The sequence below is a fragment of the Vicia villosa genome, unplaced genomic scaffold, assembly GCF_029867415.1.
Source record: "Vicia villosa cultivar HV-30 ecotype Madison, WI unplaced genomic scaffold, Vvil1.0 ctg.000106F_1_1, whole genome shotgun sequence".
NCBI classification, from domain to species: domain Eukaryota; kingdom Viridiplantae; phylum Streptophyta; class Magnoliopsida; order Fabales; family Fabaceae; genus Vicia; species Vicia villosa.
This window is the reverse complement of record NW_026705017.1, coordinates 1,075,106-1,219,284: the sequence shown is the minus strand read 5'-3', so window position 1 is coordinate 1,219,284 and position 144,179 is coordinate 1,075,106. Positions and strand designations below refer to the sequence as shown.

The following is a 144,179-nucleotide window of genomic DNA, read 5'->3' as shown; positions in this document are numbered from 1 at the left end:
GAGAGAGAGAGAGGGGCAAAATCACCTTGGTAGGGTGAACTGGAGTAGTTTGAGTTCAAATGAACCGGGATAACCAAACGTGTCACTTTGCTTTAATTTTTGAAAACCTCAATTCAAACCCCCCTTTCTTGTGTTTTTCTTTTCTTCAATTGGCATCAGAGCGTCTGGTTCTGGGTGCTAACACTTAACAGTGTCAAAAAAAGATCCTATCAAGAAAATACTATGGCAGAACCTATTCAGAATAAAAACAATGATGACTATGATGATAAGGGCAAAATCAGTGGCAGACCCCCAATGTTCGATGGTGAAAAATTCGATTAATGGAAAGAAAGAATCAAAAGTTTCTTTCTAGCTTATGACGCTGATCTCTAGGATATGGTGACCGATGGCTATATTCAACCGGTTGATGCAAGTGGTCTGAAGATCAAGAGAAAGAGTATGACTAATTAATAAAAGAAAGAATTCATAAATAATCACAAGGCCAGAACAATTCTCTTAAGTGCTATTTCATACATAGAGTATGAGAACATCACAAACAGAGACTCTGCGAAAAACATATTTGATTCTCTGAGAATGACGCATGAAGGCAACAATCAAGTCAATGAGACCAAAGCCCTTGCACTCATTCATAAGTACGAAGCTTTCAAGATGCAAGAAGATGAAATAATTGAGACAATGTTCTCAAGGTTTCAAATTCTAGTTGCTGGTTTGAAAGTTTTGGACAAAGGATACTCAACAGCAGATCATGTAAATAAAATCATCAGACGCTTACCAAAGAAATGGAGACCCATGGTCACAGCCCTAAAGCTTGCTAAGAATCTGAACGAAATATCTCTTGAAGAACTCATAAGCTCCCTGAGAAGTCACGAGAGAGAGAGAGAGAGAGAGCTAGAAGAAGATGAACCCTAGAATAAAGGTAAGTATCTTGCTTTTAAATCTAATAAAAAATATGAAACTAAAGCTTTTCAAGCAGAAGAAGAAAGCTCTGAAGGATCCTCACCAGAAGAAGACAAACTATCTCTTCTCTCTAGAAGGGTCCAACAACTATGGAAGCATAGACAAAAGAAAATAAAAAATCCTAGAAGATCAAATGATTACTCTGGATCATCTTCTGGACACAAAAAGTCTATAAATAAGGAGATTGTTTGTTACGAATGCAAGGAACCTGGTCACTATAAAAGAGACTGTCCTAAACTGCAGAAAGAAAAGCCAAAGAAGAGTTTCAACAAAGGTAAAAAGAAAAGCTTTATGGCTACGTGGGATGACTCAAAATCTTCTGAAGCAGAATCTGAATCAGAAGATGAACATGCCAACATCTCTTTGATGGCCAACATATCAGATGACACTAACTCATCAGAATCAGACTCAGAAGAAGAGGTATTCTCTAACTTTTCTAGATCTCGATTAGAAGATAGTCTGTCAGAAATTCTTGAAAAATATCAGCAACTTCAACTCAAATACAAGAACCTGAAGCATGGTCTAGTATCTCACACTGAAGAAACCAGGAAACTAAGAGCAAAAAAATTTGAGCTAAGAGAAAACCTTTTTAAACTTAAAAATGAAAACTCTGTTATTAAAAATGAATTAAAAAAAGCTCGGAAAGAATCTGACTCAGAAGTTTTAACTAGTTCTGATAACATCATAAAACAATATGATCATAGTTTTCATAAATTTCTAGCTAAAAGCATAGATAGAAGCAAGATGGCTTCAATGATCTATGAAGTTAATAGAAATTCCAGAAAAGGCATAGGATATGTGAAACCAAAAGGAGAAGAACCATATCAACCTAAGCATGTTAATGATATGGTCATAAAACTCACACCGATAAACTCTCACTTCACATATGGACACACATGATATAAAATACACTAGCAAATCTTATTCTACAAATTCTCTTGAGAAACAAAAACTCAATCAGAATTTAGTAAACTCTAACAAACAAGGACCCAGAAAGACATGGGTACCTAAGGATAAAATCATCTATGTTGAAGATGTCTTTAATAGCAAGATTGAAACACCAATCATGGTACCTGGACTCTGGATGCTCTCGACACATGACAGGAAGAAAGCATATGTTCCAATCTTGCTCCAGACAATCTTGCTCGAGCTCATAATCCTCGAGATCAAGTGGGCACGAGTCAAAAGGGCTCTCTCCCCTTCAGTCTCATCCTCCGCGGGGCGAACAAAAGACTCTAACTCATAACTCGGCTACGCAGTCTGTCACGCTCCTCCATTACGGACTCAAGCTCTTTGGTCTTCATGCCCAAGTCATCAACCAAACCGACCTGTATTTCGTATTGCACTTATATTTTTCAAAGTCCAACTCCAATAGATCGAACTGCTTCTCGAGTTCCTTATACTTAGACTGCACCCGCTGTAAATCTTTTAACAGGCAGGTCTTCGCAACGTTCAGGGCAAGCGCAGCCCCCACGACCCTCATCACGGCCTCAACATCTCGAACAAGCCCCTACCTCCTAGCTTCCTTGTTGAGACCCGGGATGAATCTCGCCACCTCTTCGTGCATGAGAAGGGAATTATTTCCGGTGAAGAGCCCTTTATAAAGGTGACAAGGAGGCAACACAAAACGCTCTCCGACATCGGCCTCTTTATCCTCGGTTTGGCCAACCACAAAATTCTCCTCAATTCTTTGCTTTTTAGCAAGCTTCTCTTGCAGGACTGGGCTACCTTCAGCCGACGATGGAAATCGCCCAAGAGTGACGAGCTTGGCATCAGTTTTAATCTGGGAAACACGACCTTTGGCTTTAGCCCCCTTTGCGGTTTGCAAATTGACCATACGCTCGCGAAGGTCAGCCATTTCACTTTCAAAAAAGTATGGTTAGCACAACACAAAAAAGCATACACGAGCATAAAACGAGCGTATCTTATATCTAGCAAGTATATGGCCTCCCCGTCCGAACGACAATTGAGGAGTGCCTTCGTGTTTATATAACGAGGAGCATAAATAGGTTGCCCGTGAGCGTCGGTAATTTGCTTTTCATCAGGAGTCGTACACCACGCCGGTGCAAAACTTTGGACATACCCCAAAAGCCGCTCGTAAGCAGCACAATCATCATTGTTCAGATCTTTGTCTTTGAAAATTTATTGCTCGGTTCCCCTTTCAAAATGGTCATACTGCCACTCAAGGGGAAATCTACATTCGAGCCTCGTCTTCACCTCCCCGTCTTCCTCAAACCCCATAGAGTCAAAAAGGGTCGCGTCCGTGGATCAGGTAAGAGGCTTCACTACGAAATATCTATCCTCAAAGTTTTTGACAAAATCTATATATATATATATATATTCGAAACAGCTTTTTCGGCTGCTTAAGGGATACCCAGCTATGCCTCCCATCGGCACCACCTTTCCGCTGCACATGGAAAACCCCAAAGAACAAGGGTCAGGTAGATGTGACCTCAAGATAACGACAAACAAGATCAAAGGCCCACAAGAAAGCGATTGCATTAGGGAGGAGCTGAGAAGGAGCCAACTGCAGCCAGTTGAAAACATTCATTTGCAAGTCGCTAAAGGGCAACTGTATCCCCGCCTCTTTGAACGTAAACTCATATATGGGGAAACAAGACCCTTGATATGACTAGCAAATCCTTTGATGAGGCTTAGGAGCATAAGACTTCCACGACTCTCTGACCCTTCCTCTATGTCCTCGATTGTATTAAAGGCCTCTCCAGGAGCCGCGGCAAAACGCGAAGCTATATTCAGGGGGTCGGGCGCAACCCAACAACGATACGACGCCTTTTAGGTACAGGCACCGCCCTATCCTCGCCGTTGTCGACCACCCTCTCTTCCTCGGGGGTGATCATCTCAGGTTGATCTTCACCCATTTTACCTGAAAGAAGAAGGAAACAGTGAATTCGACTGAAATCAAATCCACCCTTCCACCGTGAATCAAGTGAAAGGGCAAGGAGGAAGTGGACTAACAAACGCCCCGGGCGGCAAGGATTCCGACCTCATCGGGACGCTGCTAGATCTCCACGGATAATTCATGAACCTCATCGGGAGATTCTTAAAACTTCCTTCTAAGATTCAAAGATCTGCGTAGAAAACTAATAACCCTCCCCGGCAGATTCATGAGCTCTCCGGGGAAACCATAGGCTCCCACGTAAATTGACGAAACTCAACGCCAGGAATTCTCGAATCTCCTCGTATCATTTAACGTCTCATCGGGACATGCATAAATATTCATAGATCTAAATCGGGAAACGCATGAACTTGCAATGGATTTCATCCTAAGCTTACCTAGATTCCTAACATCCTCTAAACCCAAATTCCTAACAATCTCTAAACATGTCGAAAATCTTTACATAAACATACAAAAGTAAGAGGCGAATTTACTTACTTGTTAGCACGAGAGTTGTGACGAGAGAAGATTGTAACTTAGTGGGAAGAAGAACTTCGGAGCCTGAGGACAAGTGAAGCAGAGCTAAAGGGAAAAACTTAGGAAACATTTCAAATGATTCTCTTCACCCTTTTTATACCTGATACCGTACAGAGAAGCAAAAAGGAGGGTCATCATTACCTAGACTTCCAATCTCTCCTAGATAATGATGACACTTTACCATCTGCCACACATGACGTACTAGTTCACTTCGTGTCCTAATGACACTTTATTAGCTGCCACGTGTGGCGTTCCTGACACCTTGCACTTTGCCAAGGCAGCGTTTCCCATTCCTGAATACACTTCTCCTTTCGAGATTCGAATTAGCAACTAACTACCTCCTCGATAACAAAAATATTCATGGCTCTTTTCGAGCACGGTCCCGAGACCGAGGGTTCACCTCCTCGGCATGACACTCCTGACTGGTCACATACGCGCCAGAGCTAAAATTCTCCTCGAACCAAGCATAAAAAAAACATGTCGCCACGACCGCCGTTCACCAATTCAACCAATTACCGGACAAGACGATCCACTATGATCAGGTATGATCAAATAATAATAATAATGATAATAATAATGATAATAATAATAATAATAATAATAATAATAATAATAATAATATCTCTTAATATTAAATAAATTATTAATATTTATATATATTTTTAAATTGTAAAAGTTATATAATTATTTTTACAATTACTCATACACGTCAAAAATATTAGATGTATTTGGTAGAAAATTCTGACTAAAAACATTCGACCTTTTTTTTTTATTTCTTTTGATTATATTTTATGACAAAAAAGTAATATGTTTTACTTTCAATTTAATATAATTTATTAAATATTTATAATAATAATAATAATAAATATATCAATATACAATGATAAAAATAATATAATTTTTATTTTTATATTTATAAAATTTTATTAATCCTTGTAAAATAATCAAATAAAGTATATAATACTCCATTTGTCTTAAAAAACTCATTTACTATATAATTATGACTCAAAATAATTATCATTTACAATATTAATAAAATACTATTCCTTTCTTTAGATATAAGACATTTTTTAATTTTTTAATACAAATTTATTTTAAATTTTAAAGTAGATTAATTAATTATTTATCAATACACTTTTAAAAATTAGGTCAAGAAATGACAAAAAAAACTCATAAATGAACCACAATTCTATTCCAGCAAGTATTTGAAGCATTTGTGGCTGTGATTGTACTGTCTAATTTCTAGATTGTCTATTTTTTTTTTTTATTTTAACACTTTTTGTTTTCAAATGTTCTAAAATTTCTATTCTTCATCTCAAAACAATTAATTTAATTAACTAGTAATAGTTTACACAATTTTAACAATTTATCTTACTATTTGTCAAAAAAAACTTATGTTACAATTAAATTAGAGTTTAATAATTAAAATTTGATCATCATGCACTAATAGTATAAAAATATCATTTAATAGAAATACAAATTTTATTATGATATCGAAATGATTTTAAAATATAAATATAATTTGACGAAATATACACCGGTAGTTAATTATTAATAAAAAATTATTTTACTGTTTATTAGTACAAAATTGTTGTACAGCATATTCTATTTTTTCATTAAATTAACTATTTTATAACAAAAAAATATTAAAAATTTGAAATTTTTATCTAGATAAAATGGTTAAAGAAAATCGAAAATCTATTTCCAAATTTAGGACTAGAGGAAGAATTAACTACAGTTCTATCTTAATCGTAATTAAAGGAAAAAAGGTATATCGAATTCAGCGCCAGAGGTATGAACACGCAAAAAACGGTCAAACATCTTAGCACACAACGTTAATCACACTCATACACCTGACCCATCCGACACTCCACGTGTCCCCCGCTACAAAATATCTCCACGTGTCACAATCTCAACCATTCATCCCTCAAATCATGACAAAACCTGATTCGTATCAAGACAAAATCATGACTAACCCAAATCAAAGCACCAAACTCAACCATAACCCAACCCATGGTTACGCGCATCACAGCCACTATAAAAATGTGGTAATCTCACATTCTCAAAACCAAGAGTGAACGAGAGCTTCATTTCACAATTGAGAGAGTGAGAGAAAAAAAGAGTGTTCACATTTTTCAGCTTTCAAGATTTTACTACTGTTCTAGTTTTCTTTTTCACACCCCCTCTCCCCCTCTTTACACCCCCGCTTCTCTGTATCCCTTTCTGTTAATCATCTGTCTTTCTTTCTATAATATTTTTTTGTGAGTTTTTCTCTAAAAAAATCTATTCCCAGAAAAAGTCAGGTGTTTTCAGAATCGAGATCCAGTTTTTTTTTGTTTTTTTAATTTTTCAATTTGAAAATTTTAGTTTAATCTTTTTCTCATCTTTGAATCAGCAAGAGGTTGTTTTTTTATCCCTCAAAGCTTTTTCAATTTTTTTTTAAAATTTTCTGGAAAAAGAGGTTGTCTATTTTAAACCTCTTTCACCAATTTCTTCATTTTATTTTAATTTTTAATTAAACACAGGTTAATTTTATCTAAGATCTGTGTTTATTTTTTATTATTATTTTTGTTGTGGATTAATCAGTTTATGGCAGGTAGAATGGATTTCTTCAACAATTCACAAGATCCATTCAATGGTGAGTTAATGGAAGTACTTGAACCTTTTATGAAGAGTTCTTCCACTACTCCCTCTTCCTCTTTATCTACTTCTACACCCCCTTATCTAAATTCACACCTCCCTTCAACTTCATCCCAATTTTACTCTTCTACCCCTACCTATTTCCAACCCTCTTTTTCTTCACCTTCTTTTCCTCCTCCACAGCCCAATTTCTACACAGAAAACGGTTACAGTTCATCCATGATGAATTACCAATTTCCATCAGGAAATTCATCAACCAGCCAAAATTTCATTGGCTTTGAACAACAACCACAACCGAATTCTGCACTTGGGCTAAACAACTTAACTCCATCACAAATCAATCAGATCCAACACCAGATCCAGTTTCAGCCTCAACAAATGAATCAAAATTTAAGCTTTCTTGGGCCTAAGCCCGTTCCAATGAAACAGCCCGGTGCACCTCCAAAGCCGACGAAGCTTTACAGAGGTGTAAGGCAGAGACATTGGGGAAAATGGGTGGCTGAGATAAGATTGCCTAAAAACAGAACAAGGCTCTGGCTTGGAACTTTTGATACTGCTGAAGAAGCTGCTTTAGCTTATGATAGAGCTGCTTACAGACTAAGAGGTGATTTCGCTAGGCTTAATTTCCCAAACATGAAGGACCAGCAAGGTCTGTTTGGGGAGTTCAAGTCTCTGCATTCGTCTATCGATGCTAAACTCGATGCTATTTGTGAGAGTTTAGGCAATGATGAAGCGAAGAAATCTGGGAAAGTGGAGAAAAATGTGAAAGGTTCTAAGAAAGGTTTGAAGAAAGAGGTTCAACCGATTGTTGTTGCTGAAAATAATGATGGTGATAACAAAAAAGTTGTGGTTGAAAGCTCGAGTGAAGGGTCGGATGATTCTTCACCACTTTCTGATCTTACTTTTGGTGATTTTGGGGAGCCTCAGTGGGAGAATTGTTGTGAGCAGTTTAATCTGCAGAAGTTTCCTTCTTATGAGATTGATTGGGATTCTCTTTAGGGTTTTAGTGGCTGCTGCTGCTGCAATTTGAGTTTTTGAAAATTGCAGTGCTGCTGGTTCTGTTATGTTAGGTTTTAAGTTTATTATTATGTCAAATATGTTGTAAATCTATTGAACTTGGTCAGCTTGCTTTTTTACTTGCTTGGCTAAGGAGAAGGAATGACTTCGGCTTAGGTTTTATATATGTTTTGATGTTGGTTATATACTAGTATGTTACATTATTCATCATGTAATTTAATTCTATTATTTGTATTTCAAGGTACTATTATTAGAGAATGAGAGTTTGTTTTATGTACTAGTACTTTGGTACTCATCATCTCTTTTACTTGCTTGCCTTATTTGAGTTGCTAGTGTTATTTATAACTTGTAACTAACTCTCTTTAAAGTTGGAAAAAAATTGAGAGAAAATTTTGAGATGTCTTAGAAGGGACTACTATTCAAATTGTAGTGGTTGCGAGTCTTACAATTTTTGTCCTTACAATGCACCTATTCGATGCTTATAAATTACTCAAACCTCAACTCAGAAGCAATGCATGAATTATAACTCTTAGGTCTCCTTCTAGAACCATTTACAAGCAATGTATGAACTATGATAACTCTTAGGCCTTCTTTTAGCACCATTTACAAGCAATGTATAAACTATCTCCCACTAGTGCATGAACTATGATAACTCTCACGCCTCCTTCTAGCACCATTTACAAGTAATGCATAAACTATACTCCCTCCATTCCTTATTATAAGCAAAATTTAATTTTTTAGATACATTGAATCATTAATGTATTAGGACTATATGTAGTCTAGATACATTAATTATTCAATGTACTCCCTCTGGTCTCATTTATAAGCAAAAATTTAATTTTTAGATTCATTCAACAATCAATGTATTTAGTCTATTACTAGACTAAATACATTGATTGTTGAATGAATCTAAAAATTAAATGTTTGCTTATAATTGAGACCGGAGGGAGTATCTAAAAAGTGGAATTTTGCTTATAATAAGGAATGGAGGGAGTATATGTATTATATATATATATATATATATATATATATATATATATATATATATATATATATATATATATATATATATATATATATATATATATATATTGTTTTTTAAGATATATTGGATAATCAATCTATTTGGCCTATATAAAGTCTAGATACATTTATTATTTAATAAATTTAAAAAATAATTTTTTTTCTTATAAATAGAATTAGAAGAAATAGCTCTTATTCAATAAATTTAAAAATAATTTTATTTATTTTTATAATAGAATCAGAGGGAGTACCTGTTTCCTTCTAGCACCATTTACAAGCAATTTATGAACTAGATATCTCTTAGGCCACCTTCTAACACCATTTCTTTGAGATATTGTTTATTTTGAATTTTATATGGATTCTTATGATATTTCTTATGATATTGAACTATAAACCAATTTATATTCATTTAACTTAACTATACGCATCATTTGAGTTTCTCTACTCACCAAAATTATTTTTAATATTGATTCTTAAATAATATTATAACACCAAAATATCTTATTTATTTAGTATATACACGAAGTTGATTTTGCACTATTTTAAATTAAATTCTAATGCAAATGAAACTAAACCTATCTAGATTAGTCAAGAATCAAATGAATAATTAGTTTGAACTGATTATTGGATCGACAATCTAATTAAATAGGTGGAAATCAGCGTAAAATTGTCAAAATATATATAAAAAAACGAGACTATTTACTAATAAGGGTTAATTTTTGTGTTTTTTTTTTTTTATATTTTGTTTAAATTAAAATGACTATATTTTATAATAATTATTTTTAAATAAACTAACAGAATTATTGAATAAAATAAATTAAAAAAAGTAATGTAACAAGTTAATAAAATAATAATTTCGATCTAATTTAATATTTATATTGACAATGAGTTATATGATCGACTAATATAATTTTATTCGAGTTGGGTCAGACTATACAAAACTTTGCTCTGATCTGACTTTAAACAGAACTCCGCAAGTGGGCGGTGGAATTAATCCCTTTAAATTAACGATCGCAAAATCGGATACCAATTTTTTTTTCAAAATTATATATAATTTTATCCGAATCAATCCTATATTTCAATTAATAAGTTTATAGTTTGACTATCGATCCCTTAACCTCATAACCTTGTCAGTTCCATAGCCGATATTTAATATTCACTTAAAAGGTTGACACCATTCGGTCAATAATTAATTATAATATTTAAATGTCTAAATATACATGTATGCTCTTATTCCAAATATATTATCGAAAATTATGTTCAAAATTACGGTTAAATTTGTATTGATTGTGCGTGTGTGGTTAGTGTATTGAAATCATTTCTCACATTGATCTTTGGAAACGCGGTAAATGTCGTTCTCTAGGTGAATATAGATCACATTAGTTGAACCACTTGTTTTTTTTTTATAAGCAAAGGGATATATTACTAAGCACTAGGGGTGCTTAACCCAAGAGTACAAGAAAAATAAAAACAATCCCACATGGAAACAACCACCCAAAAACCAAAGGACCAACACCTCACTTAAGAAACGGTCTCGGATCGACACACTAATCCGGCCAAGAACAAATAGCTTTCTCTTAAAAAAAATCAAAAATCATTCCCAAGAGATGAACTCGATTAATCCTACCCCATCAAAGGAAGACAAAGTAATATCCTTAAAAATGATTGCATTCCTACACTTCCAAACAACCCAACAAAAAATCAAACCAAAGAACCAACCTATTTCCAAATGGAAAGAAGACTTACAAATCGAGTCTAATGAAGAAAGCCACTCCAAAATTGTTTCGATCAACGGCGCCTCATATATACCAAGCCAACTATACAATTTGGTCCACCAAGTTCTAACAATATGACAATGAAGAAAAAGATGTTCTAAATCCTCATCAATCCGATTACATAAAGGACACTTCAACAAGTGTGCCGCTACTAAAATTCCACGCTTTGCCAACTCCGCTTTCGTAGGAAGTTTATTCCAAATCAATCTCCAATCGAAAAGATGAATTCTACTAGGAACCTTAGTCTTCCATAAACAAGAGAATAGAAAAGAGAAAGAATTCTCCAACGGAGGGTGCGGTAACTCAAGCAACAAAATGGTATCATAAGCGTTACTCACCGTGAAATCGGAAGGATTTCTCCACCACACAAAAGTGTTGTCAACCAAACGACAAGGTTGAAACGAAGCAAGAAGAATTACTAAATGATTCAATTGCGTCGCGGCTGCCCTATCCTCGGTGTCGCAAAAAATTCCAAGATTCCAACTCCAAATTTCACCATTCCAACTTCCCATATCCGCCACCTTTGAATGGGGCGCTTCGGACAAAGAAAGCAACTCCGGGAACAAAATACCAAGAGGTGTTGTTCCTAACCAAGCATCAAACCAAAATTCAAAAACAAGACCGATTCCAAGTTTGCAAGAGATAGATGAATTATTGTGTATTCATCTTCTTAGTTTTTTCCCTTATTATTAGTATTTGTTTTTCAGATTTTTTTTCTTCATATTTCTACCACTACTACAATAATTCACTGATTATATTCAAATTGATTTAGTAATTATTACTAAGATTTGAAAAAAAGCATTTCCTTAAGACCCGATAATGTAGGAAAGTTGATGGGCATATCGACGAAGAAGAAGTCGTGTGTCAGAAAGTATTTTAATATTTTATGTAATTTTCTATTTTATTTCTACTTTAAACTAAAACCTCATTAATGTTTTTTTCTGTATTTAAACTCTCTTGAAAATGGTTGTCAGGAGTAATATTTAGTACTTTTCGCTATCTGATGGATTCCATATTCTTATTTGACAGGTTTGTCCGTTGCAAACCTATGTTTTCATCCTAGGTTTAGTGCTTGTTAATCCGCAGTATTTTCGACTACGTCGGGTGGCATCAAACCAGGTTTTCTCCTATTTCTTTTCGTACTTGATCAACCATGGAAGATCAACCGATGATCAAAGAAGATCTTGAGAAAATTACTATGACTTTTACCAGGACTCCAACTACTTTGAATGAACAGATGACGACTTTAACAAATCAGGTGAACAACACCAACAACAACGAGAATTAGCGAAGAGACAAGGAGGAGAACAAATTAGAGTTCTGCGGGTTGGAAATAATCGTATTATTATTGCTGAAAATTCGAGTTTAAAACAAAAATAACCCTACAAGAAAGAGGCAGTTGATCATGAGAATTAACAATATAACCATGCTATCGAGTGAAGGCTGATATTCCATTATTCTACAGAACAATTAGAGTGGAAGATTTTTTGGATTGCCAGATCGACGTCGATAAGTTCATCGATGTTATGTGGGTTCCTGAAAACAAGCAAGTTAAGATGGTGGTGACCAAGCTAAAGAGTATTGATGTTGTCTAGTGGAAAAAACTTGTTGTCTAGAGGAAGAGGCAAGAAAGCGCCAAATAGAACTTTGCAAAGAATGAAACAATTTATGTTGAAGTTGTTTTTACCAGAGGATTATGAGCATATTCTTTATAAGATGTATATCGGATGTGTTCAGGGAAAGAGAACTATGATAGGATACACAACTGAGTATCTGCATTTTCTGAGCGCAGTGAATTGGGAGAATCAGAGAGCTGAAAAATGGCTTGATACGTTAGTAACTTAAAGGGATCCTTGCAGAAGAGATGAGTTTATAGACTGTATGGATTGTGGCTAAGGCATCCAATCTAACTATAAAGGAAGAATTGATGGAGAAATCCCCTTGAAGCTTCTCATCTTTTAGAAGGTATTTTCCCCCATAATAACTTTAGAATCAGCAGGTGACAAGGAAAAGAGTGCAACAACCAAGGACATCAACCCTGAAAATAAGTGGGCTAGCTCCTCTGGCAGAGTGCATCAGAGTAAAACAGAAGTCCAAATGTAGAATATTTATATACTAAGCCCACTAGAGACACATGTTATTATTTTAATGGAAGAGGTCACATATCAAATGTTTATTCAACAAGGAAAGTCATTGTTGTTACGGAAGAAAAGGCGAAGGAGGAAGAAAGAGAAGCATTTATAGTTAAGAATGATGAATATGCAGATGTTGAGTTTGCAGAGGAAGAATATGATGAGCGATTAAATGTTATGTTGCAGAGAACTTTACTAGCATCCAAAGATAAAAGGCATCACAAGAATTTATTCAAAACACATTGTTCTATCAAGAACAAAATGTGTAATCTAATCGGGGATAATGGTAGCACAAAGAATCTGGTATCGCAAATATTGGTAGAATATTTGAAGTTGTCCACATAACCCCAAGAGAAGCCATACAACCACCCTTGTTGGGTAAGCAAAGGCTCCAACTTCGAGTAACGCTAGCCTACAGAGTTCTTATCTCCATTGGAAAATATTACAGAGAAGAAGTACTTTGTGATGTTCTTGATATGGATGTTTATCATATTTTACTTGGTAGCATTACTACAGAAATGGCATTTAACAACAGTTGGAAAAGATATATAATCACGCAGGACCAGACATTATTATGTAGCGAGTGGTAGTATATGCGGCACTTTCAATCACGGTCCAGTGACCATCGTCGTAAATAGGAAAGCGTGCGCTCTTTAACAACGATTATTCCTAATAACCGTTGTGATATTGTTTGTGAATAAATGTCAATCGTATCATATAAGAATCAACACTACACTATTTTTGAATTGTTATCAAAACTTGTATTATAAGTATACACATTAAATTTGAATAGCTCGTGGTATGCAATCTTTCCAACTTCCAAAGAGAATATAAAAAGTATAGAATTAAAGAAACAATAATGAGCATCTTTGGATTTTAAACTTCCAAGAGAAGAAGATGAAGAATCAAAAGGAACAATATAAAAGTGGAAGAACCAAAACACAAAATCAACTTCATTCAAAGGAATCAACTTGTCTTATTATGCTCAAGCTACCAACAATGCTGAGAATCCAAATGTTCATGTAGAGGATGATGTGGTGCAAACCAGCCTGAGCCTCAAGATGTTGTTGTAGATGGTGTTGTGGCGCAAAACTAACATCATGTTCAAGATGTTGCTGAAGAAGGTGATGTGTTTAGACTAATGAGAGCTTTCAGGGTGAGGAGAAAAAGAAGAAGGTTGAGGAAAATAATTAATTTTTTTGATTTTGATGATGATGAGGCCCACATTGGTGTAATTTTATCACAGCGAGAGGGTTTATATATGATAATGGTTTTTGATTATGTAATGAAAGTTTTTTTTAATGAAGTTTTAATCTTTCGGTTTAACTGTCTTAAGGTTATCAACTTAATCGCTTAAACTATCAATTTCAACTATCAGCTTAAACTACAAATTGGATAAACTAACAAACTAATAATTATAATTGAAAATTCAATAGTTTGCGATGAACTTACTCGTAAAAAAGTGTCTTTTAGTTGCATTTCTGTCAAGTTCACTGCATCTTCAACTATTACATTTCATAACAAAGTAAATATTAAACATAAAGTAGATAAGAATCAGTGTAAAATTTTCAAATTTCAAACCCTACTTCAACTATTATATTTCATAACAAAGTAAATATTAAACATAAAGGAGATAGGAAAACACAACAACTTCAAATTTCCAAAAAATCTCTCTGACTTCAGTTTGTTCTTCAAATTCTTGTTCTTCTTTTTTGAATCTTCATATGTAACCTTCAAATAGCCCACAACTTCTAACTCTGACTTCATATTACTCTCATATTCATTTCCCAATTTTTATCTCATGTCTTCATTCCATATGAACAAATTACATGTTTCATCACTCCTTCAAAATGGACATCTCTAAAAAAGTGTTCCTTTATTTTGTCCCTTCTTACATTGGTACGAAATTATACGACTATCACAACCACAAAATTTCCAGATCTAGATTTTACAGTGGAGAAGACATAGTAAAACCTTTGGATGAGTTTGACTTCAAATGCGACATTTGAAACGAAACTGAACAACAACAATGAGTATGGGTGTTCTTGTCTTCTTCCTGACGATGTCAACGGCGTCGGTGTTAGGGCGTGTTTCTTTTTTTTAGTGAAAAATGGATACTTAGTGTAACAACGGTTTTATAAAGGAGACGTAGTGATATACCTATTATTTTTTAATTAAATATAAATAAAATTGAATAGGCGCACATTAACGTAAAATGGATTAACTATTTGAGGAACCTGAGGATCGAACCCAGGAAAGTTGGGTTATATCACCACGGTTAGGTAATTAACCGTAATTATAACCTTAAAATTTTTAATAAAAAATAAAAAACAATTGTTAGGTCATGAGTTTAGAAGTGTCACCACGGTTTTGGGGCGAACCATGGTGACTTTGGCGTTGTTGTTTACGCATTTTGTAGTAGTGTAGACCGTGGCAGTTTGATAATGATATCACTTATCGAGGACAGGATATTATGATGATGTTTACATGGGGCACACATAAGATTGATGTGAATCCAATTTTGTACTTTGATAAAAATCTGGGAGGAAAGAAGTCTAGTTTCTTAGTGATGACGTGAAGTGAAAAGAAGCATGACGAGGCTATTAAAGAAACCGAATGTTTATGTCTAATGTAGATTAAAGGGATGATGAATGTTGTAAAAGAGGAAACATCAATCTAAGAAGAAGTTCTAGAGATCCTTGAGGATTTCAAGGAATTGATTGTAGAGGAATTACCAAACAATTTGCCTCCTATGCATAGATATTCAACATCATATTGACCTTATTTTAGGGTCAAACCTACCAAACCTTCCTCACTATCGTATGAGACCTAAGGAAAATGAGATTTTAATGGAGAGGATTGAGGATTTATTGAAGAAAGGATTCATTCGTGAGAGCATCAGTCTCTGTGTAGTACCAACCCTTTTAGTCACTAAGAAGGGAAATCAGTGGCGAATGTGTGTGTAATACGGTGAACTGACTTTTTTTGGAATTTTGAGAGCAGGGTACGAGTTCTTTGAGGCTGTCCCATCCTCCCTTTTCTCTGAATGAATCTTGATACTTATAAGGATTGATTTTAGGTTAAAAATATGCAGCAAATCCAATTCAATCTTGACATTGAGTTTTGATTGAATCTTGATTTTTCAATCTTTCCAAGTTGGTCAAATTTCAATATTTTTTGATCAATAGGAATCTCCACGAATTTGGACTAATTGTATGATTTAATTGGTGATTGGAATCAAGTGAAAATAGGATCAAACAAATTTCCTTCATATTTTCTCATATTTTTTTGATTTATATTATATTTTCCATGAATAAAATTCAATAAAATATAAATATTAAACCAAAAAATTTGTGGCATTGGATTAAACCTTCTAGATAACTTGAACAACAAGTTTGGGCCTTAAAGACTTGGGCCTATTTGTAGAGAAATCCACTTTGAGGCCTTTTGTTTCACATTTTTCCCCTTAAAATCGAATAAATTTGACAAGGCATATCTCCCTCAATTTTTAAGATGTGGAAGAGTTCTAGGACTTTTTGGGAACCTCAAGATGTACTCTACAAGCCACTTTGGAACACTTTTTTCATTTGAAGATTTTATCTTGAAGATATTGGCTTTGACAAAAAACTGCTTTTGGTTGACTTTCAAAAAGGACCTATAATGTTTTAATCCATATCTCCCAAATGAAGCTTTTTTAGACTTGGCATGTGAGAGACAAAATTGTAGATAATTCAATTTCCTTAAAATTGAGCTTTGGATGGGAAATTTTTGATGTTCCATGTGAGAGTTATGGCTGGTCTAAGTTCAATTGACTTTCTCCCATGAAAACCCTGATTTAGAAACTTTTGAAATTGTTGATTTCTGATCTTTCATTTATGAACCATGATCAAATCTTGATCAAATGGTGAATGATACTTTAATATGAAGATATTGGCAAAAAATCAGAAATTTTGACTGTACTTTGACCACAGTTGACTTTTAGGTCACATCAGTCGACTGTTGACTTTCTGAGTAATTGAGCGATCAACTCTTTGAATTGAGCCCTGAATTTTGTCATGGAAGTAGTTTAGAATATCATAGACCATATGAGATGCCTTAGAGTCATTGATTCATTGATTTTCCTTCAGAACAACAAAACCCTAGTTCTTGAGCCTTGTTTTAGGAGAGGGTGTCTTTGAGCTTTGCACCTTGATTTGAATTTGAATGAGAGAAATAGTATGGGAAAATTTTTGGGTATGACAGCTGCCCCTGTTCAATCTTCTTATACCTGAGGATGTAGATTGGCTCGTGTGCCTGTCGGAATCTGAAGGTAGAAGAGGATTGAACACTAGAATACCCCAGTAATTTGCCCTGGCTGGAGCAGGGACTTTTATCGGAGATGGGCTTGAAGATGCCATCTAGGCTGAGTGTTGTCGGAGATGGGCTTAAAGATGCCATCCGGATTGATAGACTTGAGTTAGAATACGTCGTGCGTTAGACCGTATCTGAAGAATATACTTAGGATGAGTCGTATGTTAGACTGGAGGAGGGTTGCATCAGCAGATGTCTGGAAAACCGTGCGTTAGGTCGAAGGATGAGTCGTGCGTTAGACTAAATCCAAACTGCATCCGTAGATGTCTGGAAAACCGTGCGTTAGGTCGAAGGATGAGTCGTGCGTTAGACTAAATCCAAATTGCATCCGTAGATGTCTGGAAAACCGTGTGTTAGGTCGAAGGATGAGTCGTGCGTTAGACTAAATCCAAATCGCATCCGTAGATGTCTGGAAAACCGTGCATTAGGCTGAACCTGAGCTTAGTAAGTTGAGAAGTGTTCGTTGGAGATTGATCGTGTCAGCACCGTTCGTAGTAACTGAATTAGACTTGGAAAGGATGATCGTGTCTACACCGTTCGTGATGACAGAATTAGATCTTCGAATATTGATCGTGTCAGTACCGTTTGTAATACCAGAATTAGATCTTGGAAAGATGATCGTGTCTATACCGTTCGTGATGATAGAATTAGATCTTCGAATGTTGATCGTGTCAGTACCGTTCGTGGTAACTGAATTAGACTTTAGAGGATAATTGATCGTGTCCACACCGTTCGTGATGATGGAATTAGATCTCTGACCGTGTCAGTACCGTTCGTAGTAACTGAATTAGATCTTTGAAAATGACCGTGTCACCACCGTTCGTAGTAAATGAATTAGATCTTGGAAGATGATCGTGTCAGTACCGTTCGTAGTAGCTGAATTAGATCTTTGAGAATGATCGTGTCATCACCGTTCGTGGTGAATGAATTAGATCTTCGAGCGTTGACCGTGTCAGTACCGTTCGTAGTAGCTGAATTAGATCCTGGAAAGTTTGAGATTTCGTTCATTTGTCTGTACATGTATTCTGCAATAGGTGTAGCAATTTATATAATGTCGTGATGCATGAGTTATGTAATAAGTCCCTCAAAATAAATGAGAAACTTTGTATGTTATGCACGAGTTCATTATGAGGTGATGTATGCGATGTATGAATGTTTATGATTTATGACGTATGACTATGCTATTTGGAGTATCTTGATTGAGAAAATAAATCTCTATATCTTTGTGATTTTATTGTCTGATCTTGTTTTGAAGATGCTCAGCTGGGGATTTATGATTTCTGCTTGGGGATGATCAGTAACTTGATGTACCCTGATTGGGAATAAAAGATATTAGTAAACCATGTTGGAGAAGAGCCAAGTGTTGGAGAACCGGCAGTGTTGAAGATGTAAACTCTGTTGGGGAGCCATGTCTTTGTCGGGACGAGAGCATTTGAAGATGATTACTCTGTGGGGATATGATCTTGTGAACCCGGCTCTGTGGGGAGACATGAGTGTCTTGAAAGTTTCCCCCAGTATTATAGTAACTACCATTACTGGATTTGATTTAGGACATACCACTGAGTTTTGAACAAGATGTCAAACTGGACTTGCATAGATTTGCCCCTGTTAGTAGGAATTTTGAAAAGATTCGCCTTGCGAGGACTTTATGAGATGTGCATTATGGGCGACATGCCCCTAGTAGTCATAGGCCCAAGGCAATGCCCCATGTTGATTGGGAAGTAGCTTCATATCTACTTGGATGCATGCCCCTGATTGCTTTGGCATCTTGAGAGATTCTCGGAATCTTGACTTGATTTCCCCAGATTGATCGGGAAATAGTTTGAAACCCACTTGGGATGTATGCCTTTGACTATTTGGCATTTGAGAGATTCTTGGAATCTTGACTTGATTGCCCCAGATTGATTGGGCAAAACGTTTCATGCCCCTTGTATACGTAATTGTCTGTCGGGATAACTTTCAGTCATTAGTTGTACCCTGTGCAAATTCTTTTTGTTGCTAACATTTGAAATTATGTAGCAGAATATGTTTAATAACGAATTCATGGGATGCAACGCATACGTTTGTCTTGAGTTTTTGAAATACATTAAAACTGGAGATGTAAAATCATGATATTTATAAAAACATGATGTTTGTAAAAAACAGGATATCAACCTAGCATTTGTAGTAAACCTTAAGGAGTCGGGATACCTTTTTGGTGACAGTATGCTTTCGAACTAACCATGCTTCAATTAGGACTTTCAAGGGTTGTAACGTGGCTTGGTTCACGGTTTAAGAAACAAAGGATAAAGGCTCAAAATTTATTTGTACCCACCCCTCTTCGTGATGATCTTCAGTCCTAAGCTCAGTTAATTCAACTTATGCATTCAGGTTCCAAGAGACTTTTGGATTTGTACCTTTGATAATGATGATGGTTCACAAGCAAGGAGAACTTTTGAGATGGCAGTCACTTTTTCCTTTTGGTAGTCACAACATTGTGTTGTTTATTGACTTCTCTTTTTTCATCTTTTTGATATCCCTAACTTTTTCCTGAACTGTCTATTTTGAGCTTACAGTCAGCGGGATGCCTTGATTTTTGCCTAAGTCTTCTTTTTGATTTTTGACTTAGCAGGCTTTTCTTTGTATATATGTTTTTCATTTCCATTTTTTTGGAGGATATTGACTGCCTTACTTAATGATTGATGAACCATCATTGGCCTTTGATTGACATCTCCAACACTTCTTTGATGTGTGCGGATGAACGCTTGTGATTGAAACCTTTGTTGAAAGGTGTACTGAATGATTCTCTTAAAATAGAATGCACAGCCAAATTAATTGAGAACTACCCTGCCCCAGGTTATGATCAAGGGTTTTAATTAGTACAAGAAAGAAACTTCTACTTCTTAGGCTCAAAGGGGTTGACGAGGGATTAACATCCTTATATCTCCACTGTTTAGGAATTGAAATAATGCTTGTACATCGTTAGCATAGTCTGCTCAAAAGCATACTGTATAAGGTTGCGGTATCGTTTTCGTCATCCTCCCTCAAAAGGTATACAGCTTTTAGCAAGAGTTGAGTATCACAAAACATATGCAAAGTAAAGACGCAATTTAAAATGAGTGATAGCGAAATAATTTATTTAAGACAAACATATGCAATGCACTGATGATGATTATTAAGACAGATAATGTCTATCATAAGTCGAATGTTTAAACAAACAGAAAAGAAACATGCAAATGAAAGTAGATCTAATGATCCAAAAGTTCATCCGTCTAGACGTCAATCAGTCTTGTCATGACTAGGCATAGGAGCGGTGATCACCACAGGAGTTTCGGGAGGGTTGAATTTGATTTCCCCGTTATCGATTAGATCTTGAATCTTATTCCTTAATGTCCAGCAATTGTTTTTGTAATGTCCAGGAATGTTGGAATGATACGCGCACCTCGCATTGAGTTTATAGCCATAGGTGTTAGAATTCTTAGGAGCATCCCTCAGAGTAATCAATCTGATATTCAACAGATGTTGTAATGTTTGAGCCGACGACATATTGATTTTGGTGAATTGACGCTTAGGTGCATCTGGCTTGTGTCGTTGTTGTGGAACTGGTGTAGAGATTCAGAGTATCCGGGGTTCGAGCTTCCGGAATGTGTATCTGATAAGAATGTTTCAGAATGTCCGGGGTTCGAGCTTCCGGAATGTATATCTGATTGGAATGTTTCAGAAGTCTGGGGGTCAAGCTTCTAGAATGTTCATCTGATTGGAACTTTCAGAATGTCCGGGATTCGAGCTTCCGGAATGTATATCTGATCAGAAGTCTAGGGGTCAAGCTTCCAGAATGTTCATCTGATTGGAACTTTCAGAATGTCCGGGGTTCGAGCTTCCGGAATGTATATCTGATTGTAATGTTTCAGAAGTCTGGGGGTCAAGCTTCCAGAATGTTCATCTGATTGGAACTTTCAGAATGTCCGGGATTCGAGCTTCCGGAATGTATATCTGATCAGAAGTTTGGAGGTCAAGCTTCCAGAATGTTCATCTGATTAGGATTGATTTATTGATGGTATTTTTCTGACCAGTTGGTCGACCTGAAAGGAAAAGTTAGTTTTATGTGATATTATGAATGCAAATGCAATCTTTTCAAGGATCTTTAGGAATTTAGTTAGCAACATTAGAAAATGATTTGGTCGCGTCTTTGCTCGAAAAACTCTGATTCTTGGGTATTCTTTTTTTTTTTTGGGAATCAAGCTCACCATATCTAGTGGGCTATCGCCTATGATTCGGGATACCTCTGAATTTGAAAGTATATGGCTAGGGGAAAGTAAATCCTCTTGCCCCTTGATAGGTACTGTGTCCCTGAACTGGAAGGCATACGACAAGAGGAAAATAAGTCCTCTTGCCCCTTGATAGGTGTAGAGTCTCTGAATTGGAAGTCATATGGCCAGAGGAAAATAAATCCTCTTGCCTCTTTATGGGAATTTAGTCCTTTGATAAGGGCACCTGAAACTGTGCGTCCTAAATTCCTAAGATCCTTGAAAGGGTTAGTTAAATCATGTTATGCTTATGATGTCATGATGTCATGATGGTATGCGAATGTAGTTCATTAGACTTAGTGTGAGATAGTAAGGACAAATAAGTCCTTTTAACAAAACCTGCAAGGAAACGAAGGTTAGTAGCAAACACAAACAAGTCAAACAAGTCACACAATTTTTGGCTTAAGGCTTGCATGGAGTCTGATCAGGTGTCCTTCCCAAGGGTATTTCTATAGATAAGGATGATATCAGCAACGGGTTCTACAAGTTATCCAGAATTGTCAGCCCTTCTAAAGCACCCTCGGACATGATGCATTTGCACCATGCAATGATACTTTGAGAAAGGACCTATCTGAATTGTAGCATCGGGTAGCAACTAGTTCTCAACATTTGTCAAGAGTAGTCCCCCCACTACGTTCCTAAAGGCCAGGATGGGTAGGGTAACTAAAGGTCCTTGAGCTCCGGCGCACCCACAGACACATACATAGACCCCCCTCATTTGAGAAAGGTGTGCATATGCTATAGAGTCCTAACTCAAGTGTGAACTTCATATTGACTCATCTCCCACATATGTGAAAGAGGTCGCCATGACTATGGTACTCCTAATCTTAAGTGTACTTGAATCCGGGTTTAGGATTCGTCCTTCAGTTAATTCCCAAAACAACCCTGAAAAATAAAGCAAGCAAAGCAAACAATAGAATACAATTAAGTGATCCTAAACTTTAAGGTAACCCCTCTTTTAATCGAAAGCATCCCCAGCAGAGTCGCCAGTTCTGTAATACAGTGAACTGACTTTTTTTGGAATTTTGAGAGCAGGGTACGAGTTCTTTGAGGCTGCCCCATCCTCCCTTTTTCTATGAATGAATCTTGATACTTATAAGGATTGATTTTAGGTTAAAAATATGCAGCAAATCCAATTCAATCTTGACATTGAGTTTTGATTGAATCTTGATTTTTCAATCTTTTCAAGTTGGTCAAATTTCAATATTTTTTGATCAATATGAATCTCCACGAATTTGGACTAATTGTATGATTTAATTGGTGATTGGAATCAAGTGAAAATAGGATCAAACAAATTTCCTTCATATTTTCTCATATTTTTTTGATTTATATTATATTTTCCATGAATAAAATTCAATAAAATATAAATATTAAACCAAAAAATTTGTGGCATTGGATTAAACCTTCTAGATAACTTGAACAACAAGTTTGGGCCTTAAAGACTTGGGCCTATTTGCAAAGAAATCCACTTTGAGGCCTTTTGTTTCACATTTTTTCCCTTAAAATCGAATAAATTTGACAAGGCATATCTCCCTCAATTTTTAAGATATGGAAGAGTTCTAGGACTTTTTGGGAACCTCAAGGTATACTCTACAAGCCACTTTGAAACACTTTTTGCATTTGAAGATTTTATCTTGAAGATATTGGCTTTGACAAAAAACTGCTTTTGGTTGACTTTCAAAAAGGACCTATAATGTTTTAATCCATATCTCCCAAATGAAGCTTTTTTAGACTTGGCATGTGAGAGACAAAATTGTAGATAACTCAATTTCCTTCAAATTGAGCTTTGGATGGGAAATTTTTGATGTTCCATGTGAGAGTTATGGCTGGTCAAAGTTCAATTGACTTTCTCCTATGAAAACTCTGATTTAGAAACTTTTGAAATTGTTGATTTCTGATATTTCCTTGATGAACCATGATAAAATCTTGATCAAATGGTGAATGATACTTTAATATGAAGATATTGGCAAAAAATCAGAAGTTTTGACTGTACTTTGACCACAGTTGACTTTTAGGTCACATCAGTCGACTGTTGACTTTCTGAGTAATTGAGCGATCAACTCTTTGAATTGAGCCCTGAATTTTGTCATGGAATTATTTTAGAATATCATAGACCATATGAGATGCCTTAGAGTCATTGATTCATTGATTTTCCTTTAGAATAACAAAACCTTAGTTCTTGAGCCTTGTTTTAGGAGAGGGTGTCTTTGAGCTTTGTACCTTGATTTGAATTTGAATGAGAGAAATAGTATGGGCAAATTTTGGCGTATGACAGTGTGTTATCAGTAGAGCCATCAATAAGATAACTATCAAGTATCGATTCCCATTTCGCCGTTTGGAAGACATGCTTGACAAATTGGCAGGTTCTAAGGTGTTCTCGAATATAGAGCTACGTAGTGGATATCATCACATTTGAATTAGAACTGGAAATGAATGGAAAAAAACTTTCAAGAGCAAATATGGATTGCTTGAGTGGTTGGTGATGTCTTTTGGGTTATCAAACGCCGCTAGCACCTTCATGATATTGATGAATTAGGTTATGCGTCTATTTATTGGTTCTTTCTTAGTGGTTTATTTTGATGATATTCTGATTTATAGTAAGACCAAGAAAAAATGTCATGAGCATGTGAAACAGGTGATGAAAGTCTTATAGGAGAACTAGTTGTACATTGACCTGAAAAAGTGTACATCCAGTAACAACAAATTACTCTTCCTAGGCTTTGTTCTTGGTGAACGAGGGATTCAGGTTGATGAAAATAAGGTGGGAGCTGTTAGGGATTGGCCTGCTCCTAAATCAGTGACTGAGAACATTAGCTTTCATGGTTTGGCCACCTTCTATATAGGAGGTTTATTAAGAACTTCATAACTATCACTGCACCTATTATTGAATGTTTGAAGAAAGGCAAGTTCAATTGGGGGTTTGAGCAGGAGTGGAGTTTTGCATTGATTAAGGAGAAGCTATGTACTGCCTTAGTATTAGCCCTTCCTAATTTTGACAAAGTGTTCCAGATTAAATGTGATGCTAGAGGAGTGGGAATATGAGCTATGTTGTCTCAATAGAAGAAACCAATGGCCCTTTTCAATGAGAAATTAAGTGATGCTCTCCAAAAATTGAGTACTTATGATCAGGACGTCTATACAGTCTTTAGATTTTTGTGCCAGTGGGAATAATATTTTTTTAAATGGATTTCATTTTGTTCACTAACCATCAAGCTTTTAAGTTTATTCAAATTCAAAAGGTGATAAATAAGATGCATGCTCGGTGATTGGGTTTTCTACAAAATTATCTTTTTATTATTCGACATAAGTCAGAGGCTCTTAATAAGGTAACATATGCATTAAGTAGGAGGGCTTTGAGTTCCTGAAGAGTTGTATGAAAGTGATGTTGAATTCAAGGATTTATCGACCAAGTGCAGTGGAAAGCATCCTTGTGCAGATTTTTATGTTGTCTATATTTTTAAAAGGGATCGAATATGCATTCATTGACCGTCCTTAAGAGAGAAGTTAATATGAGATTTGCATGGTGGTGGTCTTCGTGGTCATCTGGGTAGAGACAAGACCATTGCTAGCCTGGAGAAGAGATATTATTGGCCACACTTGAGGAGGGACGTTGGTACTATAGTCAAGAGATATTATACTTGTCAGGTTTCTAAAGGTCATTCACAAAATACTTAATTTTATATGCCTTCACCTATTCCTGATGATATTTGACAAGATTTAGCCATGGATTTTGTGTAGGGCTTGCCTCGTAAACAATAAGGTGTAGATTTTGTGTTCGTTGTAGTAAACAGATTCTCAAAGATGACACACTTCATTGCTTGTAAAAAGACTGGTGATGCATCCAACATAGCCAAATTATTTTTCAGGGAGGTTATGCGTCTTCAAGGGGTTCCTACGCCAATTACTTCAGACAGGAACACCAAATTTCTCAGTTGTTTTTGGATTACTCTTTAGAGATTGTTTGGAACCGTGCTAAACAAGATCTACAACTCATCCTTTAACAAATGGACAAATTGAGGTAACCAATAGAACATTGGGGAATATGATTCCGAGTGTTTGCGGGGAAAATCCAAAACAATGGGATTTAGTTTTGCCTTAGATCGAATTTGCTTACAATAATGTTTTTACACTCAACTACGAGGAAGTCACCTTTTCTCTGGTTTATACTTCTGTTCCTAGACATGTGATTGATTTGATTAAGTTTCCTACGGCTCCTGAAGTTAGTGCGGCTGTTGAGAATGTGGTTGAGGAGAAGGTAGCTGTTAAAGGAGCTATCAATACTAAGTTATAGGCTACAGGGCTGCATGGGAGATGCAAGCATATTGAAACAAAGTTATATTTCTTGCGCAATCAAGTTCAGAATGGAATGCTAGAAGTTATTCATTGTAGCATTCATAAGCAACTTGTAGATATGCTAACCAAGGCGATCAAAACTGAACATTTCATCAATTTGAGGGAAGAAATTGGTGTTGTTGATTTTTAAATCTGAATATAGATTAAGGGATGCTGTTGAAATGTAATCCAAATTCAGGATAACTTTAGTTTCATTTGCATTATAGTTTAGTTCACATTTGAATTTAATTTGGTTAGCATTTACATTATGGTGTCAGTAAATAAACTCATTGATAATTGCATTTGTAACAGAATTCAGTTTTTACATTTTGAGTGAATAAGGTTAGTTAAAGTTTCTCTATCTTTCTCTTTCTGCAATTCTTTAAAGGAGAGGTTCACAGTTGATACTTATAACAAACTGCAACCACACAAGTATGACCTGTTCAAAGTGACCCAAAAGATCAATGATAATGCTTATGTGGTGGCTCTCACAAATTCCATGAATATATCAATACTTTCAATGTTGCTGACATTCATGAATATCAAGCAGGTGAGACTATTTATCAAGAAGAGAACTCGAAGTCGAGTTCTTCAGAGGTGGAGGATACCAATGTAGGAAGGCTGGCTGCGCGGATCGAATAAGAAGTCGCATGTCAAAAAACATTTTAATATTTTACACAATTTTCTGTTTTATTTTTATTTTGGATTAAAATCCCATTAAAATTTCTTTAAATGTATTTTAACACTCTTGGGAGTGTTCTGTCAGGATTATCTTTTATCATAATAATATTTAGCATTTTTCTCTATCTAGTGTATTTCAGAATTTTATCTGACAGATTTGTCACTTGCAAATTTATGCTTTCATCCTAAATTTAGCACTTATTCATCTGTAATGTTCACGAATGTTTCACCCACTATATCATTAGGCAACAGACATGTCTGCTTCCGTTTAATTTAATTTATAAAAATCTGAAAGAAAAAATGAAATTGAATTTGACAAACATAATTGAGAGTGTGAGCATACACTATTGGTAAAACCTTAAAAAAAAAAATAGAAGAATAAAATAAATATATTAGAGAGTGCAATGAGAAAAGAAAAAAAACGCATGCATGATGGATCTGTGCCTAATTAATTTGCCATCCTTCATCATCATTGATAAATTAAAACCCACAATAAGTTAAAGGTTCCCATCGAAGAAAACAATTGAAACACAAAAACCTCGTTTGGGAGAATCTAATCACGTTTTGCATGAATTCACTTTCTAGTTATTCCATTCACTGAACCATGCCAGCTTTGGACAAAGACATGCCTCCTTCCCAATGTTCAAAAACTTTTGTCTTTATTCCTCACAAGTTTGTAATTGTATAACAACAAAAACACTTTCACACTTGATCACATGAGTTTTTCAAATCCAACCAAAGTTTGTCACTTTTTAAAATTTTGTCTGATACTCGACCACTATTTTTAAATCTTTTGTACTATGTAACCTACCTTATAATTAGATGCGAGAATATTTATTTTGTCTATCATAGCTCATAGATTTTGTTAACAAAAGATTTAGTTTAGATGATTAGATTAGTAGTACTTTACTGCAAAAACTCTGATATTCTTGTTTGATATGAGAACTCTGACACTATTATAATCACATCATATTAGCTTGATAAATATCATAACTTAATAATTATTTTAAGCAGTTGTTAACAAGAGTTTTACGCTCTCCGTCTCATAATGATAATTAATAAAATAATATCTCAAAATAAATAATTAATTTCAATTTTTACTATCATTTTTTCAATTTAACTTCTAATTAAAAAAAAGTTACTATTTCTAATACATGATAAGAGTAGTATGGTAAAAACAATATTTTGTATCTTACATTTAAACATTTTTTAATCTGTATAAAATAATGTACTAAAAATAAATAATCACATCATATCGCTTGATAAATATCATAGCTTTATAATTATTTTAAGCAAATAGACTCATTAAGTTATATATTCGCACGTATCCCAGATGAAAGTTTTTTGTAAGGTTTCAATCCTTATAAATGCTGAAAACTTTGACACGTGTATAGATATTGAAGAATTTTAATTAACGAGAGTACTATTTTCTCTATTCTTCCTAAATAAATATATTATATATTTAATAAATTTAATACGTTAAAATTTGTGTGATTTTTTTAATATAAAAGATATTACTAAAAATAACTAAATATAATATTTAAAAATCGGACTAATCATCAAATCAGTGAACATATTTAATCATTACTTAATTAAATTATTGAATCATTGGTCAATTATATTGCGCAAATATATTGACATGATGTGTTTCATGACTTTTTTTTAATCTTTTATATTAAGAATTTTTAAATTATAATTGCTTTTATTTCATAAAATAACGCAGATGGTCAATGATTTTCTAAAATTAGTTTTTGAATTTTATTAAATTAAAAAATGAATATAATAATGTTGAAAATAACTATTTTAAAAATGAAAATTTTTTAATTTAATTTAATTTTTTTCTTAGGTGTTAATAACATGTTCATGGGTTTTAGAGACTTATTTTATATTTTACTATTGATAAATTCTGAATTTTTGCAATTAATCATCATCTTTTGTGAGCATTTTAATGACGAATTTTGAATTTTTGTTAAGGGTGTACAAAATATCCGATTGTAAAACTTAAATTCAAAACCAAATATAAATCTATTTTAAATGTTAGGATATAATTAAATAGTTATTAATCAGTTTAGTTATTAATAGTTGGTTATCCATTAATATAATTCGGATATAGATATAATTAAATGGTTATTAATCACTTAAATTATGTTTAGATTCGGTTATAATCCAAAATACAAAATTAATCTAAATATTTTAATTTAATAATAAATTTTTTAATTTTCAAAATAAAAAATATTTTAAAAACTGGCTATATAATCATAACTAAATTTATAATCAAATTTATAATCAATTTTGATAGAAATGTGGTTATAGCTATAAATTTAAATGTTTTTAAAATGGTTATGGAACCTTCATCTTTTGCAATAGTTTATGTAACCAGTTTTATGGTTCATGAATTTTTTTTTATCTTGTGGCAGAGATAACGTACACTATATATATATCGAGTTGAGACCCTCTCCATTTGTTTAAAGAAATGGAGAGTGTCATTACTAAAGTTTAGGAGTATAAAACATTTTTATTATTGAAAAATGTGACATATATTTTATATATTTGGATTTTTATACATAAAAACTTTAGTAATGACACTAATTTTTTTTAAGAAATGAAGAGGATCTCAACTCATATATATCTCTATTTAATTTATCAATACAAAAGATTTAAAATTGACATATCACATCATCATCTTTGTCATGCTATCATACTATGTGACATGTCATGTAATCTTTCGTCAATGGATGTTAGCTGAAAAGACTACTAGTGTAAGAAAAAAACACTACGAAAATTATTATTTAAAGAAAAGTTATTAAAAAATTAAAAACGAAAGTTAGTATATTTGTCGGAATCAAAAACTTATTTCAAAATTTTAATTAGTTCTCTTAGACAAAAAGCTAAGAAGTTATTTTTATATTTTAAAATTACTTTACATTTTTTAATATGTGTATTTATCTTTTGTAGCTAATTGTCTAACAATTATTTTATTTTTCTTTTTCGTTGTTGTATATTTTATTATTTATTTAACTTTTTCTATTTATAAAATTTAGGAGTATCATATATTTAATATTTAATGAACTAAAAATAAAGTATTAAACAAAACATAATAAAATTAATAATTGAGGGAGACATGAGCCTCCAATTGATATCAGGTATATCCGTCTCACCACGTCTATTTACATAAATATTTTTTTATAAAATAATTAAACATAAAATAACATAAATATAAATATATTTATGGAGAAAATAAGTGATTTTTATTTATTAATATTTGGTTAATTTTGATCATAATTGTTTTCATGTATTATTCTAGTACAAATTACAAAAGCGAAAGTAAACCAGTAAAAATTATTGTGGAAGGTCTTTGTTGTGGCAATAATTCTCTAGTGATCGGAGAGAGAGGTGCACGTGGAAGGTCAACACTTCAACGCCTATGTTAGTGAAGTAAAAAAGATGAAACTTGTAAATGTGTAATGAATTGTACCTTTGTGTGATGCAATGTCACATTTATATAGTGGAAATGGTTAAAATCGTCTTTGATAAATTTGTGTTATGTATGGAAGATCGTTGAATGGACATTAACAATTAAGACAATATTAACACTTTGCTTTAGTGCGGGACTCCTCGACAAGGGTACACCAGTTTGCCAATTGAATGAGCGTGGTGTTTGGATTGGACCTATGTCTTGGGAATATGCACATTAAATACTTGTTACTTTACTGAAACGTTATCTCAGAAGAGACCTCAACATGAATTTTAGGCGCTTAGGTTAGAGGCACGCTCTTAGGGTGCTTGAGTGCACTCGAGTGTCGTTACAAAAATGAGTTTACATTTGGACCATTGATCGTGATCCTCAATGTTTTTTTGATTTCAAACTATATATTATGGTGCTCACTTACCTATAAATTAAGCGAGTGAAGTCATTCGTTCTTTTTGCCTTCTTTATTTTTAGAGCGCTTAACCTCCTTTCAACTTCCTTGTCGCTCTCATGTTCTTGCAAATGTTATGTGTTCTTCACATTCATTCCCAACCACGAGCCATTTTATAGGTTTTTAGATATTTTTTCCTTCAGTCTTCAAGACTTGAAAAATATTTAAGATACTAATATCTTGCCATATCCTTTCAATTTCTTGTGTTTTCTTTCTTACACATGGCTAATATAGGAAACCAAAACATTATCCTTATAGACTTGATCAGTGACAACGATATAAATGATGCTTCATTTTTAATTGAAGTGTAAATGCATATATTTTAGAAGTGCGTTATTTAGAGGTAAAGTGACCCTAAATGAGCTTTGTAAAAGTTAAAGAGTTTGATGTTGTGAGGCGTCCAAATGTGGGTGTTGCTGAATCGGAGGAATCCATGGATGAAAGAGACCTCAAAATGAATGTCATTGAGTATGGGAAATTTATCCTTTTAGGATTGATTTTAGCGAGGCTTCATATGGCTTTTCCTTCACTGAACTACCCATTCCAAACCCATAAACCATAGACAATTAAATAAGGTGGTGGATAGATTCTCGATCACAGGCTCATAATTATAGTCGTAACATTTTGTGTATTGACAATGAGGTTGCAATCATGCGAATGGGACAACAAGATCTCAAGTTTCTTAATGATGTTGATTATTACCCTTGGGCGAAAAAAAATATTTTGGGGACAATTTTCACCTTCGGTAATGCACGCAGGATATAAAATGTCCACTAGGATGTGGGTGCGTCCTCTGATTGGGTGATATCGCACGTTGTTCTTAGAGTGGCTATGATAAGTATCAGATTTACGTGAAATATTTCTAAACTTATTAACTTATTTCACAAACAATTGATAAAAAAATCCCCCAATTTATCTATGAAAATTAAGAAAATACATGTTTGAACTTTTCTAGAATATATAAATTAAAAATAGGGTGAAAAGACTAGAAAACCATAATTCAACATGCAAAGACCAAGTCAGAGCAAAACCATGGAATACCAGACTCACTAGGCCCAACCATATGCGTGCTAGGTGAAGGCAAAAAACATATGGCATGTCAAGATGCAAGTATGGTGAAGTAAGGGTTAACTCGTTATTCGAATGGGCAGTGCGCTAGGTGAGTAGATACGACTAGGTCTACATGGAAGACATGCAATCATTTCTTAATGAGGAAGATAACAGGTAGGGCAAGTTGGTTAGGAGTTTTAGGCCCAACTACGGTGTGCCTAGCGAGAGGTCCAGAATTTTGCTTATTACTATAGGCCTCAAGTTCATTGCAAAAGGAGTTTCAGTGGATTGAGGTAGTAAGAGTTTGGAGTAGGTTCACCTTGGTCTAAAATAGGAGAATAAGAAAGGGAGTCTGAAGGTGAAATAGATGCTCAAGTGAAAGGTCAGATAAATTTCCAAGATTAGCTTTGCGGAATTACCGAAGTTTACTCTACAATGAGTAAAAGTATCTAAAATATCTTTGCTGGGGTTTAGATGTAGTAATTATATTCTTGTACTAAGGTCATGTCGTTCTATTTAATTTTACTCATGCTTTAATATTAATGACTCTTTTATCTTGATGCTTTTTTTAGCTTTGCTGCCTTAAACTTGTGTTCATAGTGTGACCTACATCAAAAGGTTCTTATCATCACTAGATCAAAGATAATCATATAAGGGATACTAGAACTTAGAGATAGGGTTAGGTTCAATATCTGCATATACTGTAATATAGATCGGTGTGAAGTCTTATTGCTTTATAACTGTTGGAACTTAATGCTCTGTGTTGGTTAATAGTTCGATATATCGGCTATTGGGTAATGCATTGATCTCATAGCATTGAGTCTGAAAGGAGATAAAAATGAAATCAAAAATTGGTAATATTAATGACTGAGTAGAGGAGCATATTATTAACATATGGATGTGCTTGATAAATAATGAAACCTACCCCTAGCAAGTTTTCTTACTGCTAACACCGAAATCTCCATTTTACTTTCTATCATTTATTTATGTGTCATTTAATTTCATGCATCCCAAACAATATACCAACCTTCTCTACTTAAGATATTAAAAATTGTTTAAAGGTCTTTGAATCCCCCAGTCTCTATGGATACGATAATTGTAAAACTTACTTTTGCTTCACAACAAATAGGATGATATGGGAAACTCGAAAACTGATATTGTTATTAAAGAGGATGGTGTCTCTGGTGGCATCGATCACAAAGAAGTTGTTAGGGGTTTTACTTAACCAGTTTTCCTTAAACTAAACCATAGTACGTGATAGAACTCAGGCGATAATGGAAGGCTTAAACTTGTATTAGGATTCACAAACGTATTTTCTATTGTGAGCCAAATAATAATGAAGTTAGGTGGTGGATAGGATCGCAATCACATGCTTATATTTATGGTTTCTTATTTACCTTTTGACAATGAAGCGGTAATGGATTGAGAGGACCACAAAAACAACAAGGTTTCTACAAGCCAGGGTTAGCTTCTATGGATAAACCGAGAGGTGTTGGATACACCTTTTATATTTGCTAGCAAATGAGGTCTAGATAAATTTTTCACTGAGGTGGATCCTTCCTCTGATTCAGGGGTACTACCTTCAAAAGTGATAAAGGTTTATGTAGTAGATATAAAGGGTGCATTTTTCCTATCAACGAGTGTATATTCTCTCTAATAATGTTCCTGCGTCCCTTTAATGACTTTGAGGTGGGGTTCCTTCACTATATAGGGATTTCCCTTTCATAATTGCATCCTATAATCTATGCTTATATAAAAGTCTTCAATATTGGTGCAGATACAAGAAGGGTGCCCCGAATCTGACGCTCTTCTTCCATCATTTCGACATCCAATGTACTTCGACCAACTCGGAACATGGAAAGATTTTCTCTCCCTTGGGAAGGGTAGAAAGATGTTTGAGTTATATCTCGATAGCCTAAAACTTCAAGGGTGGATGTTTCTTTGTCACACCTCTTACTAGTACTACTTATAAGAGTGAATGTGAGGTCAATACTGATGTTTCCTCATGATGCAGTGACAAATTCCATTTAGGAATAGACCTTGCCATATGTTGTTTAGTTGTATCGCCTTAGAGGAAAGCCTCTTGAGGGTGGTCTCGCGAATATGATTTCTTCAATTCTTCTTCGACTGAAAAGGCTCGAGGTTTCGCCCCAATTTAGAGGTAATCAAGCACAAGTGCAAGAGTCTTCTCATTGTCCATAAGGTGAGAATATCCTGAGATCATCATTGAGGGTAAATGGTGAAGGTTCTTAAAGGACAAGCATGATTGGTTACTCTTCCTTTTATCAACCAATCTTTAAGAGACCTTAAGATGGGGTCGAAATCATAAGGTTTGGTTATTAAGGGATCTTGTTCTTTTCCCTGTGAACTAGTATCCATATTTTCTCTCTCAACCTGGTCCCCAGACTACTAGAGAGTATCAAGGAATTGGTGTATAGAGGTCTTTGATAGGAAAAATAAAGACTTAATGAGCATCTTGATGTGCTTGTTATTGAAAGGTATGTGTTTCTTCATGAACTTGTTGGGTCAGCTCAACTTTTGAGGAAAGTGGGTGATGAGGTTCACATGTTCGCGTCCCCCCCTTTTGTAGTGGCGGAGCAAGTTGAGACAGGGGTTGGTCATGGCCCCCCCAAAAAATAGGAAGTGTTATTTATAAATAGTCATTGAGAAAAACTAATGCATAATGAATGTTGGTTGAGTGGTAAGTAGATGGTTTTACAGGGTGGGATGCGCGTGTTCATCTCTTGGCGATAACATTCCATTATTTTTATTGGCAAAATTTTTTTCATACAATTATTCTTAAATGTTTGCATTATAATTTATATATTAATTATTTTTTCCCCTTCAATTATTTAGGCTTGGCTTGGCCACAACCCCCCCCCCCCCCTTACACACACACACACATATATATATATAGAGAGAGAGAGAGAGAAAAAGAAAGAGAGAGAGAGAGAGGACCTTGACATATGCCTGAAAAACATTGACACATATATTTTTGGGAAAATTTAAGCGGGGCTTTAGATTCTTCTCTTAATATAGTAATGGAGTTGGATAAACATATAAATGATGCCCGAAATGGATTGAAAAAAGCTCAAGATATGTTGTGCGAGATTCAGTCTAAAAAGGTTCACTTGAACCAAGAGTGTACAAAATTTGTGGAGTTTACTTATTCTATTATGCAAGCGGCCTTTGAGAATGCCTTGAAGTAGGTAGAATTCTTCCATCTCGGAGTTAAAATCATTCTGGAGCATATTCATACTAAAAAAGTTATAAATGATGGGAGAATGGTTATTTTTTGGGAGAAGTCGGCCTCGTAGGCTGTGTTTTGTGTGTGTGTGTGTGTATATGGTTGTCCTTTCGTGTCGTTCTTGTAAGAGTAATGTCTGTGAATGAAACGTTATTGGTGTGTCCTATATTTTTTTGAACTTCAATTGTTTCATAGCCCCTATAACGAAAGCTATGAATTGTTGTTTTTCTCTTTGAGTTTCTTACTCATCGTCGTTGTTATCCATATATTTTTTTATCTTCTCGACGACCTAAACCATCTTTTCGGAGATGATTTATCCCGATGAGATGGGGTGGGTGTTTCCTGCATGGTGATTCACTCGACCTTTTGGATTCTCTAGGGTAGCCCCTTCCCCTCACCTGATTTCCCTTTCTTTCTCTCAAGCATACCAGCCTATTCTTTCTTTCTTAAACAAATTTATGATAACACCCTTTATATGAACACATTCTTCTATATTATACCATCGATGTTTATGGAAGTGAAAAAACCTTGACATGTCCATCATTGGGGTTTTCATGACGGGGTGATGGTATTTTACTATGGCCTCTTTGAGTTCGGTCTTGGCACACTCTTGTAGGATCTTTCCTCTCGAGGTGTTAAGAGGAGTGTAAGAAGAGAACCAAGATCGTGGTCCCCGATGTGCGTCTCTTCTTTATCATCATGATGTTGGTTGTCCTAGGACTGGTCACTTGTGTAGTTTATCAACCTTTATTTCTCTCCACGTCTTCAGCTAATAGCTTTTATTCATAATTAATATATGATTGGCTATATTAAGGAGATCATTCATGCTTCAAGCACCCTCCAACTCCAATATCTCACAAAACATACAACCCGTCCTCAATTCTTTCTCGAATATTTGATATTTTAGTCCGTCATTGGATCCACCTACTTCTACTTCCACTTTTGTGAACCGTTCGATATAGTCTCAGACAATTTCCCTCTTTTTTTAGTGAATCCCGCTGACGACAACTATTATCTTTGGTTGTAGTTTTCTATGTTGTGAACATATCACACAACTTCTTTCAAGAATTGATGGACACATTCTATAAGGTTTTTAACCACATCATAGAGACAACTTTGAGAGTTAGCACAAACACTTAGTATTTCACCGCACTCATCGCATGGTGGTAGTCAAGCATGGTATTTATATGTTCAATGTGCTCGTCTAGGTATTTGGTCCCATCATATTTTTACACCTTTAGTAGTTTTCTCGAGAGACTTGGAAATCCTATAGTGAATAATGTGATTCAAAAATGGGTTCCTCCAGTGGTGAGAGGTGGTCTGGTCCTTGTCCTTTTTATCGTCTCTTATATGAGAATGAAGTGACAGTGTTCTTCTAGTGAAACGGTCCTTAGGATGTGTGTGGCCACCGTCTCCGTCTTCTGAATCGTGAGAAGGAGAGTGGCGTGTTCGAGGACAACGATGTTTTGGCGATCTGTAAGCCCTCGTGTGTTGCAAGATGTCGGTTTGGAGAAACACGTTAGGTTTAGCTCTGAGGTTGTTACGTTGCAATACCTCACTCTTTGTGGGTGCTTACGACATAGCTATCTGTGTATTTCTTCACTTGGAAGAATCTCTCAGTTAGAAGGTGTGCATTTTGTTGCTGCAGCAAATTGTAAATGCATATGTTTAGTTCGTTCACTCCTTGCATTCCTAGTGTGGTCTAAAGTTGTTGAAGACTTTAGAACATTTTTGGTTCAAGTGTTTGTGCTAGTAGTAGAGGTTGCTAAGAAGTTTGACATTGGAGTAACTGCTGAAAAAGGTTGGAAGAACGTCCGGACCTAAAAAATACTTTGGTCAACCAGTGGAGGAATTGGAGTCTAATGATATGCAACGGTCGAAGACGTTACTAAGTCTAAATCGCTTCTCTAAAGGGAGGAGGACGAACCTCTTGTATATGAATCATCTTGAAAATAAATTTATCGAACAATTTAAAATAGAAAATTTAAAAAATTAGATTAACAAATATATTTTATTTTACTTTTTACTTAAAATATTTTTTTTAACTAATTTATAAAGCACATTTTAAAAAGTAAAAATTAAAAGTTATTCAAAGATGCCCATAAATCATAATCATATGGTCGGTCTTATAGTAGTAGTAGTTGGCTTTTGGTTTTGAATTCATAAGACTATGTACAATGGTTTATGGATTCAACACCTTAATTTTTTACTTTTTAGACTCCACATCATCTTCTCTCTCTTCCACCAAATAATTCAGCACTCATTCAACTTTTACTCACTACAATGATTTTTGTTTAATAAAATTCAACACCCTACCCCACCACTTTTATTTAATATTTATATTTTCTTTTATGTTTTTGTTTTTGTGATTATATATTAATAACAATTATCAATTGAAATTAAATTTAAATAATTAAGAGTTAAATAATTTTTTTCTAATTTAATAACTTATTTGAATTTTATTTTTCTAATTTAATATTTTAGTAGAATTTTGGGTGTTAAAAGGTTATTATTGAGATCTATTTTACTAAAAAGATTGTTAGTGTTACAGACAAGATTTTACTTGAGGCTAAATAGAAAAATTAGAGAGAAAAATCTCAATTTTTTTCCGTGTCCAAATCTAATAAACCAAGTCTCTTTTTATAGAGGGAAAAAATTTTTTTGATGAAAATAAAAATAAATAAAAAATTAACTTAAAATAAAATATATAATTTCAAATAATTAAAGTGAGATAAAAATCTAAACAATTACAACAACCAATAAAATTTTGCAAAGTATTATAGTGGCCCTCACTTCCTCCTTATTCAACATGTTGAATGTTTTCGACACAAATTAATTCACATCATTTTTAACACTCCATTACAACTATTCAACTATTGAATAATTTTTTTAACACCTCCATTGTATATAGGGTTGGGCCCTGCTTGTTTTTAGCTTTAGTACATAAAGAAACACACACTATTCTAAGCCCTACTTGTTGGGAATGTTTAAAACGGGCTTATTACTACAAACTTTTATTGACAGTACTAATGACAAATATTATAAATAACTTTTAATCATGTTATAAGTAGTTAGTGCAAAATTAGTGTAACCAAATATTTAGATTCAATAATTAAAACAAAAGGTAGAATCGTTTGAAAAAAATTGAGTTTTAATTTTGATGATTAAAACAATTTTTAATTAGATTTTATTTATTTCATTCAAGTCTTGATAATCAAAAATTCTTAAATTTCGTAACAGCCAAGGTTTGAATTCTAAAATTAGTATATAGTCTAACAATATCGATATTTTGTCAATTGAGTTAAAATTATTGATGTATAGCCTAACAATATCGATATTTTGTCGATTGAGTTAAAATTTACTGTCTCAATCATCCTTCTTTGATTGAACTAATAAGTGAAGGCATAAATAAATAAATGTTGCATGACTAGCATTATCTTCCTAAGAGCCTAACAGTTAATAAGTCCAAACTTTAAAAAGAAAAAGATCACCATATTAACTAAATGGATTTAACATTTTCTTTTAGTTTTTATTTTGACTGGTTTAGCTTTTGTTGAAAAGAACCAATTATGATTTTAGATCTTACTCAAAAATTGAAATGAATTCAAGAATTAAAATTCTTAAAAACTAGGAAGGAGGTGGAAGCACTTCTAAATAAAGAAGAGAAATTTCTGACCTAGATAAAGCTAACCTAATTCCAAGCTTTTTCTTTTGGCAAATCAATTACAAGTTGAATAGCTATTTCTATACAATTTAAACTGCCATCACTCTCAAACTTAAAACTTCGTTATATCTTTTTAGTATTATCAGAAATCTTTCTATAATTTTAACTACTTGAGATATTTTATCACTTTTATAAAACAGACAAGCCAAGTAGTACAACACTATAATTAAACTCGTGTATGTTTGTTAATCGAAAGCTTTTCCACAATTTGATCATACTTCTTAATCATTATAGACATTATGGCAAGTATTGGACTCAACTTGATTAGATAGGATGCATTTGTTTAATCTATATAAAATGATTAAATGCAGTGATTATTATTTAATAAAGGAAGGGGTCTTGTGTTATACTGGATAAGGACCAATTGTTACATTTATATTTAAAAAATTATTTTGATATTTAAGAATTTATAAATTACTTTTAAAAAAGAAAAACATGGGGTGTTTGTTTACAGGAATAAAAACTAAAATAAAAGGGTTATAGACTAGGTAGGTCTAAAACTTATATTTTAATACTAGTAAGATACCCGTGCTTCCGCACGGGTAAATTTATTTAATATTATATGAAATTTATTAAATATGTATAAATTTAAAATAAATGATTTAATTATAAATAAAAAATATCATATAAATTTAATTATATTAAATAATTATATAAAAATTATCTCTCAATTTATAGTAATTGTTGATTAAAATAAAATAAATATTTTATTGATAATGACCTGTGAAATAAAAAATTTATTTGATGCAATATAAAATATATTTAAATACAAACGTAAAATGAAAAATAATCATATGGATTTAATTGTATTAAATAATCATTAAAAAAAGAATTATGAAATGAAAAAAGAAAAAAAATTAAAAAATAAGGATATTATCTCTCTAATAAAAATAATGATTGATTAAAATAAAATAAGTATTGTGTCGATAGTGACCCGTGAGATTACAATATTTTTAATTTTATTAAATTAAAAAATACATTATTTTTTAGAGTTGATACATAAATAGAGAAAAAAAATTAAAATGAAAGTAAGAAAGTGTGAGAAGAAAATTTGAGAGTAATTTAAAATTTTAATGAAGATAGAGAAAATGTGTAATGATCGATTAAAATAAATTAAATATTGTATTGATAGTGACCCGTGAGATAAATAAATATTTAATTTTATTAAAATTAAAAAAATAGATTATTAATAATTTTTGTGATTAAATGAAAAATAATTAAAATAAAGTAAGAAAGTATGGGAAAATGAAATGTGAAAAAAATTTGAAATTTAAGTAAGAGAGAAGAAGTGTGTTTGGGAAGAAAAAGTTGGTTATTGAAAGGTTAAAAAGTTGGACCAATGAGAGACCAACAATTGTGCTTGGTTATTGAAAAGTTGAAAAAGTGGTATGTGATTTTGTTAGTTACAGAATTACCCTTTTTTATGTGTAAAAAACTTTTTAGCAAAGGACATATTAGTCAAATTGGTCAATCTTTTATTAATTGTTTGTATAGTAGATATTAAATTATTATATAAAATTTATTTCCATTCATTTAGAGAACAATAAAGAAATTGAAAATAGTTTTTACTTTTATTTTTTAATTTGGTTTCTCTGTTATTGTGTACAAGAGTGATTAGAGAATGAAAGAGAGAATTAAATCAAGAAGTAATTTGATTCAAAATGAAATCTTTTATCAAATTTTTTATAAATCAAAAGAAAAATTTGAATTGAGTTTAAAAGTCGTCTAAACACTCAATTTTTTTGGTTTTTGACCTGTTTTTCGGGTTAATTTTCGGGTCTTCTGCATACTGATTTTCAGGTCCAAACAAACCAGTTAAGGTTTTGGTTTCCAATTGAACCGGCCAGTCCGGTCTAGTTTTGATTACCATGGTTTCTACTATTTCAAACATTAAAGTAGTTATTCAAATTAGGTATGTGCCAATACATATCTGGTTATACACTAACACTGACATGTCACACTGATCCTAATATTATCTCAACAATCTAAGACATAAATATATTTTTGTCATCGTTGCCACAAAAAGGATGAAAGAGATCAAAGAATATCTCATTAGTTAAATATTGTCATGTGAGTAACAAGTAGTTTGGAAGGTAAGAAGAGAAGTTACACATTACATTTTCATAGAGAATAAGCTCTACAATATAGATTTGTTCATACCTTTCAAGTTATGTTTAGAAGAAAAAGAAGTAGAATATGAAATAAGGAGATCCATAAAGGTATATAAGGAAACCATTACGGAGCTATAACACTAGCCTTAAAGATCCTGAGGTTTGGATACTATTGACCAACAACGTGAGCAGATTGTGAAGAGATAGTGCAAAAGTGAGACAAGTTCCAAAGATTATCCAACCAATTGCATCAGCCACTAAATGCTATATGAGGTAGTGAAACATTGACCCTTCAACACATGAAGGTTAGACATCCTTGTGTATCCCCCCCCCGCTTCAGGTCAGCTCTAATATAGTTATTGATATAAACCATTTTTCGAATAGTGAATGTTTTGTTCCAGTATGGGCCAAAGCCAAAACCACTTTGATCCACCACGTTAATATTTCCGTAGAGGAACCTAGAAAGATGTTGTCATATCCATCTAATGGACCACATAAGGTCCCTCGAAAATATACACCCCTAAATGACTCAGAGGGTCTAAAGACTATAGAATTATCTATCCCTAATGATGCAGAGAAGAAAAATGTATGAAGGTCCTAAAGGTTGTCGAATTAGACAATCAAAGACTATGGACACCATCTTACTAATGTCAGTATGCTAACGTCAATCCCCTAGAGCAATTATCTATAAAGAAGGTTCTAGTACCACAAGACCTTAAGATGTTCTTTCCTTATAAGGACACGTAATTAAAGAAGTAAGAATGCAAAAGATCATCATATTGTACTTCCAAAGATCTTATAACATTTTCCCACTCATAAAGTTGTAGAAAGTTGAAGGTTTTAGACCCATGAAAACTCAAGATCCCCACTATAAAAGCAAGATTGAACATGAGTCTTAGATACACATTATTCTAACACAAGACCAAGTGAGTTCAAACACAAGACGGAGGTGAGTTTTAAGAAGAGGGATGAAGTATAGATTTAAGTGCGGAAAAAAATGAAAGGAAAATAAAAGAGAAGAGATAGGAAAGTCACACTAGGATCTATACAGGTTCGACCTTAAACCATGAAGTCTGCTCCAGTCTCCAAGAATTTTTCCTTGAGAGTTCCACTATCAACTTTAAATTTTATCGTAGGATCATCCCACATCCTTCTTACGCCAAGATTTTCCTCAGGTTCAACTAGCAACCTTTATAGTAATATCAATACTACAAGAGAGTTTTACTTTTGATTTACAATTACAACACAATCTGATTCAACCAACAGTTACACAAACAAAGTTCTTACTTGAGCATTTCACTCTCTCAATAGAAAATAATTCTAAGTGTATAAACATGTTTCTAAAAAGAGGGTGAGTAATAGACAAGGTTGAAAATATCAGATTTATTATGTTGTGCAGAAGTGAACATGGGCCTTCTAATATAAGATTTTTTTGCCAAAAGAGAAAATAATTTTTGGTTGCAGTCATTCTCTAATCAATTAGCATGCAGCGCTAATCTATTATAACATAGCTTTTTAGGAAAGAAAGTGTCAGGTTCAGAGCCTAATCGATTGAGAGGCTTTCTAATATATTAGAGTTAGAGTTCACTCCATAATCAATTAGATGCATGTTATAAATAATTAGAGAGCAAATTTTTTCTACCTAGTTGCTTATGTATGCTTTGTAATCGATTACATTTAGGCTATAATTATTTTTAAGTGCATTTTAGAAATAAATGAAGTTTGTAAAACTATTTAAGTGTGTGTGAATGTGCATTACTTTAGTACTTTGAGAGCTAGTCAAACTTATTAAAAATCAATGATCGTAAACATATAAAAGGACAACTGAGGCGCATGATCATAAGCGAGTTTTCAGAGACTTCGGTTCCTTTGATTTTTTTCTTAGCATTAAATTCTCTTTTCGTCAAATATTTTAAACTTTTTGATCTGCCTTTTGATTTAATTTGATATTTTTCTTCCTTGATGATGCTTATCATTAACTTTATTTTTTTCTTTTTGTCATCATCAAAACCGTGGTTACCTGCATAATGTTAGCGCGTGAGACACTTTTAATGAGGAGAGAGAGAGAGAGAATGAAGAATAAGGATTGTTGTATTATTGAATGCTTTATAAAATTGGACTACAAATATGTGTATATATATATATATATGTGTATATATATATATATATATATATATATATATATATATATATATATATATATATATATACAACTATAATTATATGGTATCACAAGAGGCTCGCAGTGTGACAGCTCCTGATCCATGGGCTTATGCACAATACTACATCCAATGGTTCTATCGAGTATCACATATTTACATGACATCAAATGTCGCAGAAGCACCACATAAACCAGCTCATCGGGAGATATCAGAAAAGAAGCGGGATATGGATGACCATTCTCATGACCTGTTGTCGGTTTGTTAGTGTATTACGACGATTGCAAGAGATGCCAGAGAGAGAAGATTTTACGGCAAACAGTTTTTATATGACCGTCGTACAAGTCATCTTACTCGAGGTAAGAAATACCTTGGGGTACATGCGGCATAGGAGAAACAAGTGGAGTTAGATATACACAATAGTTTATTTTTATTTGAATTTTAGTAACATTTGTATTTGCTAAAAAAATTATGTATCGTGGTAAAAAAAATTATGAATTAATTAATGTTTAGATTTGTATTATTGTTTGAATTTATATATGACGTCCTTGAATAACATTAGTATAATTAGCATGGTGTTAATTTAGCTTTACTGTAAATGGCCTAAAAAATATCAATTTGTGACACTTGTTGTCAAGGCGAAAACTCCCAAATGCTTTCAGGAATTATTCTGGATATGCATCTACAGAAGCACCTCTAAAAACTACGAAGATGCATTAATAATATGAAAAACTATTTTGAGTGAATAATATATATAGCACTCAAAATAATTTTTCATATTATTAATACACGTTTTTTAAGTTTTGGGAATTTTTGGAGATACATCTCCGAATTAGAGTTTATACATTAAACCCATGACTGCAATCCCTCATTCTCTTTTGTTCTCAAACTCAAACCCCCAAAATATCTACTTTCTAAACTCATCAACTAATTTTTACTCATTTCCACTTATTGCAACTCATTCCAAATCCTGTTTTAAACAACTTTCAAAGCTCCAAATTTGAATAAGTTTCTCAAAACCCCTTGTTCTACTTTGCATGTGTATAATAAGTTGTTTAGAATCATTTAAAGTTAACACGTTGAAGTATTACATGTAAAATATGGCTGTTTGGTGTAAAAAATGTGTAAAAGTTGCATTTTTGGATGATTTAGGTTGAAGCTTTAAAAATGACAGTCGCAAGTATTTCCGGAAGTGCATATCCGAAAACACCTCTGAGGAGTTTCGAATATGAACTTCCGAAATTATGCCTGAGTTGTTTTTTTTGTTTTTTTCAAACTTGTTCTTGTTCCTTCCTTTGAGTACTGTTTTTTTCTAGAAAAATGGTTGAGATCCCGAACAGAATGAGACTCGGAAGACCAAGCCAAATTGCTTCCGCTCAGCGTGAGAGAGCCTAGCAGTCTACGAGGGTTCGAGGACGCAGAAGGGTATCGCAGGAGGAAGTTGAGGGAACATTCACTTCAGCTCTGAGGATTCGTTTGTCACGTGCGTTCTCATTTATGGATAATGAGGAGGAGTCCGAGGAGGTTCATGTTCCGGAACCCGAGGAGGTTCATGTTTTGAAATCCGTGCAGGTTAACCCGGCGTATCCAGGAGGGCCTTCTGACACCTCCCTCTTAATTTATTGTTATGATCATGTCGCTCGACATGTTTCCACTAGACATGTATATATTTTATTACACTTTTCATTTAAATGATTTACGCACAAATATGTTAAAATTAATATGAATATATCTTTACAAGAACGGCTGCCACTAAAGTCAGTGAACCACGCGTGGTAAATATTTGATTTGTATCATCCTGATGCGGATTGGTTCAGGGTAGCCATTTTTGGCTCCGGACTTGCCGAAATTTGTTATTCCGGTTACAACACTATCAGCCACCGCATGCAGGGGGAATTTATCGAGAGATGGCACAAGGAGACATCATCTTTCCACTTTCCTTTTGGGGAGATGACAATCACACTTGATGACGTCACCTTCCTGTTATACCTTCCTATCATAGGGATGTTACTTAACCACTCCCAGATCACTCGTGATGTTGCCACTAAATGGTTGGTTGACTATTTGGGAGCTCAATTGGAAAAGGCATCTGAGCAATGTTCCTCGACTAGTAAGGCTTATGCCAAGTTCTCATTCGGGAAGGACCTTTATCACGACCACCTTGTTGGAGCAACTGATTCCAAGACCGAGGGCGATGACTTCTTTGTTTAGTATCACCGTCAATGTGATTTGAGGTGTTACTTCATGTTCTTGGTTGGCATGTCCCTTTTTGTGGACAAAAGTGCAAACTACGTGGATGTAACATACCTCCGATACTTCATAGATTTGGATACAGTGAAGAAGTGGAACAGGGGGCAGCTGTTTGGTAAATCTATATCAAAAGTTGAATGAAGCCTCTAATTGGAGGACCAGATAGCTGACAGGCTCTGCTACACTGCTGACGATACTTTTTATTCCAAGTATTAAATTTAATTTAATATTAATAATTTATTCTTATACGACTTTTATTCGTTTTTGAGTGATGAATCATTTCTCACTTCTATCATATTCATGGTTTTGATCTTGATCCGCAGTATATGGAGAAGATGTCGAGGGCTCCCATGTATATCCTCCACAGAAGGAATCATGTTGTGTTGTCGTTTCGGGTGTATCTTGATCGAACTGTTCATGATGACAGCTTATGGACGTCGTTCGAAGATCACCGTGAGATTATCCCATTCGACTCCATCTCATTGTTCTCCGGGTGGCTAGCATATGGGACCGACACTATGGTCAAGTATCTGCTAGAGTGATGCATGCGGCAGTTTGGCCATGTGTAGACCATACCCAAATCTCCATTTCAGGCTGCTACCGACACCATTTCCCGTTGGAATATCGATGACATCTTTGAGGATTGGGAGCATCATAAGGTGTTAGAGGAGTATCGGATGATGTAGGCATCCAGTAGTTGGTATTGTGTATAGGGATACGTGACATGGTTCTACACAGTGTCACGCCCTATCATGACACCAGATGCTCCTAGACGTCCACATAGGCCAACTCATTAGGAGATCTTGGAAACCAGTAAGCCTGTGATGACCATGCCAATAATCTCTTGTCGGTCTGTCAGCGGATAAAGTTGATTGGACAAGAGACTTTAGACTTAGGGATCATTGAGAGGGGAGGTTTTGGGGCGGTGGCCATCGTAGACAGGATGGTTATGGAGGCATCGAGTGTGATGGGATACAGGAAGCATAAGAGGGGTAAGGGGGTCAAGATTAGGCACAATAGGCTATTCCTTTTTTTTATTCCAGAACAATTTATGAACCATTTATGTATTATTTTTTATTCCAGAACAATATATTGTGTTTATTATCGTTTTTATTTCTTATCATTTTCCGTTTACGTTTTTATTATCGTTTTAATCTAATTATGTATAAAAACTTTGATGATTTAAATAAAATCACTGTCCAGGATTTTGGAGATTCATATCCGAAACACTCTTCTCACACATTAAGGGTGCTTTCGGAGATGTATCTCTAAAACAATCTCTTTTGTGTTGCGTTCAGAGATGCATCTCCGAAGGACATTTTGAAATTTACAGGAGTTTTTTCACCCAACAAAGTGTATAAAGAAATTCCCTAATTTTTTTATAGTTTTTCTTTTTCGCTTTGGCCCGTAGTATTCATATTTCATATAGGGAATTACTTTACTTATTCTATGGCTAGTTTACATGGTAAAAAGTCACAACATTCTAAATTTTGAAGATGTGCATTCGAAAATAAATCTCTAGAATTGTCACGGATTTAAATAAACTAGCTTAATAGATTAAATACATCACCAACAACATCTAGTGGTAATTTCAAAGATGCATTTTCGCATTAGCTTTAACATAAACAAAACAAGGTGCAGCTCACTTGCAACACCTGTTTTGTGTGTATTAAATGTATCTTAAAATGCATTTCCAAGACATAAGAATAACAAAATCGGGTTTACAATGTGTTCACCCTCACCCCATGCTTCAATCCATATTGTTTCAAATTATCCTCTAGAATCCAAGTAAATAATGATGTTTTGGAAGAGTAAAACCACAGACACAAAGATACAGCTTCATCACATCAAAACAAAATATAAATTGCAGCTACAAAGTTATATCCGTTTTTGGATTATCATTTTAGATTTAAATTTTCCAATAACATTTCCTATTGATGCTTCTGTAAGAGTTATGCAAGTACATGTCTGTAAATGAAAGCCCCTTTACTCTCCAAAAAGTATGTAACATTTACATGAATTACATCATTACAGCTGTTTCAGAAAAGATAGGAAACATGGCATTGTTGTACAAGATATGATCAAGCATTTCAACATTCATTGATGACAAAGATTTAGGACAAAATCCTTATGTTGAAACTGATAGAACGCAGGGAACCGCACTGGGGATTTCATTCACTCTTTGAATAGATTGTCTCTCGAGAGCCATTCACTGGAAAGTACTCCAACAACCAAGGTATGTGCTGAGAGAATAACTTTCAGTTAAATTTACCAAGTTCCATCTTCTTCTTGATAGCCTTTTGGCCATGATAGATAAATGAATCTAGTATTCCAGAAACAGTGAAAACACCTGCATGCCACAAACAGCTAGCATCGTTATGCCATGATTCATGCAAATCAAATTATACAAGTCCCATAACCTTATGCAAGCCATGTATGCAATATTGAAGACGAATAGGGAAGGATCCATATATACCTCCAACTATGGCGCACACATTAGTAAGAAAATGTAAGAATGATACATGTTGTTCTGTAAAAGTAACCTGCAAAATGCAAGTCCAGTATATAATCAAAAGATCAAAGCATGAAGGAGAAAAAAGAGAAACTGATAATTTTGAAAAACAAAAAACTACCTTAATTGGGGAAAGGTCATAGAAGAAAAAAACTCCAGGGAGGGATTGCAGATGGCCTACATCTCCTGTCCTGAAGTGTTCTGTCACAGAAAACTGCAAAAACAATTTCACTTTTAAAAATGTTGTAATTGTAAAAAGAATACAAGAGAAATGTTAAAATGTGACATCTATATGATAAATAACCTGGTTTGAGTGGATAGTGTTCCCATTGACGTCAGTATACATAGTTGGCACAACCTGAAAAACAGCATGAAATGAGTGGTACATTTTGAATATAATAGTTTTACACATATTGCACAGGAAAGTGCCAATTCAAAAGGCTCACATATTGCACGGGAAAATATAATAGTTTTACACATATTGCACAGGAAAGTGCCAATTCTAAAGGTTTACACATATTGCACCGGAAAGTGCCAATTCTAAAGGCTTACACATATTACACAGGAAAGTGCCAATTCTAAAGGCTTACAATCTACAATCTAGTAATCTACACAGACAACAAAATTAGCCTGAGAAAACTGAATTGAATAGCAGGTATAAAGGTTGTCAAGATCGAGATCTTACCTAAGATCGGGAGAGAATACAAGATTGTAAAATATAAAATCGCAGTAAAGATCGGAAGATGCTACTCAATTATGTTTGTAAGATCGAGAGGGGGTAAGAATATCGTAAAACATAAGATCGCAACAAAAATCGTAAGATTCTACTAAAGTGAAAAAATAATAGTATATATTTAAAGTATTTTTACATGATACTCCCTCCATCTCAAATTATAAGACGCTTTGGAGAAAAAATTTGTTACTCTCTATTTTAAATCATTTTACAATTTCAATGTAACATTAATATAATTTTTCCTAATATACCCTCTACCATTTATTACTCTTCTTTCATACTCTTTTAATTCCGCTTTCCAATGTAATTATTAAAGGGCATTTTTGTAAAGTTATACATCATTTCACTTTCCCATAACGTAATAGTTGCATTTCTTAATTCGTGTAAACTGCCCAAAACGTCTTATAATTTGGAACAGAGGTAGTAGTATATGTCTAGACAACCATGTTAATAACATCTTTCTCATGCAGCGAAATAGTCAAACGCAAAAGGTGGCCTATCGGAGCTGAGGTTTTTTAATGCCTGGAGATATGTCCCAAAAGGTGCTTGGCTTAGTGAAGATAAGAATTATTAACAAAATCTAATTGGTATTATAAAATTCATGATATCCCCAATGTTGCCATTAATAGTGTGAAAGTATAAAGAAAATATTGTAATTTCTCACAGGAGATTCCTTTGGCAAAAAATCAATAATTCAGTTGTATTGATTATAAAGAACAAAAGCTGTTAAAAACACACAGCTTGGGACATAGCAAAAAAAAAGGATATAGAATATAATTTGATAGAATATAAAACAAGTAAAGCAATTAAAGCGTTGTTGCTCAATGTTAATAGACCAATAGGGTATTTATAATGAAATAAAACAAAGCATGCAGCAAGTAAACAGACAACTTAAACCGGGCGTATCCACAGTCAAGTTTACAGGAGCCAGAGCCACTCCAAAATTGTTTTATAAGAGCGGACAAATATAGCTAACATCCTACAGCAATTGGTTGGAATTTACAGCAGGAAAAAAACACGGAAAAGCAAATAAACTATACTGAAGGAGCGGTGATACTTGGATGCAAAGGAGTGAGGAAAACAGTGCATGATTGTAAGTGGAGCAGGCATAATAATACTGATGCCTTTAAGTAGTCACATGAAGTGTAAAACTAAAATCATATGAAGAGTCAAAGAACAATTGAAAACTCACAATGATATTTGTTTTGTTTGATGGTGATGATTGTTATTTCTCACCAGTCACCATCATCTTACAGAATTTCAATTGCTGTATTTTCTACAAAAGCTGACAGTTTCTATGGGCCGGCGGTCCTTGAAACTCACTGGCCATTAGTACTGCCGTTACATTTGAGGAAAAAGCAATGCTAATGCTAAGGTGTTAAAATAAATAAAAAAAGGATAATTAAAGTAGTTAAGACAAGAGTTGTTAGAGAAGTGAGCTAGCTGAATATAGTTTTGTTACAGTGGTTGTTTAAGTTATGTTGTTATTTTGATTATTCTTAGCATGTCTTTAAATAGCCATGGTAGTCAAAATCACGATCTAACTCGTGAGATTGTGCAATTCTGCAACCTTAATGGGCTGTCCGAGTTCGCGTATGGGAAGGATAGCAAATTTGGTCGGAGCGACTGGGATCGCCATACAAAGTCGTAAAAACGATAGAATCGTATGTGTCACTGTCTCTGTTCATTTTGTGCGGAGTTGTGGTTCTTGGGTCAGGTTTGTGACCTATTTCCCTTAAAACAAGGATGACATAAAAAATAACCTTAAATTAACAAGTTTGAAACACATGGAGACGGTGACGCTTAGGCTATGTTTGGATTGGTGGTATAGGATGGAATGGAATGGAGTGGTAAATAATGGGATTCTATTATTTGGATTTGCAAATAATGGATGGAGGTCAGAGCAATTATCAGGTTTCTCTTTTGCAATCTTCATTCTTTTGATTACTAGATTCTATTGTTTTGATTTGCAGGTCAGAGCAATTATCAGGTTTCTCTTTTGCAATCGTCATTCTTTTCATTACTAGATTTTTTCCAGTTTTGAGAACTTTTTCTAACAGGATCCTAATAATTGCTCTGACCTGCTGGAATTGAAAGCAAAGAACAAGCCTAGGGTGGATGAGAAAGACTCTGAACAAGAAATCAATCACGGAAGGGGGCGGAGATCATCGATCTGATGTGGAAGGAACTGTAGAAGCCAAGACAGCAAAGGATCAATGGATGGATAAACAGAGGCAAGATGAAAAAAGAATAATGGATTTTTTGGAGCAAGAAGACATAGCTAAAATTGACATTTTGGAGATCAAGAATCATTGGTTGATGGCAAACCAGTGTATTGGTACTGGGCAGCGATCCAATTCTTGGTGAAATGAAAGTGACTAGACGGTTGATGAATGATTGGTCATTTTCAAAGATTGTGGCTAGTAGAGTCGGAAGTGGTAGAATAGCTCTTCAGGTAAAAACTTGAGGTAGGGGTCCAGCTACCTCATTTTTATACCTGTAGAAGACATGAAGAAAAGGTTACTTGAAACAGGGTGTGATTTTTATACCCTTTAAAACTGAAACATAACGATTACATCTGCAAACCCTAATTGTTGACGCGAACAGGGTGTGATTTCCACGGGATCTGTGGCCACAATCGCCGCATCTGCTGAACATGCGTCGCCGGCTAAACGTGTTGAAGTGGACGCGATTGACAACATAGAATCCAATCAAAGAATAAAACTTGCATTTTAATTTGATGTGGGCCTCAATCAGTTGTTGTTCACTTCAAAGATGGTTCTCATTTTCAACAACTATTCAATCCGAAGAACTGTTTAGTAGAATTGCAACCTTGAGGACAAGGTTGTTTTTTAGGGGGAGGGGGTATATTGTTCGGATATAGAATAAAGAATAATTAGAGTGGCTAAGAGGTATTAGTTACTTGATTAGGTGGTGATTAAGATTTGTGGTTATTTATTTTTATTTTTTATTTTCTGCTTTCGCACTCTGGTTTCCAGGGGAATGGGGCCCTAGTAATCCAGAGCTCGTGCCGAGAGGTCATGACACTGGCCAAGTATTGTTCCCACCAGGAAGGAATCAAACTCGGTATTCCCCGAACCTTCGTTCCTTAGCAGGAGCTCGTTTACCACTCGAGCCCAAGTGCTTGGTTTAGTTTTGTGGTTATTTTGGTTACTCTTAGCAAGCATTTAAATAGCCCATAATTGGTCATACATAAATGCTAGTTAATAGACATAAACTATTTAGCAAAATAAAAAATTCATGTCACACATAAGCTTAAGTTTATTCTCTGCAAATTGGATGATGGCAACTATTGTTATTAGAGGAAAGGTGTTTTTATATGTACCCAAATTACAGGTATATGCACCATACACACAAAGGGTATAAACGGAAACACACTATTGTGATTGTTCTCATCACTTTCCCTTCCCCAACGGCACGGCGGCACCCTTTCTTCCCCTCCCTGTCCCTCAGCCTTCTATATCCTTCCCTCCCTTCCCACTCTGCTCTGGTGTACTTCCCCTACATTGTGTTTCCGAGGTCGAGCAAGGCCGCCTCAAAGCCTCTTCTATGGTTTTTTAAGGTACCTGATTACCTCTTTGGGTTGGATAACTCGAGGAAACACACCAACACCATCACAAACCATGACCAACTGTTGGAAACACACCAACACCATCACAAACCATGACCAAGTGTTGGAACGGGGCAATGAGGGAGAAGAGAAGAGAAAAATGATCATACCAAAAATACAAAAAATAAAAAATTCAATCTGATGAGAACTAATCTCATTGTGTACTCGTCTATCTTTCACTAGAACTAATCTCAATGTAACAAGTTTATTTTATGAGATCACTATCTGCCAGGTAGTGTATGAATTGACTTAGTAAGCAAAGCCTAGAATTTTAAATTTCATTTGAACATTCTAAAAATCCCAATAATTTATTTTTCTATGAGTCAACTCACCCATATCTATTTCCTTGTCACACAAAATATCTTTCTTATGTAACTCTGAGTATTCAGTTTATGAATCGTGAGGGTTTTTTCATTTTGGGTAATGAACTGAATTTTGGTTGGTAGGAATAAGTGACTGAAACTGAGAGTTGTCAGTTTGCATGAATAACAAAGTTTGGGCAGTTTAGTTTGTAAAGTTCGGTTATTTGCAGTTTGATTCTGGTTAGAAAACTGTGAAATATAGGTTTGACTTGTGAACTGTCAAAATAGGATTGGTTAGTTTAATGCCGGGTTGGGTCGGGCCAGCATTTCGGTTCATGGATTATATTGAACAGTCATACCTTTTTGCACCCCCTTAAAGGATATATAGCAAGAGAATTTTGTGAATGAAATAAAATTCGAACACGTGATATGTCCAATTGCAATGAAATGTGGCAGTTGGAAATTACATATATGTAGATCTGATTCTGACTAAACACGAACATCTGTCATATCTCCAACACATTGCATGTAAATGTTGAAAAAGTTTCATCCATAATACCTAGTCAAGTGTCAACCTAGATATACTCCAATATATCACGGGATCAAAACTCATTTTCACGATTGTAATTTTGACATTTTATTCAAATAGCTCGTGAATTCAAAATCAAAACCATCGACCAAGACTAACAGAAGAGATAATAAAGTTACAGTTTACAGCAACTTTTTTATGAATTGGACTGTGGAAATAAAGATAGGCAGACATGAACCATCAAGTAAATTAACCTTGATTAACCCAATATTAAAATTTGAAAATTACCTCTGCAGAATAAAACTAGTATGCAGTACACACAGATATAGAATCTATGAAGCACGGACACCTTTAGGAGTAGGCGTGTCGCGGTGTCCGACACGCGTCGGTGTCCGACACTTGTATGACACCTGTACGACACGTGTCGGAAAAGTCAAACAAGTGTCAGAAAAGTCTGACAAGTGTCCCCTAAAAAAATGGTTTTTTTCTTTGCTTCGACACTCTTTTAATCAGTGTCCGACACTCGTATGACACTCATACCACATATGTTCGAGAACTCAGACAAATGTTTCAAATAAAAATTATTTTTTTCTTTGCTTCAACATACATTTATATATTTTTTGGACAAATCTCACACACATCTAAAAGGGTTAAACATGTATTGAAACAATGTTATCAATAAAGAATTAAAGACATTAATTTTGATCAATATATGGATAAATGAAACTCAAATATTAGCTTATATGTAGCGGTGTCCGTGTCCTATGTTTTCAACATTATCGGTGTCGGAGTGTCTGTGTCGTGTCGTGTCCCAGTGTCCGTGTCGGAGTCTGTGCTTCATAGTATAGAATACTAACCTTAATAAAATACTGGTACATCCCACTTGGTGTTTTTTGCGTCCAATGCACACTGATAATCAAGTAAGCATTAGAATTTATCTTGAATACAATAGTCAAGGTTGACAAATAGTTAATTTGATTAGCAACCATTAGAACATAAAGAGCTCACCGGTCAAGAGGGTTTACAACACCGGGAAAATAGTCTCCAAAGGCTATTCTGTTGATGTGGTGAGTTAACTGTATTAGATGTTGTAGACAAGTTAGAGTCTTATAATATGATGAGTGATGAAGATATTTTATTGGCAAAACCAACTATTTTCATTGTTTTTATGTTTCACATACACTATCATTAGCGAAAATCAAAACAAACATAATGATAAATGAAACTGATGGAAATGTAATAAATGACAAACTAGGGATTAATCCTTAATACAAAATGAATAAAACAGCAAAGTATATAACAATGGATGAAGAAGAATCTCCTTGTAAAAAGAAGATAGTAAATGACACTCTCCAGTGTGAAAGCACCCTCTAAGATGGGAACCACCTAAAACACATTCTCTCAATTCCAACTTCACGCTTACTATACCTCTCACACTCCCACCTCAATTCCTTTGAAATCGCCTCGCCTATTATCCGGCTTTTCAACCCGAAAGTGTCGCCTGTCTGTTTTGTTATAACTTCCCCTCTCGCTCCTAACTATTCATTCTATACTTATACTCACTACATTTCTGACATTCTTATCAATACCACCTCCAATGAAATTCAACTTGCCCTCGAGATGAAAGGAATGCACAACAGCTTTTATATATGTTGGCCAACAAATCAGTTTGAGTCCAACCGACAACATGTACCACACAACTGGAGTACTCGAGCTAGGCGGTACAACCAGTGGCGTCGAAACTGCAACTCTGTCTGGTGGCTATACTAGAGGTATTTAGACTGGAACTTCACCGGCCCAAAGCTCTGTTGCTGTTGAAGAACCGTCCCACTCTGGTGGCTCTACTGGAGGTATTTGGACTGGAATTCACAGACCCAAAGGTCTGTCGCTGTTGAAGACCCATCCCACTCCCTCAGTGACCTCAAATTGAATGCTTCTGGAAAGGTTTGTTGGTTGAACAATGTTGAGATCCAAACCTGCACGACGATTGAAACCTCTTTTCCTTCTTGCTTGTCCACAATGCATCCCATGAGGACTTTCTCCTCTGTTTGCATTGTCATTGGAGTAACGTCAGATTTCTTTACCAATGAAAATAGCTTCATCGTCACATGCCCTTCCTTCTCCAAAGTGGACGAGGTTGGATCTGATTCTAGTTTTGATCATCAACATTTTCTTCACATCCACATTCAAGCTGGCATCCGACAATTTTGGTGGTAGCAGTGGGTCTTCCATCTGCGGCAAGTTTTGAACTCCCTCGCCTCTCTGGATCTCCTTTACTTTAGTTGCTTCCAACATAAGTTCTTTGTTCTTCAACTCGTTTACTTTTCAAAGTCAGATTTGCTACCACCTTGCTCCTCTCCTTCTCATCTCTACCCGTGTTTCCTTGATTCTACAGTATCGTTTTCCTTTCCCTGCTGCCTTCTCCATACTACTTATCAAAGCTTCCATGTGTCTCTATCCTACTACCATCTCCCTCATCATAGCTCCATTCTTATAATAATACCAGTAGCTCCAAGGATTTATGCTTCGATACCAGTTTAATAGAAACAAATAATATGATAAATTGATACTGTTGGAAATGGAATTAATGAAAAACTCAACTCAGAAGATGAATCCTCTATATTTTATGAATAAAACAGTAAAGTAAATGAATATGGATGGAGATGAATCTCCTCGCAAAAGGAAGAAAGTATATGATACTGTCAAAGTAAGGGAATCCCTTCTAAGATTGGAATCACCCGAATACTCACCCCCTGAATTGAATTCCCACTAATCATAATGCATACCCCTCAAGCTCCCACCCCCCAAAAAAAACCACCTCTCCTCCTTTCCTATTCTCCAACCCTATTAAGTTTACTCACTGCACTTCGTCATGTAGACATCAAGCTATAAAATATATGCAGTAAAATAGCAATAAAAAGTCACCAATGTGAAGAAAAATCATATCATGTCTTACATTAAATGACTCCTTTTGAAAAGCCAGTATGTCATGTACATGTACGCCAGATTGCTGAAAGCTTTTCCCAGGAGCAAAATGGAAATTCCCTGCCACCTTGTTTACTTCCAAGAAGCCATACATATTGCATCCTTCACCATCTTCTTCCTTGATTCTTTCTAAGAATCCTTCTCTTTTGCACTAAGTGATGCATAGCATATACCATAATAGACATCAGATTAATACTTTGACTTGGGCAGCAGAATAGATAGGGAAACAAAGCATCATGCATAGCCAATTATATTTAACGAACAAATTATTTAGGAGACATATTCGTGCATATATAAATTGAAGGTGAAGTGACAAAAAAAAATCACCATCCTTTGAAAACATAATTAACAAGCAATGTGAACAAGCTGTAAGATTAACTCTGTAAAAGGACAAACCATAATTGGTTATTCATCAACAAGTAATACTGCATTACAAAATAATGATTGTTTACGGACAACGGTTCATTTGATATTTAATAATAAAAATGATACGACAAAGGAAACTAGATTTATCAGGAAAATTAGTTTCTTTTACGGGAAAACATAGTAAAACAAACTAATACACAGACCATATTTTCTGCATTGCAGGTGGCAGAAAAACTATTTCAATTGAAATTCAAGATTAGTAAAATATGCACTATGTGATCAAATGGATCTCAAATATAATTAAATATTTTGAATATAAATAATTTGTTATGTGATATAAATCAGGGACTCTGACTGATAGTGACTTGGGTATAATGGGGAGTTCAAGTCCCGCACGATGCAGTATGAGATGTTGGGTATCTCAGGTGTCAAGAGATGAAGAGTCAGAACAGAATAGAAAGCTTTATTGTCTCTTCGATGAAGGGAATATGAGAGAGGAGACCAACGCCATTAGAGTTAACTGTGAAGTGTTAAATATTAGACAATGTTCTTTTTAAATATTATTAATAAGTTCTTTTAGGATAGTACTAATGATATTTTTGTTTGGTACGGAAAGGATGTAATTGTCACTTATTTTGATCATTTCTAGTAAGTGGATCTTTATTAGTTATGTTTCTATATTGTGCATTTATACATTTTTATTTTATTTTTATTAAAATATCTTGGCTGAATTGTATCTTGAATTTTAAAATTGTCCTGTATCTCCGTATCAGTATCGTGTTGGTATCGTATCAAGTATCTAGGCTTCATAGATTGCTAGCTTTTAAGGGAGGGTTCTCCAAGTGCTTGGGTACTTATAAACTATGAACATCAAGATTAGTATAAATATGCACAATGTCATCAGGATCTCAAATATAGTTAAACATTTTGAACATAAATAATTGGTTATGTAATATAATACAGGCAGCGAGTCTGAGACCTGCTGATAGAGACTTGGGTATTATGGGGAGTCCAAGTCCCACATGGTGGTATGGGATGTTGGGTGGAGTATTACGTAATTTGTTTTTTGCCCCTTGATTGCTAGCTTCTAAGGGAGGCTTCTCCAAGTGTTGGGTACTTATAAACTATGAACTTTGGAACTCTTTCAGCATAAATATTAAAGTATGAAGAAGTTTCCTTCCACCCAGAGTATATTTGTCAACTATGTGTTTGATGCGTTTACGAATACTATTAAGTTGAAAGTCAAAATGTCATAGGGACAAACCTGGTCAATTTCATCAGGGTTTGAGAGTCCCCAACCTTTCTTTCGATATGCTTCACGAACTTCCTCGCAGGAATTACAACATTCCTCATCAGACTGCAAGCACAAATATGTGCAAAATTCAAGTAGGCATCAAATATGTCATGCTAGGAAATAGGAATATTTCATGAATATAACGGCAATAACAGTTAAGTTTTTTCCCATTAGATGGAATCAGCTACATGGATTAGCAGGTGCCATAAAATCCTATCATGTATTAAATCAAAACTAGACTATTTACCGCTAAATATCTCATAACAGGTTTGACCGTCAGTTTTTTATGAACATTTCATGAATGTATACTACCCCATATGGACTTAAATATAAGCAAAAAAGTAAATGTATTTTATCCACATTTGGACCAAATGAATGTGCATTTTTGCTTATATTTAAGTACAGAGTAGTATTATACTATTACCTAGAAGAAAGAAAGTTGCAGGGACATGATTACTAATCCAGCCTTGTAAAAAGCTGTTTATCAAGAACAAATAAATAAGTTTTCATAAATTTTTAGGAGTGGATAGTATACCAGAATTCCTATTAGTTACGCAACAGAGTAAAGAACAAACTTCACTCTCTTCTATCCAGAAATCAATACATAAACAAGGAATTAAAATATAAGTATATAACATCCTTATCCTTATAAAGCATTACTTTAAACCAGGCTTACCGTCTCAGCACCATAACAGGATCCACAATAAGTCTCATTGTGCTCAAGTCTGCCTCCATGTCTTTGCAAGGGCTTGTCAATCTGGGCAGAGAAACAGTTATGATATAATGAAACTACCACACAAATAAGTTATGATTAGGGGTGTGCATGGTTAGTTATTTTCAAAAACCAAACCATAACCATTTTAAAACCATTTAAATGGTTTGGATTTATAACCATAACCACATTTTAATCAAAACTGGTTATAAAACCGGTTATAAATTTGGTTATGATTATATAACCGGTTTTTAAAAAAAATCCAGTTTTGAAAATTACTTTTTTCCGAAAATATTTTTTTTCAAAAAAAAATAATATTTTGAGAATTAAAATATTTGGATTTGGATAATAACCGGATTATAACCGAATCCAAAATAATTTAACCGGTTAATAACCATTTAATTATATCCGAATTATATGAATGGATAACCAAACCATTAATAACTAAACCGGTTAATAACCATTTAATTATATCCGGATATTTAAAAGTGGTTTAGGTTTGGTTATGGATTTGGACATCAAAACCGGATATTTTGCACACCCCTAGTTATGATATAATGAAATTGCCAAATAAGTATGAGCAAGGGAGATATAAAGAAATTATGGATAAAATGCAACTAGTAAAATGTTAAGGGCAAAACTTAATAGAACTGCATCTTAAAGTGAATGATACATGTGACAACTCATAAAGTTTCACTTCCAAAAGAGAACACGTCTTGTCAATGATTTCAGCTAGTCAAGCTTGAGAAAAACTTAATAAACAGTTTACAATGTGAATCTAATACCAGTAGAAATCAACTGACCGATATAAAAAAATATGAATTACATAACACATTTATCATCAAAATAAAGACAAATAACCATAAAATTTACCGTGGGTGAACCAATTCCATCTTGCCTTGTTTCTATCACATTGCCATGAGAATCTATTCTTTTCTTGATTATATCATGTCTCTGAACTCGTGCATCAAAAGATAAATAACACATTACAAATCGTTCCGGTGAATCAAACTACATATAAGTGTTCAAGCGGGAAACTGAAACAAAACAAAATTAAACCAGCAAGTTTTCCGAATGATACATACAACATCCAGATGCTGCTCTCCACTTATGTCCATGGCATCGATACTAACTACAGAACACGCTAGTGCGGGAAATGTAACATCAAACTGCACTTTCACCATCAAAACAACAAAAAATCAATCACTTCGCGAAACAAACAATCCAAACCTCATTACATCACAAATTCAACCTAAATAAACAATGAGCATAACGATAATTCAAAATACAATGAAAATTTAAACTAAAGATTACATTGATACGCAGCGTTTCTCCTCTAGAAGTATCTACAACAAGCTTAGTTTCAGTTGCGGCATGAAGATACAACCCTAAAACAGTAAAAAAAAAAAAAAAACGGATTCAATTCAACTTTTACAGAAACAACAAATGAAAAAAAAAAACAAAAAGATAAAGGAAACAGGAGTTACGAAGCTCGGAGAAGAAAAGCAAGAGCATGACAATGGAGGAAGCGAGAGTGATAACACCGCCGGAAAGCGTGCGAGAATAGAAATCTTCGTTGATTTTAGGATACGCATCGAGATTCCGAAGCTTGCTCATTATGCTATCCATGCTTGAATGATTATTGTTTTTGTAGATTCAGAATTCAGAATTCAGAAATGAAGATCCGAATCAAAGATCTAAACCTAATTTTGATGATTATGATTTGTATTTGATTTGATGATTATTGATGATAGTGTTGTTGGAATTGAAAAAACACCCCGTTCAATCGAAATTGGTTCTCGCTCTGCTCGTCGAACTGTAACGGGGCGTTCCGCGTTGGGAATGGTTTCATCTAAATTGTTTTTTTTTTTTTAACTAGTAAAAATCCATTGGCCATAGAAGTAAGGGGGTGCAACTGGAATTTTTGTGAGGTTTATAAAATTTCATATAAATACTAGGTAAATACTATTGGTTTTAAAAATCTGATCATTATATAAACTAATTGCACCCCTAAAATTTAAAAATATCAACAAATTATAATATAGCATCTCAGGGGACACCTCTGCATTAATAGGTGTCGTGTCAAAAGTCTTCAGATTGGGATGCATGGGTTGTAGTCCCTCTTTTCTTGATTCAACTAAAGGACTCTCTGTTGCAGGAATTTAGTGCTTCTATTTTGACGCTTCAAAAGATTTCAAATTATTTCTTTGTTGGTCTTGTTTTTGTTTACTTGGTACTTCATATTCTTTTTTCCACTCCTCAGTGAAATGAACTTACAAGTTTCAATGCTCTTGGTTCCTGAAGTAGATGCAAATGTTTCCGTAAAATTAGGAGTTATCCCATGGCTCTTGCATTGAGTGTAGAAGTTATCTACCCAACTTAATATTCTACAATTTTATGTTGACTCCTTGAACTTGAAACTGATTTTTTGTTTCTTGTATAAAAAACTTGATAATTTCTTCCAACTAGTTGTTTCTTTGTGTAGCCACTACATGCTATAGTGCAGAAAAACTAGGTGGAATCTGTGGTGATTGAGGCTTTAATTGATTTTGGGTATTACTCCAAGAAAAGTTTGGATGATTACGCCATCCAGGATTGTATGTGTTGCTGTAAAAAAATTTGTACTTTTGATTACCCACATAATTAACAAAAAATAAATTTGTTGAACATTCCTCAAACAAATGGGCTCCCGATACTAAACACATGCAACTTTAGATGCATCAGTCAAAACCTATACAGGTTCAAGAATTGTCGCGTCAAGAGGCTTCAATAATTTTCATCATTTGGTGAATTTGGCCCACTTGACCAGCAAGAGTTGTACTCTCAATGAACTTTTACATACTAGCTGGCTTCTTTGGAATTGATGTTGTAGATGTTGTAATGACTGGACATGGATAAGTGTTGTAAGTGTTAGACGAAGGTGACTTATCTAGAGGGGGTGAATAGATCTCCAATTAATTTTTTTGTTGAAAATATAGTTTTAAAATGTTTTTAACTATGGACAGCAGAACACGCTCGAATCAATTCGTCTAATTCGAACCGTTATCAGAAAACTCAAATATGCGTTAAAAATCTCTAAAATGCGCAATGATAATGAGAAGTTAATGAATCAATATGTTTCTACAATCGCCACAATCTGTTTGAATTAAAACACACAAGTAATCAATTTCCAATGAAATGATTTAAACAAATCTAAGTGAATCAATTTATCGAACACTTATTGTGCAGTCAATTTTGACTAGAATTTTCTTAAGGTTTTTTGTTATGAAATTCAATTACAATCACAAAGAGATTTAATAAAAGTGTTTCGCCCAATGCTCGACTGTTCACGGACTTGCACTTCATACCACAGATTCGAGCTTGTATTGGGTTATTTTTATTTAACCTAAAGCATTCAACTTTGCAATTACTTTTTCGGTTTTTCACTTGATTTTCAATCTGAGTGTTACCAATTTCATTATGTGTAGATAACATTGCGATTTTTGTTTGTTGATAATTGTGACATTATTAATGGTTGAAGGTTTCTGCAACACTCACGGTTAGTTCTTCGACAATCTTCTTTTCACTGTGTTTGTTAATAGTTTTGATATTAGTAAGGGTTGAAGTTTTCTGCAATGAGTTTTTTTTGGAGCAAGTCAGAGACCTTTTGTGGCTATTGTTGTTGTTGTTACTTCTTTCTCTACTGATGTGTCTGGTAAGTTTTCATTCCTTCCATCGTATCATGATTGTTCCACTTCAAATAGAGAGTTTTTAGCAAGTATATTAGAGATTGTTACTCATCAAGCCTTTTAGTTGTTTTCTTTTACTTTATGGGGAAATTTTTGAGTGATTCCAAAATTTGTTGGTTGACTCAAATATATTAAAGATTACTAATACATTTTTCAGTTTGACTCTCTTTACATGATGTTAGTGGTATAGTATTCCTCAATTAAGCTAAAAGTTAAGAACTAATATACATGAATATTGTGATGGTTGTCATTGCAATTGCAGTGTTATAAGCTTTGCGGTTGCGGAATTACCATTGTTATTGCGTACATTACGGTCACGCTGTTACAATTGAGATTGATGTCAATGTAGTTGTTGCGTTACAAGCATTGTGGTTGCTGCGTTACAAGCATTGTGGTTAAAGAATGTTTGTTATAACCATCTTCATCCAGATTATGCTGAAGATTGTTGTGGTTTGTCATGGTCAAACAATTTGGAATGCTGAAAGAAAAGTTTAGGTATGAGTGATAACTGATATCATGATGAAAATTTGCTTTGATTTTCCAATGTTCAATTCATATATAATACAACTATATATGTAAATTTAACAGGGACACTTAGATGTTGAATTGAATGAAGTAGGAAGAGATCAAGCACGTGTAGTAAGTTCTTTTTGTTGAAATCTCTCGTAATTTTATGTATAAACCAAATTGGCTACTTATATTTATTTAACTACTTCACGACCCAAATTTCTGTAAATTTTACAATAAAGGTGGCTGATAAACTATCTACAGGACCAAAGATCTTTGCAATATATTCTTCTGACTTGCAACGAGCTTTTGAAATTGCACATATCATTGCTTCTAAATGTGGAGTACTAGAGGTTTGATATATTAACTAAAATTATTTTATATACTGGTGACTGAATGTACTGATGTGAATTTCAGGTTGTCAAGGATTTTGACATACAAGAAAGACACAAGGGAGACCTTCAAAGTCTTTCTCATCTTGAAATAGCCAAGACTAATCCCATAAGTTACAAGGCTTTGATGTCCAATAATGAAGATAGATAAATCTCGGTAAGTACTATTGATAAACAACTTTGAATTATCATTTTGGCTAAACATAACTACTTTGTTTAAGGTTGACAATTGACCTTATAATTCATTGGTGTCTCAGGATAGGTTTTGATAACATAGACAATGAGTTTGATTATGAACTTGATGAAAATAATAGTTTATTGGAGATGGCTTTCTCACTAATTTGATTTTGATTGTTATTTTGTAGTTTATTGGAGCATGCAAGCATCCTCTAATGGTAATAGTTACAAAACCTTTACCAGGACAGGCACTGCGAAAATATTTTACAGGTACCCATCCTAAACCATAATACCTTCACATGGCTATAAAATTTGCGCTTGATATCACTCGAACTATGAATTGGCTGCATGCTAACGGGGTCATACATAGAGTTCTAAAACCTGGTATTATTATGAACGTGAAGTAGATTTTAATTATCGTCTATGCTTGATAACTTGATAAATTGTATGTAGACATTTTGTTTTGGCATTAATGATTGAATGATTGATCGATGTATATACTGATGAATTCTAAACTTAATAAGTGTTATGTTTTTTTTTTCAAAACTATGACAATGCAGACAAACTGATGCTTACAGCTAATAAGAAGTTTGTAAAACATGTTGATTTTCGTTCAGGATCCCTTGAAAAAGTTCCAGTGTAGTTCCTGTGTAGGAGACGCATTGGTTGCTGGTATTCGAGCAATTCCTACAACTGTCATAGCTTCTTCTTCAGAAAATGAAAATGTTGTACATTATGCTCTTCTTGGATTTAGATAAAAAAATTGTTACAAAATTGACTTGAAATGATCTTTTGTCAGTAGAAAATTTCCTATTTTGTAATTCTTGATTTATCTTATGCAGCAGATGTAACCAACATTTTTTCTTTTTCACCCTATTCACAGTTGTAATCCTCAACACAAAAAGGAGTCCATGAAGAAATATTTTCAACCACAACTCTAGGAAGAAGATTGATTAATTGGTATCATTAGAGACATCTTACATTCCGTGTGTACTTAAGGCCATTACAATTCTAATGATAGATATTTTATTTAAAAATCTATATGAAGATTATGATATGCGGAATTGAGTAATTTATACTACTTCATTGACCAAGGAGATTATGAGGATTTTGTTTTAGTCGGATTGGTAGTATCTCTGTGCATCATGTTAGCATGGCCTCCTTTAGAAATTGAAATTATACGAGCGAGAACAAAATTCTGGCTGTTTAGTTTTGATTGTAAAACAAGATAATATTTTTGTAGTCCTATACTCATTATCATCCTTCCATTTCTGAATATGTACATTGAATATGTACATTGGTTGCATATGTACATTAATTTATTCAACCAGTCAACTATTTTTCCACAAGAGTAATTATATATATTGCAATGACATGAACTCATTCGTTTCAAACTAAGAAGGTAGTATGTAGTACATAAAATTATTTATTGCACGGTGAAAGGTGAAAGTAAATTAGCAAAAAAAAAGAATGAGTGAGATTTTAATATACTTGAGTTACACGTTTATAATAAATTTTGATAGTTAGAGTAAGTCAAAGTTAATAAAATTTCAATAATTTTTCTCTCCTATAAAACAAGAAATTTTATGAAACGGGATCAATAAAACTATTGATTCAAATATTAAAAAAAATAGAAATTTTATCGAATATGTGAAAAGTATAGAATATAACTTATTTAAAATTTTCTTATTAATAAATTTTATTTTATTTTATTTTTAAAATGGCACGGGACACAATCAGTTACATCTAGATAAACTACTTAGTTGTAGACAAGAAAACGTTCATACATATTACTATTGATGTACATTTGAGGATAATTATGTTGTACAAAATAATTTTATACAGGAAAAATTAAACTACTGATCACAATTGTTTTTTTACAAATTATGTGTATAATAATTTTTCTTAACAATAAAAGTTTTGAAAAACTTATACAATTATCTTGCTGTCTATTTTCTTTCTTTTTTCCAATAATTTTTTTATTTTTTCTAATTTGTTTGAATTCTCATGACAAATTGGAGACATATCCGCGGTCCAAACCAGAACCCGTGCGGATGCACGGGTTTCCCACTAGTTTTTATGACGTTTATAAAATTTCATATAAATACTAGGTAAATACTATTGGTTTTAAAAATATGACCATTATATATACTAACTAGTAGAAGACCCGTGCGTCCGCACGGGTAATTCAAATCTTAAGATGAATAATGTATTACAAACGTAAAAAAAAAGTTTAAAAATTTGAATGAGGAATGTTAATTTAAGATTAACAAAATATAATATAGATGAAATGAATCTATATAAAGTAGATATGTAAAAAAAAAACATGGAAATACAATAGTCATTTCTTAGGTAATTCGATAAGGCTAAGTTGTTGGTGATATATAATTGTTATTATAAAATCACTAATAACTGAACATGATAAATTTATCAAATCACCACCATGATAAATTTAATATGTCTGATAACTACAAATATTTACAAATATGTCTGATAACTACAAATATTTACAAATATGACTAATAATTATAAACATTTATAAATATCACTGATAATTTTAAATATTTATAATATTTTGTTGTAAAAAAAAAAAGTTATTGTGGTGATAGTGTCCCGTGAAAATAGTGAGTTTATGTTAATTATAAATATTTATAATATTTTGTTGATTAAAATAAAAAAGGTATTGTGGTGATAGTGTCCCGTGAAAACTTCATAGATGAATATTTTTCAATTTTAAGTGGTATTTAATTTATTTAATTGCAATTATAAAATATGAAATAATAAATTTATTGTATAATACAATTTAGGTTATAAATTGTTCCAAACATCTCATATTCTATTCAAATAATAGAAGGAATTTTCATATTCTATTCAAATAATAGAAGGAATTGAAAAACTTAAAATTATAGAACTCAAATCTTCTAATGCCATAGGTATATATTAGATCATACGTAAGTTTAAACATTAGTTAGAAACATAATGAGTAATATTTTTAGTCTATTAAATTATATGATACAGTTTCTTATTATCAAAAGGTGATCTCCTTTATTTCTTTATGGCAACACCGTTTTTTATTAACTAATGAGTAATTTTTTAGTCTATTAACAACATATGATACTGGAAGAATGAATCAACTAATGAGTAATTTGTAAGAAACATTTATACATTAAATACTACATTATTTATGAAGAGATGCTTTAGTTAAATAAAAAAAAGTAAAATTGGAAATTACAGGTTTGGCTCAATATTCAACTGAATATCAGAATCAATTATCGTTTATAAATAATATTATTTAATTTAGAGTTGACATATAAAGTAAAATAGTAAATAGTAATAAAAGTTACAAAATTCACCTGTTAGGAAGGAATGATAATACTCCCTCCGTTTCATAATAAGTGTCCTATTTGAGTTTTGCGCGGTTCTTAAGAAAATAATCGAATGTGTTGGTTTTAATGATAAAGTTAATATCATTTACTAAAGTACCCTTATTTCTTATAGGTAGTAGAGTAGTTGGAAAACGTGAAAGTTAATAAATAGAGGTATAGTAGTGGAAAAAATTAATAAATGTTGCATTGATTTTCTAAAGAGACATTTATTTTGAGACATGAAAAAAGTGCAAATGAGACACTTATTATGAAACAGAGGGAGTAATCTTATACTCTACATATTCTTTAATTTCCATCAATCAATTTTTTTCATGAAGTGGATTCTACTAATTGCACTAACTTTATGACAAATTTCCATAGTGAAAATCTAAAATTTCATCATAAGAGCCACTAAGTTTAGGATCTGCTTGGTAGTACACAGTATCACCAGAGTCACTAACAAAATGATCTTTTATTCAAGCTCCTTATAAATTATCCAATATGGTGAAATGGATGAGGAGCAGATTTCTTTGGCTTTGTAATATTTTCCAAACACAGGCCTGGCTACCTCTCTGCAATATCTTCAATCAGAGAAAATCAACAATCACATGTATCTCCAAACACAGGCCTAGCTAGCTGCCTCTCTATAATATCTTTCTTTGGCTCTCTGTAATATTTTCCAAACACAGACCTGTCATAATTCAAAGACTCAATCACAATATTATATTATTTTATTGATACCTTTTGCATTGTAAAAATAAATATATTACAAATAGTAGGATTAGTATAAACTGACATGGGAAGCAGAAAAGCGGCCACAAGGCTGTGATCAGCAACATCATACAACAGACCTTGCAGACCTAGTATCATCAGTCAAGTCAAAAGCATGACACAATATTGAGAAGAGGGATTTTGAAACTGCATAAGTGAATATTTAAATAAGTGATATACAAATGAAAAAAATTGTAGTAATAATTAATCAGAAAAGGCTCTACTGAAGGCACTCTCGACATGTGAAAACGATAACAATAACAATATAAGTAACATATAATTAAGGCAATTGAATGACAACTATTATTGAAAAATAGAAGCATCAATATAATATTCACATAGAAACATCAATAGAATCAATAGAATGTGGCACATAAAAGCATGTCTCTAATATTAAATTCATCAAAAAAGAGTGCTTGACAATGAATTTAAAGGTATTAAACTCATAAAAAAAAGTCATTCTCCAATGTATGTTTATACTATTATTGTTAAAAGTTATTCCCACCAAAATAGTTAAAAAAAATATTAGTCTGGTTAGTAGAGATGGACTAATTAGTTAGTTTGCCCATGTTTTCATGATAAGTGTGAGTTATCAAAAAGATATATTGATGGACACATTGGCGAGGCTGATTGCTAAAGAAATACATTGACATGACAATTACTACTACTTGCAGGTATTGAGAAAAAGACAGACTTTTTAACATGCAGAGATTTGTGTACTTTTATGTCAGCTCTAGTTTTTTACTTTTAATCACCATACTTCACAATCTATAAACAACAAAAAAAGTTAAATGATTATGAGCAAAAGTACAAGTTATTACAAAATCAGTCTATAATCTCAAATTTAAATGTATAATATTAAATTATCAATGATATTTATTGAATAAAGTTGTAACAAAATCAATATAGCCTATCACATACAATCATTTACAACATGGTTATGATTTTGAATAGAAATACAAAAGTGAAAAGTACAATAGGGACATATTTTAAAGTATATATATATATATATATATATATATATATATATATATATATATATATATATATATATATATATATATATATATATATATATGAGAAGTTTTCATTATTTTTTATGCAATAATCCAAAAGTCCAAGTAAATTTAGATGTTGTAGTCTTGCCATAAGCATGATCTAATTTTTACAATGTAAGTCTTTCCTTGCTGAGGTTAATATTGTTTACAATGTACTGGATACGATGTAGCTCATGTTGGATGCTTGGATCAGTGTGGTTGTAGTGTCTAGCTATGTTCCTTGTTGGAGTAGTAAGAGAGTTTTAACACAGGCCTATGCAGAAGAAATTAAACATGATACCTTTTTTTAATAAACACTTAACATGATATTTCACATGAAGAATTCCTATTTGGTTCACTATTATGTTCGAAAACATCCGACATTCTAACTATGTCTTCCTTCTCATAAATCAGTACTTTGTCTTGAGGATAAATCATGTAGCTTTTATTTTAAAAAATCACCACAATTTTAGTTCATTGAGAAAATTAATACAAACTAAGAAAAGGATAAGAAATTGATAAATAACATGCACAAGAATTTGAATTGAAGTACCAGTTTCTCATACTACATGGTTGTGGAATTTATCTTTTCTTGCTGCTCCACAAAAGCATGTCTTTGAATGATAAAAATGTGGTTTCCAATCTGGTTTCTAATTCAAGTGTAATGTATAATATCACCAATGTCATTGACAGTAATGTATAATGTCTTTTCAAGCCATTGTTTGCTAGACAATGAACTTCAAAATACTTACTTGGGATGGAATGCCTTGGCATTTACAAGATAGATGATATCCCTTCCAGCTTCAGATTCTCTGTGACACTTGAATGCATATATTTATATAGTTTAAAAGCGAATGAGGCATTATGAAGAAGATATAAATGAAGTAAAAGATAAAAGTTTTGAAGTGGTAGAAATGATTAGCATAAAGCTAATAACCAATACTTCTTTGCCTGGCTAGCTTCAAAGAGGTCAAAGAATTCCATTGCAACCCGCCCTTCAACAGAACTAAGTGCATATCTTGTAAAAAGCCAAAAAGTTGTAATGAACTGCAACGGAAACCAATATCAAAACAAAACAGCACCTGATTCGAAATCAAATGCAAACTCAGGCTGAACCAAAACTCACCCCTATTGATTTAAAGCAAAATCCTATGTTGACAAAAACAGATAAAATAGAAATATGAGGGAAAGGTAAAATTATGAACCAAACAGTTATGCGGTGAAACCGTTGAGGAAAACGAAATCGCCACCAAACAATTGGGGAAAACGAAATCATGGAGGAACATAGATCCAAGCCATTGAGAAGCTCCAATTCGAAGGTGTGGGTTTACGTCACTTTTGCAATGTTGCCGCACTGTTGCAATGTCATTTGTTGACAAAAATTAAGGAAGAAGATGACAGTTAAATTCATTTAAAACAGAAACAACAACATAAAGATAAACAAAAGGAAGCATACATGGTAGAACCCACTTCGTAAAAATCAGTTTCCAAAAACCATGCTATCTTTTTGGATCAGTTATAAACATCACTATATAAACATGTAAATATAAATCATTTGGCAAATCTGAATAAAAAACAATTGTTCAACAAAATTAACTACAAACAACCTTGTAAGTAAAATCAATCCTTAAACAACACTTAACTACAAATAACAGTATAAAAATTTAAACTTTATGTGTTTTGAACATCATTAGACCAAAACAAATCATAATAACCAAAATGGAAACACAAATGTCATGTATAAGTAAAATGAAATGTTGAAAATCTAAAATGTGAAACACAAATGTGAATAAAACATGAAGATGAAGATGAAGGGGCAGAGCAATGGGAGAGAAGGGATAGTCCATATTTGTGATGAACACCATAAAAATCAGAACTTTAACATCAGTAAACAAAATCAGTAGAAAGAGAACTATAAAAATCAGTACTTTATGTGTTTTCTACATTTTAAACACCATTTTGGAAAAGAAAGTCACAAATGTTTTGGAAAAGAAACTCACGAAAATCAGCTTCGAAAGTTATAACATGAAGAAGAAGAAGAGAGAAGGGTTAAACGCAGAGATTTCATTACCTATGGAAACCGAAGAACTGTGATGAGATGTTGCCTGGTGGATGAGGAAATAGTGCTTCGGCGTAGACAAAGGAGAGAGCAGGGAGGATGAAGAATGAATGTAAAGGAGAGATTGAGAGAGAAATGGCCACTTGTTATAAACCGTTTGTCTACCGTGTAACAGGAGGAAATGAGAGGGAAATGTTGAAATTCAGTATTCCTCAATGGTTTAATGGTAGATAGGAAAAAAGCAATAGAAACATTGAGAAAATGGTGCCACTTGTAACAATGGGTACATTTGATTGGTCTATTAGTAGTTTGATTTAGCAAATTACCAAGATGGGCATTTGTTAGTGCAAAGTTTTAAAAGCAAAAGGGCAATTAAGGGAGTTAATAGGCATATTATAATCTTAGTTAGGTAGTTGATTGCACCCCTGAAATTTAAAAATGATCAACAAATTATAATGTAGCATGTCAGGGGACACCTTTGCATTAATAGGTGTCGTGTCAAAAGTCTTCGGATTGGGATTCATGGGTTGTAGTCCCTCTTTTCTTGCTTCAACCAAAGGAGTCTCTGTTGCATGAACTTAGTGCTTCTATTTTGGCGCTTCAAAAGACTTCAAATTATTCCTTTGTCGGTCTTGTTTTTGTTTACTTGGTACTTCATATTCTTTTCCACTCCTCAATGAAATGAACTTACAATTTCAACGCTCTTGGTTCCCGAAGTAGATGCAAATGTTTCCGTAGAAATTGGGAGTTATCCCATGGCTCTTGCATTGAGTGTAGAAGTTATCTACCCAACCTGGTATTCTACAATTTTATGTTGACTCCTTGAGCTTGAAACTGATTCTTTGTTTCTTGTATAAAAAACTTGATAATTTTTTCCAACTAGCTGTTTCTTTGTGTAGCCACTACATGCTTTAATGCAGAAAAACTAGGTGGAATCTATGGTGATTGAGGCTTTAATTGATTTTGGGTATTAATCCAATAAAAGTTTGGATAATTACGCCATCCAGGATTGTATGTGTTGATGTAAAGATTTTTGTATTTTTGATTACCCACATAATTAACAAAAACTAGGTTTGCTGAACATTCCTCAAACAAATGGGCTTCCCATACTAAACACTTGCAACTTTAGATGCATCATTCACAACCTAGACAGGTTCAAGAATTGGCGCGTCAAGAGGCTTCTACAATTTTCATCATTTGGTGAATTTGGCCCACTTGACTAGCAAGAGTTGTACTCTCAGCGAACTTTTACATACAAGCTTGCTTCTTTGGAATTGATGTTATAGATGCTATAATGACTGGACATTGGTAAGTGTTGTAAGTGTTATACGAAGGCGACTTATCTAGAGGGGAGTTAATAGATCTCCAATTAATTTTTTTTGTTGAAAATACAGTTTTAAAACAATTTTAACTATGGACACCAGAACACGCCCGAATCAATTTGTCTTATTCGAACCGTTATCAGAAAACTCGAATATGCATTAAAAATCGCTAAAACATGCAATGATAATGATAAGTTATTGAATCAATATGTTTCTACGATCACCACAATCCGTTTGAATTAAAATACGCAAGTAATCAATTTCCAATAAAATGATTTAAACAAAATTAAGTGAAGCAATTTATTGAACACTTATTGTGCAGTTAATTTTGACTAGAATTTTCTTAAGGTTTTTTTGTTATGAAATTCAATTACAATCACAAAAATTGTAATCAACACAACAAAACATTTTTGAGACAATAACGAATCAATTTAATTGTATCAATTACACAATTTTAGAATTCAATAATTTGCTATTGAAAGTAAATGAGAGAGATAGAGAGTGGACACGAGAATTTGTTTAGGTGGTTCACCAATCGTCCTCGATATGGCTACTTCTGCCCTTAATTCCAGAGGAATTGAGATAATCAATCTTACTTTGCAAAATTTGTTTACAAGAGAAATGTAGCATTCCAACCCTACAAACCCTATATTTGATGTTGATCATAACACTTTCTCTTCCCTTGATTAGTTTGATTAAGTCACTCAGCAATACCAATATGATCCACCATCTCGCGCTACTCCTTTGCAAGAAACCACCATTCTTCAAAGCTTTCACTCAGTCGAATCCAAATTGAAAGTTGTTGTCACCCAAGATTTCCAATCGATTCACCGTCTCACGCTACTCCTTTACAAGAACCTCTCATTCTTTAAAGCTTTCACTCGAACGAATCTGAATTGAAAAAATCTTGTACAAGCCCCTAAATCCACACCTTGATTTTGGAGGATAAACTCTCACAGTTTTTCCTAATGAAACCCTAAAAGATTCTCAACCCAATTTACAATTAAACAACCTAAATTGGACATTATCAACCTAATCTAGATGGTACCCAAACAAAAAATGATTATGTGTAGTTTGTTTGTGTGTATGCATAAATGTGAGGTTGAAGATGAAGAGCAATCTTTGTACGTGTTTATAGTTTCATCAACTTTTGAATGATGCATGTGTGAGGTATTTATATGTATGCAAGTTGGAGGCAAAAGAAAACAAGAGGTTTAGAAAAAGAATGCAAATTTTACAAAATTTCGCAGCATGTGTTGACACATATGATTCATGTGTCAACTCATATAAGTGCATGCGTCGACACATCAGTTCATGTGTCGACTCATCAGAAACAAAAGTTACAGGCTTTAAAAATGAGTTGCATGTATCGACATATAAGTCGTATGAGTCAACTCGTAGAGACAAAACTTCTTCTATGTGTCGACTCATACAAATAAAAGTTACAGTATGTGTTGATTCATGCAAACAAAGCCTACATGATTTAATATTGATCCACTTGTGTCGACTCATTCCTCGTATGTGTCGACTCATAGAAGAAACATTTATTCTATGTGTCGACATGAAAGCTGCATGTATCATGCATTACAGTGGCCACAGGCTTTAAAAATCACTTACATGTGTCAACACATGGACCTGTTTTTCACTTGAAAATGATTTTTACTGCATGAAATCTATTCTTAATGCCCAAAGCGTTTTCTAAATGCATTCTAAGATGTTTTTATGCTTTCTAATGCTAAAATGCACATCACGACTTAGATGATACCGTCCAATATACAGAAACGCTAAAGATACTAGTTTTGACATCATACAAAACATCTAATTGAGAAAGTGCACTCACAGGAAGTAATAATTTAAATTAGGTTGTAAGCTTCTTCATAGGATTTAGATAATAAGGCAACTCCATATGATGCATCCATCATATTTCTTGATGATGGAACTAGTCCATTGTAAAATGTCTCAAGTTAAATACAAATAGGAATTCCATGGTATAGATACTGCCTCAATAATTCCTTAAATATTTCTCAAGCATCAAATAAAGACTAATCTTTTCCTTGTTGGAATGATGTGATCTCGTTTCTCATTTGGCATTCTTGATAGAAGGTAAATATCTGGCTAATAACTTCTCATCCAAATCATTCCATGTGTCAATGTAGTTTGGTTCCAAGCAATTGAGCCAAGTCTTTGCTCTATCCTTTAACCTCAACCTAAAAGCATCATTAGAGGCTCCATAGATTTTAAAATTTCTTGCGAATTCTAAAAATGGCCTTAAATGGAGAAGAGGGTCATTAATAGAAACCCTTGAGTATTGGCCAATAGTTTGTAGCATTTAGAACATCATTAGCTAAACTCAAACTCAGCCACAATGATCTTAGGCCTAATGATTCCAGTGTTCATGATAATTGGATAAAAAACAACATAATCTCTGATATTCCTTTCCCTATCACTAGCTATGTCAATGATGTCAATTTAAACCATGAGTTCTTCTTGTTTATCTTCTTCAAATTCCTCTTCTAGGTATTCAAATAAAACAACAAGGACAAGGGTTCCTGGTTGTTGAAGTGCAATCTGGTATCTTCTTGAAATTCCAAGTGTTCTTTCTGATTCAGTGTCTCATCTATAAATTAGGGTCAACAACTAGATCATGCAATAGTCACACATTTGTAGTGTCACCCAAAGACAAAAAACTTCAAAAGCTCATATGCACTTTTCACAAATTTCAGTAAAAATCAAAGTGTTAATAATACAATTCCCGACAGCTGCACCAAAAACTTGTTGGGCTCTTTACATGTGCAAGTATACACACTCCAAGTGCATCAAGTGATAAACGTAAGGGTATCATCCCACAAAGATTGTCTTAAATTAAATTTATTTTTAATTCAAAACTTATGAAGAGTCATGACTATAGGTTAATAATAATATAGTTTTCACATGTCCATATTCAAGATTAATGTGCAAAAGTTGGAAGCTTTAACAAATATGAGAACATGATGAGTTAAGATCCATTTAATGAATTTCACCTAAGTGTTTCTATGATTAGTTATGTCGTGATAGATGAGACATTATGAGATCTAGTGGTGTATGCCTACAACGTCAAAGTACATGCAAAAGTAGTTAAGGAAAAAATTCCTGAGTCACACAATAACCCAAGTGCATACCTATGTTGAATATGTATTTTACCTATGGTTCTAGTCATTTATCTCTAAAGCAACTAGATGAAAACTATTCTTATTTAATTTTTTATCCATATTTGTCTTAAATTCCATTTATCAAAGGATTCCTCGACGTTGATAAACTTTAACTTATTGCTAAGACGATCAGCTAAAGAAACACGCATATAACTTTAAATCATAAGACAAATGAGTCATTAACATGTCATCGTATCACACAATAAAGCTAATTTTCATTAAACATCACTTAACTCAATATAAAAGAAGTTAGCTCATAAAGAGCAGAAGAAATACACCAATACAAGTTTCTAAGCTTAACATTTCTAAACACCAAGAATAAAAAGTTTAAATCTAAAGGTGTCACTCCTACTCCTTCCAGTCTTGAACCAGCAAGAGACAGGTTATGGCATGCCAGGATAGGTGACATCCTTTAGAAATTGATGGGTGAGAGGTGTGACATGTAATGGTTCAACTTCCTTCCCTCTTTTGTTGAGATATTTTCTCTTAGTGATTTCTCTATGTTTGAATCCCTTTCTCAATCCCATTATAGCTCCTTATATAGACTCCCTCAAAACTAGGGTTAACTTATGATCTTGGATCACGGTCCTCATGATTATCCATTGATTTGGCCCAAAAAAAAAGGAATATGATCTTATCTGTCCCATAGTACAAGTACTACGTTGGTACATACAGGTCTGTTATGCAGAATGACACCCATCGTCTCAATTTCTACTTTTCAAGATTTGTCTTGTAGTGCTTCATCCTTATCTTTTTATTTTCTCCAACTTAGCCCTATCTTCTTTTCAAATCTCTACCACGTTAGCATTAACATTGAAGTTGAAAACCTACACCAGCATCTTTTGACTCAAGGCATGCTGGTGGTGTTCAAGGATTTTCTGGCGTGCCAAAACTTGTCACTAGAGCTACTTCTACACAAACACAAAACTCATAAATTTCCAAAAGAGAGCACCTAGTGTGCTATATCCTAAATTAACTAAAGTAATATAAAACATAAATCAATGATATTACTAAAACTCTAATTTACTCTAAAGTTCATATATCAAAAACTTAAATATCTGACACAAAGTGAGTTATCAGATGCATTAGTAAATTCAAATGTCGTGTTAAAAGTGAAATAACTTAATAAAAAATCATTTTTTGAAGTAGTAAAGCTTATCAAAGAGAATAAAAAGTTTTAATGAATATAGAATAATGCATACAAAATTCAAGGCAAAATATATTTTTGGGTTATTACTATTTTTGTCCCCTGCCATATAGGCGACTGCAGTGGCATTATTCCAAAATTTTGAGGAAAAGGGGGCTTAAACCGATGACCTTTTGATTGAATGAGATGGGTGTTACCACTAGGCCAATCAACTTATTTTGATTTATTTCTAAACTTAAATGTATCAATTACATAGTACATCTTTTCTATATTTCATATTTTCATTATATTTTTTGTGTGTAAATTAATGTATATTTTATATTCATTAATATTATATTATTATGAAATTCTGAAAATAATTGTGAATTAATAGACTAAAATTCTGAAATTAAAAATAATAGTTTATAATATTTTATAAATTAGAAATAATATTTTGTAAGTTAAAAATAATGCTATAAGTACTATTAAAATACTATTAAAAATATTTTGAATAATTAATATAAACCATTATTTGATATTATACTATTATTAATTTATAAATTGTATAATATAAACTATTATTAATTCAGAATTATTTAATATAAACTATTATTAGTTTCAAATTTATTTAATTCACAAGGACATTATTTCTAATTTATAAAATATTATAAACTATTATTAATGAGATTAATTAGAATACACTGTCAGTTGTCAGTGTAAAACAACTTTTCCAATTAGAATGAAGTATTTTGACACATGGGAAGAGAGAATTATGAAAAAAAATAGTTATTAAAATGATTTAATTATAATTTATTTATATGTATTTTTAATTCCATAATTATGTGTCAAAATACTTCATTCTAATTTGATGATGGTGTAAAGTTGTTTTACACTGACAGTGTATTCCAATTAATCTCATTATTAATTCAGAATTATTTAATATAAAATATTATTAATTTCAAAATTATTTAATTCACAAGGACATTATTTTTAATTTATAAAATATTATAAACTATTATTTTTAATCTTAGAATTTTAGTCCATTAATTCACAATTATTTAACAAAAAGTTCTAATTTGCAAAGGATTTAATGGACAGACACTGACAGTGTAAAGAAGTTTTACACTGTCATCTAATGAGAATATATCATTCCGCCATGTCATCTCAATAATTTTAAAATAATAGTATGATTTATTAGAATACATGGTGGTGATTGGTTGACAGTGTAATTTTTTTTACATTGTCAGTGCATCACCCATTTTCTCATTTACAAAATATTTTTAATTCACATTTATGTTATTTAAATTTCACATTTAAACCTTACATTTACAAATTGAAAAATCATTAACATAATGAAATGATATAATATTATTCAATATAAAATATACAATCATTTACACACAAAAAATATAATAAAAATACGAAAAAGATGTACTATGTAATTGATACATTTAAATTCAGAAATAAATCAAAACAATTTAATTGACCTAGTTGCAGCACCTCTCTCTTTCCATCAAGCCCCCTTGCCCTCAAAATTTTGGAGTATTTTGTCAAAATTCAATAAACATCTTGAAGATAATGAGATTAAGATTGAAGGAACTATTATAATAATGTCGTTGGATTAGAAATCACTTGAAAATAGTCACATAGCTCGCATATGCATTTGTTCAAGATCTTCCTAGAGTCCACAGTTTTAATCTACGTATACCTAAAAATGTTAAAAAAATATAGGTTTAATACTCTTTTTTCTCTTGTATGTTAAAAAATGTCCATATTAATTTAACTCTTCAAAATATATCACATTATTCATTTTAATCTAATTAGTGGAAAAAAAAAGTCAAAAATTGATTGCTAAATTCGTTGCTTATTAAATAAAAAGGACTAACATAATACATTTAAAAGAATCATGAGACCAATATAAATATTTTTTTTTTAAAAAAAAAATTAAGAGATCCAAATAAACACCAAAGCTAACATGACCAAAAATAATATTAAACAAAAAATTTATTATAATTAAATTTGATATTTTTCTATTTTTTTAAATATAATAAATTATAATATTATTAAATAATATTATAAATTAATAATATTTTATATATTTTATTCTAGTCATCACCGAGATTTAAATTAGGGAAACTTAAAAAAAAATAAAACTATTAGTGATTAAAATTGTATTTAAGCTTTGCTAAAAAAAACTATCAAAATTAAAAAAAAAACCTATATACCTCTATATTTTATATCAAAATTAAAAAAAAAAAACAATATACCAATATACCACTATATTTTTTTAAATTTATGATTTTAAATTAAGTTTTTCGAAAAATCCCATATAAAATCATATATTTCCTAAAATTTATAATTTTAAATCAAACATTTGAAAAAAAAACCAATATAAAGTATAAAAAATTTAAAAATATACAAATTTAATTATTTTATTTCATTTATTTACTGAACAAATTAGATGTTCCAATAAAATGTGGAGTGGCAGATGCAATGCAAAGTTTACTTCTAGACAATGGGGCTTTTCTCATGTGCCAGTAAGCCCATTAACTAATTATAATCTTAGACAATTTCTTTAAAGACCCCCATAGCGTGAAACCCTGCTGAAAACTCCAAAATATGTTTCGGAGATGCATCTCTGAAAACAGTAAAAAAAATTGAACAATTTCTTTATAGACCTCCATGGGGTGAAAACCCCAAAATATGCTTCGGAGATGCATCTCCGAAAACATAAAAAAAATTGAACAATTTCTTTATAGACCTCCATGAGGTGAAAACCGCTGCTAAAAACCCCAAAATACACTTCGAAGATACATCTCCAAAAACACCCAAAAAAATTGGGATTTTGGTTAATTTGGATATGCATATCCGAAAAAACCCAAAAAATTGTTAGATATTTTTTTAGATATGCATATCCGAAAAAATCCTAAAAAATTGAAAAATTTGAGATATTGATTAATTCGGATATCTTAAAATTGATATAATTTATAAGTTATGAATAATAATAATAATGATAATTATACTGTTCATATTTCTATTCTAATTCCAATTATAAATTAAAAAATAAAACTTAATAAAAAATTTATTATTTTTTGATAAATTTCATATTTATAATTACTAAAATTATAACTAATACACAACAATTATGATTATATAAAAAATAAATACATTAATAATTATTCAACAAAAATTTAAAATAAAAATTTCAAGGCAACTAGTAATCTGACTCATGTAGACATTGAAGTACTGAGAAACGGGAAGCAATTGTCTAGAGAGAGTGCAGATATCCTCACTAAATGTGTGTCAGAAGAGGAAATCTTTCAAGCTTTGAAGAGCATCAATGATCATAAGGCCCCTGGTGACGATGGCTACAATGCCAAGTTCTTCAAAAGTAGCTGGCTGGTTGTTAAAAGAGATGTAATCCAAGCTGTTCAAGAATTCTTTGTTCAGAAAAGATTGTTTCCTGCTATGAATTGCTCTTTAGTGACTCTTATACCAAAAACTAAAGATGCCAAGACAGTGAAAAATCTCAGACCCATAGCTTGTTGTTCTACTTTGTACAAAATTATATCCAAAGTACTCTCCAAGAGATTGAGCAAAATGATTGGAGAAATGGTAGATGATAGTCAATCCGCCTTCATCCCTGGCAGAACTATTCAAGATAACATTCTCATTGCGCATGAGCTGATTAAAGGATACTCGAGAAAGCATCTATCTCCTAGGTGTACAGTGTAAATGGATGTACAGAAAGCCTACGATACTGTAGATTGGAAAGCCCTTGAGATGATAATGCAGGAGATGAATTTCCCTGGTGAGTTTATTGCTTGGATCATGATTTGTATTATCATAGTTTCTTACAAATACTCTATTAATGGGCATACAAGTAATATTTTGAAAGCTAAGAGAGGACTTAGACAGGGAGATCCCATACCCCATTTACTTTTTGTTCTGGTCATGGAATACTTGTACAGATGTATGAGCAAATTAGACAACAATTCTGCCTATAAATTTCACCCCAAATGTGCAAGACTACGTTTTACAAATATCTGCTTTGTAGATGATTTGATGCTGTTTACTAGAGGTGATGAGCAATCCATGAAACAAATGATGATGATTTTCAAAATGTTCACTGATTCCACAGGATTACAAGCTAATCCGAGGAAGTGCAAGGTGTGTTTCGGAGGCGTGAAAGAGGAGGATAAACAAAAAAATCTTGGCTATCACTGATTTTGAGGAAAGATCCTTACCTCTCAAGTAGAAAGCTGAATGTCAACCAATGCCAACCATTAATAGATAAAATTATGGCTTGAGTCAACCATTGGACAACACACTTGTTGAGCTATGCGGGTAGAAGCCAACTTGTCAAAAGTGTTTGTTTTCCATAACTACTACTGGACCCAAGTTTTTCCTCTTCCTAAGAAGGTGCTGCATAGTGTGGAGACTATCCGTCGAGTTTTCCTATGGAGCGGAAAAAGTGATGGAAGTAGTAAGGCTCCTATAGCTTGGGACATAATTTGTGATCCTAAAAGTGCAGGTGGGTTGAATATTGTATCTCTTCTTGAGTGGAGTCAAGTGTCAATGCTTAAACTCCTGTGGAACATACAAGCTAAGAAGGATAAATTGTGGGTAAAATGGTTGGATGCATACTACATTAAAGGGAAGGACTTGAGAGAGTGGAATGCTCCAGTGGATAGCTCATGGATTTTGAAGCAAATTATGAAGAGTCGTGCACTGATCCTGAATGAGCAGACGTGGCAGCAGGAGCTTTTGTTGGAAAAATTCCATACCAAGAAGTGGTACCGTGCAAAGGGAGAAGCCGCGGGTGGAGTGGAGGAAAGTCTTCTTCCATAATATTGCCCTTCCTCGTGCCTAATTCCATACTTGGATGGTATTTATGGGGAGAATTCCCACTAAAGTTAGAATTGCTAAGTTTGGAGTGATGACGGACAAACTGTGCTATTTCTGTATTGCTGAGGAAACCATAGATCATTTGTACTTTGCTTGCAGGTTTGCTAAGGATATTTAGGGAGGAATTATGCAGTGGATTGGTTATGATCGCATACCACAAAACTGGTGCAATGAGAGGCAGGGGATAGTGGCGGAAGCTAACAAGAAAGGGTGGCGCAGACTACTCCTTAAGATTGCATTTTCTGAAACATGCTATTTGGTTTGGAAAATAAGAAATGAGATTGTATTTCAAAAGAAGACTATAGAGGATAATATATTACGACAGATACAATATACTATAACTATTAGAGGTAGCTTGCAAAAGAGTCTTAGACATCATATAGATGTTGAGTCACTTTTGATTACTTAGGTGTTTGGATTAATTGGTTGTCTGGATCTGTAATTTGTATGGGGATCGACTTTGGTTGTAGTTGTGATTTTGTGGAATAAATAAATTTCTATTTTCCAAAAAAAAATTAAAATAAAAAAATCAAGTAAGAATAAAATTATTTACTTCTTTATTCATATTTTTAATATAAATTTCGAATTACATAGTTTTTCAAAATAATAAATAAAAATCACAAATATAAAAATTATTTTAATAACTAATTATGATAAAAAAATTAGTTATATATAAAATAATTTTTAACTTTAAAATTGTTTTGGGAATTTTGTTTATAAAATGAATTTTTTTAACTATAAACTTATTTTTGAAAATTAGTTTATGAAATGATTTTTTTATGCGTCATAAAAAATAAAAAATAAATATTAACTAAATATTTTTATTATTATTATTATTATTATTATTATTAATTATATATATATATATAAATAAGGTGTTGATTTAAATATTTATTTAGCTAATATTATTATTATATCTTGATTATAATGATATATATTTAATAATATATTTTAATTAATACAATTAATTATACTATTAATTGTATTGATTCACTTTGATTTTAATTTTTTAATAAGTATTGAGCTCTTTCGGATATGCATATCCGAAAAATCACAAGACCAAAAGTTGAAATATTTCGGATATGCATCTTCAAAGACACCCCTTTCTCAAAAAAAAGGTGTCTTTGGAAGTGCATCTCCGAAGTCATATTTTTTATAAAAAAAAGTGTCTTCGGATATGCACTTCCGAAATAACCATTTTTTTAAAAAAAAAAAATATCTTCGGAGATGCACTTCCAAAATATAGAGATATTTTGGGATTTTCACCACGGGTTGCTAAGAAGCCCGGGAGGTCTATAAAGAAATTGTCAAAAAAATGGGATTTTGGTTAATTCGGATATGCATATCCGAAAAAATCCCAAAAAATTGTCAGAGGTTTTTTCGGATATGCATATCCGAAAAAATCTCAAAAAATTAAAAAATTTAGGATATTGATTAATTCGGATATCTTAAAATTGATATCATTTATAAGTTATTAATAATGATAATTATACTGTTTATGTTTCTATGTTAATTCTAATTATAAATTAAAAAATAAATTCATAAAAAATTTCTTTATTTTTTGATAAATTTCATATTAATAATTACTAAAATTATAAATAATACACAGCAATTATGATTATATAAAAAATAAATACATTAATAATTATTCAATGAATATTTAAAATAAAAGGGATTAAGTAAGAAAATTATTTACTACTTTATTCATATTTTAATATAAATTTCGAATTACATAGTTTTTCAAAATAATAAGTAAAAACCACAAATATAAAATTTATTTTTATAACTAATTATGATAAAAAATCATTTATATATAAAATAAATTCTAACTTTAAAATTGTTTTGAAAATTTTGTTTATAAAACAAATTTTTTTAACTATAAAATTGTTTTTGAAAATTATTTTATGAAATGAATTTTTTATGTATCATAAAAATAATAAATAAATAGTAAATAAATATCTTTATTATTATTATTATTATTATTATTATTATTATTAATTTTATATATAAAAATAAGGTGTTGATTTAAATATTTATTAGACTAATATTATAATTATATCTTGATTATAATTTATATATTTAATAATATATTTTAATTAATACAATTAATTATACTATTAATTGTATTGATTCATCTTGATTTTAATTTTTTAATAAGTATTAATTTCTTTCGGATATGTATATCCGAAAAATTCTAAGACAAAAAATAAGAATATTTTGGATATACATCTCCGAAGACACCCATTTTCAAAAAAAAAAGTCTTCGGAAGTGCATCTCCGAAGTTATATTTTTTCTAAAAAAAAAAGGTGTATTCGGATATGCACTTCCGTAATAACCCTTTATTTAAAAAAAAAATGTCTTCAAAGATACACTTCTGAAATAAAGGAATATTTTAGGGTTTTCACCACGGGTTACTAAGAAGCCGGATGTTTATAAAGAAATTGTCTAATCTTAAAGCTTGAACAAGTACTACATCCATTGGCCATTGAAGTTAGGGGGTGCAATTAAAATTTTTATGAGGTTTATAAAATTTCATATAATACTATTGATTTTAAAAATCTGACCATTATATATACTAATTGCACCTCCTCTGAAATTTAATAATGATCAACAAAATATAATATAGAACCCTGTTATGAACTCAGCCCATGATATTAGTTACACTCCAATTCTCTCTGAATTTTTTTTTAAAATCTTTTTATTTAGATTATTTGTTTTCTTTTTATTGTGCTATAGTGTTTCTTTACAATGTTACTATACAAAACATATGAAAAGAACACATACTTTGAGAGAGATTGAATGCAATTTTACAACTAAACCACTAGATCAAATGGATGGAATGATATTTTATAGACAAACAAATTATATATTCTTTAATAATTCCTTTTTTATTAATCTAACTTCTTAATAAATTTTAATGATCTTTCATTTTACTCATTTTTATTCTTTCGTTTAAAATAAATATTTTTTAATATTTACGAAAATAAGCTTTTTTTAATTATTACTTTGTTATTGTTTGTTTTTTTTCTTTAATAACCACCACATAAATAAATATTTGCGGGCATTTCTTTTTTGGATAAAGATAATATGTATTAAAAAAAATTGATACACAAAAAAGTGGGGGACTAAAGTCAAAATTCACTAAAAAATATCTAAATTTAAAAAGAGATAATCCTAACCTATTTTTTACATAATCACATCTAACCCAAATAAATAATTTAAAATATATATTGTTATTGTTTGAGTCGTTTAATGCAACATTTCCTCTTTCATTTTAATCCTAAATTAGCATCTTGTATATTATTTTCTAATTATATATTTTATTATAATATAAAAAATAATTAATAGAAAATAAGGATAATATTATAAATAAAATAATATTACATCCATCTCTATTTATAAAACCTCGTAAAAAATTTGTTTATCCTATTTATAACAATTTAATTTTATAAGTTTATCCTTTTTTATTGAAAAAATTAAAAAATGTTTGTCATTGGCTAAATTTAGTAGTTCTCTTTAAAAAGGCGATGGAATAGAGATCACATGCGGTGGATCGAATTTTCAGTACATTGGGGACAAGATGTGTTGGAATAGTAAATCCAAACACAAGAGGGTGGGGGGTTGAATTATGGAGGTTGAAAACGATATCCAATTATTAAAATATGGTTTTATAAAAACTAAAACAATTTTATAATTTAAAGAGAGAATAAGCAGCAAAATATTAAAAGAATATGAGAATAACAAAGTTGATGAGAAGTAAATGCAGCAAGAAAAAAATAAAGAATTGAAATGTAATGAGATAAGGGAAGATAGAAATGCACAACCGATTTATATAGATTCATCCTAACCATCTAGCCTACTCCTATCCTCAAGAGTTATTTTTTGAGAGTTTCCACTATACCTGATGTGAGCTTTTCATAGGTTATACCCACGAGCCTTCTTACAGTTTTATAACCACTATCCTCCAAACCAAACAAGAGATTTTGCACTAGGACAATCTAGAACCAAATAGATCTTTTACACCAAGTTTATCTCAAGAATCAAACAGAAATTTTAATGGACAATCTCACAAACTAAACGAGACCTTTCAAACCAGGATGAACTCAGAAACCAAACTGATATTTTTATTGGCTAATCTCACAAACCAAATAAAATATTTTGAATGATTTAACTCACGAACCAAACAACAAATACTCAAAAGAGATAAAGTTCTCTTGAGTAAATTACAAGAATAACCTCAACACTAGAATAAACGAAAAATGTAGCTGATATTTTTCACTCTTAAAACACCAAAGAAATTTCGTGAAAAATAAATAAATGAAATGGAGAGAGTAGAAAGTGATAAATTAGATATAAATATGTTGTTTGGTGTATTTTGAAATGAGGGGAAACCCTCTATTTATAGGAGAAAAATTTGGCTAAAAAAGGAAAAAGATCCTTGGTATTTCTAATGAGCTAATCGATTGAGTCATAAGGTTAACCGATTAGAACCTTAAAAAATATGACAACATGTAGCGGTGAAATTTGGCGAGACTAAAGCCATGGGAAAGACTTAGCTCATTTGTTTTAAATAGAGTCGCCACCGCGCTTTATTGTTTCCAAAAGGAATGGGAGAAAGAGCGAATAAAACCCACAAAAGTTTTTAAAATCAAAACTAATAAACTTATCAGAGATTTGGGTAAGGGGGTTTATTATACAAGGGTAAGGTTTTAAGCACCCCTCATATCCATGGTACTCCATGGGAATCTCTTTGAAAATGTTATTGTTTTTGTGTACATCTATTTGAAAAGCATATGTGAACTTGTTTAAAAAGAGTGTGGGGATGAGAAAAGAAGTTTTTGAAAGTGAGCTCGATAAGACATCACATCTTAGGCCTACATACCCCTTTTAAGAAAAGGGAAGTCAGAGCTTTTGTAGTTCCTCTTAAAAGGAAAATAAAAGGGGCCAAAGTGGCCAAAATCTTTTTGGGTGTTAAGCTTTAATAATACTCAACAAGTTTTTAATAAAAGGGACCAAGCTTTAACAATACAAGGTCAATGGACTAAGAGTAGTTTCACTGGGAATAATTCTTCTCTTAGTGTGTGTGTGGTACATGTGTCGCAAAAAAAAACAAACAAGTGAGCATAATAATCATCAATGATAATGAGAAAGGATATTTATACCTTTGGATTAATTCATGTATGAATGAATGATGGATATGAATCTCATGCATGTGGGTTAGATAAAAAAAAGTATATACAAATGGTAATACAATGTATGATGAGTACAAACATAAGGATGAAAATCAACAAGCATATGTACAAGTACAAAGGATAATGATCAAGGTAAACAAGTCACATTTAACATGGATAAACAAAGGTCAAATTGTTTTTGGAATTAGGGTTTTTGAAATTAACACCTAAACCTAATTAATTTTTTAATAGTTAAATACCAAATTCTAAAAGAGAATTAGTCTAAGGGTACATGGAAAAGTCAATGACATATTTTCCTAACCCTAAACATATATTTACAAAAATACACAAAGTTAGTTTGAAGTAGATATTCAAAAGAAATGATTTTTAACATTTAAAAGACATGTTTTTGTTTTATTTTTAAATAGAGCAAAATAAATATTTTTTGGATTTTTAATTTATGACATAAAAATATATAACATAGATAAGCTACACAAAAAAATTGGAGTAAAAAAGATTAATTTTACTATTTTGAAACATTTTTCAAAGTTTTGAAGAAATTAAAATAAATGAGTGATAAAAAAGATGGATTTGTGGAGACCAAGGCTTGAACCCCCGCACCCAAACTCATTACTCAAAACTAACACCATTGGGCCAACGCACGCTTGGTGACATAAGAGTGAGCCCAATTCAATATCAAGTAAAACAAGTATAAAAAAATGTAAAAAAATAAAAAATAAAAGCAAAAGGTCTGGGGCGAGGGGGATTCGAACCCCAAACCTAGGGGATGCGCTAAGTACACACACTATGACCAACTGAGTTGTAACGATGAGTTCGTTAATGACACGCCTCCATTACATTATATTTTAAAATAAGTCATAAATGGAATTTTTCAGACTTCATCTTCTTCAAGGAACAACATCAATGGCACCAAATTTGAATTCCTTTCAAACTCATTGAATTTCAACAAATTAAGACATCAAAGTGATCAACATGAAACCACGAATCTAACCACATAGTTAACAAAAAATTATTCAACTTCAAACAAGAGAATTTCTAGAAAATATGCATGAACCCTAAAAATCAATTTTCAAATTAAATTCTTAAGACACAAAATCAAGCCCTAAGGATGGAGGTGTACACAAGTTTCAATCAAATTGGTACATAAATGAATGGGTCCAAGTTTCAGAAATATACCTCTGAACTGAGAATCAATTTCAACAATGGAGGTGTTACAGAGCTGTGCTAAGGATCTGGATAGCTTCCCTAACCTCCAAGGATGCTGACTGAATGCTTAGAATGGATTGATCACTTCTAGAACTTCAAACCCGATATTACCTACAAAACAAGAAATGTGAAATGGTGGATTTGATTCCAGGTGTTACATATGTGTTTTGATGATTTGGATAGCTTATATGAGTGATATGGAAGGTGTTTGGATAGTTGTTTTAGGTTGAAATGATCTGTGTAGCTCTACACGACTTCAAGTGCAAGTATGAAGTGTAAAATGGAACTTGGTGAAAATGGATCTACAGGTTCTAAATGATGGTTTGGATAGCTTCTATTTGATGTATAGAAACTATCTGAAGTGTTAGTTTGGTAGCTTTGTGCTTGGTTTGAGTTTTGGAAGGTTAAGGTTTCAAATGGCTCTTTAATGGAGGTTTGAAGATGATTCGAAGTTTAAGGTGTTTGTGAGGGTGGTGGAGATGATGAACAGCTCACAAATGATGTTTAGAAGCTATTGGGATACTTGGTTTGCACCCAGAACTTCTGTAACTAAAAATGGCTAGTAAATTGCAAATGACACAAATAATGGATTTTGAGATGAAGAGTGACTTTAGGATTTCTCGTGTGTTTGATGCCAAGAGCAATGCTATCTATTTATAGGCATAAATTAGGGTTTGTGGGTGAAGGAATCTTACAAATTTGAGCTCCCATGTGATAGTTGTACCCTTTTGCTTGTTTGTGAAGATATGAGAAAATTATGGTTTCAATGGAAGGTATAAGGCTTCAAGCATGCTTGTGTGACTTTGTTCTGAACTTTGGAGGCTTTCTTGTGGTGGTTAACTTGCTTTTGCTGCAGAAGAAACATGTTTAGAGGCTCAATGCAAGAGTGGTTGGATTAAAGCCTCTTTACAAGAATGGAAGTGTGATCTTTATGCTTAAAATGGAATGATTCATTGTGTAATGGCTTAAACATGTGGATCATAGCTCAAAAGAGTGTGTAAATCTATACTTATGACCTTTTAAACAAGTTAGAGGGCTTGTACTTTGGAGATTCTTTCAGATTTTAAAGAAATTCCAACTTTGTTCTTCATGTTCTTCTTCATTTTCAAGTGTTCATGGAGCCATATTGACAAAATCATATCTCATAGCTCAAGCCATGGAATTTCATGCTATTGGTCTCTTTGTAAATCCCTTTCTACATACTTCAATTCACTTGTTAAAAGTTTCCTCAAACTCTTTTGGGATCATGGAGAAAAATGACCATAAAGTTAGGAAAAATTCAAGTGAAAACACTTAAAAATTTTCTGAGTTTTTTTAACATAATCTTCATAATTCCATATCTATCCAAATAATCATTTTTTGTTGAAATGAGATAGATGAAAAATTTGTTTATTTGATCAAGGTCTACAACTTTCATGTTGGGAGATTTTTGAGTGTGTAGGTGAAATTTGAAATTCCCAAAATGAGGTCAAAATCACTTAAAAACCCTAATTTTGACTTTTTATGACTTTTTTATTCTTGATGAATTTTATTTATTTTTCTTGGTCAAATGTCTTCAATAGTCATATGATGATGATTTGAATCCTTAAAAGTTTATGGTTGACCATTTTCCTCAAAAGTCAAAGGTTAACCTACACAGTTGACTTTTTCCAAATGAACTGCAGTTTTGTGGATTCCATATGAATCAAGGTCTCCTCTTCAAATGAATCATATGAATGGATTATAATGTTGATTTATATTCCTCTGAATCATTGTTTGAGTCTTGGAGCCATGTCCTGATTAAAAGTCAACCCTCTAGTGGAATTAGGTCAAAATCCTAATTTGGGCCTCAGGTGATCTTGAAAGTGGTTGATCTTGAATTGGGCCATCTTTGGACTTGGATATTGATGAGAGAACCCTTTGAATCATAGGAGAAGGTTGAAATTCCTTGTGGGCCTCAAAACCCTAATTTGCTCAGTCTCCTCTTTGATTAGTCTCTTGTCTTGGGACACAAGTAACAAGCAACAATTTTTTTGTTGTTGTATTTTTGGTTAGCAAATGGTCTGTGCATGATGATGATGATGATAATGATCCTATTATTTGAAATATGGTGGAATCTCAGTGGTCAAAAATTGGGGTACAACACAACCTAATTCCCAAAAAGGAAACCTTACAACGACTATGTGACTTAATCATTTAAGAGTGTTCCTTATTGATTAAAAAGCTTTTTAGTTTTCTCTAATCAATTGGTTAAGATCCCTAATCGATTAGACAGTGTACACAAGCCTCCTAAATGATTATAAATATTCTTGGTCAATCTCCCATGCACATTTATGGCCCCTTTATTGGTTTTAAGCTATTTTAGCAAAAGAGTGAGGTTAAAAAAAATTCATGTGTATGTGTCTTGCCTTTTAAGAATTATTCTTATGTCTTTATAATACACTAATCATTCAGACACAAACCAAGAGAGCTTTCACACTTTCTCTCTTTTACAAACTTTGAAACTTCAAGATCCCTTGCATGATTCATCATATATTCAACACTTCATCTGAGACTTGACTTCATTTGACTGATGAGACTTAATAAAGCTCATTGATAGCCAAAATCATCAGATATTTCTTGACTAGAGATCATCAAGGTTTTCACCGAGCTCCGCTTGACATTAGTTATTGTCCTTTGAGATTGGTTTTGACATCTTAATCTCACAAATAAAACATCTGGGTCCATCACATGTCCAACTAGGATACTTAAAAATGTTTTGGTAAAAGTTGGTAAATTTTTGTTTCCAATATAGTTTCTTGTGATGGATATTAATAGAGGCGAAAAGATCCCTCTGATCTTAGCAAGACCCTTTATGAAGACTACACACATGAAAATCTCCAACAACATTGAAAAAATGAAGATCAATATACAAGATGAAAAAATGAGTTTAATCTTTTTGAATTAAAGAAAAATTATAAAAACAAAGAAGTTTATTTTCAAATAGATGCCATAAATGAAGCACAAGGGATTGAGATTGGAAATGCTAAAATGGATGTCATTAAAAACAAAATCCACCAACAACTAGCAAATGAATTCAAGGCTTTCTTTGCAATACTAGATTCCACAAACCATTAATCAAAGAGTTGTCATATGTTTCAAAATGTTAAGCAACCTTCTTAACATACTTAATTTTTTTATCCTCCATGAATTTACATGAATCTGACGTCAAGCTAATGACAATAAACAAGAGCTTATTGTGAAGGAAGCCAATTGTATTTCATTATTAATTTAATTTATGCATTTTATTATTTATGTTGCATTTTTCATCATTTAGAACAAAAATGAGGACATAAATTATTTTTATGGGCCATCTATTTTTTCTCTAGTTCATACATAATTAAAATAGCGATTATTCAATTAGAGAATTCATCTGACTAAGATATTTGAGGTGACTTGAATTCCTAAGTGAAGTTTTTCTTTATTAGAAAATTCAATGCAAACTTAAGTTTCAAAATGCTTTTTATTCCGTTTCGCAACACAAAACATAAATTAAATGCCTTCCTTGCACTAGTTTTCACCTATAAAAGTGTGAACAAAACTCAAACTAAGCCCTAAATTCTCTAGTATTACCCGATCAAGTACACATTCACACATATTCCTTCATTTTTCTGTCATTGAGCATTTAGTTTCAAGGTTCAAATTTCCACTTGCATCTCATAAAATCCTAAAAAAGAATAATGAATAAAAGACAACTTGTTTCTTGATATTTTTTCTTTGCTAATATGCTAATGTTTTTGCTAAGCTTACAAATATTTAGAATGTTTTGGTGACACAACAGATACACTTGAGTCATGGTATGGTGTGCAACCTTCAACATTTGAACTTTTCCTTTATATTAGTCTTGGGAATTCTTAATTGCCGTGCAAATTTTCCTTCCAAGTCATTTGTTTGACGAGAATAACGTCGTTGGAATTGTACTATATATATGAAGCCTTATGCATTTGATCCTTATCTTTTTATTCCTTGTAGTAACTCAGATTTCATGATTTGATTGTTGGAATTACTCTTTATAGTGACATAGCACAACATGTCTTTGTCATTGAGGTATATGTGATCAGTTCTTCATCTAGGCACAATTATCCATTTGCGTTAATTACATATTATCTTGTTTGTCAAGATAAATATGACCATTATTTGTCTTGAGGTATAAATGGTCGTACTAGTTGTGGAACATATGTTTAACTTTATTGGCTTAAGAAAAAATGATTTCTCCTTTTCTGTAAGGGAAGATAATCTTACTATATAACTGAGTACATATGATCATTTGGTTAATCTTAATGACTCTGATGTTGATGGCCATTTAGACTTGGGATAAGGGGGTCTAACTTGTTCACAATGGTATAGATGACCATTTCTTCTAAAAATGATCATGGCTTTATTTCCGGTAAACGATTTTAAATTGTTGTACACATGTAAACAAACATATTATAGAAAATATTGTTCATAATCACATTTTTACCATCAAAATCCTACAATTAGATGTTGTTGTTCTTCAAATCATATTTTGTTCAACAACCACACAATACATTTCCCTTCAGACCTAAACAAAATATTGGTCTCCATTGTTCAAATGTTACTATCTCGTCGTCATTCAACTCAATATTGACTTACACGTCGTTCAACTCAATATTGACTTGCATGTTCGTTTTTGGTCAATTGTGACTTGCCTGTCATCATTTAACTTGCATTCGCTTGTCGTAGTTTCATGTTTCTTCCTCTTACAAGTTTGTATCGTTATTTTATTTTAGATTTTTTTGTTTAAATTGATTTAATTTGTTCTTGAAGTAATATATTGTTATGTTTACTTTTGATATTCTATCCTTTTTAATTTTATGTATTTTGTTCATTTTTTTACACATGTAAACATACACATTATATTAAAAAATATTCATAATCATACTTTTACTATCAAAATTGTACAATTAGATTTTGTTGTTCTTCAAATTATATTTTGTTCAAAAACCACGTCATCCATTTCCCTTATAATCTAAACGATATATTGGCCTTTATCGTTCAAATGTTACTATCTCGTCCTCGTTCAACTCAATATTGACTCGCCTGTCATTCCACTCAATATTGGTTGTTGGATATCAATTGTGACTTGTCTATCATCATTTAACTCACATTTGCACGTCATAGTTTCCTATTTCTTCCTCTTTCAAGTTTGTGTCTTTATTTTATTTTATATATTTTTTTAAAGTTGATTTGATTTGTTCTTGAATTAAATATATTGTTATGTTTACTTTTGATATTCTATATATCCTGTTTATTTTAGGTATTTTGTTCAAATTATTATACACATGTAAACATGAAAATTATAGTAACAATTGATACCACCAAAATTATATAATTAGATGTCGTTGTTATTCTAATCATATTTTGTTCAACAACCATGTCATCCATTTCCTTTCTGACCTAAACACAATATTTATCTCCATTGTTCCAATGTTATTATCTCGTCGTCGTTCAACTCAATATTGATTTGTCAGTTGTTCAACTCAATATTGATCATTGTCGATCAATTTTGACTTGTTTGTCACCATTCAACTGACATTCGCTCGTCGTAGTTTTATGTTTCTGCCTTTTTCAAGTTTGCGTCTTTATTTAATTTTAGATTTTTTTTTGTTTAAATTTGATTTGATTTGTTCTTGAATTGAATATATTATTATGTTTGCTTTTGATATTCTATCATATCTATTTTAGGTATTCTAAGTTTTTTGAAGTTTATTTTAGATATTTAATTTTATTTATTTTAAATATTATGTTATGCTATTGGTAATTTTAGATTATTTTTTCTTATTTCATTATAATTTTTTAGGCTGTTCAAATCGTTCATTAATTAATGTTTGGATTAAACGTACGTACCAATCTACTTATTATGTATACCACTTGTTCTGTATTAAAAACATAATTGATTGATAGACAATTGATATGTAACACAATGGTGGTGGAGAAGGGGTTGACCGACAAGATTAGCATTATTACATTTAAGTGAGTATGAGAGCGAGATAAAGCAAATGAGATTTGAATTCAACTTACTTGAGAAATGACGTGTTCTCCCTTATATAGTGAGGTAGTTATAACTTCTAGCTAATCTAACAACGTGAGATGAGAGAATCTATCATATTGATCTTGGGTTATGATTGTTTGTTTCCCCGCCTAGAATAATGTATTTGTCCTGCACGCGTGCAGTGTGATCAACTATTTTTTTATTCTTTTTGAATTGTAGTTATTATGCCTTTTGAACGTCCTGAACTTCATTTATCTTGTTGTATTAAGTTTATAATGAAGTTTTAAAGTATTTAATTTATAAGTTGTGAAAATATGATTTTGTATAACTTATTTATAAGGCTTAAATGCACTTTTGACCCCCCCTATTTTCATTTTAATGAACTTTTGATCCCCCATTTTCAAAATTCCTTATTTTGATCCCCAAACATTCAGTTTTTTGGCAAATTTAGAGCTCCTCTCCAAAAATGCATATGTGGATGTGAGAATTGCTGAGTTGGCTAAAATTACTTATGCCACGTAATTAAATTTATTTAATTTATAATTTTAAATACAAAACAATTTCTGAAAATCAATTCTCTTTTTATAAAACACGAAGATAGCTCATACGACAATTCTCTTCCTCTTCCTCTTGTTCGTGACCTAATTTCATCGTTCTCCAGCATAGCTTCATACAAATCCCAGAACCTAACCGCTTCACAAATTCGTTTCATCGCCCTCTTCCAGAACGAGTAATATGAGCAAGATTCCACCCATTCGCCCATCATTGGTATGCAAAGAGGATGTTCGGTATTGTATGAGGTATGTTCTCTTAACTCGTTATTTTTCATCACACTATTCAGTTGTCTAAGTATGCTGAATGTAAATTCTTTTTTGTTCAGACCATCTCAAAACAACTACATTAAGATAAGGTTTCATCATAGGGGGAAGTTTGTAGAGAGTCCATGTAAATGGTATGTTGATGGTTTAGTGACTGAATTGGATTGGACATGGGATACGGACTACATGTCGTACATGGATCTTGAAAATTTGATTAAGGCTGAGGGATATTGTAATATCAAAAGTATGTGGTACTGGAACCCTAAGTTTAGCTTTAGTCGTGGCCTTAGACCCTTAAACTGCGATAAAGATGTGCTTAAGTTTGTTGATGATATAAAGGGTTTTCAATTGGTGGATGTATATGTTGAGCATACAATAGAAGTGACTCCCGTTGTTGAGGATTATGTTGATGGCTGTCCAAACTATGCTGATGATGAAGCTGGATCTGATGTTGAAGTTGAAAAGGAGCATGTTGATGATGAAGTTGAAAAGGAGCATGTTCATGATGAAGTTGAAAAGGAGCATGTTGATGATGAAGTTGAAAAGGAGCATGTTGATACTGAAGTTGAAAAGGAGCATGTTGATGCTGAAGTTGAGGATGATGATGAAGAGTATATTGCAACTGAGAGTGAGATGAGTAGTTATAGTCATGACTTGAATGAGTGTGTTGCTGAAAGTGAGGATGAAGGCCAAGATGTGGAATTGGACTGGACAACTATCATTCATGGTGATGATGATAATGCTAAGGCTATATATTCTGAGGAGGATTATGATTCTGATGTATTGCACACACCTAATGAGAGTGACAATGATGATGAAATAGAAAAGTTTCCTTCTTTTAAGAGTGATTTCTCAAAGTTTGAGCTAGGTATGGTGTTTAGTAACAAAGAAAAGATTCACGAGGCTGTGGCAGACTATGCTTTGAAGATGAACAAAAATGTTCATGTCAAGAAAAATGATGGAAAGAAGATGGTGATGAAATGTATGGAAGGATGCACTTTTCACATGAGGATTAGTAAAAGGGTTGGCAATCAATTTTGGCAAGTTGTAAGTTTGGTTGATGAACACAATTGTTCTAGAACTCCAAATAACAGGCAAGCAAAGACTACATATCTGGCTAAGCAGTTTGGCCACATTCTTAGACACAACCCTGATATGAAGCCAGCAGGATTGATAGCTCAAGCTATTGATAGATGGGGTGTGAAATTGTCACGGGATCAGGCATATAGGGCTAAGAGAAAGGCAATGGATTTGTTACAAGGTGCTTCTATGGACCAATTCAACCATTTGAGAAGTTATGCACAAGAGTTACTAAAATCTAACCCTAGTAGCACTTGTGTGATTAGATGTTCTCCTTCAACTGAAGGCCCTGTGTTTGAAAGGATTTACGTATGTCTGGAGGCTTGCAAGTATGGTTTTGCAATGTACTGTAGGCCATTGATAGGGTTGGATGCGTGTTTCTTGAAAGGTGATTTTGGAGGCAGAAACAAAAGATGCATGGGATTGGTTCATCAAACTTCTATTGGAAGATTTGGAAGCCATAAACAAAAGAGCTTATGCTTTTATTTCCGACCAACAAAAGGTATGGATCTTGATTGTTTCATGGTGACATGCTATATATTCATTTTCATTTAATATATGTCTTGTTTTTATAATAGGGTTTGGTACTAGCAATTCAAGCTGTGAGTGATCATGTAGAACAACGCCTTTCTGCAAAGCACTTATATGGGAATTGGAAGAAGAAAAATCCAGGGCTTGAATTCAAAGAGGTTATGTGGAGTGCAGCAAGAGCAACAACTGTGCCACAATGGGAAAGGGCAATGGCAAGGATGAAGAACATGAAACAATCAGCATGGAAGGACATGATGGATATCCCTGCATATTATTGGAGTCGATCTCACTTCAAAACATATTCCAAATGTGATCTTCAGGTGAACAACATGTGTGAGGCTTTCAATAGGGCAATTCTGGAATATAGGGATAAGCCAATTATCACTTTATTAGAAGGCATTAAACACTACCTTACAAAGAGGCTAACTAAGCAAAAGGAACTCATGAGTAGCTACAACGGTGACATATGCCCTAAGATACAAGTGAGTCTTGAAAAGAAGAAGAAGATTGCACAACATTGGACACCCACATGGCATGGTGACGATGATATGTCAATATATGGTGTGACTAATGGAAGGGATACATATGTTGTTAATATGAAGAAAGAGACTTGTTCATGTAGGAGATGGGATTTAAATGGAATCCCTTGCAGTCATTCGATCACATGTATGTGGCAAATCAAGAAAAAACCTGAAGACTATGTTTCTCAATATTACAGGTATTATGATCTACTATCTAAATTGCATCTGTGTATTAATGTTGTATGAACTAATTCTGACTACTATTATGATTTTCATTGGTTCTGTTGTGATTTACAGGAAGAGTAATTTCAACAACATCTACTCCCATATAATTTACCCTACTAATGATCCACAGTTGTGGCCTTTGGATGAGGAGTCCACTATGAATCCTCCAGCTATGAGAAGGGCCATAGGTCGTCCCAAGAAAATGAGAAACAAGTCTAACGATGAACCAAAGAATCCACATGTCCTACCTAGAAAATTGGCAACTGTTACTTGTCATAAGTGTGGTGCAATGGGGCACAATAAAAGAAGCTGTAAGGGAAAGAGGGCTGCTGAAAGAGCCATTCCAAAAGGAGGCAATAGCAAAGGTGGACAAGGGAAGAAGAGTAAAACAAACCAAGTTGAGATTGGAAACTCATCACAAGCACCTCCATCTACACAACCATCTCAGGAGTAGTGTTCTATAATTAGTGTGGTCATTTTTGTAATGAAAAAGTATATTTTGATGTAGTGTGGTTATCTTTTGCAATGAACAACTAGATGTTGATGTAGTTTGGTTATCTATTGTAATGAACAAGTATATTTTGGGTTTCTAATGTTATGTTATCTTTTAGTTTGGTTGTAATGAACAAGTATGTTTAATGAACAAGGTGTTCTGTTATGGTATTATTGATTGTCTAATGTTATGATATTCTGTTATGCTTATTAGTAAACTATTCTGTTATAATCATTGGCATTGGCATTGGTTATTCTGTTATGCTGAGTTAGTTAGACATAAAATTACAGTTATGATTCGACACTTAATGCCTATGTGTCAATTCATGAGCCTTTATGAGTTGGCTCATGACTTCATGAGTCGATACATACTATGATAAATCACAAACCAGTAGCTTCTCAACTTATATGAGTCGATGCAAACGTCGTATGGTCCGAACCATACACTTATGGTTCGATGCATAAAGGCTATGGTCCGATTCATACTGAGTAAAGATGCAAAACAGAATTGCATAACAATTATGGTTCGATCCATGTATCGTATGAATTGGCTCATGTTATTTTGGTTCGATGCATAAAGGCTATGGTCCGATACATGCTGAGTTTGAATTGAAAAACAGAGAAGCAGAAGCTGTAAAATAAATTGGTAAAAACTGTGATACAAATTGTGCAACAAACTGATCTCATTGATAACCATATTAGTACAACTTGTCTCATAATTAATCAAAAGTATTACAACTGGAAATTGAGACTGATACATCAGTATTCATTTAACAACGATAACTTTAACAAACTAGTTCATTACAAATCCTAACACTAGTCCCACTACTAACACGACAATGGACGCAACGAAAGCTTCAAATACATTATCCTCATGTTCAAATTCCTGATCTTCTTGCTCATTTCATCTTCTTGGATCTTGGCTGCATCAATTTTGAGATTTGCAATTTTCAGTTTCTGTTTCAATGTTGAAATCATCTCTTTTGCTCTAGGGCCCATCTCTTCATCATACCAAACAAAATGATTACATCTCTTGTACCCCTGAATCTACAGAAATTTACAGATGCAATTTAGGATGGAATTTAGGGTTATTATCACAACTAAAAATTACAGAATAGGAGATGCTTACCTTGTACATCCCACACCCGTAAAAACGACGTCCTGGGTTAGAATCAGTCCAAGAAGTCATCAAAGGTGCATCAAGACCACACCTACATTCGCCATGGACGGAAGGGAATTTTGTTCGACTACTTGCTTCAGAATAATGAGACATGGACAAGAATAAGAGAGGAATACGTTTGGGTTTTGTAAAAACGAAAAGGAATATTAAGTTCTGGAATTTAGGGGTACAAGAGATGGTATGCTGGAAAACGAAGAACTTAGGTCATGGCTGTCACGAACAAGATGAAGAAAGGGATTATGTTTCTGATTTATAAAAAAAGAATTAATATTATTTAGCATTTTCAGAAATTGTTTTGTATTTAAAATTATAAATTAAATAAATTTAATTACGTGGCATAAGTAATTTTAGCCAACTCAGCAATTCCCACATCCACATATGCATTTTTGGAGAGGGGCTCTAAATTTGCCAAAAAACTGAATGTTTGGGAATCAAAATAAGGAATTTTGAAAATGGAGGATCAAAAGTTCATTAAAATGAAAATAGGGGGGGTCAAAAGTGCATTTAAACCTATTTATAAAATTAAAATTTTTATTATTATTTTATTACTTATTTATTTAATAAACACTTCAACCATAAATTTAACCACCTAAATCAATTGAGGCAGAAATTTTACAAATTCGACTTAGGTTTAATTTTTAAACATGAGATAAATTCATTTGTGAAATTTTGTTTCTTACGTAACTAACATGGGACAATAAAAATAAATAGGCATATCTCTTTAAGATTTTTGATCTAAATATATAATAAATATATTGGTTACTCGACCTCGTAGAAAATAAAAGAGAACATATATCAATTAATTGCATGCCATGAAATGAAACTAAACACATGTTCAAAATACTCTTAAAGTTTAACTTACATTATAATTTTCTACACACATGAAGCATGGATCATACACATCCAATACATTTATACAATACACTTATATATATGTAATGTAGTTAAATTACTTAAAAAACTAAACAAAATTAATTAAGCTATATTAAATTTAATATTCTGCACGTAATCAACAAAAACGGTATAGAGACCTAGATTCCATCAATAATCAATTTTTGAAGTTAAAAAATGAAGCAGAAATTGCTCCCTCCAACAACAGCAACAATTCATATACTTAAAAAATTCTACATTAATCCAATTACATGAATGCCAAATAAGTGGTAACCAATAACACACACCATTAATTAATTAATTATAATCTACACCTTACAACTACAAAGTTCGAATATTTTTACTCTATAGCACACTTGACACCTATATGCTCGAGTCTCTATGTGGGGACCAAATATTAGATGAATGTCATTGGGTTGAGAGTTGACACATGGATTGGGAACTCATTATTGAGTATCTCTATGGCAACAAATAATGCATTACAGAACCATATGCCTTGTAGCATGCTGGCTACTAACTTCATTATTAAAGCAAATCAATTGTACTTCCTTAATATTATATGTATTCCAGGGTTAAAGTTAGCCTAACATCTCGCAAACGGGCATATCTGTCTCATTAAAGTTTTTTCTGTAAAAATTTGTAAAATAACGAAATGAAATGATATTGAATTTATATAATCGAAGGTGCCAGCATAAAATATTATTTCACTTTTGAATATATGAAAGTGACGTAGGCATGCGGCTGACACTTCTAAAAACTAAAAATTGACGCAAAATAATATAAATATTTGTACTGTGAAAAATTAGGACGGGACGGGATGGCCATATCAAAATGCGATAACCTAAAATTTAAATTTGTGAATAAAAATGTGTGATGGAGTGAACCCGTTTTACCACGGTATCTACATTCCAACGAGTGTCAAACATATAAGTTAAAAATTATGGTTGGTTTCAAGTAAAAAAAATGGGCTTACAATGTTGAGTGCAATTATTCAATATTGACACACTAAAAGTTAATTTCTTTTTGGGTTGCCAATTCTAGTTCTAGGTGTGCTTTATAAAAACAAAAAGGATACAACTGAAAGCTTTACAAAAATCATGAATGATTGACACATACATGAGTGCAAATCGTCCAATTTAAGCATTATAAAAAGTGAAGAATGGGCTTAGTCATACATAGGGAGTGCTCATTTTGGTACCAATAATTAAACCATTCTATAAAAGTTTGGGTTAGTTTATTTCCATTTAGAACACCAATGATCTCTCTAATGGCCACCATTAAATAAAACAATGAAAATAAAGGTATTGTAGAAGTTTATGTAATTTGGTGGGATCACTCCTAGACTAGGAGTGACAAAATTAAGGGACATGTCCCGCTCTACAAAATAATAAGGCACACAAATTATTGAAAATGCAAATTTAAAATTTTGATTGACTCTGTAAAAAAGTAAGATCGAATGGGTCCGTAAACACTATATTATTAATGTTTAAAAATTATAAAATATTTATGCAAATGATTTTGTATGTAAATGATATAACGGAACAGTCATATTAGAAGATGAATAGAGATCTAAAATTTAAGTTTGTCGCATGGACAAAACAAAAATACTGGCAAATCAGATCCTTTTGTCACTCCTAATCACTCATTTACAATCAAAATTTCATGCACATATTATACTACGAATATTTCGACAAATTATATTAAAATTCAATGTATAAATATTATAAAATCTAAATTTAAATCTACATTTATTTGAAATATAATTTTCTTTTACTGATTTTTCAAATGTGTGAATGCAAGTTAAACTACCATTTCTTGTATGGTGCCACCATTAAGAATCCTTGTGACTTGTTCTAGTGGATTCCAACTCCTCAATCAACCATTTATAAGATATATCAATGAGTGGATTTCTCTTTCACAGACCTAACCCTTTGAAAAAATAAACCATTATTAACTTAGAAACTAGATCTCTTCTATATAGTATTAAATTTTTTACTATTTCTAGATACCACTTTGATGATATTTTTAAATTTGAGTTTGGCTCTTTCACATCAAATCAGGGTGCCCAATGGTTTAGGACAATATCACTTTGTAAGCACTTAATTAAAGGCTTTTTATATAGACTCAATATATTATATATCCTAATTAAAAGAGATGTAGCTTTTAATTTTTTAATTATTAATTGTAGGGATGTTAGGAATTAGGAATCAAGATCAGGTTAAGTGCTTCTTTTAATTAATTAGTTATACTTTATTATCCCAGATCTCAATTGATCTTTATTAGGATCTGCTTTAAATCTAAAACTATTTTAATAATATTAATATATACATTAGATTTAGGTTCCTCATGTTAGTCCTATTAAACTTTATGTTAAAATTAATCCAAATTGTGCCCATGCTTTTTCCCATCTTTGTCTGACAAAAGGGTGAATATAGATGCCCTTGTATACAGGTTGGGAGGTAAAGTATCAAGGATATTTATGTACTTTGAAATTGGAACTATAATAATTGTAATGCATATGGTTTGGTTATTTACTATTCTATTTTGGTAATAGCTTCTTCACCAACTTATTTTATGATCAATCTTGACCATAGTCCTTAAGAAATAAGGGTGGTTGGCTTTAGTGGAAATGATTTTAAGGACTTTGTGATTCAATAGTGACAGTTATATTATAGCATTAGAGAGAATATATATATTTTTATAATCGAGTCGAATTAGGTCTTAGCATATATCTAGGTCTGAAAAGTCTAATTAAAAAGATTTTATATCGAATATTTGAAATTTGATTATGATAAAACTTAAACAAGCTTAGATCGACACGATAAAACTTATTCAAAATTTTTGAAAATTTGTATAGATTAACTGCAGTTTAATTATAATAAAAAAAATAAAAAATTTATTTAACTTGAATTTTTTATGATAAATATTTTATAACATCCTATTTAAAATTCGGTATTTTCAATTTTATTGTTTAGTAATGGAAAATACATATAATAGAAAATGTGACAAACTAAAAAATGGACATGAATAATTGATTAGAAGGAGCAATCAAAGTTTCTATCCAGCTTGGTAGAGTGTGTATGTATGTTCCTACCTAATGTTTGAATTTATATCTTTTGAACAATTATTCCATGTTCATTGAGAAAGACGTAGGGTAGAGCATGATCATTGATTGTTTAAAAGCTTTCTCAATAAACACAACGTGCATTTGTCTTAAATGGATTTTGGCTGTTACAACATATGAATAGTGATGATGGTGACAAACTTATGACTTATTTGTCATTATTTTCACATGAGATCCACCTAATCATAGTAGTCATAACAAACTACAAAGACTATAAAGACAAACATGTAAATGAACAAATAGAAGAATACTCAATCATGAATTGCGTTGAGTACAAATGTCAAATGAGTGTTGTATTAAATGTTAGTTACAAGTTGTACTTATAATAATGGAGGTTGATTTGTCAAATGTTATAAAAAATTTAATGGGTAATTCTCTCTCTCTCTATATGGGGTATGATTAGTACTTGTGCAGTACGCATATAATATGTTTAAAAATACTCCACCCGTCCCAAATTATAAGAGAAATTCACTTTTTAGATTCATTGAATAATTAATGTATCTAATCTGCATATAGACCAGATACATTAATTATTCAATGAATCAAAAAAGAGAATTTCTCTTATAATTTAGGACAGAGGGAGTATATTTTAAAAAAATATTTTTTCGTGGTTCAAAGACTTGTCGAATACGGTATACATATCACACATAATATCTAGTATACATATCAATTATAATAATTTTTCAAACAAGAAGAAATTCAAATAATTCTCCAAAGGGAATTCAACCATGGCCATGTGACCACTCAAGATAGTTTCTCAAACAATGAAAAATTCAAATAATTCTCCAAAAAGAATAAAAAATTACATGGTAATTTCTCTAACAAGGAGAAATTAAAGTAATGCTCTGTTGAGAATTCAAAAAAATACTCGAAAAATTGAACGAGTAAAAAATAGGTGGAGAAGTTGACGCTTCAACAATTCAAAAATACAGAGTAAAAAGAGTGAAGAAGGGAAAACTCAAGAAGTTTTTGGTGTATATTATAATTAAACATGTACATTTCTTATATAATGAAGTAAGTTAGGCAAAGTTTGTAATCTAAGCAATGTGAGACATAGAGATTTTTCAATTAACACACAAACACACACAATTTTCTGACAATGTGGAACTTAAGGAGTTTTTTTCAAATTCATCCCTAAATTGAAATATTGACATGTTTCAATAATCCCCAACTTGAATTTAAAAAAATGTTCTCAAGTAATGCAGTGGCGAAGCCAGCGCCCAGCGAGGTAGGGCAGCTGCCCAGGCTCCGCCTCCACACTTCAAGGTAGTTCTTGCGTTTCTGTGGAATCCGGTGAGTCAACTATTGCGCGTTTTTGTATTTCTCTTCTTCTCTTCTGTTTGATTATTGGTTGCTGAATCGTAGTTGTTTTACCGTTGATGATTGATGCTCAGTTCTTGCTACCAAATAATTTCAAAGTGAAGAGTTTTTCATCTTGCACACAAGGTGTTTGATGAAAAGTTTCAACCAAATTCTTTAATTTTTTCTGTTTTAGTTTGTGGATACACAGTGTATCGTACACTACATTACGTATTCGTTTTTGTAATTTCCTTTATCAGTTTGTAATTCTTAAGTTGGCACAATGTAGGAATTGTTAATATTGCAAAAAGAGAGAAAATAAAGGTGCAAAACAACTTGACGCGTTGATGAAAGTATGTTGTTAAAACTTCTAAACTTGTCATGATTCAAGTAATGTCTGATTTAACTTCTATTGTCCATATTTGGAACTTGTTGTTCCATTGAGGACATAGGTGGAGAAATTTCCTAATAAAAGATACCTTCATCCTTATGAAAGGTCACTTATTGAGCTGACACTTGGTGATGGGTACTATGAAAAGCTATGTCAGAGAAATTGCAGCGCAAAACTGAAGTTGTGTTTTTAACTTTGACTGGCATGTTCCCTTAATTTTTGAAGGACATATGCCGTTTTGACTCTTCATCGTTCTTATTTAGAAGGGCCACATGAATAGTTAAATACATACAAACTTGTTTTTCTAGACATTTTCTATTGCAGTTTTAAAATTGTTCTACAAGTGCTAGGGAATATAGATGGTTTGAGGAGGAGGGTAATATCTGTTGGAAATGAACATGCTTCACTTTGTACTAAGGTTTTATTTTTCAATTTGCATTTTGATATTGACCTGTTTCTTTGCCGGGTGATTTTGGTGTTTCATTTTTGAAAATGTTATCTGCATGAATGTTTAGGAAGTTTTAGTAGGGAAAAAAAGAATCCTTTTGCTAGGTCTAGATGTCAATTGTGATTTATGTTTGTTAATGGTATGAATATCTTATCTTCAAATTTATATGATTTTATGTTGTTTAAAATTTTCCAAGGAGATCCTCATTAGAATTTTGGCAGTCTCGTTTATTTCATCCTAATGTCAGGTAGCATTTGGTTATTCGACCCGATCAAAGGATTCTCTATCAAATAGTTTTACTGGATCATACAGACAACTTCTCATTCATTGGAAATTCAACAACAGGTGGCAGAGGGATTGCAGGTTAAAGAGACGACGGTTTGCCGACGACGGCTAGGTGAGGTGATAATGGTCAAATTCAACAAGAAAGTGGCAAAAAGGTTCCACGGGTAAAGTCTCCTTTGCTCATTTGTTTTATTTATTTGAAGAGCTTTTATATGTTACGATTCGACAAAAAATTATTATGTCAAATACTGTCTCTGTCAAAAATTATGAAGCCAGTGGCGGAGCTAGTGAAAACTTGCCCAGGCTTCATAATTTTTCTGGCTCCGCCACTGAAGTAATGTATAACATTTCTAAGATTGTGCATAAATAAGGGTGTCTACTACTTAAACCGTTGTATACCAAATAGAATTTTGATTCGACTAGAGTGACACAATTGTCTTGAACTCTATCTCCAACATCAAACCCGCACACAAACTTTTTTTAAGGTGTATTCTAAAAGCTTATGTTTAACGGTCATGCACGTCTATCCCATTTAGGGAAGGATCTAGGAGTTCTTCCTCGAAGTTTCATATCAACCGTCCTAAATTCCACAATCATACATGTAAGTTTATGAAGAGTACTCCTATAGCTAGATACTCCATTCATACAAAGTATAGATCTCATTAAGTGTTTATATTATCTGATTCTCTTATCGCTTCAGGATTCATGTTTCTCTTTACTTATACTAACACGTTCATTTCATATTACTCATAACTTGTTATTACACATTGAACCTAATTCTTGGGATCTCTAGTCTTTTAGGACGGTTTTACATCGCAAGCAACTCACTTATTTATAAATATTATTCTCATCTTCTTGGATGTGTTATGTGATTTCTTTCTTAGTAATCCTTTCGTCAAATGATATATTAAGTTTTTTATCAGTGCATACATGATTCATTTTTACAACTCCTTTAGAGATAAAGTCTCTAACAATGATATGTTTTCTTCTTATTTAACATTTAATGAAATATGACTCGCGCATTGCACGAATGTGTTTAATCTATTTTTCATATTTTATGTAATTGAAACAATTTAATTGATTTTTTAGATATGATTTTATTGGTGTAGAATTAAATTATCTCTTAAAAAGGTAACTTTGATTTTATAAATGATATATGACGATTGAATTTAAATTTTTTTTATTCTAATGTTTAAAAGAACATGATATTTGATATAATATACTTTTGTATTTTTTGGGATTTGAACTTGTGACCTCAAATATAAACTCATTACATGATTTTGTCTTTTGAGAAGTGGTGAATTTTAGGAAATATACTCAGTTAACTAAGTATGTTTAGTTAGAGTGATTCTTGCGTTGTTAAAAATTTTAGTTCAAAATGAGTTTTAAATTCATATCTTTCAAAATACTTCTTATAATAAGAATAAAAAAGTTGTAGTGAGTTGAATTTCGAGTATGCTATTGATATATAAGAAAATGATATATGAATTATATTATATTTTTTTCCATCTAAAATTATTTAAAAGACATAAATTAATTGAAAAATGTAGGGAAACAGATTGTTGTGATTCTCAACTTAAAAAATGAAACACAACTGTCAATTTTATAAACTTAATTTAGCAAAAAATACTTTCATAAGAATGTAAAAACACATAATAACACTGATGCACACTATCAGTGCTTAATATCAAAACAACTAAGATCTCACATTTACATTTAAAATAAAACAAACAAAAAAACGAATACAAAAGAAAATTTAAGGTAAAAATTGTGTAAAAAAAACTTGTAGATCATATATTTTATTTGAGTTTTGCAAAATGATTTTAATATCAAATATTAAAACTAACAATTTACTTGTCATAAGATTATTCTTTGTTGAAAATAGTATGATGAATGAGTAGTATAACATTTTGTTTTTATTTTTTTAAAATAAAGCTAAAATTATTTTAGAAATATTACATGGAAATTTTTTTCCAATTTTTTAATATTAATTTTATTATTTAAAAAAATTGTAAGGAAAATAGAAATATTATTTTATCCATTTTTATGAGAATATGTTAATTTTTTGAATAAAGATGATATATTGAGAAAATAAAAGATACACAAAAAAGTGGAAGACTATTCCAAACCCACTAAAAAAAGATAATATATTGAGAAAGGATAAGATACACAAAAAAGTGGGAGACTATTTCAAGAAACTTCAAATAATCCTAAAGGCACTACTAAAAATAAGACATCTTACCTCGGACGCGAAATGACTTTTACCTTGGTTACACAGACGAGGTAACGAAGGACGTCATAAAAAGTGTGTCACTTAACCTCTCGATTATTACTGATGGGTAATGTGTAAAGTAGTCACCAGTTCAATTCCTAATGAAATCATTTTTTGGAATTTCTAAATGGAAAAATATTTTTCCCTCGATTTTGACATATAACTGACGGGTTAAACAAGATAGTGTTTATTATATCTATGTGGATTGCTTATTCCACCAAATTCTAACGTTAATATAACCTTGAAAATAGATTTAGAAAATGATAATACGAAAAACTAAGTTATGTTTGAAAAACAACTTACACTAATCAGAAGCTTTTTGGCCTCTTTCAACTCATTACTACTCTCTCTCTCTCTCTCTCTCTCTCTCTCTCTCTCTCTCTCTCTCTCTCTCTCTCTCTCTCTCTCTCTCTCTCTCTCTCTCTCTCTCTCCTCTCTCTCTCTCTCTCTCTCTCTCTCTCTCTCTATCTATATATATATATATATATATATATATATATATATATATATATATATATATATATATATATATATATATATCCCATGCATATGGAGATATTTTAACCATAAAAAGAGAGGGATAATGAGTTGAAATATTCCAAAAAACTTTGATTAATATAACTTAGTTTTACCTATTATAATTTAGTAAATCACTTTAATAAGGCTATATAATCAAAGAGGGGTTAATGAAACAAGCAATCCACATTAAATACATGGACTTGGGGAGATCTGCATAAATAATAAAAAAAAATCAATCTCAGTTTAACAACAAGAATCAATATCAGTTTAACAAAATGACAACATAAACAAAATGACAACAACATAAAGAATCAAATCATCTCAATATCTCTCAACAAAATGACAACAACATAAAAAATAAATCTACAACATCAATCTCAATTTTACAAAAAAATCAATATCATGTTAACCAACAACATCAATCTCAGTTTAAACCTCTAGGGTTTCTTGTCTAAACATCAAAAACAACAAACAACAACGAACTCAAGAATAAACAACGACAACAAAAATAATGTAAAATGAGAAGTGATGTTTGACGTACCATATATCACTAGTGTAGATAAGAGATTTAACACCATTTTTCTAGAGATTTAATACCAAATTTTTCCGGTGTTGTTGCTACCGGTATTGTAAGTATGGTTTTGACACCGGTTATAAAAAGGGTATGGTAAATCGATTTAACACCGGTGATAAAATGGTGTTATAAGTCTTACATATGAGTGTTAAAACTAACCTTCGACACCTTTTTTCTCCTTCAAAGAGGTGTAAATACTTATAAATGGTACCTATTTTTTCTAAAAACCGGTGTTAAAGTTTAATGGAAAGTAGTTTGATTAGAAAACAACTTAAGACACATGTTTTTACCTAAAAAAAGATGTAGGACATATATATCGTACCAATTTTTTCGAAAATTGGGTGTTAAAAGTTTGACGGAGTTATTTGGTTAGAAAGCAACCTTTCAAACCTGCTTTTTTTTCTTAAATTTTTTGTATAGTGTATGTATCACACCTGTTTTTTTTTATTAAAGTTAATGTTATAAATGACATCGAGTGATGGCACATATGTCACATGTAAATTTTTTATTATTGTTTCAACAGAACAAAATTAAATTCACAATTTTGGTTTAAATTTAACAAATTATACTAAAGACGGTAAATCCAAATTCAAAAACAAAATTATATTAAAGAACAATGTTAATTGATAATTCAATATTAATTCGTATAAAACACCATCTTTTATCTAACTCCTTGTTTCTTTCTCTTTAAGTTGATGTTGTTCTTCAACTATTTGTAAAAAAGAATTGAGCCCAAAGTTGTCGGATTTTATTAATAACATCTTTGCCATATGATTGGTCATCATATATCTACAAATGCAAACAATAAAATAAATTAAACGATAATATGTTAAAACATGAAGCGATGTGATTTACATATTAAACATTGAAATTTTTTGTTATTACCTCATTAATCCTTGAAATATACCTGTATGTATAATGTCAAACATATTTTTCATTACATGATAACCACAAGTCCAACTATTGTCTTGTTGGTGTGCCTACAAATTAAAACTAAATGATAGATATAAATAAATTCATATGAAATATCAACAAATTTAAGACAATTTACTTACTTTGATAGATATAAGATTAGGATTTTTATTCGTATTACAACCTCTCATAATGTTATAAAAATTTAAAGAAGGTAAGCAATTAACTCATTCGTATACTTTTCACAAATTTGTTGTCCTGCTATTAAGTATTTCCCTTTTTTAAAATATGACAACTCAGTATACGAGAACAATCGTAAGGTCGTGTATACAAATGGACAAAGCCAATTTTCTACTAAATAAATAGAGTAGTGTCTAAACATGAATATTTTGCATAACTAGATTTAAAACCCCATACCTCGCATGTTGGTTCAATTGGATGGTTTGTTTCCTTTAAATACTACAAACGTTGAATATATGGCGAACGAAAGGAAGCTGCATTATAGAAACAAATCAAAATAAAATAATTATCACAAGCCATGACTAATGGATTTCAAATTAGTAAAACATATTCTGATGAAAATCAAACTATGTTATCCCTGCTTAATAACTAATTCTGAACAATATGACTAATTGCTTTTATTTTATCTCTCAAGCCAAAGTTTCTAAAAAGTTAGCCACACATATATACAACTATCAATAACAATTACCAATGGACTTATAACAACTATAACAATTGAATTATTTAATTAAAGCAAAGGAAACAACTTTTTTGATAAGTCAAACAAACTATATAAAAATCAAAAGGTATAAAGATATGGCAAAAATACACATCTTGCTACAAACACAAAGCCAAAGTTCTTAATGTTTTGGAACTACGATCCAAGGCAAACGAACCTAAAACAAAACCATATATGAAGGAATAATACAAAATAATTTTCCACCAAAATAAGGCTAAAGGACATCTCCACCTAACCAAAAAATCAAATAACATAACTTGCTTAAATTATTTTCTAGCTCCTCTATCAATATCTTTCACTGATAATTATGATCTAGTAATGTTTTTACTACGTGATTGGTAATGGTTAATTAGTTATGTTCCAAGCAGTTTCTACTTGTGCAAATTACAAACACAATACACCATTTATTTCTTACACAGTTACATGATTAAACATTAAAACAGAGTAATAAGAATCAACCATGTTTTTGTATTTCTAACCCAACATATTGGATTAAAATTAGAGTAAAACGAACCAAAATTAAGCATCTTAAATGGTTTGATGTTAAAAATAATTGCATATCAAATGGTTGATGAAAGCAGTTGGTGATCAAATTTAATAACTTAATTGCATTTCAGAGTTACATGTTACTGTTCAAATGCATATAGAAGAACAATTTCAAGTATAAAAAATCACAGCAAACAATACCTATATATCAAGTATCAAATAACATAGTCAATATCAAATAACAGAGTTATAACCTTGAATCAAAAGGATACAAAAATTTATCTCCAAAATTAAACACAAATTAAACAAAACTAACTAAATTAGAGTGAGGGTTTAAGAAAAATAATAATAAGTAAAAGGACATACCACAAGGATCTCGACATGGCGACGTGTGGAAAGCGGGAGGGAATGCTGATTATGTGCAAACAAATCGAGATATATTCTAATTCGATAGTAAAATTCATCAGCTATTCCAATTTAAAGAAAGATTGAAACTAAAAGAGAGGGATTACCTTGGTGATTATTCAAAACCGGTTTTGAGAAAGTTCTTGATTCTGAACATCTTTTGAGGATTTTTCAAGTTTGATTGATTGACAAAGAAGATGCAATTGTAAATTGGTGGCCGTGGAATCCAAATATGAGAGCATAAGGGTTTCATAAGTGTAAGTTTTTCAAAAGAGCAAGTTATCTGAAGCGCGGATATGAAGCAGACTTTTCTGAATTTTAATGCCAATTTTAATTATTTATTTATTGTCTATAATTTTTACAAATCAAATCAGATCCAGACTTTAATTTTCATATCCCATCTAATATTTCTAAAATCAGGTATAAATTTATTATGTGTGTTTTTATCATTTTATTATTTTATACTTATTTTTTATAAATCAGGTATCTTACATTAAATAAATGTATTTGTAATAAAAGTAACGTACATTAGACATTAGATTTTCTAAAAATAGGGTATTAATGATTAACATTTAAATTAGAGTTTTCATTTTAATTACAAAACTGCCATTATATATAAATTTAATATCTTTTTTCATAAAATAGGTATTATATCAATAATTCTAATGTTGTTTGTCTACTAGTGTATGTGAAGAAGATGTGGAAATAATGATTTGGGTATTCCATTTTAGCAATTATAGAACGAGTGCCCTGAACACATATCATCTTCGTATTGAGGATGCTATGTATTTAGAGCTCTCGTTGCGTAGGAGTCACATAATCAAATGAGATCTCTAACACATAAAGCTTGTGTTAATGACAAGTTAGAAGCCTCACTTTAGTGTAATCCTCTTTGTATTTTCCATGAAAATACAAGTAGGATATTAGGATAAGGCGTGAGATGTTATGGTTTTGTTTAAGATATAGATGTTAGGGTTGTTATGTACTGGGGAGTGATAGTTTTTTTATAGCAATAAATTTCATGTAGATTATCCTTAAAATAGAGGGAAAAGATGAATTAAAAAATAAAGGAGTCTTTTTTATTCTAAATAAAACATAAAATTGTAGGGGATGGGAATCAAAGCTAAGACGCTAAGCTACATTTGATATCGGCCTTTTAAAAAAAATGAGGGATATGTAATATTCTAAAAAATAAAAAAATAAGTTACGCATTCAAGGTCATTTGACCTTGATTTTTCATTAGTCAAGGTGAAAGTGTTGACATGAAATATAGTATTTGTAGTAGTGAGGTATAATTTAATCTTTTTAATCTTATCATTCTCTTAATTTAACTTAGCACTTAATTTAAACAACTGCTTATAAGATAGTTTTGTTACCTCATGGTCATCTTCCTTGTGAGATACTTCCAAGCAAACTTCATTTTCTTTGTTGGAAGAAGATTCTTCGAAGGTTCTTTCTAAGGTTGATTCTTCTTCATTTGTGGAGGTTTTATTCTCTCTTCTTTTCTAGAAGATTCCACTAGATGAGTCTTATTCTTCATATACTCTCAAAGATGAAGTTCCTTCATTTGATATTGAATTCTCCAAAGACCGTTCAACTACTGAGATTGTTCTTTCCGAGAATTTAATATGAGTTATTTTGTAGGAATTTGATGAAGTTGTTGAAAACTATTCAAGTTTTGAGTTTATACCTTCATATTTAAGTAATTGAACTAATTCATTCAACTTATCTACGGTTTTTCTTTCTTAGATTTTTCTATGATTTTCTTTCTTGAAAATCATAAACACTCACATCTCTTGATTTAGGGATTGGATCAAAACTTCATTCTAATCCTTAACTCTTAAATATTTTTAGAGACAAAAATACTAACACTATTTCTAACATTTATGAATTTAGAGAGGCACTTCTGAATAAAACATTCATATTCTTTGCCTCGTGTGTTCATTATCTTTTGTTCGATACTTGAAGAAACTCTATATATCATATCTAAACTTTCCCACATTTCCTTGGCAGAATTTCAATTACATAAATAAAGAGATTGATTATCATTTAATGACATAACTAGAAAATTCTTAGTTTTGAAATCAATTTCAAACTTTCTCCTTTCCTCTATGATCAAATGAATATTGGGTTTATCTACTTCTTCTCCATTAACAAGGTGAGTAGTGATAAACACATCATTGGTTATTGTTTTCCACAATTCAAAATCAAGATTTTTAATGGAAAAAATTAAATATGGCTTCCCATAGTTCAAACCTATCACCATTAAATGGTGGAGGTGTGTTTAAGAAAGATATTTTATTATAAAAAGTGTTGGAAGTCATCTTCCTTACGAGACAATTAGTCTTTAAATAGGAGTTATACTCTGATGTCACTTGTTAAACAAGTGGATCCATACACCCGAAGGGGGTGAATTGGGGGGGTTTGCGAAACAATGGTTTAATTTTTTCTTCAACTTCAGAGTTTAATAATATTTGTAAGAAAAATGTTTCAATAATAGCAACAACAAGAAAATATGTGGAAAGTAAATAGATAAGGGAAAAAATATCACACCAGAACTTATACAGGTTAGGTATAAATGAATTAACCTAATCCTCTCTCCAGGACTTAATATTGAGAGCATCTAGTAATGCTTATGAGCTTTTAGTAGGTTAAGCTCATGCACTACAACAAATAATATATTTCACTACGAAGCTTTCAACTCATCAAAAGAAAAATCGAGGTATAATGCTAAGGCGCACCATCTTTTATTGTTTATAAAAATAAAATCCACATATTCCCTCGGTTTTTGTCATAAACGAGGTGATAGTTAAAATAAGAAGATAATTTACCTCGATTTTCTTATAAAATTGAGGGACATAATATTCAGATTTTACTATAAAAACTCTCGTAAAACAGATTTTACCCTAGTATTAACTTATAAGTAGCTGCCCCAAAGAGAGGAAATATTTACCACCGTACATTTCACGAGTTGCTACTTCAATAAATAAATCATAAATCTTTTTTGATGGATTTTCCATGCAAATTTTTGATCTAGAAACACTCAAGAACTTGGAAGACAGATCTCTGGGATGGATTGCAAGTGTAGAAAATAAAAATTCTCATTGTTAGAACAACTAACTTATCAGAAGATGGATAAGTTATGGAGTATTCTTTTGGGGGGGGGGGATTATTCTGTGTAAACAATGTAATACAAAAAAAGAAGCTTATTCACATTGGTTTTTGATTCCTAAATGAAACATGAAGCACATGAAACCTAAAGACGCTTGGAAAAGTTATCTATGATGGATTGCAAGAGCATAAAATTATATAGGTTTAAGGTTTTTTTTTAATTATTTATTTCAGCCAAAAATCATATATTTGAATAATGATATTAATTATCTTACCCTTTTTTCATACGAAACAAATACATACAAGATCTGTAGAGAATAATCTTGCACCCAACATTTGATCTTTCCCAAGATTCAATAATTCGAAGATCTAACATCTAGATCTTCGGAGAACTTGGTTTTTATCTAGATCTCTAGGAAATTGAATTTTTATTTTAATATTCTGTGTAAGCAATGTAATATTCTAGGTAAACAATGTATTTTTTTTTATAAAAATTAATAATAATCTTACCCCTTGGTTTTCTAGATAAACCGAGAGATAGAATACACTAGTTTTGAAAATAAGAAAAGTATAGTTGCTGGGGTTCGAACCCATGTGCATATAACTTTACCTCTCGGTTTTTAAATCATCGAGGTGTTAAGTGATAAATTTTCATAACGCCCTTCGTCACCTCTTTTTTTTACCCGAGGTGAAATGTATTTTGCGTCAAATGTGTTATGTGTTTTTTTGAAGTAGTAGCGAACCCCCTTACATAAAGAAAAGGAAGTTTCAGGTTAACTTCCAACCAATTAGTGAACAATAGGCTAAAACAGTTAGTCTTCCTTCCAAACACAAACCAAGCTTTGAGTGGTTAGTCTCTAAGTTTAAAGTCTGAGATTTTACACAAACTAATCTCAAAATAAAGCATAGTTTTGACTGCCTATCTTCCAAATTGAAGTGATGACTTCACACAAGCTGACCCCAAAAAAAAACTAGGGTTTTACACAGGATGACCATGAACCAAATTGATATTTTACACCAAGTTTATCTCGAACCAAGATGAGCTTTTACACGGGCTGAGCTCACGAGCCGAACGAGCAACTTAATACTAAATCCCTAAACAAAGATTTTAAAGGGTTTAACTCTGAACCCAAAAAAACACTCCCTTAAGAACAATTATTCAACCAATAAAAAAAAGCTCTTGGTGTATTTACAATATCACCATTGCTAGAACAAAAATTCCTTACTTAAACATAAATACTTTCTCGAAGCACTATGGCTAAATTATAGTGTGAGAAATTAGAAAAATATTTTTATAGAGATTGAGGAGTGAGAGAGAGCTCACATTTCTGGATGTGAATAATGAGGTAATAAGTCTCTATTTATAGGCCTAGATGCTAGCACAAAAAAAGAAAAATATTCATGGGCTAATTTAATGTCTCAATCGATTGGGTCCTGAAGCCATTCGATTGGGTGACCTATAACAATCGATTACAAATTTTCTTTTTGGAAGGTTTTGAATGATATATATTGCCCTTTATCAAGACTCTTTCACAAGCGACTATGGGAGCCATTTTCCCTTATACAATCAATTGAGAATATGCTCCAATCAATTGGGCAGTTCAAAAATTATGCCATGATCATTCTGACAGTGCTTCATTCATCTTGTTAGACTCTAAAATATTTTAAGGTGGTTTTCTTTGATCAATAGTGGATTTAAAAAGGTTTTAACGAGTGTATGATTTAGTTAACTTAATTTATGAAAACACCCTTGTGTTCTTACAAAACACTGATCATTCTGACACGGTCAAGCGAGTTTTAACACTTCTTTTCTTTCACACTCTGAAACTTCAAAGATTTTCCGAATACACCAATGATATAAGCACTTTATATATTCTTCTTGGAGATGAGAATTGAGATATCTCATGTTAGATATCATTGTTTGAGGATATTTGCAGTGATGACATCTCAAACAACAACACCTAAGTCGCCACAGTTCTTTCAAACACCGTGGTGACATCTCAACTCTCAGGCGCTAACATTTTTTTATATTTTTAAATTAAAATTTGTTAGGATATAATAACAGTTTTTATGCTCATCATGGTGATAAAATCCAGCTTTCATGGGTTTGAACCTCAACGTCCTAAATTTTTTATTCCTTTAACGTTAAGGCGCACCTTTTTTTATCTAGTTTTAAAAAAATAAATAAAAGGGATGTCACTACGGTTGGTAATGAAAACCATTGTGAAAATTTTACCTATATATAAGCGAATAAACTTCCGCTTCTGGATAATATCGTTGTATCCTTGACAACAAAACACTAACACCTATTTCTTCTCTTCTTCTTCGTCATTAGCTTTCATATTCTACAAAATAACCGTCGATCTTGTTCTTCATACATGAAGGTATTCTTCTTCTTCCTTATATACTCTCGTTCTCGTGAATGTTGTTGCTATGTTTCACATGATTTTCATAAGATTTTTCTCTCCTTCATCGTCATTAGCTTTGCTGTTGTTATATGTTGTTGTTGATAAATGTAGATAAATATTTGTTGACATAATTTTTTCAGATTCGTCTTCACCATCTTAGAAAAATGCATGCATGGATATCGTACATATGGTTTGCGTTGCTATGAAAAAAAATACAAGAAGTATGAAGATAGTGTGGAAACTTTATCAACCTTATATATTTTTTTTTCATAGCATCACAAACTAAATGAACTTCATAATTTGTTACAATCCCACAATCATTTTCAATAAAAGGTGCGTTCTTGAAACAATTTAATATATCTTGTGATGTTGTATGATGTTAGTGTTTTGTCTTTAAAATGTATATTTTTTTACGTTACATGTATTTGCTGTGTTGTTGTTGACAGATGTTCTCAAAAGAAGAATAAAACATTGCTAAGTCACAAGAAAGACGCTTCTTGTGACTTACCAATATTTTAATTTGTTCTTTAAATTCTTATACAGGTTGGCAATAGATGAAGTAAAGTTTATTATATGCTACGTAGATTGTTTATTTCATTAACCTTTCACTGAAAATACATTCATTTAATTTGACATAGAAACTTATAATCTGAAAATTAATTTGTATTTGAAAACCAACTTATATAAATCATAACAATCACGATGATAAGCGACGACAATGAGGTAGACCCAGTCAATAAATTATATTTTATTCAAATTAAACTATAAGAGAAGATATCAATGTAATGAAGGAATCATGTCATTGAATCACATTTTAAATGCTAAAGAGTGTGAAATAAATGATGAAAAGGAAGCAAATCGGAAAATAGTGATTTATTTTAAGCTGGTTTTCAAGAATAGTTTAATTTTCAGATTATATACTTCTTCATCAATTTGAATGGTTGTATTTCTTTAATGAGGTGTATGGAAAAACAAGCAATCTCTGTAGTATATGATAAACTATATATACTTACTACAACAGTTATCTAATGTAACCGTGACGAAACATAATTTATGTTCCAAAATGTCGCTGCTGAGCATCGAACCTGAGAGCATTAGGTCTATCATAACGGTTGGATTAACTAACCGTTGTGATATCGCGTGCGCTTTCCATATAATACAACAACGATCCCAGGACCGTGATTGTAAGTAACACATTTACGACAACATTCTACATAACAACGTCTGAACCTATGTGATTATATGTACTTTTCAATCGTTATTAAATGATTTTTTTGTATTAGTGCTTGATTCAGAGGAAGAACTTGAGCACACTGTCTTATACGTTTTTGACTAGTTGAAATAGTATAATTTAAGTTTTTTTGTCAAGTTGTCATCAACGCATCTCCATGAATGTGTATCTCCTAAAATCATTATATAAATAAAACTCATTATATAAATAAAACAACCAAAACATTAAAACTAATTACTTATGAATGTATACCACAATCTACTAACAATGTTATGATCATGTTCTATGAGAAGAGAAGAGTCATAAAGTCCTTTAGAATAATGCACGAACTCATCCTAAAAAACAATGTTTCCAACTCAATTAGCCACTCAAATAATTTGTGTAAGTGTGCTGGGCATGTCCTCTTGAAAAGACAAACTTGGCAATTATTAAAGGCTACACCATATTTCTTTTTGAGAAAAGTCCAAATATCAATACACGCGTGCACTTCTAAACCAGTGACTTCTATTTTACCAACATGACATGAGAAAGGGTATCTTGACAACTGGATTTAATGTTAATTATATACAATTGTCCCTACTTCTGGTGTGAAATATGTATCTGCCTCTAATTCTGCATAGAAGGGTAAAAACACTATGCTCAACATTTCATATGCTTTTTGTTTTCTTTTGTAATCTTTGTTAAAATAAATGTTGGTACGAATTAATTTTGTTAGTGTTGGAAAGGAGGGTAAAGATACCAACTTCATGAAGTATTGTAGAAAATTTAATTTATATGTTTTAATACATTGTAATGGTGAAAGAGTGAGCTTTAATATTTTCTCCTATCATTATTATTATTAAAATTTACTTTTTTGTTTTATTAAACTAATATATATATATATATATATATATATATATATATATATATATATATATATATATATATATATATATATATATATGTATGTATGTATAATGAGAATAAAAATTATTAAATTTTTAATGTGACAAATTGATTGCTCATTCTTAGAGTGGTTCAATTCCCTTTTAAAATGTGTTTAGGGTGTGCTAGCTGTTGTTGGTTTCTGTTTTGTAGTCGGGTTCGAAATCCCTTTAAACTCGATTTTGTTATTGAATTGTTGCCTATTAAAAAAAATAAAAATATATGTTGTCTAAACCAAAAAATAATTTCACTATCATCAAATAAGATTATAAGAGAGGTTCAAAATAATATATAAATATATTTGAGTTTAAGTGAGACAGAAATGAGTAATATATTTGAGTTTTTTTTTCCATATAGTAAGGTAGCTTGATACTCAACATAAATAAAATTTATTGAGTAAATTAATTCTAGTTAAAAATTAATTAAAAATAAAATAATATATATTTAAATAAATTTATGTAAGAGTAAATTGAACATTAAATTTTAATTGAAAATTATGTTTATACTCAAAACAACAAATTTCAACTTCAGTTGGATTGAATTTTAGAAAACATAACCAATTATAATCAAAGCAACAAAAAATGTCAACATCATTTTTACATATTCAAAATATTTTAAATCATATGTACTTTAAATCTGACTCTACCATGACAAAATAAATATAAATTTTATCTTAAATATTTTATAAAATTCTATTTAATCATAATAAATTTTAAACTTTAAAAAAACAAAAATACCATAATGTTTGAAACATAAAATCAAACATCCACTTGGACTACCTAAGAATCACCTCCAAATAAATGCTTTATGTGGTCCACCCCACCTGTAACAACATTTAGTTTCTTAATCTCTTAACCTTCACTTAATTAGATGCTAGCCCAATTAAGCTCATCGAGAACACTCATATCCATAACTTTTTTCTCCATTTATAAATTTATACATGTCATATGGAGTTGGTCACTGACACCAATAAACCAGCTTACATTTTTACCAACCGAGGTCAAAAAATTTATTAAACTCAACAAAATAACTACTTTATTAACTTACATGAGTAAAATAAATCTATGTCATGGCTCTTTTATTAAGAAAAACCACAACTCCAATTTACCTCTAAATTATATATATATATATATATATATATATATATATATATATATATATATATATATATATATATATATATATATATATATATATATATATATATATATAGAGGTTCATGTATCACCTTTTATAAACTCATTATGATGTCCTCATTTGAATTCATGATTATGAAAAAAAAAACTTTTCCAAGTTGAATCGGCAATTATCATTTTCATCATAACATTTTCCAGTGGTACAATAAGTACAATTGAGAGTAAGAAAGTTATAATGTTTGATTTTACAAATAAGGCATAAAACATCTGTCTTTCACTATCGCATGCGCATGCAAACGTGTGAAAGATCAAGAATAGAATTATACATTAAAATTAAAAGATGAAAAATAAAAAGAGAGAATCTATTTGGACTTTCTCGTCCCTAAAAATTATGGAACAATAACATGTACTATTTCCTATTTTGAAACAAGGGATGTTATTTGAACTACCCCTTGACCAAATTCTTTGGTCGGTGTCAAATCCCTAAACTCATTTATAAGATTCTTCTATCTCTCTATAACTTGTGGTTATGAGTATTTGTTCTTTTCCATTCCACCAAATGCTGCAGAAATTGTCCAACCTATACATATACAAAAAATAAATAAAATGAATATTACATTTTTTATTTTTGGTTATTTTAATAAAAAATAAAATGATTAATACTTGAGTTTCTTACCTCAGATGGATCTTGCAAAGTGTAAGAAGCATTGGTTTCTTTTGGAATTTTGGAAACTAGAATCCCACTTCCTTGACCTCTATTGCTTAAAACCTTTATTATAATTATATCCAAATTTACAAGTTAGCATAACATAATAATAAAAATAATAACAATGATAATAATAAGAATAATAATTATTATTATTATGATTCTTATTTTAGAAAAATAGAAAGGTGACTGCATTTTTACCTTAAAAGCATCTTCGTCGGTCCGATCATCACCAATATAGATTGGATATACATTATTACAATTTGCAAATCCTAAAATTTGAAGGAAAAAAAAGTTAGGACATATATATAATTAATTTAGTTAATTTTAAAAAGGAATATTATTTTTGCATGAAAAACTTACCAAGTGTCTCTAACAAAAATTCAAGAGCTCTTCCTTTGTCCCATTTTATGGTTGGTCGAATTTCCAACACTTTTCTTCCTTGAGTTAGCTTTAATTTTGGGTATTCATTGAGCACCAAGCTTACTTGTTCAGCCAATGCTGTCCAACTCTAAAAAAATAAAGAAAAAAATGATAAATTAGAAACTCATATACATAAAATAAATAAAAATATATACACTCATTAATATAATTATCGTGTTTCAAAAATATGTATACATATCAATATAATTAACGTCTGAATTTTGCCGATCGATACCTTTTCATCAACACAACGAAAATGTACAGACAAACAAAATTTGTTATTTTCCACCATAGCTCCGGGAACATCTTTTGTTTTTTCCACCAAAATTTTATAAACCTGCACCCCCAATAAAAAATAATTAAATAAAATTAATTAAAAAATCTCATACCTAATGAAAATGGAGATTCAATTTTAGTGGTAGTATAATAATTAATGAAAAGTAGCAAACCTCATTGATCATGGGCAAGAATTCACTTGCAGGCTGCAAAAGTACCCCATCATTACTACCCTGAAATTATACACATACAAAATTAATATAAAAAGAAAAAAAATAATAATCTCCATTGCAATAATTTGGTTAGAGAAATTATTACATTTTTAGTGCTTCTTTTATTTGTTGGTCCTTTTATATCCATTCCATGACTTCCAGCATAGTATAATTCTGTCAATCTTACAAAGCTAAATAGCTACAAAAAAAAAATCATAAACAAAATCAAATTAGTTTCTATATAGCATAATACAACATAAAAAATGATTAGTATAAAAAAAATAAAAATAATGAAATTATTTTTGTTGAAAAAATGTACCTTGTCTAAACATCTTCCACTAACAATAGCTGTAGGAAAATGTCTTGCTATGTCCTTCAATGTCATTCTCATCTAATAATTTAAATAAAAAAACAAAAAAAAAAAGTTAGTTATATTTTATATGTCAATTTTATGAAATGATGAAAATTAAAATCAATTTAGATAGAAAAAAAATATAAACCTTTTTGGTCATGTAAGCTTTATTTGGATCTGCTACAATTGGGGAGAGAGTTCCATCATAGTCAAGAAAAACAACTATTTGTTTTCCATTTGCTTTGGACATTATTTGATCAAACATGTTCAATGCAGAAGGATGAAAAAGCTGCAACAAATTAACAATATAGTCAAATCTCTATAACAAACCATAACAATATTAAAAAAAAATCATCTAACTTTAAATTCTCTAACTTCCCGTAACTTTAACACAATTTTCATTTTTTCTCAGAAGCGAGAAAAAATGAATAAAAATTAAGAGAGACGGATTTTCTAGAGAGGAAGACAGAGTGAAGTTGTCGCACTAAACTTCTAAAATATAGATATATTACCTTCCAGTGAGCCTGGTCGCGATTTTCGGAGGTGTTTCTTGTTCTAGTAGGAGAAGAAGCTCTCATGGAATCAATCCATGAGTTACTTTTTGTGATTCCTTTACCATTTTCATCTTCCAAAGGCTTAACAAGATTGTTCTTGTGCTGAGCCAAAAACTCACCAAACAAAGCCATTAATTCAGGCACTGCCGTTGCCGGTAAATCATTAGAATTCGAAATCGACATTGCTAACTCCATGAGCCTCTCATTCACACGTTGCTTTCCCAACACCTTTTGGTTCGTCATTTCGTCTTATGAGAGAAAAATGAGAAAGAGAGTGTGAAAATAGAGATAGAAAATAAGAAGAAGAAGAAGAAGAAGAGAGAGATGGTTTTTGAGGGTTGTTTCTGTGGGATTTATAGGGGAGGAATTGTTGATGAAAAGGAAAAGGCAAAAAAGAAAAAAAAGAAAAGAAAAGAAAAAAAGGAATCAAGAGTAGCTTTTTGCTAGTTGGTTGGTTTTAGTGACAAATTAGTTTTGGGTATCTCTAGTCAATTTATAACTTCCGTTACACGGCATAAACCGACGAAAATACACACTTCTTTTATTTTTTTTATCTTTTTATATCTCTTGTACTTTTCATAAAACTGAAATTGGAGGAGGGGCCACATTATAATTTCACGGAACCTTCTTTTTTATATTTTCATTTTTTATACACAATTGTGAAGTATTTTACCGACTTGCAAAATGGTGCTTACACGATGCACTAGTCTTTTAAAAATTGAACTGGATCGGCTGATCAATAAAAATTGGACTGATCGGCTAATCAAATCGAAAAAGTCATTAAATTTATTCAATTGTTGGATTGATAAAAACCGGACTGATCAGCTGATCAAACTGAAAAGTCATTGAACTTATTCAATTGCTGGATCGATAAAAATCAGACTTATCAGCTGATTAAAACGAAAAGTCATTGAACTTATTCAATTGCTGAAAATCAGACTGATCGGCTGATCAAACCGAAAAGTCATTGGACATATTCGATTGTTGGATCGATAAAAATCAGACTGATCGGCTGTTCAAATCAAAAAGTCATTGGACTTATTCAATTGTTGGATCGATAAAAATTGGACTCATCGGCTATTTAAACCGAAAAGTCATTGGACTTATTCAATTGCTGGATCGATTAAGTTATTGAATCAGTAAAAACCGACCATAACGGATCAAAACTAGTCAAAATTAAAGAACTAATTGGTTTACAAAATAAGCAGATTAAATACTTGCTTTTTTCTTAGATAAAATGACGCCGTTTTGATAAAAAAAATTAAAAATATAATTAAAATTTATTTCAAAACTTATTTAAAACACATTTTTCTCACCGAATCATTAGACTCAAAATTTATTTATATTTATATTTTATACTATTTTGTATATGTCATGATTTTCTTTTCAATTTAATAATTATATAATTTTATTATAAAAACCGATTTACTCAACCAAATTATTTGATTTACTCAACCAAATTAATGACCTGTTTGGTTTTTAAAATATTACCTTTAATTAAAATTTCATCTAGAAACATGAACTATATCTAGGCTTTATGTGAAGGATTGATTATGAATATTTTTAATATCAAAGAATGACTTATTGAGGATTTGGTATTCTGAGTTTGTTCAATTATTCTTGAGTAATAGCGTTAACCACTGACCTAGACTAATGACATTAGAAGAAGAAAATTAAAGCTATATGAACAGGATTTATTCAGATTCCTCTAAATAATAGACCAAATCAGCATTTACCATTTAATAGTTATTTACATGTGATATTCCTTTTTAAAATAATTATTCAATTGTCAGAAGAATCAACACCATATATAATTTTTCTTTACTACTATAAATTGATTAAATTCTAGATAAAAGTATCATTTCTCAATCCAATTATCTTAGCCAGATTCTACCTACCTATCTAAAAAATTTAGATGAAGAATGAGAATATAATTAGTTTGAATTAATTAAGCAAATGGAAATTATGGATTTTACTTGTGGTTTTAGTTAATCAAAGGAACAATAAAGGGAATTTCTATGGCATTGCCAGCAAGACTTAGAAAACAGAAAATGTTGTTAAACTAGCTTCTGGAATGGGGAAAAGACCACGTATTTCAACAAACTATAATTATTGATATTGTCATGAGTGCAACAATTGCCAACCACATGTATATTTTAATTTTCTTATGAACATGTATATGTTGGCCTCTCTTATTTAATATAGTTACATTTGTTAATAATATTGTATGGAAGTGTCACTTATTCTTAATTTACTACTACCTTTCACATTATGAAAAGTTGTTATCTACTCCAAAATATAATTAGGTGCGCAATTTTGAGTTTGACAAGAAAATTTTGTTTTGGAATTAGGGTTTTTCTTTGAGATGAGAGCGAGACAGAATATTTGAATCCAACTCAAATTTGTGTCATTGACACATGTTTGAGGATAATTTCTTCTTCTACAATAGGGTAATGAGTCACTAGATGAACTTCTATAATGAGTCAAGAGGAACAACACAAATGAAAAAAAAAAACTTACATATTCTTCCAAAACATTAATACATTAGATATGTGGGTCCGATTACTCATAAAGTGTTCAATATCCAATTTTTCAAGCAATATGAGAATTTCAATCACACTTTTATCATAACAATTTTCCCATTAAGTGAGAGTTCATCCACCACACCTCCCATCAAATGGAAGCTCGTTCATTCATTTACATTTGTATCGTCGTTGACACACTTACCATCTTTCATTTACATTTGTACGCCATATATCCACCACTTTGTCAAGACAGTTTTTGATACAAAGAGTCAGTTCCTTACTCAAACCATCAACTTGGATATCACTGATGGATCATCAGAAGAGCGTACATATTAGATCGAGAGTAGCATCACCAATGAGAGATATACAATATATTTATCTAAAATTTTAAGGCATTAGACATATGAGTCCTCTCACTTATAAAGTAGTGTTCAACCTCCATTTTTTGGAACAATATGAGATTTTCAAGTCACACTTGTATCACAACATATGGATTGAAACAGAAAACAAAAATTTACCAAAAAATCAAGTTTATGTATGAGGAAGTTAAAAATACTCATCACCCTCAAGTATAATTAGGGATGGGAAAATGGGTATGTCACACATGTTCGTTTTGCCTGCTATGAGATAGATTAAGATTTTAGGTTGACACCTTCTAATACGTGGTCCTATTCCATATCATTTTTTCGGGCTTTTACACGCGCGCAAACATCATCATAAAATTTACTATTTTTTTAGGCTAAAAAAATGCAGTGCCCCACCCAACCTTTTTTCGTGAGACGAGTCAAGGTTTTTGACACGCGCCTTCTACAATGCCCATTCCGTTCTATCTTATATTTTTGCGAATTTTATAGAATGGATCTAAATGGGCGGACATGCCTCTTTTCAACATAATTTATTTGTAAAAGAAATATAGGAATTTTTAATTTACTCCACTATAAAATGTAAAGATTATTTATTTTTTTCTCTTTTCTCTTTCGCTCTCTTTATTTTTCTAGTTTTTATTAATTCTATTATTTTTTTAAATTAAAAAACATATATAGTTAAGTGAGAATGGAATATAGAAAGAAACAGGAATAAGAAGGATGAAAGATTCAATTTATTTTACAATACAATACTAAGTCTATTTAAATTTCACTATTAAAATATTTAAAAAATAACGTAATGTGATTGTGAGTGCTACCTCATTTTCAATTTAATACACCCCTCCTTTCAATTTCTTGAAAGAGAACTATGAACCTGGCTTTAATGTCAACATAAATTAACATCCATAACTAATTGATTGATGGAATACCAATGTTATAAGCTGAGATTATATTAGCTTACATTTTTTTAATATTTTACTTGTTTTTAGCAAGTTAGTCATATAAAACACCGAAAAGACATCAAAAAGTTATTATTTTTCTAACTTTTTTATTATTTTAAGTACCATGCCACAATTATCATGCTTAATACACACTTGTGCCAATTATTTATTCTCACTTTTTCTTTTTCATCTCTTTTGAAACCCTTTCTAAACCTTTGCCAATATTTAAAAACTTCCAAAATTATTCATATATAATTACAAAATTATTATTTTCTTCATTTTAAATATTGTCATAATTTGAAACAAAGGTAGTAAGGAACAGAATCTTAATAACTATGAGCTAGATACATTGACAAATCTACCTATCGCCCCTTGTATATATGGTTTCATGGCAGAGTTCCAACCTTGTATACAGAAACTTTTTTAAAACTAGGGGCACAAATTATTTCTTTGGCTTCTTTGGTTTGTTTTCTTTCACGTCTTCTGTCGTACATGTAAATAAGCTAATTGATATTGATGTTTACATTCTTCTTCTTGTTCAATGTACTACACACTCTTCTTTATTTTTGCAAGTAAATACAAAATTTAGTTGTTATTGGCTTCACAAGATCTCTAGGACTATAAAATGTATATAACGTGCAAGAGATGTATACTTATTTTAAATTAATTTTAATTATATTGTTAAGATACTCGTGTGCTCGTGCGGCTAAATTCATTCAATATGGTATACACTGTATTTGAACGTATATATTAATTTGAAATAAATATTTAATTATAAAATGAATAATAATAATAATATAAATTCAATTATATTAAATAATATATATAATATAAAGAATGATTCGTGAGATGGAGAAAGAAAAAAATAATTTCTTTTATTTTTGAAAATAAGAATTTTGTCTTTTAAATAAAAATAAGAATGAACACATTTCTAGATCTCAAACCTTTACCATCAGACAAACCTCTAGAGGTTCATAAAAATTCCCAATCTCCAATATTATTCTTCTTAGAAAAGTCTTCAATAAACTCCTTGACATTCACTACAAAAATTTGTTTCACTATAAGTTAGTTAACCATTTGTTTCACCAACAACCAAACTTTAATACTTAGTTAATTATAATCATTATCTCCATAAATAATATCAACCTAATCTTAAATAGTGACATGATATTCCTTCTCGGTTTCATCTTCATCAATAGCGTCAACCAGAAAGCTATTTAAGATCTCCTGGATGAAACTCATCTCATACACAAAAATATCAACAACACCTCACCTTTGCAATTGTAATTTCCACCTCAATAGTAGAATGAGAAGAGTATACAACAATGTACCTCTTCCACTTCCTTTCAAGGGAAAATGAACACAAGCCTTTGTGATACAATTCTAGTCATTGATATTTTCAAACTCTTTTTCAGTTGACTTAGTCGAAGCAACCGGGAGTCCAAATTGTTTATCTTCATTTTTTGTTCTATTTAATTTAAAAAAATGAAATGAGCGATTATCACACATCCCAACTAAGAATACGATAAAAAATCTATTCAAAAAAAACTTCTTGTAATATTTCTTCAGATTACAAGACTTAGGCTCAACCATTAGAATATTGCTAGAAACCATGAAACGCGCAGATATTAAACACAATAGTAAGTAACACGAGTTAACAAATCCTTATCCATGACCTTTATTCCTACTAGATCTAAATTCCAATAGAAATGGAGCTTGAGATTACCCGACTAATCATTAAAAAGGTAGGATTATCTAGGGATAGAATTCTCCTTAAAGAAAAATGATTGAAAGATGTGTGTGATGAATCAAACAAGGAGAAGAAACCCTGAGATAGATAACCACTCAGGGAAATAAACATTCGACTTTGCATATGAAGTTGAAAGGATAGGAAATAAGCAAATAATGAATCATCAAGGCGTCTTCTAGTTCATACACACCAACTGAGAACATGTAATATACACCCAAATATTTGTGTTAGTTTGAGACGAAGTGATATTCATCCATCGAAACACCTCACACTCAAACTTAGTAAAAGGAAAAAAATACCAATTCTATGAATCAAACTCCTATGAACATAGAAAACATCCAATTCTCCCTCATTAACCTTACCAAAACAAATTTTATCATTTTCCTTACAAAGGATCACATGGAGGCCAGAGAAGTGATAATTTCCTTCATGAATAGAACAAGATGAAACAATTAATATAAAAGGATCCTTGTGTGGTATACATAGTACTCTTATTTAATACTCTATTTGGACCAATCTTACCTATTGACTCCCTAGGATGAAGCTTTTTGTTGGGATTATACAAAATCCCACAAGCTCCTAACCTAAGAATAATGACTCAATCAAAGAGTTAGAGATGAGATTGATTCTTTCAAAATCAATAGTTTTAACAATGCTTGAATTAACTATCATTACTACGGAAAGTCCATTTCACAACGGTTGGTAAAGGGACACCACAACGCCTGATCAATTGTTGTGAGGTAAGGGGTGGTTGCATGTATCATGCTCTCCACTACAGACGTGTGACCGTGATTATAACTCAAGTAGCATGCTACCTATCACAACTGTTATTTCAAATGATTGTTGTGATATACCCTATAATGCATAATATTTAACGACAGTTTTGCTAAACAACTATTGTGATATGTACATTAAGTTTATTATAAATTATATAGAATGCTTATTTCGCTGATTCTCACCAAACATATAACCTTTTAATCTGATCTAGAATATTGTAATATGATCAATTAAGTTATATTAGAAGAACAAATTATACGTTCAATGTTAAACAAGAATTCTTCAGCTCCTTATCCTCATTTTGCTCTTTAACTATTAGACCTTTGTTTAATGCTCCTAGATCTTCATCCTTCTTCTTTCACCTCTAGTTCATTTTGCAAGATATTATTTGTTAGAACAAGATTTGTTCTGATCAATTATCTTAGTTTTGATGATAACAATAATATGAATTTTGCTTAAGATAATATGGTACTCTAATCCAATGCAATTTCCCTTTCAGGAAATATATAAAGAGTACGCATAATTCAGCGCTCAGAAGCTTTGTCTCAAGGGTTCAGCATGCAACATCAGAACATGGTCTGGCAAGACATCAGAAGATGGTCGAAGCAGAATCAGAACATGGGTCTATGGAAGCATCAGAAGAACATGAGATCAGAAGCACTGAAGCTCAGAAGATGGTATCACGCTCAGAAGCACTTCAAGGTCAGAAGATCAGAAGATGCTATGCACCAAGCTGTTTGACTCTGATGATATTCAAACGTTGTATTCACAAACATCAGATCAGAAGAAAGTACAAGTGGCAAGCTACGCTGACTGACAAAAGGAACGTTAAAAGCTATTAAAGGCTACGTCAGTAGACACAGCGTGAACAAGGCTCGAGGTAGTTGACAAAAGCGTATAACATTAAATGCGATGCTGTACGGAACACGCAAAGCATTAAATGCATTCAACGGTCATCTTCTCAACGCCTATAAATATGAAGTTCTGATGAGAAGCAAGGTTAACGATCCTGAACAATATAATTCAAATTAACTTGCTGAAACTCTGTTGAAATCCAAAGCTCAGAATCTTCATCTTCATCAAAGCTCACTACATTGCTGTTGTAATATATTAGTGAGATTAAGCTTAAACGATTAAGAGAAATATCACAGTTGTGATTATCGCTTTTCAGAAGCATTTGTAATACTCTTAGAATTACATTAAGTTGTAAGGAACTAGAGTGATCGTGTTGATCAGAATACTCTAGGAAGTCTTAGGAGTGAACTAAGCAGATTGTAACTAGAGTGATCGTGTTGATCAGTAGACTCTAGAAAAGTCTTAGAGGGTATCTAAGCAGTTGTTCCTGGAGTGATCAGTGTGTGATCAGAAGACTCTGGAAGACTTAGTTGCGGACTAAGTGGAAAACCATTGTAATCCGTGCGATTAGTGGATTAAATCCTCAGTTGAGGTAAATCATCTCTGCGGGGGTGGACTGGAGTAGTTTAGTTAACAACGAACCAGGATAAAAATAACTGTGCAATTTATTTTTATCTGTCAAGTTTTTTAAAGCTACACTTATTCAAACCCCCCCTTTCTAAGTGTTTTTCTATCCTTCATTATTTACTTTTCAAACAAAATTAGAGGTGAAGGAAGAGGAGGTTGAAGAACAAGAAGCATTAAATCGAGTTTAAACTGTTATAGTGTGAAATGCAGATAATGGATTGAAGAATTCTTGTCTAGAATTAAACATATAACTTGTTTTATAACATAACTTTATCTATCATATTATAATCTTCTAATGTAATTCGAAAAGTTATATTCGTTAAGGTATTGGAAAAACTCAAACCACATAAGATACAATAAACTCATATTTTATAAAAATATTAACAATAACATTTATCAACAACAAACCTTAAACAACACAACTTTTATTAATAACAACAAAAAATTGTTTTAGAAACGTACTTGTCCCATAATGGCATCCAAAATGAAAGGAGGAAAAATCTGAATTGAGAGTTGCGAACTTGTGCTAATTTTGAATAGATGTCATTTTAATTCTGGGTGTTTCATCCAAGTTTGTAGCGCTCACTTTAGCTTCATCCTCGATGATTTTTTCGTTCATCGATCCATACTTACAAGTCAAAACAAAAAGAAAATTCAAACATTATGAAACAAACAATTGAAATCTAAATAATAATAGACAAAAAGATTAAACATAAATTATTATGAAGAATATCCTATAAGGTAGTCATTTCCAAAGATTTGAAGAAGACGAGTTCGCTCTATAAGTTTGGGGTTTCACTATGAGTGAGACGAGTGATATAGATATGTTAGAGTTTTGTTTTGAGAGAGACGATTGAAATAGATGTTAGGGTTTTCTTTTGAAAGAGACGAGTGGAATAGATATTAGGGTTTTCTTTTGAGAGGAACAATTTTTATGTACTAAAGTGAGAGATAATTCCGCTTATATATAAATATGTAACACCTTTCACAATAGTTGATAAGACGAACCGTGATGAAATGATTGCACTTCACACCACGGTTGATTAAAAGAACATTGGTGATATACTCATTTTGTCACGATAAATGGAAAATTTTTAGTTATGGGATTTGAACCCTTTCACTCCAGATACATTTCACTATGGTTGTTATCTATGACTATAATGAAATGTCTTTTAGTAAACACAAGAAAGCGCGCACTAACGAGTTATTACTATAGTTAACAAGAAGACTATAGTAATATTATAATATAAAATGTCTATTTTGTAATAGTGTGCAACAAACACAAATACTAACAAAAAGCATAAATCATACTTACAAAGAAGAACAAAGGAGAAACTGAGGTAGGACGGAGGGAAAACAAAAGTCTAAAAAAAAGACTTGAAGTTTTGAAAAATAACTTAAAGGCATAAATTGTAAAAATGAAAAAGAAAGGGATAAAAATAGGTAATGACAATACTAAATCAACTCTAAATGTTTAATATTCACTTGACCATAAAAGTTGAAAATATTTATATTTTTAATTAAAATTTATTTAAATTCACCTCTAAGCCGAGTTTATGCTATATGTTACCTATATTATTGTTATATTTTGTAAACAAATAGTGATATAATGTTATTAGTTTGTTTGATGGAACAGAGCGGAACGGAGTGGAATGGAATAAATATGTCATTCTATTGTTTGGATAATTCATGATGGAATAAAGCAATTTTGTCTTTCCGCTCAAATCGGAGGGTACAAAAAATGATGGAAAGTGATGGAATAGGATGTAATGCATTCCATCCGATATCGTTCCATTTCATCTGTTTTTAATCAATCCAAACGATGGAACATAACCTTATTCCATTACATTCCGCTCCATTCCATCATATTCCATCAATCCAAACATACCCTAAGTTGGAATCCATACATAATTATGGAAATTACCCTCAAATATGGTAATTAGTTAAAGCTCTTTCTTGGTAATTGCTTGATTACATATCCTAAATTGTAAATAAACTTTGATTAGAGTCACCGTCCACTTCCACTATGCTTAATCACTAGCAACTATAAATATTTTTGGATTGTTGTAAATACTTTTGATACATTGAATAACTATTAAATTAGTTTGCACATTCATATAATGGTATCTGCATTAAAGACCTAACCTTCCTAACTATACAATTATGGTAGTGAAAAGCATATTATCTCGTAAAAAAAAGTATAGAATAAGACAACCGACTAAAGCTCTTTTTATCATTAGCTATATTTATTTGTGGACTTAGTTAGACATGCATATTAATTCAACCATTCGTGTCTCTGTTGCAGCGGTGCTTAATCAGATCCTTGCTTAAGAAATGTATCATAATATTTTGATATTTGATATTTTAATTTATAATATATATATATATATATATATATATATATATATATATATATATATATATATATATATATATATATATATATATATATATATATATATATATATATATATATATATATATTGTTTTATTTAATTTAGCTTTAATGTAATTTGATATTTAAAAAAATAAATATTTTTATCAAACAAATTATTTTTGTTATATGATTGATGGCGAGATAAGAAAATCTGAATTAAACCCGGACACATTTCGGAGAAGAGATATGAGTTATAATTTTTCATCCTCTTATACTTCAGGGTGATGAACAAGAATTGAAGATTCGAAATTAAATAGAAAAAATATATATAAAAAAAAAGGTTTGCAGCCAACTTCATTATCATACCTAAACTCAAAAACAATTTGATGACATGATAAATAATCTATTCTCTTTTAATTAGAGATTTTGAGTGTAAACACAACTCTAAATATGCAGCAATGTTAAACTCTCTTAAAATTTTGTATGAATTTTAAATGTCAATTTGTGATGTTATTTTTAAACTATATAGACAAATATTTAAATACATGTGAACCGTGAGTTCTTATTGGATATTATGTATACATTTTTTTAAAATAGACATGCATTTTTTTAAATTCAAACTTTAGCTAGTCAATTTCATTTTTCCTAAAAACCATTTATTTATAGTTTAATGTGTTCAATATGGTGATTATATTATTCTATATCTTGCTCATTTTGAGTCAAATGTGGTTGCCATGAAGATACTACCTACGAACTAATGCATCCACATGAACATGTCTAAATTAATTTGAAACAAAGGTGTTTTCTTAATTTTTTCAATGGTGAATAATAATATTTTATTTCATATATAAAAACTACAAAAGGCATAGTCAAAAGAAGTTAGGCAAGTTAAAAGAGTATTGCAGATCCCAAGTAAAAGAATATTATTTCTTTTGCAAGTAACCTTTAGTAATCAAGGTAGTATTTGCTTTATACTAAAATTTTGGGACATTGAACTTGGTTCATGGAAAGCATTATTCTCATTCCTGAATCTTGATGCCATTAAGAACTGGTGCAATAATTATACAAACTCATTAGAGCATCTTATGGAAATTTCTTTGAGGTTTCTTAGCCGTAAAATATTGTTTGTGTGACATATAAGATTTTGAATTCCATAAGTTTAGTCAATTTTAAGTTGTTAGTTTGGAGATTTTAATTAAAAGAAACAATAATAATAAGTTTAATGAGTCATAGAGAAATATAAAAAATTTAAGTTGATCAATCATATGATATTTGCGGGAAAAAATTATTATAAAAAAATATGAATATTATAAATTTGGAGTAGTATTTAAGTTCATGTAAGGTGCGTTAACACGATAATTCTAAATTTTATCCCGATTTAATTGTATGTTAATAAAGTATCATAAAAATATTTGCCACCAATAAATTAAAAAAAAAATAGAGATTATATTTATTTGCGATTGAATCATGATTAATTTATACATAATTTTCTAAAATATATAATTATTATGGAGATAACCTAATAAAAATATCAAATTTTTGTTGCAAACAAACGTGAATGGTTAAGTCACACATCAGATGTTATAAATAGATGAAATATTATATTTATAAGAGAGAAGACTTTATATATTTAATGTTTTAAAATTTTGGATGGAGATAGTGTCTACCTTTTTTGTGATCTTAGAGCATTGAGCATCCGTTAGTAGGGGTTGCAAAAGTCATACACGTTCGATTCGCCTGCGTTATTTCATATAGAGTCAAGGTTTTAAACTCGCATTGTCTAATATGTCCGTCCCGCTTATTGCAAGCTTTTTGCACACGCGGATTTTAGCATAAACTTTTGTAGTTTTTAAATTTAAAAAGTGTGATGGTCGCGGCCATCCCGCCCACACTCATTTTTTTTTAATGCGAAATAAGATTTTATGTCCGCACCCTCAATTATGTTTGCTTCATTTTATTTTTTTATTTTTTTTGCATATTTTATACACAAAAATAAATAGGACGGACATACCCGATTGAATACGTGTTCGTGCTAGCTACCTGACTCTCCAATAATTATAACATAATATGAACAGGATCATAAATTTAGGTAAACCAAACTGCCTTAACTAATTAAAATACTGGTGAAAGAGCAAGACGGTGGACTTTTAAGGTCGTTTTTGGAATCAAATATTTGTCCCTGTTATGAACCAATAAAAAAAGTCAAATAATCTGACTAGACCAAACTATAGTTTCTCTGATTCTACTATAAAAAAAGTTAATAATTGACAAAAGAATTTTATTTTAGTATACTTTTTTCGTTGCATATGACTGGGTTCTTATGTGTAAAATTTCCCACTTGTTCACTTGAGAGTTCCTCAAATGTTATTCAAAGAAAAATATAAGAAGATCAGTGGGAAAATGATGGGATTGATGGCACAATGTGGGACCCAGAAAAGGAAAGGGAGGGGGCACGTGTGTTCTTCGTGGCTTTCTTTAAATTGGGACACTTTTTTTTTTTATTTAATAAAAGTTGGATCACTTTTATTAATATCAAAACATCAATACAAATAGGAGTGTTTATGGTGCAGGTCGACCCATGAACCCGCTAATCCAAACCGAACTAATTCATAAATTATTTAAACCGTTTATTTATGGATGTATCCAACTCAATCCGCAACAATTTATATAATTTTAGTTGGGGTATTGGATTTGAGTTTTGCAACCTGCGGACCCGTTAACCCAACTCATTTATGTGACATTAATAAATTCTTATTTTTTTTATTATTTAAATAAAAATATAAAATTATTATCTCAGTACTAACTATAAAATTTCCAAAAAAATTTATTCTCCACCAATAATACTACTATAGCAATGAGTATATGTAATTCTAAGACTAAATATTGTTTTTTATTTTCTTTTGTATCATTTCCAACTTACGTATTTTACAAAAATAACGTGTCTTGTAAAATTTTATACTATTATCCAATGTTATGTGCTTCATCCATTTTTTGTGTTAGAAATGAAGATAAATGTATTGAATTGTGTTACAATATTTTTAAATTAATTTTTTTTTAAAAATTTGAAATACAACCTACAAACCCAATCCAACCCATAAATGAACGGGTCAGTTCGAGTTGATTTTGATAATAAAATTATGTGTTAGACGACGAACCCAATCCGTTGATGTTTAAGCGGGTTGGATAACACGCGTTTGACTAAATTCAGTCAAACCCAACCTATATACACCCTTAAATACAAACTAGTAGGATACCGTGAGTTCGTGTGTTTAGTGTACTACGCACATTTTTGTTTTTTAAATGTAATAAATAAATAAAAAAAATTGTCTATGCATAGTTTATTATTTTAAAGGAGATATTAAATTTTTTAATAGTTTCTTCTCTATATATAAATACTTTTTATCACCTGTATAATTATTTTAAAAGTAGTTTGTTATTTTTAAAAAAAAAACATATTTTTAAAATAAAAACAACATTGTTTTACTAAAATAGTTTTAGATCAAAATATATATTTTGATTTTTCATATATTATCCTAAAAAGAATTGTATCTTAAATTAAAAATAATTTCAAAAATATATTATCTTAAAAATAATTAAAAGTCAAGGAGGAAATACATAATTTTTACTATTATTTTATTTGATTGTACAAATAATATAATAACCTGTGCGTTTGTACGGATTTTGGTATGGTTACATGTGCACTCACACGATACAGGTGTGTTATCTGTATGTTCGCACGAATGCTGGTGGAATACCCGTGTGTTCGCACGAGATCTGGTGGTATGCTGTAATATCACCATTTTTCATGGTCATTGGAAAAAAAATTAATTTAACGCAAAATATTCGATAATTTGATCAGTAATTTCATGTTCCAATTAATATTCAATATTTTTTATCAGTAATTTAATGTTCCCGTTAATATTCAATATTTTGGTCAATAACTTCATGTTCCTGTTAATAATCAATATTTTGATCAATAACTTCATGTTCCCTTTAATATTCAATATTTTGATCAGTAATTTCATTTCCTGTTAATATTCAATATTTTGATTAGTAACTTCATGTTCTCGTTAGTATTCAATATTTTCATCATTAACTCCATGTTTTCGTTAATATTCAATATTTTTATCAAAAACTTCATGTTCCCATTAATATTCCATACTTTTATCAATAACTTTATGCAAAAAGAAATAAAAATTTAACTTCAATTGGGTTCAGACACTTTCAAATATTAAGTTTTTGTTTGTTATTCATAAAATACTAAGAAGAGTAGATACGATTGGGCTTGGACACTTACAAATATTGTTAGACAATATAATTATATTTGTCTTTAAAAATAATTTATATATGTTGTTATATAATAATTCAGGTTGATAAGTCTCTAAGTCTCCAAAGCTTGCCATAAATGTATCATATCAATGTATCATATAAATATTGAAAAGTCTTCAGATAGAAATACTTTATTTATTTATTTTTCGATAAGCACTTGTATTAAACGCACAAGAGGTGCAACCCAATACAAAAGGAACGAAACAGAACAAAGAAACCAACGTGAAAAGGCAAGAGAAAGCTAACTTACGCGCCTACATACGCATAAGGATTGACAAGTCAATCCTCTTTCGTGCAATTTTCCCTACCTCTAACAACAATATAAAACCAATCCCAACCAAAATTCTTAATAACTATCAAGATTTCGGTAGGATTCCAAATACAATCTTTAAATACCACTTTATTTCTTCCCAACCAAATGCACCAACAAACCAAAAGCCAAAAGAAAGCAAATAAGGAAGGTTTGACAACCCCACACAAATTAAAATGAATATATTCCACCACCCTAAAACCCAACTCGTCCCCTTGAAAACCACCCACCGCCCCCACATCCTCCTCCACACCCAAGCTCAACTAAGCAAACACCTCATTCCTAACATTTCTCGTGTGAACACAAACAAGAAAAAGATGACCTACCGATTCCTCCTCCAAACCACACAAAGGGCATAAATTGTCGATAAGAATCATTTCCATACCTCGAATGCAAAGCGCCATACGAGTAGGTAAATCATTAAACAAAAATCTCCAACCAAACAATTTCACTTTACTAGGAACGCTAGCTTCCCATAACCTTTTTAACTTGAACATACTCACATCATCCAAAACAACTTCCAGACACCTTAAGGAATAAATCCATCAAAAACTATTTTTAACCGAAAAACCATCTACATGCCTCCACCAAATCCACTTGTCATTCACCCCCGGAGTCGGCGAAACCCCCTCCAAAAGGGTCAACAAGTCATACCGATCACAAGCTACATCCTCATCTAAAGCATCATCCACTAACCCTAAATTCCACCTCCACAAATTATCCATTATGTTGTTATCTAAATAGTGTTATGCAAATGTTAATCTCTGCAGTTTCTCTAAGGTTGACATGCATTTTGGTAAAACATACTGAGTAAGATCATGTTGAAAGAAATGCAAGATTACCTAGCGGTCAGACTTTAATATGTCAAACAAGATGTCACAACATGCCTGGTATGACATCCTGACTGCAGAAGCTGATCTGTCAAGTGAATCAGGCGTTTTTATTGCTACATGAATATCGTGTTTCAGCTACAGAATATTCAGGAATAATTAATTAGCCGATATGTTATCCAAGATTGATTCAATCAAGATATTTCCACACTTTTTATTATTGGAGACAATATAGGAAAGTTTGGATTGAAGACCTATTTTCTTAGAGAACAAGTATCATATTTTTGGCAGCTTCTTTGCTGCATTTTGAAGCCTAGTCCAGTCGATGTTAAACTTATAAATAAAAGGGTTGTAACCTAGTTTTAGGTGGAACTGATATTTGTGTTTTAGGGTTATAGGAATCCTTATTTTTGTTGTAAGTTCCATATATGTGCATTCACAAACCTGTAGGTGCTGAATGCTGGTTTAATTTCCAAACCTATTAAGTAAGGAGAGTAGTTTCATCCTCATAAGCTTTTAAGCATTGAGGATTGTGCGTCTTGAAAGAGTGTCTTCTATTTTTATTGTTTGTGTTATTTTGTCACAGGGTGTTGTGAGCGAAGGGATTTGAGGAGGGCCTCATACCTAGGTGAGTATTAGGTAGAAGTCATAGGAAGGGTAGTGATTAAGTGAGGAATTGTAAACGGGGGAGTTTAACTCTGAATTGATACTATCGAATATTGGTTTCGTCCCTGGCTTTGTAGCCCCCAGAGTAGGAAGGTTGTTTCCGAACTGAGTAAACATATCGTTGTGTTCTTTACTTTCTGCACTATTATTGTCGCTATTGTCAATTTGTTCATAACTCTTAAGTACTCAGATATTGTGTCGTGACATCTCATTCGACATCACATATCTGATACCAGAATTTCAATTGGTATCAGAGCAGGCATCTTGCTCTGCATCTGGGTGAGATCTAGGGAGGTTACTTTCTGGTACGATGGAAAAGGAAGTAGGATTTTTGAACTGACCACCTGTTCTGGATGAAAGAAATTATGACTACTGGAAACCTCGTATGGTGGCTTTATTGAAATCCATAGACAACCGGGCTTGGAAGGCAGTCTTGAAAGGATGGAAGCATCTTGTTGTTATAGGAGCAGACAAACAACCCACGACTGTGCTAAAGCCTGAGTAAGACTGGGACAAAGAAGATGATGAACTTGCTCTTGGAAATTCTAAAGCCCTGAATGCCATCTTTAATTCAATTGACAAGAACATTTTCAGGTTGGTAAACACATGTGAAGTAGCCAAGGATGCATGGGAAATTCTCAAAACTGCTCATGAAGGCACATCCAAAGTGAAGATGTCCAGGCTTCTGCTGCTAACCACTCAATTTGAGAATCTAAGGATGAAAGAGATGAAAGTATTCATGACTTTCACATGAATGTTCTTGAGATAGCTAATGCGTCTATTGCTTTGGGAGAAAAAACTCCTAAAGAAAAGCTAGTAAGAAAGATACTCAGGCCTGTGAATACAAGATTACACTCAAAGATGTTTTTGATTCATGGCAAACTCAAATAAGCATTCAAACAACAAGACTGAAGCAGAAAACTTAAAGAAAAGCAAGCATTGATCACTCATAAGTCAACCCATTATGTGTATATGTTTATAGGTTGCCTCAACACAAGCAAAACAAGAAGAATGCAGAAAAACAGCAGTTAGGTCGACCTACCATCAACCCAGGTCGACCTAAAATGGAGAAAAACTCATATGTCCCTGCTAGGTCGACTCACACATCATTTAGGTCGACCTAAATTGATGAATTCTACATACCAGCCTGTTAGGTCGACCTACACATCAACTAGGTCGACCTAATCTGTGAAAATGTCCCCAGAATGCATCAGAAGAGGATTCTGGTCGACCTACTCCTTCAACAGGTCGACCTAACTGGGAGCAAAATTCTGCAAGCTCTGTTAGGTCGACCTAAGCACTACAAGTGGTCGACCTAACTGATCAAGAAAGTTCAAAAATCAGTTTTTCTTGTTTCTAACTGTTATGCAATCATATATATTGTACAAGGGTAATTATTCAAGAAACACCAACGACTGAAAGATACACAAACGCTTCTCATCTTCGTTCTTCATCATCTCCAACACAATTACACATAATCATTCTTGCGTTGCGGGTTAGTGATGAGTTCGATAACGTCCATGGAACGGAATTGAAGATTCCTAGTGGGTGAAGGTTTGTGGGGTTTGTTGGTGAATAAAATCTGCGGGTTTTGTCCTCCACGACGGGTGGTTCTTGGGGGTTTTTATCAAGAGGCGTTCATTGAGGATTCGGCTGAGTGTAACGATTGAGGAACGGGGAGTTCAAGGAATCAAGACACTGCAGAAGGGAATCAAAGTGAAGCTCTTGGATAACCTTGATCTGGCTCAAGATTAAGGGGGAAGAAGATTCAAAGGATCGACATAATTGGTTTATCGTTTATCGCTTTGTTATCTTCTTTGTATATACTACTTTCAACATTAATGAAAGATTACCCAATTTCAATTTGGAATTGGGGGCAGACGTAGTCGTAGCGAGGACGATCGACGAACTGCCTAAACAAATATCGTGTTCTTGTCGCTTTTACTTTCTCTTTTACTTTCTGTTCATAATTGGTTATAAGTGCAAAATTGATCAACGATTCAAGTGTTAAAATTGTGAATTAAAGTTCTGCACAAACATCACAATTCACCACAACTTGAATCACTATCAATTTGAACCTATCACCAAGTGTTTGTGTTTTTGCTTAATCCAATCTTACTGCATTGCAAATCAAAGTTGTCAATCTAGAAGTTAATTGGATTTCAGTTGTTAAACGTATTGGTTAGCTATCATATTACTTCACCATCAATTCCACTTACTCTTTGGTTTTGAAACACATACGACCTTTGCAATAGCGGTCCAGAATAGACGCAAGTCGATTCAGAACCGCTTTCGCTCGAGTCTGTAGAAAAATCTGTAAAAACTTAGTGAGATCTATTCACCCCCCCTCTAGATCTATAGGCCAGCGTCTAACAAGTGGCATCAAGAGCTCTGGTTTATTCCGTGCTACGTGAAACACTTATTGGAAAGATGGCTTCTGGACCTAAAGGGGCTCATAATAGAGCTCCAGTTTTCAACGGAGAAAACTACGGCTATTGGAAGGATTGTATGTGTGTCCATATCAATGCAATTGATAGGAACATCTGGACAGCTATTGTCAATGGTCCATTTCAGATCACTATGACAAATGCAGCTGGTGCAGTTGTTCCAAAACCAGAAGATACTTGGAATGCTGAAGATGAAAAGAAATATGCATACGATTGGAAAGCGAGAAACATTCTAATCTCAGCTCTAGGAGTTGATGAATACTATCGCGTTTCCCATTGTAGATCAGCTAAAGCTATGTGGGACACATTGCAAGTTGCCCACGAGGGAACGGATGATGTCAAACTAGCTAGGATCAATACGTTAACTCAAGAGTTCGAACTTTTCCACATGGAAGATGGTGAAACCATCGAAAGCATGCAGAAAAGATTCGTTCACCTGAAAAATCGATTAAATTCTCTTGATAGACCTGTTTCCAATGCAGTTGCTACTAACAAAATCTTAAGGTGTTTGAACAGGGAATGGCAGCCCAAAGTTACAGCAATTAAGGAAGCAAATGATCTCAACACTTTAGACATTACCACTCTCTTTGGTAAACTAGAGGAACATGAACAGCATCTTAAATGCCTTGACATGCATGAGAAGAGGACAAAGAAAGAAAAGAACATGGAGAAAGAGGTAGAGAAGAAGTCAATAGCTCTAAAAGCTTCGAGCTCCAAGACCTCAAAACAAGAGCCAAAGGATAGTGACACAAGTGATGACGAAGACTCCGATGATGAGGAAATGGGACTGTTTGTGCGAAGATACAACAAATATCTAAAGAAAAATGGAGCAAAACATTCCGACAAAGGATTGATCAACTATAGAAAGCAATCAAACATGTTCAAACAAGATGACGACAACAAAGGAAAGATCAAAGGTCTTTGCTTCAATTGTGGGAAAGCCGGTCACTACAAACCGGATTGTCCATACCTTAAGAAAGAAAAGGAGAAGAACCAAAGCAAAGGTCATAACAAATCTAAAAGAGCTTACATAGCATGGGAAAGTGATTCATCTAGTGAAAGCTCGTCAAGCGATGAAGAAGAATCAGCAAACCTATGTTTCATGGCTCATCAAAACAAGAAAAAGAAAGCTGTAAGTCATCTTAAACCTGAACTCGTAGATAAGGTATCTCATTCTCAACTAAAACTTGCTTTTGAAGAATTACATAGAGATGCAATTAAAGCTTTCAAACTTTTGGCCTCAAATAAGAAAATATTTTCATATCTTGAATCAAAAGTTGAGAAAACCGAAAGGGATATGGAAGCTTTAAAACAATCTATGCTAGACATTCAAAAGGACAAAGTTGAATTAGATCCTACATCATGGTTTGGTTGTGAGACATGTCACATTTGGCAAAAAGAAGTGAGAGATCTAAAAGCCAAGTTAGACAAGGCTCTACAACCAAAAGTGACTTTTGCGGTTGATCCAAACAAGTTCAAAAGATCGTATACTCCTTTATATAGTAAATACACTTTTGTACCAAAAGTATCAACTAGCAAAACTCCATATTCTCATCATATTACCTGTCATTATTGTTGCAAAAAGGGACATACCATTGAAAAATGCAAATTTAGGAGAATTTTAGTTCCTAAAGGAGTATTTCAATGGTTGCCTAAGTGCAACAAATTGTGTACTCACTACCAAGGACCCAATGAAAATTGGGGACCTCCCTCTTTAAATTAATCCTGCAGGAAAAGTGTCTTGACATTGCCGAAAGGTTGTGGTTCCTTGATAGCGGATGTTCAAGACACATGACTGGAGACCTATCTCTTTTCGTTGAGTTTCAAGCAAAGAAAAAGGGGTATGTCACCTATGGAGATAACAATCGTGGAGCCATACTTGGTAAAGGAAGTGTTGGTAACCTTTCTACCACTACTATAACTGATGTGCTGCTAGTAGAAGGTCTTAAACATAATCTTTTAAGTATAAGTCAATTGTGCGACAAAGATTTTAAAGTAATGTTTACAAATTCTGGATGCACAATAGAACATACTAAGAAAAGAGACATTATGTTTAAGGGCTTAAGAGTAAACAACATCTACATGCTAAACTTGGATGAGGTATCTAAGTCTAGTACCAAATGTCTAGTTGCTCTAGGCGATGACTCATGGCTTTGGCATAGACGTCTCGCCCACATAAATTTTGACTTACTAAATAAAGTTGTCTCAAAAGATTTAGTAATCGGCTTACCCAAAATGAAGTTTTCAAAAGATCATCTATGTGATGCTTGTCAAAAGGGAAAGCAAACAAAAATCTCTTTTAAATCAAAGAACGTGGTTTCAACATCACGCCCTCTTGAACTACTTCACATGGATCTCTTTGGCCCTTCAAGGACTAAAAGCATAGGTGGAAACACCTATGGTTTTGTCATTGTCGATGATTACTCGAGATTTTGTTGGACAATCTTTTTACCTAGTAAGGATCAAACTTTTTCAGCCTTTACTCAATTTGCAAGATTATGTCAAAACAAAATGAACAACAAAATAGTTGCAATTCGAAGTGATCACGGTGGAGAATTTGAAAACATTCTCTTTGAAAAATACTGTGATAAACATGGAATTGAGCATAACTTTTCAGCTCCTAGAACACCTCAACAAAACGGAGTAGTTGAACGTAAAAATCGAGTTCTAGAGGAGCTGGCAAGAACAATGCTGAATGAGGGTAATCTACCAAAGTATTTCTGGGCTGACGCGATTAGTACAGCATGTTATGTTTTGAATAGGATAACAATACGTCCTATACTGAACAAAACTCCCTATGAATTACTAAAGGGTAGAAAACCAAATGTATCTCATCTCCATGTATTCGGTTGCAAGTGTTTTGTTTTGAACAATGGTAAGGATAATCTTGGCAAATTCGATGCTAAAGCTGATGAGGGCATATTCCTTGGTTACTCACAATCTAGCAAAGCATATCGAATATATAATAAGAGATTACTTATAGTAGAAGAGTCAGTACACGTTTCTTTTGATGAATCTTATGCAAAATATGTCGAGAAAGGTCTTTCATTTAATGGTGCAGGCCCATCCACTGAAGACATTGTAAAGGATAAGGAAGATGAGGATGAAAGTATTGTAAAGAAAGATGCTGAGAGAGAGAAAGATGAGTCTCACAATGAAAATGAAAAAGAAAGCATCTCAAACAATGAAGAACTTCCCAAGGCCTGGACAAACGTGAAAGACCATCCAATTGACAATATAATAGGAGACATCTCAAGGGGCGTTACAACACGCTCAAAGATAAGTAACTTCTGCCATCATTTTGCTTTTGTTTCACAAGTTGAGCCGAAAAACGCTAAGGACGCATTACTTGATGAGCATTGGCTAATGGCCATGCAAGAAGAATTAAACCAATTTAAACGGAATGATGTTTGGGACTTAGTCCCTCATCCGGGAGATCATCAAGTAATAGGCACTAGATGGGTTTTTCGTAACAAACTTGATGAAAACGGTGTTATTACTAGAAACAAAGCTAGATTAGTTGCTCAAGGTTACAATCAAGAGGAAGGTATTGATTATGAAGAGACATACGCTCCTGTAGCACGTCTCGAAGCTATTCGCCTTTTACTTGCTTATGCTTGTTCTAAAGACTTCAAACTATTCCAAATGGATGTTAAGAGTGCCTTTCTAAATGGCTATATAAATGAAGAAGTCT

At 32.1% G+C, this 144,179-nt stretch overlaps 4 protein-coding genes, 1 non-coding gene and 1 pseudogene across 5 annotated transcripts; 2 read left to right on the top strand and 4 right to left on the bottom strand.

Moving 5' to 3' along the window:
• The first annotated feature begins 6,443 nt into the window (after positions 1–6,443).
• On the top strand, positions 6,444–8,305 carry LOC131624150 (ethylene-responsive transcription factor RAP2-4-like). Its single transcript, XM_058895128.1, has one exon. It carries the CDS (start codon positions 6,980–6,982, stop codon positions 8,027–8,029), a length of 1,050 nt encoding a protein of 349 aa, XP_058751111.1. The 5' UTR covers positions 6,444–6,979; the 3' UTR covers positions 8,030–8,305.
• A 38,620-nt stretch (positions 8,306–46,925) lies between these two features.
• On the bottom strand, positions 46,926–60,024 carry LOC131624149 (uncharacterized). The gene is made up of 13 exons (XM_058895127.1): positions 59,639–60,024; positions 59,466–59,539; positions 59,237–59,320; positions 59,025–59,105; positions 58,116–58,196; positions 57,410–57,502; positions 55,751–55,930; positions 53,803–53,870; positions 53,652–53,703; positions 47,904–47,957; positions 47,721–47,813; positions 47,564–47,630; positions 46,926–47,437 (listed from the first exon to the last, which is right to left on the bottom strand). Exons 1-13 carry the CDS (start codon positions 59,778–59,780, stop codon positions 47,346–47,348), a joined length of 1,161 nt encoding a protein of 386 aa, XP_058751110.1. The 5' UTR covers positions 59,781–60,024; the 3' UTR covers positions 46,926–47,345.
• Positions 60,025–62,107: 2,083 nt separating this feature from the next.
• On the top strand, positions 62,108–62,929 carry LOC131624140 (phosphoglycerate mutase-like protein 4; annotated as a pseudogene).
• Positions 62,930–97,656: 34,727 nt separating this feature from the next.
• LOC131624139 (uncharacterized protein At4g04775-like) lies at positions 97,657–98,101 on the bottom strand. Its single transcript, XM_058895118.1, has 2 exons — positions 97,958–98,101; positions 97,657–97,875 (listed from the first exon to the last, which is right to left on the bottom strand). Exons 1-2 carry the CDS (start codon positions 98,099–98,101, stop codon positions 97,657–97,659), a joined length of 363 nt encoding a protein of 120 aa, XP_058751101.1.
• Positions 98,102–105,988: 7,887 nt separating this feature from the next.
• Positions 105,989–106,130, bottom strand: LOC131624157 (small nucleolar RNA snoR135). The gene has a single exon (XR_009290477.1). It is a non-coding gene; the product is annotated as a small nucleolar RNA snoR135 (small nucleolar RNA).
• A 13,203-nt stretch (positions 106,131–119,333) lies between these two features.
• On the bottom strand, positions 119,334–122,126 carry LOC131624121 (probable trehalose-phosphate phosphatase C). The gene is made up of 10 exons (XM_058895104.1): positions 121,645–122,126; positions 121,281–121,421; positions 121,100–121,171; positions 120,887–120,979; positions 120,742–120,801; positions 120,528–120,629; positions 120,233–120,380; positions 120,071–120,141; positions 119,840–119,932; positions 119,334–119,743 (listed from the first exon to the last, which is right to left on the bottom strand). The coding sequence occupies exons 1-10, from the start codon at positions 121,927–121,929 to the stop codon at positions 119,678–119,680; spliced, it is 1,131 nt and encodes a 376-aa protein (XP_058751087.1). The 5' UTR covers positions 121,930–122,126; the 3' UTR covers positions 119,334–119,677.
• Positions 122,127–144,179: the final 22,053 nt, after the last annotated feature.

What these genes read in the sequence shown, in the direction of transcription:
- LOC131624150 (XM_058895128.1), top strand. Translation starts at nt 6,980, where the DNA reads ATGGCAGGTAGAATGGATTTCTTCAACAATTCACAAGATCCATTCAAT.
- LOC131624149 (XM_058895127.1), bottom strand. Translation starts at nt 59,780, where the DNA reads ATGGATAGCATAATGAGCAAGCTTCGGAATCTCGATGCGTATCCTAAA. An exon ending in GAGAAACGCTGCGTATCAAT is followed by an intron (nt 59,321 to 59,465) that starts GTAATCTTTAGT and finishes GTGAAAGTGCAG; the next exon opens with TTTGATGTTACATTTCCCGC. An exon ending in ATGGAATTGGTTCACCCACG is followed by an intron (nt 58,197 to 59,024) that starts GTAAATTTTATG and finishes TTCTCTGCCCAG; the next exon opens with ATTGACAAGCCCTTGCAAAG.
- LOC131624139 (XM_058895118.1), bottom strand. Translation starts at nt 98,101, where the DNA reads ATGTCTCATTATTCTGAAGCAAGTAGTCGAACAAAATTCCCTTCCGTC. An exon ending in ACGGGTGTGGGATGTACAAG is followed by an intron (nt 97,876 to 97,957) that starts GTAAGCATCTCC and finishes AAATTTCTGTAG; the next exon opens with ATTCAGGGGTACAAGAGATG.
- LOC131624121 (XM_058895104.1), bottom strand. Translation starts at nt 121,929, where the DNA reads ATGACGAACCAAAAGGTGTTGGGAAAGCAACGTGTGAATGAGAGGCTC. An exon ending in GTGGAAGATGTTTAGACAAG is followed by an intron (nt 120,980 to 121,099) that starts GTACATTTTTTC and finishes TTTTTTTTGTAG; the next exon opens with CTATTTAGCTTTGTAAGATT. An exon ending in CCGACGAAGATGCTTTTAAG is followed by an intron (nt 119,933 to 120,070) that starts GTAAAAATGCAG and finishes ATTATAATAAAG; the next exon opens with GTTTTAAGCAATAGAGGTCA.